At 56.9% G+C, this 139,949-nt stretch overlaps 1 protein-coding gene and 1 long non-coding RNA gene across 3 annotated transcripts; both read left to right on the top strand.

Annotated features, from left to right (window-relative positions):
• Positions 1–7,886: 7,886 nt before the first annotated feature.
• LOC131424222 (uncharacterized) lies at positions 7,887–10,633 on the top strand. The gene is made up of 3 exons (XR_009226906.1): positions 7,887–8,209; positions 8,741–8,943; positions 9,637–10,633. It is a non-coding gene; the product is annotated as an uncharacterized LOC131424222 (long non-coding RNA).
• A 10,949-nt stretch (positions 10,634–21,582) lies between these two features.
• Adgrd1 (adhesion G protein-coupled receptor D1) lies at positions 21,583–119,213 on the top strand. Of its 2 annotated transcripts, XM_046445979.2 has the most exons (26): positions 21,583–22,085; positions 22,165–22,201; positions 30,191–30,274; positions 32,114–32,209; positions 34,410–34,532; positions 43,172–43,351; positions 48,519–48,773; positions 52,488–52,549; positions 53,238–53,393; positions 56,518–56,577; positions 58,924–59,041; positions 59,568–59,678; positions 60,341–60,416; positions 62,815–62,956; positions 85,430–85,503; positions 91,666–91,789; positions 98,337–98,440; positions 99,206–99,317; positions 99,635–99,788; positions 105,502–105,568; positions 107,865–107,931; positions 109,451–109,542; positions 113,902–114,028; positions 115,156–115,197; positions 115,688–115,780; positions 116,438–119,213. In XM_046445979.2, the coding sequence occupies exons 1-26, from the start codon at positions 22,020–22,022 to the stop codon at positions 116,531–116,533; spliced, it is 2,718 nt and encodes a 905-aa protein (XP_046301935.1). In that variant the 5' UTR covers positions 21,583–22,019; the 3' UTR covers positions 116,534–119,213. The 2 variants fall into 2 exon arrangements, with proteins under 2 accessions (XP_046301935.1, XP_046301936.1); XM_046445980.2 differs by lacking the exon at positions 32,114–32,209.
• Positions 119,214–139,949: the final 20,736 nt, after the last annotated feature.

Raw genomic sequence — 139,949 nt, 5'->3', positions numbered from 1 at the left:
CCAGGTGTCCTCTGAGCCCCCACTGAAAGGCACTGGCCCTTCCCGGGCAAGTCTAGCCGATGTCCTCACAAAAGAGGCCTCTGAAGCCTTTTTTTTTTTTTTTAATGGAATCAGTGGAGGATCAATCATTGAAAACATGAAATAGAACTCTAGCGAGACTTCCTGGCAGGCCTCGAGGCAGTGATGATCCTGACATCCATCCACTACAGCGGCTTAGTTAACCAAGCGCCACCGGATACCTCACTTTAGACTGGAAAACCTTCTGAGGGTCGAGGGGGTGGAAGGGTTTGTCACCCTGTCCCTTGTTGCTGGGGGCGAGGAAGGGGCAGGGCCAAAGCACAGGGACTGTGGCAAAGGCTGCCGATGCTTGGCTGGTTCATGCACTTTCCCAGGTGTACCCCGAAGGCTGCCCACACTTTGGCACACATGAGTTGCCTGAGATCCTCTCATGGTTCAGGGAGGAAATGACTGACAGTGCCAGCTGAGCCTGAGAGTACTTTTCCAGCCAGCTCCCAGCTGACTCGGACGGAGCTCACTTTTTGGCCACACCTCTGTATAAAGGCACAGTATCCACTGTCACCAAGAGAGGCCCACGAGGGGCAGTGGCCACTTTGCACCCATTTGCAACGTCTGCAGCATCCATCTCGCCCCTGGCCCAGGACGCTGAGTGCCTGCTGTGCGTCAGGAGGCCCAGCTCACTGGGGCTGGAGGTAGTGGCAAGTGCAGCTGAGCTGGCCTGAGCGTGGCTCTTTCCTTCATCTGGGAGACTCATATACACTGGTGAGTCCTGGCCTTAATGCCCTGGAGCACCCAGCTCTGCAGAGGCCGGAGGGAGCTCTAGCATTCAGGACAGGAGCGTGCGCGGAGGCTAGCAGGGGCATGGCGCCAGCCAGCCCAGAGAATCACAGGTGGGGTGCAGAACCGTGTGTGAAGAGCCCTTTTGGGCTTGTGTGATGAGTTGCAGGTCCGAGAGGCTGGAACGCTGTGAGGGCTGGGGAGGGTTAGGGAAGGATGCTGCCAACACTGGCACCAGGTCACCTTGCCTTGGGGGGCAGTGGAGGGTGCTGTGCACAAAGGGGAGCGGGTCTTGGCCCCCTCTTCCTGCAGGAAGCGCAGCGGCTCTCCTTTGGCAGACTTACAACACACTTGTCAGCTTGGATCACTTCCAGCTGCCAGCCAGAGCCAAGGAAATCAGGGCTGCCCAGATTGTCCACCAGGGGGCAGCAGAGCAGAGGCATTGAGAGCCCTCGAATGAGATCTGAATGAGATCTGAATGAGATCCAAGGGTCCCGGGGACTTTTCCAGACCTCCCCAGGGGAGCTGAAAAACTGGGCAGAGGCCCACACTGGCCTGTTTATTCCAGTTGTCCCCTGTCCCTTCCTTCAGGATGGCAGTTTTCTAGGGCAGTGCTGTGGAGAGGGCAGGAGGGACTCCTCCTGTGCTGGGCAGGTTTCACCAGGAGCCTGTGTATGTCTGCCTTGTCCCCTGGCAACTCCCCTCCTGCCCTGTGGCAGGGCCTGGCAGATGCTCACGAGGCTCGCCAGATGGCAATGGTGATTAGAGCCCCAATTAGCTTCGAGGTGGGTGGTGGGCAGTGTGGGGACAGGTGGCCAAGTCCAGGGAGTGTGCAGTGTCTTCATGCTACCCGGTGGGCGCGGGTAGGGTCTGCCTTCTGCCCGGCTGCATGTGAAGGAGGGAGCTGTGGCGGGAGGAGAATCCCTGCTCAGGTGAGGCCAGTGGCCAGTTCTGGACCCGAGGGGAGCATTTGGGTGGGGCAAGCATGGATGATTTCCTAGTTCTTTGGTGGAGAGAGGAGGAGACAGGCCAGGGTTCCTCAGGACCTTGGTGCGTGGAGGGCCGGCCACTTTCCAGAGTGGCCCATAGTTCAGGATGCCGGTCCCACATGGTCTCTGTGATGCCCGAAACAGATCTTGTACTGACATCAGGGTGACCAACAGGGACTGCACTTTTGCTGTCTTGTCACCAATGTCAGCTCCCAGGAGCAGACCAGGTGCCTCCTGATATGCCAGCCCCATGAGGTCACTGAGCTCTTTCTCTAGGTCCCCGATGGGTGGCTGCTGCTGTGCGATCTGCAGTCAGGTCTCTTTAAGGCCGTTGGCCTTTGACCCCAGCTCCTGCTTTGTCCCAGGCTCGGGGTTGACTGGTGGGTGGTCTAATGTCCTGCCTTTACTGAGTGGCAGAGGTGGTGCCTCCTGGTCCCTGCCCTGACCTCTAAACGCTCCCTCCCACCCTGCTCTTTCTTCTCCACACCTGGTGCAGTGATTAAGGTGCCCAGGAGTAGAGCCCCAGCTGGAAGGACCTAGTCCCTGGACACCTCCTGGGGAGTGTGTCTCGGGAGCACCGTCGGGGCTGTGGGTAGGGAGCAAAGCTCCATGGCCCATGGGCCCTGTGTGTTGGGGCTGTTTGTTATAGCACATGGTCTTGCCTCTGCACAGAGTTGGGTTTCCCTCGTGTCCTGGGCATGGCCGTTTGGGGAGGACCCTGGGGACTCTGGCATTGGCAGGACTGCAACAGGCTGAGGGGACACAACAAGCAGGTCCTCAAGAAGTCACGCCAGGCTCTTGTCTTCTGAGGCGCCTTTCCTGGTGCCTGGACTGGGTGTTACCTGCCTATGTTCCTGGTGGAGTCGGATTTTATCACTTATGCTCAGAAAACGGAGGCTGCTCTTGGAATTTGGCGCGGCCTGCAGGACCTTCTCTGCCAGAGTGTTCTATGGCCAAAGGATGACCAGGACTGGCTGTTTGAACAGTCATAAATTCAAAAGACATGTCCACGTGGGCTTTGCCAAGGGTGGGGCTGCCCTGGCGCTGCGTCAGATCTGGCTGGGAGGTGGGCGTGGCCAGCTTGGCCCAGAACCGGCACAGTCTGTGTAAACATTCTTCCCCTCTGATATCAAGGGTGTTGGTCAGGGCTCTTGGTGCAGGCAGCAGGCTGACCCTGGCTTTCTTAGGCACAGAGGGACCGGAGTTCACAGAATCCTGTGGGCTGGAAGTCAGGCTCGGAAAACAGAGCCAGCTAAGAAAGCTGGACAGTCAGGACAGGGGAGTCCCCGCTGAGGCCATGCTGTGAGGACACATTGTCCACAGCTTCTGGGAGACTTCATGTCCTAGAGAAGAGGCCCACCACAGAACTTGAGTTGCGGGCTCACGCCCAGCATGCCCAGGGGGAAATAGAGGCACTGGTGCCCTTTGGTTCTCCACATGGCGGCGGGGCACCTCCTATCCCGTCCATGTGCAATGGCAAATTCCTCCAAAATCTTTAAGGGCTGATGTGATAGTTTCTTTCTTTTCCATATAATGCAGGTGTTCCCAGTTGGTGGGGGCTAGCAAGTCGGCGACCCCGGCCTTTCCAAAGTGAGTTCCCCTGAGTCTCAGCACCCTCTGCTTTAGGCAGAAAAGGATGAGGCCACACCAAGCGCAGTATAAAAGCCCTGGCTGGGCTGGAGTGGCGGGTGGGGTGGATAGTGAGCCTCACATCTGCTCAAGTTCCCAGAACCCACTGCAGGGCCCCAGAGGCATGGGGGCCAGAGGGGGCCAGTGAGCACTGGGGGCTTCTGCCACGGTGCCTATGAAGGGAGGGCATCCTGGCTCCAGGGTGGACAGAGGGTCAGTCTCTGCTCCCAGAGGGACAGGACGGGTAGGTCTCAGGAGAGCACCCTCTCCCAGGGCAGGGGTAGAGGGTACCCTTGCTGCAGAGTGGCTCCCCGGCTCCCTGGTGTTGGGCACCTGGCCACGGCATTGTGCAGGCCCTCAGCACCACCTAAGGAGTAAATGCTGTTCTTTCCATTTTACAGCTGAGAGAGCTCAGTTCAGAGGCCGTTGAGGGTTTTGCAGCTGGGCAGTCATGGAACTTGGATGCACACCTAGGTCTTGCCTGTCTTCTTTTTCCAGGGTTGAGGATGGAACCCAGGGCCTCACCCACTGACAGGGCTCCCCTGAGCTCCGCCCCAGTCCACAGGCCACATCTGTTCCCACCCCTTGCTCAGTTTCTGTTTTCCACCTGACATAAGGGTCATCAGGCTCCCCCCAAACTGAAGCACCCTCCATTCTGCTCCAGAAGGCTTGCAGTAAAACTCTGCAATTCAGATCCAGATAACCCACAGGCAGTGCAGGAACGTGACAGGGATCTGGGTCTGAAGGGCCCCGCGAGGAGTCAGCATGGGGGAGTCTGGATGAGCTGGAGGAGCTGGGAGGGATGACGGGGAGGTGCAGTCTGACTCAAGGGCGAGAAGTTACCATCATCAAATATTTCCCTAATTGCAAAAAAATTAAGGGACTGAGGGATGCCAAAAAAATAAAGTACAAGTGTACTAGGCGTTGGCTTTTTTGGCAAAGCAAATCTGTCTGTAATCACTTTTAAAAAGATATAAAAGGAATTGCCTTCCAAAATGTGATCATTTAAGCCCGGCTTTTATCTGTTTTTTCAGAAACATTGCATTTTGAAGGGAACCGTATTAGCTGAAGATGGTGGATTTGTCTGGTAATTGCTTTCTATTATAAATCTAAGCAACATTTAACACCACCAGGGAATGCAAAATTATCAGGAAAGCGAAACACAGAAATTGTCTTTTTCCAAGTTGAAAATTCTGTTTTCCTCGTCGAAAAACAAATGTTCTGAGGTTTGCAGAACACCATTTTGGAGGGCTTAGCAAGATTACAGGACAGCGGTTATCAATTTCCCAAACTCCCCGCGGCATGTAGTTCTCGGGGACAGCACTGAGCCGCCCCATGCACAGCCGTCTCCACCTGGGGTGGCTTCCTCACCAGTGAGCAGGGGTGACACAGGGTCCTGCTCTAGGTATTAGGACATCTGTGCTGGTCTTGGCTGAGGCCTGGGTGTTTGCGTCTATCCCCCAACTCATGTTGAGTTCTTCACCCTGAGGCCATGGTCAGGAGGTGGGGGAAGTGATTAAGGCCTCCCGACTGGGAGAGACCAGAGGGCCCCCTGCCCCTTCGACCACTGGCGAGCAGAGACAAGGTGCCATCTGCCCACCCAGGAAGAAGCCCTCAGCAGACACGGAGGGTCCTTGGACCTAGACGTTGGGCCTCCAGCCTGCAGCCCTGTCAGCACCAACCCCCTCTCTGAGTGTCATGATTGGTGTTATTCTGCCAAATCCTTTTTGAACATTTATCAATACCTATCTTTACAGGGATTGAAAAATGGTAGCCTCAGGCCTGAGTTGGCCTGTGTATGTAGTTTCAGGATATTTGAATTGTCAATGTTGAAGAGTCAAAGGGATTTACACATAATTTGGAATTCCCAGCATTTCCACAGAACTCATAAAACCCATCTGATCTTGGGAAACAGGGTCCTTGGCTCTGCCTGGTAGGGAGGACTGTGTCCCAAGACCCCCCGGCGTCTGAGAGTTGTCTAGAGCAGGCACAGCTGGCTTCAGGGCTGCTCAGAGGCCAGTGGCCTCTCTCCTGCCAGCACCCTGCTGCCGAAGTAGTTAAATCTACCTGCTCACACCCCGGCTGTCTGGGAGGGAGGCACCTCCAGGTCCTCACCACATGTGGGGTCCCCAGTCTTTTAATGTCAGCACTGTGGGTGTGACATGCACAGTGGGAAGTCAGGGTGGCTTTCGTCTGCGTTTTCCTATGACTAATGAGGTCGAGCATCTGGTGTCTGCACCCTCCTCCGGAGGTCTCTGTCCCAGGATTGCTCTCGCCCCTGAGCTTCCCAAGCTTCCTTCTGCATTGCTGGAACCAGACCTGCTCCCCTCTTGAGGACCCTTGCCTTGCCTGGACAGCGCCTCTCCTGCAGGGCCCCTCCTAGCTCCCTGGAAGCCCTCCAGGAGCCAGAGGGCAGTGGACACCTGCTGGACCTTGCTCAGGAAACCTGAGCTCTTTCCATCAGGGCCCAGGAAAAACCCGGCAGCAGAGATTAAGCCCAATTTGCTTTCTGTCAGCAGAATAGAGGCTCGGGGCTGCTAGGGCTGGGTAGGGCCAGAGAAGATCCTGTGGCACAAGGGAACCACCAGGCAGGGAGACCTGGGGACTGGGCTGGAATCCTCTGCCACCCTCTGATCTACAGGGCAGCTGGGAGCAGCCCTGTCCCCCTGTTGCTATCCGGCCCTTCCTCCTGTGGGTGCTTTGCAGCGATGCCCTTGGGTGGACCGCTCGTCACCTGTGTCCTTGCTCCCTTGTCTTCCCAGCAGGACTGTGAGGAGCCTTGGTGGCTCCCCCGCCCCTCCCACCCCAGCAGGGAGCCTCAGCCATCCTGAGGCCTATTGCCCACCTGATGGCGGTTCCAGCTCGAGCCACTCAGCCATCCCACCATCCCGAGTGAGGGCAGGCACTCCCCCAGGGCAGCACAGGACGGAGTCCCCAACGGCTGGAATCTGCTGTGTTCCACCAGCCCAGAGGCCAGGCCGGGTCAGAACCTGCCGGGCACAGCACACCCCTCAGGCTGCTCCACCTCCTAGAAATGGGCGGGGAGTGGCCCTGTCTGCTGAGCAGCAGTGAGGGGCGCACCAGCTTCACATGTGGGGTGGGCTGAGAGGCAGCTGCCCCCCACGCGGCCTCCCTCGGTTCTTGAATGTTCTATGGGTGAATCACAGGCACTTGGAAAGCAAGAGGGGACAGAGGAACTGAATGTGTAACACACAGTGCCTGAGCCGGCTTCTTAGAACGAGGAGCCTCTGTAGAACAGGACTCGGCCACGCAGGGGACTATGCCAGGGCTGGGGTCTCTGGCTTTGCCCCTCCAGAACTCTCAGAGCAGTGTGCCCTTCTGGGTCTGCTGCCACTGTCCCCAGCCCTGGTGGACCAGAGGAGGCCAGAGCCCTGTGAGTTGCTGAGGGACATCACCTCTGGCGATGGTTTCCGTTGGTCTAGCTGGCTTTCCTGGTCTCCTGTCTGAGCCATCCGCCCTCGCTGGGACCTGGACATCTTGCCGCTTTAACTGCCAGCGTATTGCAGCCTGTGGGCCAGCGCCCCGCACCACAGCTTCGAGGTTGCAGCTGGGCGACTAGCTCTGGCACCTGGAAGAAGCAGTCTTGAAGCTCTTCAGGCTGCCCCGGTCCCCATCATCCTGAGGGTCCTCCCCCAGCGTCTGTAGGGAGCCAGGGTTCCTCTTGGGAAAACTGGCAGTGCCCCTCCCCCCCATGGCCCCTTCTGCACATTTAACTTGCCTGAACCACTGGGCGCCTTCTATCCTGCTCCTTGATGACGAATGCCAGCTTCTCTAGATACCAGAAATTGGTCTCCTGGCACCATTACGATGAGCCAGAGGTAGGCAGGCTCAGCTGCCAGCACCTCTGTCAATGTGGGGTAAGGCAGAGGGCCAGGCAGAGCTGGGTCCCATGTCCCTGGCCTGCCCATCCCGTAGCCTGTCTCTGCTGCCTTTTCCCGTTTGCTTCCATCAAGTGGACCGGCAAAGCAGGGCTCAGGCCCGCAGGGCACCAGCCCACAGGGTGCGTGTGGGTTCCCTGGCCCTTTTGGCTGCAGCACCCTCTCCCCAGATGCTCGGTCTCTCTTCACTACTGACCCTGCCTCGCCAAAGACCAAAAGATGGCCACAGTCCACACCCGATGTGAACGCTACTGGCTTGACGGCACCATTGGGGTTCCTGTACCTGTCTATGGGCCACAGCGGCTCAGGTAACGCAGCCAAAGCAACCTGGTGATGACCCTTCTCAGTGCAGCTATCGCAGGACCTGTTTGACAAGCGTTTCACAATCATTTTAATCAAATGGGCCAGAGAATTGACACCAGAAGCCTTGCTGCCTCCTGGGACACTTGTGTTTTCTTGTCTGTGTTGGTCATCCTCATAGTCCTGCCGGAAGTCCACAGCTAATCGCCCACTTTGTCATTTCCCCTCCCATTGGAAAGCCAGTGAACTCAGGGGTGCTTCAGCTGTGCGACGAATCTGCCTCTGCCTTCCACGGGACTATCGCCTTGGAAATTAATTCTTTGAAAGGCAAGATTTGTACAGAGCAGCTCGTTCTTCTCTCTGGGTGACAGTGCACGGGGCGTGCAGGCTGCTCACCCTGGCCCAGGGGATGTGCTGTCAGTTACCCGGCTCCGCAGAGGTGGAATATGAAGGTGTGTCCAGAGGAAGAAAGTCGTGTTCTCCAGTGAGGACGAAGCTCTGAGACCAGGAAGGTCTCTGCACCTGTGTGGAGTGGAGGAGAAAACCTGGAACCAGTCCCTCCTGTGGAGCTCCTGATCCCACAGGCCTCTCTGAGCTGTGAGTGAGAGGGCAGGGCGACCCCGGGTGGGGGACCCTGTCATGCACTGTTAGGCTGACGTTGGGTTAGCAGTGAGCTCATCAACGCACATTTAGTTTTTGGAAACTTTCCTTTCCTGCCGGGTGTTGAGAGCTTGGAGTGAGACTCCCTGGGTCTGCACCTTCCTCCCCTGCCTGTAGATCCCGCGGGGCCTCAGAGCCCTCTTCCGGGAGGAAGCCTGGGGGCAGCACTCACCTCTCTGGGTGGCCCTGGGGCTCAGGGAGGTGCCTCTGGAGATCACCCAGAGCCACTTGCAGGGTTACCGCCTGTGAGCATCTGCTCCAGGGCTGTAGCTATAGCTCAGCATTTGCTGAGTATGCACCAGGCTTGGGTTCCCTCTCCAGTCCAGGGGGAAAAAAAGCCATCTGTAGTTCAATATACTTAATTTAAATAGATTGCAGACTAGTATTTTCTCCATTTACAATTTTTACTTGGCATTCTCTTTGTCCACGTACCAAGGAGATAGATGAAGGCTTATTCCTGCATTCCAGGAGCACCAGAGAAGGGACGGGAAAGGAGCGGGGGCAGAAGGTCTCCGGACAGCCGGCTCATTAATACAGCTAATGCTAATTAGCTGGTCTAGAGCAACATGCAGGAGTGTATGCTCGGACCCTGGCTCAGGAAACATCACCCTTGGTGACTGCATGGCTAGTGACGTGGAGCACCTTGGAATTTGTATGTGAGAGGCAGACAGGTGAGTTCAGGGCTTGCAGCTCAGCCCTTCGCAAATCCTGCACATTTTGACTTAGATACTTCCTCAGGTGTGACTCTCGGATGTCCGCAACTTAGGGCCAGGGAAGTGAACCAAATGACAGACCAAGAAACGTTAACTGATTGGGCATCTAAAGGAATCCTCCAATGCTGTGAAAATGTAGAAAGGATCAAGCCATCAGCATGACTGGCTTCTGTGCTCCCTGTGGCCTCCCCCTGCCCTGGGCTTGGGTGCTGGGCCACTGCCAATGCTGAGTGGGCACTAGCCACCCCAGGCTCCTGCTCATTGGGGGTGCTGGTCCTCTGGACCGCGCCCCAGCATGAGACCCTGCCGCAGGGGCATCCCAGGTCCTGTCTCCTCCATTCCCTTCCAGCGATGGCGTTACAGACCCAAGCAGCCGGCAGTAGCATCTGCCTCGTTCCAGATAGCACCATGTGAGATGACCTGTCTCCTCCGGAATTCTTAGTGGGTTGTACGTTTTTATGGGAAATGAGGCCAACCAGGGAAGAAATCTAACAGCTGGGAAGTTTGTGAACTCTTCTGCCAGGATTACCAAGGATTTTAGGACCAGAAATGTGCAGGGATTTCTGTGCAATGTAATCAACTAGACTCTCGGTAAAATTGTCTTTTCTTTCTTTATTTTTGAAAATGGTGTTTGATCTTCTACGCGCACAGAGAAGATGAACAGGTGAGGTTCTGTCTGCTGGAGAGGGAGGGCCTCCGACGGCCGTCTCTCGCCCCTTTTCTTACCCACCAGCCAAGCAGGGTCTTCTCCATGCAAGCCCAGAGACAGCACTGGGAACAGGCAGACTGGCCCCAGGAACGACCGTGACTTGGGGCCTCAGGGGGACAGTGTCTTTGGCTCTGGGCAGTTCAGTAACACGGAGAAGGAGGGACTGCAGAGGGAGCGCTCGTGCTTTTGTGAAGCGACTGTTAAGGAAAACTGACAGTGCTGGGGGCTGCCTCCTGTCCCACACTGTCCCAGCTTGTTGGCAAGAGGGACTCATTCCAGGGACACTAACAAACACCACACTGAGGACAAACAAGCAGGGTGCACCCAGGGAGGGTGCTCAGGAGGTGTCGGAGGCTGTGAGCAGGCGAGGCCGACCCTGGGAGCAGGGCTGGCACCCCGGACGTGACCGAGAAGCGGCATCTCCATCCCCTTGAGTGACAAACTGAAGGTGGACGGCAATTTAACTGTGCAGGTGGCCTCTGAGGCACGTTCTCAGGAGCTCCCGCGGCCTCAGCTGTGGGACAGGTAGAGTAGGATCTGATCTGGCAGCCATTGGTGGCCACGGCACAGAAGGGTCAGCAATGTCCCATGAAGTGGAGCAGGTGAGACGCGTCAGGCAGCACCTGGACGCTGAGCAATCAGCGGGGTGTGTCCTGGGGCTGGTGGCCTTCACGAGAGGAAGCTGGGCGAGGACACCCAGTGGAGCCCGTGCACCCAGGACCCCCAGGGAGGGCGGAGTGATAGGCTGCACCTGGAGCATGGGGTCGGCTGGGAAGAGGGACAGGATGACAGCTGAAGCTACTTGAAGCTGTACTTGCAAGGACAGACTAGTAACCCTCTGTCCTAGTGGACATCATCGAAGACTCCCAGGCATTGGCATCAGAGCGATAATTTAGGCTCTGCCACAATTTCCCTGCCCCAAAACATAATTACTGAATAAAGCGGTTCTTTTCCTTTCTGTTGGGTTTACATTTATTTCACTCTATTTTTTTCCAGTTTCTTATCACTGAAGCTTAAGTCACTGACTGGACATATTTTTTCTTTTCTAACAGTCATTCAAGGCTTTACATTTCCCTAAAGCTCTGCTTTATCTGTTCCCTGCAAAGTTTGGTACGTCATGTCTTCATTTTCACTGTTTAGGATTTTTTTGAATTTCTCTTGATGGCACGTTGTCACCCCCAGGTTGGGTGGTGTGTGCTTCTCAGAGCCCAGTGACGTAGACTTGCTGTTTTGTTTCCATAACTGATTTACAGCTCAATTTCCTGATGTCCAGAGGGCACATTTTATATGGTTTTGCTTCTTTCATATTGATTAAAATTTACTTTACGGCTTAGGATGGGGTTTATCCTGGTGACTAGCTCATGTGCCCTTGAGGAGACGTGTGTCCTGATGCTGTTGGGTGGAGTGTTCCGGGATGTGGATTAGATCCAGATGGCCCAGCAGGCAGCTCATCTCTTAGTCCCTTGCTGATTTTGCGAGTCCTAGTTCTGTTGCTGTGTTAGTCAGGATGCCTCCCAGAAACGTGGCCAACAGGACTTCCCTCTGTCTTTATCGGCCTATGATCCGCCTCTCCAGAGACAGACAGGGGAAGGGACTGACGTGATCATGGAACTGGACAGTCCTACCATATGCCGTCTGCAGGCCGGAGACCCAGGAAGACCGGTGGTGAAACCCAGTCTAAGTCTGAAGCCGGTGGACTTGCAGCTCTGACGATCAGGGGAGGAGAATGGAGGTCCCAGTGCAAGAGAAAGAGAGAGAGAGAGGAACAGAGGGAGGGAGGGAGGGAGGGAGACAGGTCCAGAGACAGACAGAGGAGCCAGAGACTGAGACCGTGGGACAGAGGCAGGGACAGAGAGATGGGTTGTTCAGGAGTCATGGTGCCACCCGTTCATCAGACGCTGACTCTCGGTCACACTGTGAAGGTCACAGCCTTATTTCTTCAAAACCGCTTTAGCACACACTCCTCCCTGCTGGGCTGTGGGTGGCAGTGTCACAGGCCCCTGGGGCTCTCCTAAGTCATTGTTCTCTGTTCGGACCCCTGTCTCTTCCGTTATCTCCTCCATTCCCGCAGGCAGTTTAGAACTCCAGTGACGGGCATCTTGCTCCCAAGTTTCCGATGGGTCTGGTGTTTCTCTCTCCTGCTTTCCAGGCACAGAGAGCACAGGGTCAGTGACGTAGGTGTGGTCCATGGTCTGCCACAGGGAGAGGAGAAGCAGCACTCGGTCCTGGAGACCCTACCCCCGGCTCTTCTAGCCTGTTTCAGGTGGCCATTGCTGTGTCCACCTCCCCAAATCCTTGCTGGAAAGCTGCTGCATTGGCCTCGCCTACCTTAGGTGTCTGCTGCCCAGTCAGGGAGAGCGCTCACACAGACTGGCTCAGGAGGGCTGAGGCTGGGGATTCCAGGCAGAGGTGCCAGGGCAGTCCTGGGGAGGCAGGAGGCCAGGAGGGCATGCAGCCACATGACCTTGGAGCGAGGCCTGCATCTGAGTCAGCTGCTGTAACAAAACACCCAGATGGGCCAGTAAACAGCATGAGTGTGCTGCCCACGGTTCTGGGGCTGGGAGTCCAGGTCAGGGGCTGCGAGGGTGGGTGTGGGGAGGGCCTCCTGCTCATGGACGGGAGCCTTCTTGCTTCTCTGTGCGCGGCAGGGAGATCATCTCCCTTGGGCCTGTCTTTGTGAGGACGCAGGACCCCTCACAACCCAGTCCCCGCCGGGACCACCAACTAAGGCCCTCACACTGGGAATTAGGGCTCTCACTGTGAGCTTGGTGGTGTCCGGCACATCCAGCCAGGCAGTGAGCTGGAGAAGGCGGACAGGGCATCTTGGGTTGTGGGAAGGGCCAGGTGATGTGGAGGTCCCGCAGCAGGGCGGGGAGTGTTCCCACCTTGAAGGAACATTCACGGGCTTTGTAAGCTGCAAGAGATGTGACCCGACTTGGACTTTGAAAATGATTCTGGCCTGTGTCTGGAAGGCAGATGAAAGGTCAGAGGGAGAGCAGGGAAGCGCATCCGGTGGCTGGAGCAGCCTCCACAAAGGTGGTGCTGGGGTGGACGCAACCTGCACTGAGGGGAGGGGGCCCGGGTTCACTTTCAAAGGCCCAGCGCACCCATCTAAAGCAAGGCCGATGTGGTGCTTTCCCACACAGAAGAAGGGCTGAGCCTTCCAGGGTAGCTCAGAGAAACACCCCGGTTACATGTGTTTGGAGACATTTCAGTGTAGAAATTTATTCCTAGCCGAATGTGGTGGCACACGCCTGTAATCCCAGTGACTTGGGAGGCTGAGGCTGGAGGATTGCAAATGTGAGGCCAACCTAGGCAAGTTAGCAAGACCTTGTGTCAAAAAAAACCCAAAAAGACTGGAGATGTAGCTCAGTGATATAGCACTTCTGGGCTTTCCCAAGTGCCAAAATAAAAGAGAAGAAGAAGAAGAAAAAGGAAAAATAGAAATCCATTCTTAAAATCCCATCAAAGAGGCGGGAGTGAAGTAGTTCAGTGGAAGAGCACTTGCCTGGCACCGCTCGAGGCCGTGTGTTCCCTCCCCAGACTGCAAGCAAAAAAAAGAGCTTTCCGTAGAATCTACCCTCTAGCGTCCCGGCCACTCAGCAGGCCAAGGCCCCCTTGAGTCTGGGGCGTTGTCTAGGAGGGTGTCTGTGGTCATGGCGTAAGCCAAGGTGGCTCACACACTGCAAAGTCATGGTGACATTCCGTTGATTTCCAACCAGATGTTTGGATTTCTGGTTTGATTCCATTTGTAGGGGATTCTTGAAATTCACCATTAGGACGCTCCCTGGTTCAGGCTCGCCCCAGAAAATCCCTGGCCCAGCCATTCAGTCTCGAAGGTTTTCATGGAGTGTGACTCTGCAGTGCCCACTAACTGCAGCGGTGCCCAGAGGCTCTGCAGGACTCCCCTATGAGGCACGAGCTAATTGATTGATTTCACTCCAGATGGCAGGTGTCACTGCTCAGGTGACCCAGGGGTAATGATGCGTCGGAGCCTGTCTGTTGGGACCTTGTCCTCTAGTCACAGCCACAGGTAGGGGAGACAAAAACAGGCTTGAGGGCGGGCCCCGTGACTGTGTAGGTGGTGGACTTCAGAACCCATGTTGGAAAGTCACTGGGCTGAGACACTTTGGGGACGCGGAGCCACCGTGAGGCCCAGTCAGCTGCAGACTGCATCCATTAGAGACTATTTTCAAGTGTGTGTAACAGAGACCACACTCTGGAGCCACCAAGGACCCCACACCCACCTCCGCACTGCTGTTCCTAGTTGGCGGGGTGTCCCCACAGGTTTGTCCAGGTGCAACTCCTGTACTGGAGAAGTCATCCTTCTTGGAGTTCAGTTCCCTGGGTTCTGAGAGTCACCTAGGGTGACATAACTGCCACTATAACAGGACACCAAAGGCCAACACTCTAAGATCACTCCTGAAAGGGAAAGTAGTTCAATTGGGCGTGTGATTATGAGTGGCTTGCCAACATTTTAATCGCCAGCATATCAAAATACAGCTTGCTTTCCATGCTGACCTGGTGACCTTGCTATTAGTTCTAGTAAGAGGTCCACACACCTGCAGCGTGACAGACGGTGCCTCAATGTGTCACCAGCCATGTAAGGATCACCAGGTCTAACCTTAGAGGATTTCGCCATCCTCAATGCAGACCTCTTCTTCCCTTTTGAGTTAGAAGACACTCAATCTCCTGGTTAGAGGACACTCGTCACACGAGGCCAGCCCGTCGTGTTTGTTGAGGGTTGTTTTGCAGCACAGTGTGGGACATGGTGTGGGTTGTATGTGCTGCCCGTGTGCTCCCGGGGGTCACCAGCCAAGCCGGTCACTGGTGTTGGTCAGCTCTTCTGTATCCCACTGATTGTGTCTTCTGACTTTACTGGTCACTGAGAGAGGACGCTCCAAACACAACCACACTTGTCCATTTCTCCTTTCACTTGTAGCAGTTTTTTGAAATGTGTTTTGTGTGTATCTGTGGCTAGACACATGCCTGTTTGGGATGGTCATGGGCCACGGGTGAATTTGTTCCTTTGACCTTGTGTAATGACCCTGATCTTGAGGTCCACTTTGTCTGTGGGGTGGCTACTCTGGCTTTCTTCTGTTCAGGTTGGCGTGTTATGTCCTGTACCATTTGGACTGTCCACCTAGCTGTGTGTTTACATTTAAAATGTGTTTCTTATAACAGTATACAGCTGGGTCTTCCTATTTTATCCAGTCTGTGTTTCCCAATTTCACTCATGCAAGCATTGGTATGATTGGAACACAAGTCCGCCTGTTGGCCAGTTATTTTCCAGTTGTCCATCTGTCCTTTGTTTTACCCTTCCTCGTCCTTTTTATGGTCTGTTTTTGCATTAGTTCAGAATTCATGATACGACATTATTGGCTTATTTTTTTAAAAAATATTTATTTATTTATTTATTTTAGTTCTCGGCGGACACAACATCTTTGTTTGTATGTGGTGCTGAGGATCGAACCCAGGCCGCATGCGTGCCAGGCAAGCGTGCTACCGCTTGAGCCACATCCCCAGCCGGAGCCACATCCCCAGCCCATATTGGCTTATTATTTATACCTTTATGACTTTTTCCAGTGGTTGTCCTGAGGTTTTTCAGTAGTGACTACGGGATGTGTCTCTTTAATTCATCACAGACCACCTCGCAGAAACAAAGCCACCCTGTGTGTGGCCTGGGCTCCTCCTGGCAGGGCCCTCCTGTCCCCCTCCTACTTTTTGTCATATTTTGTCCTGTGTTCTGCTTTTACATATGCTACCAACCCACGGCACATTCCACTCTCTTTTCTTTAGACAATTTTCTTTTTATAACCATTGAAAAGAAGAAAAAGGACTTTCCTGGCTGCATCCTTCCGGGCATCGCTTATTTCTTGATGTAGCTTCGAGATTGGTCTAGTGTCATGTTGTTCTCGCTAAAGATGACATTTTATATTTCCTCTCGTTCTCATGTGCAGGTAATGAATTATTTCAGTTTCTCTTTGAAAAAGTGTTCAATTCTTTTTCCTTTTGGTTGAGACTTAATTCACATACAATGAAATTCACTTTTTCAAGGTGTAAAATTCAGGAGTTTTCAGTACATTCACAGGGTTGTGCTGTCACCCACTGCTATCTACTTCCGGAACATTCTCATCACCTCAGAGAGAACCCTGTACCCGTTAGCAGCACTACCTTCTCTCGCTCCTCCAAGACGGCCCCTTCATTCTTGAAAGACAACCCTCCCCATGCAACACTCTGCTAGTCACCAGGCCACCTTCTTGCTATCCTTGTGATTCCTCCTTTATACTTGGTTTCTAGCACTTTGATGAACGTGTGTCAAGGTGTGTGTGTGTGTATGTGTGTGTGTGTGTGTTCGCGCACACACATGTTTGGTATTTACCTTGCTTGAGGTTGTCTGGACATCTTGAATCTGGTTGAATGTCTTTCACTTACTAATTCTTTTTATTCTTAGGCTGTATATCTTCAAACATTTTTGGTCTCATTTTCTCACTTGCACTTCTGAAACTCCATTTACTCCTATGTTAGATTATTTGACATGGTGGCACTGCTTTTTGTGCTCCATTTAAAAAATGTTCTTTTTCAATTTGTGTTTCGGTTGAACCATTTCTACTGACCTGTTGTAAGCCTGTGCTAGGTCTTTGGATGAGCTCAGGGAAGGAGGGCTTTTCTGCTGTCTGTCTTTTAGGACAGCATTTCTGTTTGACTCCTCATGTGATTTCCACCTCTGCAGTCATTTGTCACTTCATGAGTGTTGTTCATTTTCCAGTGAAGTATTTCACATATTAATCATGATTTTTTTTGCCATACAATGGATTGAATCCAGGGGCTACATCTCTAGCCTTTTTTATTTTGATAGAGTCTTGCTAAATTGCCAAGGCTGGCCATGAATTTGCGATCCTCCTGCCTTCATTTCACGAGTTGCTGGGATAACAGGATTGTGCTGCTGTGTCGGCCCTTAAGTAGATTTATTTAAAATTTTCTTATAGTTTTGATTGCTTTGTTTCATGAAAGTGGGTCATTTTTTCTTGATTTTTTGCATGTCATAATTTTGAAATGAATGCTGATGACATGTGTAAGATAATGGGAACTGAGTTGGGCAGAATTTGTGCCAGGAAATCAGCAACCCCTCTTTTCTGCTACGCCAGGGATGAATGTGCACTTGCGAGTCTCTGTGTACGTATCTATGTGTGTATGTGTGGTGTGTATGACATGCATGTAACATGTGCATGTGTTTGTGGGTGTTCATGTGCGTGCATGTGTGTGAGGGCACCAGTATGTTAACTCACTCCAGCTGGGCGTTACCTGGGGTGGGGTTCTGTGCCTAGGGTGGCCTCCACGGCAGCCAGGCTCTGCAGTCCTCTGTGCACATCAGTGTTGGGGCCTCCTTTATGCCTGGCCATCTTCTGCTCTGCCTCTCCTAGTCCCAGATGCTGGCTCCCTCCAGCCAGGAGCGGGGCAGTGGGAGGTCTCAGGTGGCCGTGACCCTGTGTCTTGGTGGGTTTTCTTGTCCAGCCTGTCTCACGAGCTCCTGCTCAGGGTCTGGAGAGGAGGCTGGGAGAGGGGCCAGCCCTGGTGCACAGCTGTGGGGCTGCTGTTCCTGCACCAGCCCCGCTGGCTTCCCAAGTTCACGACAAGCCTTTGCTGGGTTCTTCCCGCCTTTCCTAGGTGCTCTGCCACCTGTGAGCCAGCGCTCTGCCTGTCTGCCAGCCTGCCGGGCTTCCCTGGACTCTGGCTGGGTGTTCCCCAGCCCAGTTCTCTTGTGGGTTTAAGCAGGGCTGGACTTCTCTTGTGGTTCCCTTTCTGCTTTCCACACCCAGGAGGAAGCTGTGTTTTCATTCTCCTGCCTGCAGGGTGGCTGCCCACCCCGACTGACCCTTTCTTTCCCTGTTGCAGCCAAGAAAAAAGACCCAGGTCAGGAGGCTCCAGGGAGAGCAGAAATCAAAGGGGCCTTTAGAAAGTGTTCCCCCTACATCTCCTCATCCACAGGCCACGTGGTCACTGCTTGCTGAAAGAGAGTGACCCTGTGAAACGGAGCCGCCCACAGCCCCTGAAGGCCCTCAGGAGCACGTGCTGGGAGACAGCAGGATGTGCTGAGCAGCTGCGCTTGGGACGCTCCTGTTGATAGCTTCTCAAGGGTTTGTCCTTCCCTTCTCTTTGAAAATCAGCGAGAGCTATGGACCCTCTCCTGTAAGGATTCACATGTACACAGAGGGTGCGTGTGATCTGGGACACCTACCGATTCTCCAAAGTCCCTTCAGGACTGTCTTTGATCCAAGGGACTCACACACACCTGTGCCTTACTCCTGGTTCTCCGAATGCGGAGACTGAGGCAAAACCCGAGGTGTGTCTGGGACTTTGGAGTGTGGCTCTGGGGACAGAGTGAGGGGCAGAGGAGTAAAACTCAGAAGAGGGGACTATCCGTGCGAGGAGGTGTGACCAAGGTGCCATCAGGGTGGTTGATGGTGGAGGGAAGGGGGTGTTCGTCACAGATCCTGCCCTCTGTGGCGTGGATCCTGTGTCTCTGGGTGCTACCCTGGAGCTGGACCAGGCTCCCTGAGGCAGACAGCCCGCGAGCGAGAGCTCCCTGGCCTTCTGAGCGTGGCTGGTGTGGTGCCGACTGTCCTGGCTGTAACTGGGGTGGGAGCCAAGGCCAAGGGGCTTAGGGCAGGACAGCGTTTCTGGTCAGGCCTGTGTGGCAGGTCTATGGCCTCCATCCAGCACGGCTGGCATGGTGCTGCCGTGTCCCCCTCGAGCCTACTCTTCACCGTCATTTCTCAAACATGCTTTGTTGACCTGGACTCTAGTTGCAAGGGACAGAACCAAGTTCAACCTTGCTTCAGCCAAAATGTGAATTCTCTGGTGCTTATCAGAGAAGTCTGTCTTTTAGTGCTGCAGGGCCCCGGGGCTTAATTGACCCACCAAGTCCTCTCCCACCCTCGCCCAGTGCTGACCACTGGACTCTCTACCCATTATTTCTTTTCTTTGTAGAGAGAACTACGGGCATCATCAGATTTCACTTAAGACCCCCTGGGTTAGCCATGCCCATGGGGGTGGGACTCTGTCACTCTGTCAGCCCCGGGGAGTCACTGACTGCTGACCTAGCCGGCCTGGGGAAGGCACTGATTAATGCTGGGTGGGTCGTGGTTCATCCCTGGCCCTGTCCCAGTGCTGAGGCCTGGAGGTGCTGGACTGTCCCATGTTGACGAGGGGGCTGTCCAAGGGAAACCTGCAGAGGAGAGGGGGTCTGGGCTGCAGAACCCCATAGCTCCATGAGCTCCCGGGAGCTTAGCCCATTCTGCCAGCTTCTTTCTGGAACATTCTTCCCTTGGCCGTTAGGAGAATTCCCTAGCTCCTCAGAGTGCTTCCTTGGATGGCTCCCCCTCATGCCCTAAACTTTCTGGCTCCATCTGTTCCTCAGGACCTGTGTGTGGTGTGCACCTCGGGGCACGTAGCTCTGCTTGCGATACTCCACACAGGGCAGGCATGTGTGCTCACACGTGTGCTGTGCCCTGAGGCTAGGACAACCTTGGTCATGTGCGGGCTGTGCTCTGTGCCATGCCCCCATGGCCAGCTGGCTTCCACTTTGCAGCATCCCTGTAAAATCACATGGGTCAGCGGCCACTCGGAAGTCAAGGTCCCTTCTCATGTCTGTCCAGCACCCACTCCATGGTTTGCCCACATCCCTGAAGCCAGGCACAGGCACCCTCGTTCAACAGGTGAGGGCGGAATGTCGAAGGCTGGAAACCCGCCGAGTGCCAAGCTGTGCCCCTCAGGGGACAGGCAGCTTGAGTGGTGCCATCTGGGTGGGACAAGATTGATGAGAGGTGAAGTGAGTGAACAGGAAGGTACGTCAGACGGTGATTGATGGCCTTGAGAGACCTATGGCAGGAAGGCCATGCCAAGAGGACAGCCCGACAGGAGGGCATCTGGGATGACCCGGAGTGGGCCGTGTGGGGCTCTGCAAGGATTCTGTTGTTTATTACCAAGTCCACGTGCTACCCAGTGACATTTCCAAAATCCGCCAAGTGAAGCAGCCAGACGCAGAGACGAGTCCTGTGGACTCTCAGGAAGCCAGCTTATCTCAGCAGAGTGCGGGTGGAGGAAGGGAAGGGAGGGGACGGGGTGGGGGCCAAAGGGTGCCACGTCCCAGCTGGAGGAACAAGCTCCAGCCCCCCCCCCCCCCGCCCCTGGGGCTGTGTGTGACCATGGTCCTTCCCAATGTCTCGCATACTTCAAAATTACTAAGAGAATGAACTTTAACCTTCTTCCCACAAAAATGACAGGTGATGGACATGTTAATTGGCTTGATTTAATCTTTCCACATGTTGACAGATCAAAACTGACAGCACCTCACAGGCCCGGTTCAAGCTCGTAGGTCGGTGAGAAAGGAGTGAAAAATCACACCCATAGATATGCACAGTTTTTATGTCAGTGAAACAGTAATGAGCCTTTTTAAAATTACCATGCTGCTGAGGAGAGAGCCGGGCTCCAGTCCCAACTGAGCATGAGAACAGAGACAGGCGGGTGCAGAGGTGGGCGCGAGCCTGCAGCTTGGCGTCAGGGTTGGGAGGCCCCGCGTGAGGCCACGCCTGTGCGCCAGCTGCTCAGGCTGAGGCAGGAGCACCCACAGCTTATTGAGGCCCCGTAAATTAAGGACTGGGGTGTGGCTCTGCAGTGGAGCACTGCCCAGCACATGCAAGGCCTGGCTCCATCCCCATGGCTGCAAAATGTGAAAGACAAAGGAAGACCATGTCCCGACCCCCCAGCGGGCAGGTCCTGCTGCATTCGCTGCCATTGAACTGGGGCTACCTGCTCTCTGGGGGCAACTTTGTGAACAATAGAAACACCCTGGCTTTGCTTAGTCTGAGAAAGATCCCTGTGTTCAGAGGGCTGAGCACAACCTGCCATGGGGCAGGGGCTACAGGGCCTGGGGGCTGATGGGGCAGCGGGCATGGGGGCCTTCATGCCTGCTGAAGTGTCCCTGAAGCTACCTGCCTGCACCAGAATAAGTCTGCTGCCGCCCAGGGGTCCGTTGGTGCCAAGAGGAGGGGAGCGTGGTCAGTTACCTGGAACCTGATCGAGGAGGTGGGGAGCTCGGAGAGTCAGGTGCTGGCACAAGTTAAACTCACCGTACATTTGGATACCCCTGGGCTCCTGCCCCGTGGAGCCTGGAAGTGAAGTTCTTGTCCTCTTTAGGAAGCATGCTGGACTCAGGACTCCTATTTCCCTTTTAAAGTCAGGATGGCTGAGATTGTGATGATATCCAACGTGTTTATTGGCTGTTATCTCTGACTTTCTGACAATAATCATGGTGGCATCGACTGAGTGCTTCGGCCCTTACCCACTGCTTCCAGAGCCTTGCTCTTCAGCCCTGTTTCTCTGGGGTGCCGGTGGAGCAGCAGTGTCCCCTCTGTTGTGCAGATGAGGGACTTCAGGGAGAGAGACAGAGATTTGCCCAGGAGCTCAGTGGGGAGGTGCAGAGAGCTGTCACAGGTGCTGTGGGGGGGGAGGGGGATGGCGCCTGCTCCTTGGGAAGGGGCCCTGGTGGGTGGCTCTCCCTCCATTCTTAGCATCAGCTCCCAGGGCTCCATGGGGGGCCCTGCAGGTGTGAAGGTCCAGGTGCAACGGGAGCTCACTACTGTTTGGCTGTGAGGGCGCCGTAGTGTATGTGTACACGCAGACACACCCACACCCACACCACGAACACTGGTATCTATACACAGCCCCCCGTATGCACACCCCACACCCACACCCCGTCTGCGTCGGGTCCGGGGTCCCGAGTCTGCTCCCATGGCTCCTAACAGGCTGGTGTTAGGACCCAGGAAGGACGTAGCAGGGCGGGATATAAATAGAGAGAGGAGGACAGTTTGAGGAGAGCTGACCTCACTCCCTCTCCACCCAAGAGCGGCTGGCGGAGGTGTGGAGCCAGACCAGAGGGAGGCCGCGGGCGGGACGCTGGGAGCAGCTGGAGCTCCAGGGCGCGCAGCTGGGAAGCCTCCTTGCTCCGCCATTCTGGGCAGGAGAGGGACACGCAGCTCCAGCTGGACAGAGAGGGGACTTGGGACTGCCACCTGGCTTGGGTTCCTCTTGCATTCCACGTGGCTCTGGACGCCCGGGCTCCTGGATCACCGAAGGAGCTCCAGTTCTGAGACAGGAGAGAAACCCCGCGTGCTTCCAGAACCTGTGTCACAGACTTTGAGGAAACAGATTTTTCTGGCCCCGAACCTGAAAAGATGTCCCTCTCCCAAGGAGCCAGAAGGTAGAGGACACACTCTTCCACCCTCAGGAGTTCTGCTCGGATCACCTGCAGCCTCTGAGAGCCATGAGGCAGCCGCAGCCCCTCTGTTGCGGGCCCCTCTGGCTGCTCCTCACCTGCTGCAGTGCTCAGGTAATGTGCCTGGTCGGGAGGGACGCTGGAGTTCTGCGTGAGGTTCCCCGCATCTCACGATGTGGTCTTCCCTGTGCAGGTGCGAGGAGCCCACGGCAGGTCGCAGGACCATCCAGGTAAGAGACCCATCCCCTGCTCCAGTGGGGCCTTCCCTCCTTCCCAGCTGGGTGCTGCCCAATGACTGGCTTCACTCCGAGGCCACCAGTGATGGCCCTTCTTGGGCTCCTCTGCCCCGACGCCCCTACCCCACAGCCCCGCCGGCCTCGTCTGTGTCAGTGTCCTGGGCCGTGGGTGGGGAAGCGGCTCTGTCCCCACTGGGCTGGGTCAGAAGGGCTCTTGTGATCCAGGAAACCTCAGGCTGAGCTCTGTCTCAGTTCGCATCAGGTGCTGGTGACATGAGGCCCCCAAAACAGCAAGCCCTGGAGCCCCCAGCCCCTTGGTGTGCCCAGTCTTGGACGTGGGACCTGCTCACCAGAGTGGCCTGTCTTTGGCCATGTGATTCCCCAGTCTGGAGGCTGAGGGTGAGGTTGCCCAGGAGGACGGAGGAGCAGCATGGGCACTGCTCGGCCAGCTCTCGGCCAGCGGGCCTGGCATTCCCTGCGCTCCCGTGCCTCTGGGTGGCAGTCGGGGCGTTGGGGACCTGCGAGTGACCCTTTGCCGGGAAATGCTGACTCAGGCTGACAGCATGGGGTTCCCGGCCGCCCCGTGGCGAGCAGTCCTGCCCTCATTCTGGGGAGCCCGCCCAGATCCACAGCCAGGTCCCCCAGGGCCCCTCACAGGAAGCCCTGAGAAGTGGGGCCCACTTGGCTATCTTCCCCCATGGGTTGTGATGCTGCCAGGCCATCAGTCCTTGTCACCACCTCCCTTCACCCACGCTGGGGTAGAGACTGCCCTCTCTCCGCTCCATGCTCCTGGAGTCCTCTGTAAGAAGGTGCTGAAGCTGCGCCCCTCCCTGGGCCAAACACTAAAGCCAAGAAGCAGAGCCTGTGGCCTGGGCACAGGGGACAGGTCAGCGTTGTGTTGGTGGAGGCTGTTGGGCCAGACCTTGCTCCCACTGAGGCTGGGATAGGAGATGGAGAGAGGGCAGCTGAACAGGTGTCCTGGCCAGGGAGTGCCGCTGAGGAGGTGGCCCTGGGCCAGCCCTTCCCAGATGGTGGCCTCTGACAGAGTGTCCTCACGGCTCGCTTTCTGGACCCTGAACTCCAGGGAGCTGTTGGAATCCGTCAGTCTTTCCCTCCACATAGAAACGTCGCTCCTGCCCATCCTGACTTAGTGTAGCCGAGGCCCTTTCTTCTCCAGCCGGCCACCTAAGGAAAGCAGCTGTGCCTGCAGCCATCGAGGGCCACTGAGACGCAGAGTCCTGCCGTCTGGCCCCCGCCGTCTGGCCCCTGCTGTCTCACCTTGCTTTGGCCTACCCCTCCTCCTCCTCTGGCCACTCCCTTGTCCCTCTCCTCATTACAGCCCTGCACTTTCTCTTCCTTTCTGCATTTCAGGCTCTGCTTACCCTTTCCCATGGGCAGGCCCTTAGTGGCCCCGGGGCACTGTGTTCCTGTGGCCCCAGAGCCCTGGGGTGCTGCACCCTGGCTGTCCCCTCAGGGTGCCCACTGAGTGACAGCTGCCCTGGGGTCCCTCAGGAAGAGCAAGACCTGCTCTCAGTGTTGGTGAGGAGGGCATCACCCTTGGCAGCAGCAGGCAGTGCGAGGGGCCACCGCCAATGCCAGTCAGCCAGGCAAGGCCCACAGCAGCCAACCAGGGGCGTCCACACTCCTGAGCGCCAGTGGAGCCGTGTGTCCTGCCGACAGCACATGCTCCAGCCACAGAGCCGGTCCTCTGTGGGCCTAACTAGGGGCTCAGGGCTGTGAGGGAGCTGGGGGTGCCGTGCCAGAGATGGCCGAGGGCAGTTGGGAGACGTGGGAAGGTAGGCAGGTTCAGGGGCCCGGGAGTTGAGGGCAGCCTGATGCACGGCTAGGACACTGGTCACCACCAGGCCCTCTTTTTGGGGAGGCCTCCGAGGCCACCAAGCTTTCCCTCGCTGGTCCTACCCCAGCACCAGTCCTCCTGCCCAGAAGGTGCTTGATGGATATTTTCCCACCTATCTGTGCGCCACCCTGGAGGACTGGCTGCGCTCTGGCAGAACAAGTGAACGTGCTAGCCCACCCGCGTGCCTTCAGTCCCCAGGGGCTTGTACCTGTTTGTCTGTCTATATTGGCAGATGTTGGTGCTGTCTACACTGGCCCTGGTGCCCCGATGCCTGCTGGGCAGAGAGGGAGTTAGCTTTACAGACAACACCAGGTCAATGTGAGCTTTTGCAGTGACCGTCACTCACGGCCAGATTGTCATCTTAGAGAATTGTACAAGGTTGGAAGCGACACCCAAGTCTGCTCAGCCCACCCCCCATTTCATAGGGAAACCAGGAACAGAAGGGAGACCCAGAAGGGAGCAGGAGGTGGCAGGGCCAGGACCCTCAGCCCACCTGAGACCTCTCCCAGGGACCCAGGCTCCACATGCGGCCTGCTCCCAGGCCAACCTACGAAGCCAGGAGGGCTGATTAGTGCAAACCCATAAATGGCCTCAGCCAGAGACAGCAGCCACTTTGCAAAAGTTTATAAACATGCCCTTTTATAGACACATTTGTACGAGGAAAAGACCCGGTCGTTGCTGATCCTGGGGTCCCAGGAGCGGCACAGTCCAGCCTGTTCCCAGGAAGATGGAGACTCGAGATGATTGCAGTCATTATGATTCTGTGTATTTACACAGCATGTAGCTCAGAGAGGACGGCCTAGCTGCTAGGCCACGGCAGCACCACATTCTTCATCTTCCTGGAGAAAGGGAAATGTGTTCGTGATGGAGCCTTTAAAACTAGTGCCTACGGCCTGTTGAACAAATGGAAATTTGGCAGAGACAGATTTGCAGGGGAGCAGGATCACGCAATGTCAACGCTCTGTTGTCCAAGTGTGGCTCATCCTGGCCCTTTGGTTCTACCTGTTAGTTACCTTTTAAATCCCTACATTAAAAACGTGGGAGATTTCAAAAACAAAACCCCGAAGCCCCCACCCACATGCACACATGCACACACACAGGCACGAGCACACACATGCATGTGCACACACATGCACATGAGCACACATGCACATGTGCACACATACACGCGCACACACATGTACGTGCACACACACATGTACGTGCACACAAATGCACGTGCACACATATGCACATGAGCACACACACACACATGCACACACACGAGCACACATGCCTAAGCCCTGCTTCACCAGGGGCTGCCACCCACCAAGGAGAGCAGAGTCTGGCATAGGGGCAGGTGTGGACACATGACCAGAACTGCCCAGTAACCCCAACACCTCCGGAAACAGTAAGGAGCAGGGACCTGCACACGGCGGTGTCCGGGAGGCCAGGGAGGCCATTCAAGTGCAGCGTCCTGTGTGCTGAGCATCCTGTGTCCAGGATTAGAAGGAGGCATTGGTGCAGAATGCGGGAGACGATGCCCCAGGCCAGGGGACAGCAGGCAGAATCCCGCAGGGAATGAGTGAAGATGTAGCCCAGGGGCCAGCAGTGAGGGACAGGGCTCGCTTCCCCCAAGTGGGCAGGTCTCCTGAAGCAGCCCAAGGGTCGGGGGCTCCCTGGACTGATGGTAGCACTGGCGGCACTGGAAGGTGGGGTGGCCCTGACTCTGTGAGGGGCTCGCCCATGGTCAGCGGGCCACTAGGCCTGACTCCGAAGGGCCCAGGTATCACTGGGAGATGAGCACTGAAGATCCCTGTCCCGTGCGACCTCCCCCCCCTTTCTCCTGTCCCCTCCTCCCTGCTTCCCGCTGTCCCTCTCCCCCTCTCCCTCTCCTCCCTCCCTGCTTCCTCCTCCTTCCCCTGCCCCCCTTCTTCTTGTTCTCTGTCCCTTCATTTTTCAGGGCTGGGACTGTCTGAAGTCCCCGTGAGAGCAGGCGCCGCCCGGTGAGAACAGAGCACCCTGTGCCCGGCCCTGCGTCCTCTCGTCACCCTCACCCTGGAAAAGAGCCACAGGCTTTTCTACCAAGAACGGATTTTCTGGTTTTTACAAAACTTTTAGGGCTACAAGTGACTTTAGGGTGTACAGGGACCCTCTGGGCAGGAGCTAGTCTACCCCGTTAGCACCACATGACTTCAATTTAAAAAGCTGCCAACACTGAAGATCTGGGAGGTTCCAAACTTAAAACATCTGGATCCCTGAGCACCCTCGATACACAGGGTCCTGGAGATTCTGGGCAGACCTTCCTGCTGAGCAGGTCAACCAGCCTGGGCTGGCCACCTTCAGTGGACAGGGCACGCTTGCTGCCTGGCCACAGCTCTGCTGCCCGAGTTCAACCAGGGTCATGTGTGCTATCGGCAAGCATCGCACCTGTGTCCCCCAAGGTATTGCTCAGGACTGGCCAGCAGGTGGCTGTCCCTAGCACTTGCTTCCTATCTATGGGCTAACTCAGCAGTAGTCTCTGGGTCTCGTGGCAGCAGGAGCTTGGCTCTGGGCTGCTTGTCAGCAGAGACAGTGGGTAGCCTTCACTCCTGGCCATCATGGGCACTGCTGGGTCCAGGTGACACTACTTCCCTCCTCACCTTTCTGCCCAGAGCCACTGTGGCCCTTTGTGAATGGGGACAGAAGAGCGACCTGCAGGTGGCTTCTGATTCTTTGTAGAACATGTTACCTTATTTCTGGTTTTATCCCAGGTGATTGAATAACTAGCCAATGAGGATTTCCCGTCTCCAGAGTGACAATCTTGGGTCTTAGGGGTTCACGATGGAGGACGAGAACGGATGCTTCTGGGTGTTGCCTTTCTGGGTCTCCATGTGCCTGTGGGCAGCAGGGGGCAGCGCTGCTTCCCCTGCACCTGGTCGGGCTGTGCCCATCTGTTCTCCACCTGCTAGGGAACCGACTCCGTCCTTGTCTTATGTGTGGGGCTTGTGCACACTGGAGGGACAGATGCAAATGACGAACGCAGGCAGCGACCTCACGAGAGCAGGCGTGGGTCACCCTGTGGGTGGATCCAGGTCCTAGGAGGAGGCTCCAACCTTCCTCTGCAGTGTGGCCTGCTGCTGCCCAGGGCCACTTCAACAGTGCAGTGGATATCAAGTGTGTTTTAAAGGTACACAGGACCTAAATTCAGAGGACAATAGTCAATGCAATAAGAATCTCCTTGCATGTGACACCCCGTTTCTCAGTTTCCTTATCCCCTCAATCCTGGTTTCAGTTTCCATGCAAGTGCCTCTCTCTCTTCCTCTCCCTCCCTGTCCTGAACACATGCATATCACAGTTACCTGTAGCTTTCCTCACTTGAGTTTTAAAATTAAATTTATTTGAATGGTACATAAAAACATGACAGTTGTAGTAGCGAAGGAGTACGATGTTGAGTGCCAACACGCACACAGTGGACAACGGTCTCCCCAAACGTTCATCGCTTCCTGTGGTGAGAGCATTCAGGTCCTTTCTGAAGCTCCTTGAGACAAGTGGTGCTCGGTGCCGTCGAGAGCCCTGAGCCGCACAGTGGCATTCGGGGACTTCTGCTCCTATCTGCCCACGATGATGCCGTATCTTCTTAACTTACAGTGTCAAGAGTGGTCCATGCACCTCAGCCTCAGCGGATCCATCATTGCATGGATGTCCCTCGATTATTTAGCCAGCTTGTGGGTGAGCGCTGAGGCTGTGGTCAGGCTTTTGACCCTGTAAGAAATTCCACAAGGAACACCCTTGCACATGGGTCTTGGATCATGAGTACGTGCGTCTCTAGGATGAATCAGCGCACTAAGGGACCGTGCGCTTGGGGTCTGTGTGGACGGTGCCAGATGGCCCTCCAGATAGGCAGCTCTGACTGCACCCCTGACACAGGGGATGTGCTGCTCAGTCCCCTCCCCCTCTTTTCTCTTGGGTCCAGTTCTGGCACACGTCTCGATGTGGTTTGACACTTTTAAAGCTATTCGCATCTTCTTCTTTGAATTGCCTAATTATGTTTGTTGCCCAGATATTCTGTTGATTTGCTTTCCTTAACAGCAGGAGTGTTTGCTGATTTGCTTGTGGTGCCGGGATGGAACCCAGGGCCCTGCACTCTACCCCCGAGCTACAGCCCTCGTTTGTAGGAGTTTTATTAGCATAATGAGTTTAACACATATAAAAATAAATCAGCATGTTTCTGTCATGAATTATATAAACCTTGTCCCCAGTTGGATCTAGTTCGATTTTTTTTTCTGCACATAAATTTAAAAAATTAATGCAGTCAAATTTATAAGTCTGGAAAGCTTTCTATATCTGGTTTTATTGCACTTTAGTCTGATTCATCTAGGTTGCCTGGGTGCACGGAGTGGGGGAGGCTATTGACTCTTTCCAAATGGCTAACTGCTTCCAACTCCTTTTGTGGAATGAGATTTCTCCCAATTTAAAGCACCAGCTTTATCCTAATCAGTGCCACCTGTGCCGGGAGCTCAGTGGCCCCTCCTTCCACTGAAAGGCAGACTATGGCAGACACCACTCTGCTGTGGCGCCTGTCCTCTGCTGTCCCTGTCCAGTCCTGGGTATTCTGCTTACTTATTTGCTTATTTATTGTGTGGCGCTGGGATGGAGCCCAGGGCCCCACACATGCCAGGCAAGGGCTCCCCACTGAGCTGCACCCCAGCCCTTTTTCAGTTTTGCTTTGAGACAGGGTCTTGCTAAGCCATGGAGGCTGGCCTGGAACTTGTAATCCTCCTGCCTCAGCCTCCGGAGTAGCTGGGATCACAGGCGTGGCCACTGTGCTTGCCTTGTTCTTATTTATTTTTTAAAAAATATGAGTTCCATAATCAAATTTCCCCTCACAAGAGAGCTCTCAGCACTTTCCCAGTATTTATAGATTAATTAAAGGGCAGCTGATATTTTTATGCTAATCAATCTGTTCTCCCCAGAGTAAGTCAGGCCTTCATTTGCTCAGGGCATCTTCATGAGAATCTTGTGTGATTTTAGTTCTTTTGTTCTAAAATGTTTTCTTTTTATTGGTTGCATTTAGAAATGAGAACTTCTATTTTTTTGGCTATTGTTGAAATACAAAAAGCTATCAGCTTTGTACATTACATTTGAACGAAACTCCTTGCTCAATTCCTCAATGATTTGAAGTAGTTTTCCACCCTGATTATCAGGCATACTTCCCGTGACAGTGATGACCATTCTTTCCTCTTGGTGACGTTTCTTTGCAATGGAGAATATAAAGGGCACTCTATGTCAGTGGACGTCAAGGGTGCCTGCTATAGATGGTCATCTGGGCAGTAATTGCAAAGGACTGAAAGGATGTGCTCAGGGCTGCCCATGCTAGAGCCCACTGGAGCAAAGATGGGACCCTGACTTCTTTTCAGCTGGAGAATGGTGGCCCATCTTGAGGGGATATCACCTCACTCCGTTATAACGGACAGGTGGAAAAGGATGACCAATTCCTTCACAGAGCCCTGAGAATAGACAATAATACATCCACATAAGGTCCTGCTGCTCACAGTACTGGTCTCAGAGAGGACATCTGGAGGAAGCAACCATAGGGGAAGGACCAGGCCTAGATGAAGAGAGGCCTGTGTGTGAGCACTGTGTGCTGGCCAGCACAGGTTGGAGCAAGAGGTTCCCCTAATAGGTGCAGAATGCGGTCATCCCACAGGTCATTGTTAGGATGAGATGAGGTGTTTGCCAGGCACCTCGAGGGGGTCCTCATAAACACAGGGTCCTCTAAGCTTGTTTTAAGCTTGTTTCCTTCTGTGGTCCAGCCGCATCAGATGCTATCTCTAAAGCCACGTTTGGTGACGGGATGATGGACATTCTCGCCTTTTTCCTGACGCCAATGGGCACGGTCCTGGCTTCCCACTGTCAAGCATGAGCCGAGGCTGCTGTTCCCATGGGTTAAGAGGCCTCCATCCATGTGGCCTGCTTTGTCCAGTTAAGGAGCCAGTCATCGGTTTCTAGTTGAGTTCTTGTCCCTCCAAGTAGTTGTGTTGAACTGTATCAAACGCCTCTTCAGCCACGGGCTGGCCACGGTCCTCCGTCTCCAGATCCTTCCTCGTCTCCAGGTCTTTCATTGTTTCAATGGTGATTTGAGATTTTGATTTCTTTTCCCCCAGGGTTTGCAGTCCTGGCTTCTGCTTCCCATTACTGGCCGTTGGAAACTGTGGATGGGATTCATGAACTTCAGGATACAACTGGAGGTAGACCTGGCCTGCGCGCCTATAGGAGGGAGGGGTGGTGGAGGCGGGGCCCCTGGAGGACAGAGGAGGATGGAGGTGGATGGCATCTGCTTGGAGCCAGATGATGCCGGTGAACCAGCATTTGTGCAGCTTTCCTGAGGATCATTGCAAAATATTTCCCTAGAACGTCTGTATCTTCTTACGAGGGAAGGACAGAATCTGTGATTCAGAACACGACTGAGATGTGCATTTACTCAAGACCTTATTGCAGGATTTCCTCGGCCGAGCCTCCTGAGTGTGAGGCCAGTACGTGTTTGCAGTGCAGGTGGCGTCAAGGCGTCAAGGTCTGGGCCACCCACAATGGGCTCACAGGTTGGGGGGCACTGTTTCACCAGGCAAAGCTGTCCTGTCTACAGCCATGTCGTCACATACCCCAGTCAGTTCCCACGGAGATTAAATGTCACCTAGGACATGTCTAACGGTGGAGAGTGTCAGGGTCTCTGGTTCACAGCTCGGACATCTGTTAGCAGGAGGAAACTGAGCTATCCCTGAGCACTTTCCCCATTCCAGTGAGAATTCCTCCTTAAGGCCCAAGTGTGAACAGCCAGAGGTAGCATTCAGTTCACCTTGGTCTTCTCATTGTTGGAGAGTCCACTGCGTGGCTGACGCACATGGCAAAGGCTGGCTATATGCCCCGGCTCGGGCTCTAGCCATGTCCTGGCCAGTCCTGAATCCCCACGTGGCTGGCTGGCTGCCTCCTGCACCAGCACACAGTGATCTCCTCATCCTTGTGACACTTGTGCTATGGAAGTCGCTGCTTAGAGTCCTAAAATGCTTCCTCAAAACCTGCCTGTTGAGTGGCAGCAGAGCCGGTGTCTGCCCCCGGGCAAGGTCGAGGAGAGGGGCCGTGAAGGGCGTGTGGCTGTGCAGGCCCTGTCCCCAGCCTGGCTGCCCCCCAACCACCCCCCCCACCCCCCGCCTGAGCCTCCTGTGATGGTCTGCACGGCAGGGACAGAGTGTCCCTGTGCAGGTGTGAGCCCAGGTTGCCTCAGAGTGAAACAGCCACTTTCCCTGGTTACGGTAGAATGTGCTTTTCCCAGGGCCTTTTTTTTCAAGCTTTCGAAAAGCAGTCATCTCACTGAGTGGAAATGGCTCATTGTTCAGGACCCAACCACTAAAATTTCAGCAGTCATTTCAAACAAGAGCCTGAATAACCATGCATACATCTCTGTCCTGGTCCCTGAGCTCATTGCTGTAGGTTCAGTGTTCCTGGCTTTGCACACCTTGCCTGTGAACACCCTCCTCGGGCAGCGGCCGTCACTCAGACGTGAGTGATGTGGGGCCGGGTTCTGCTCCCTGGCGTGTCCACTCCGACAGCACCTGCCCAGCCCTGGAGTGCATGGTCACAGCACGCCCGCCCCTCCCCGCCGGCCCGCTTTGTGTGACCCTGCTGTCGCCAGGCCCCCAAGGGACAGGAGGGGGAACAGGCACCCTCGACACCTTGTTGTGGGGACACCACCCACTGTGACGTCTCAGGGACGAGCCGCTTGGCTGTTTGTGGCCGACCCCTGTCTGTGCCTTTGTCACTGTCTCACGTGGCTGTGTCCATGCCGTGTCCCCTGGTCCTGTGCCACTGTGACTGTCAGTGCTCCCTTCATCAGTGGCCACGTTCACTCTCATATCTCTCAACCACGTCCCCTTTGGGGTGAGGAACCAGCCCCTGGGGCCTTCAGGGGTCCTGGCTGGGGGCTCTGCGGTACCAGGCAGGGGCTGGGGGAGGGTGGCTGGCGTTGAGAGATATGTGGTCCCTTGTTCCTTGTCTCACTTATCTGTTGTCTTTCTCTTTTGTCGCCCGCCCAGCGCTGCAAGCCCTCAACCTCACTGTGCTCCCTCCCCACAATTCCACCCTTGTGTTTGCCAATGACTCTGCCTACTCCAATCTCTCTGCGACCGTAGGTGAGCAGTGTCCGCTTCCTCCCAGGCTTTGATCTACAGTGAGTTCAAGGCCCATCCCCTCAATCTGCCGGACTCGGCTCTTGGCCAGCAAAGGAGCAGCTAGCCGAGTACAGACTGAGACGGAGCCAGGTGATAGCCAGGTGTTACAGGTGTTGCCAGGTGTGAGCCAGGAGTTATCCAGGTATTGCCAGGTGTGAGCCAGGGTTAGCCAGGTGTTACCAGGTGTTAGCCAGGAGTGAGCCAGGTGTGAGCTAGGGGTTAGCAGGTATGAGCCAGGGGTTAGCCAGGTGTGAGCCTGGTATGAGACAGGTGTGAGCCAGGTGTGAGCCAGGTATGAGCCAGGTGTGAGCCAGGTATGAGCCAGGGGTTAGCAGGTATGAGCCAGGTATGAGCCAGGTGTGAGCCAGGGGTTAGCCAGGTGTTACCAGATGTTAGCTTGGTGTGAGTTAGGAGTTACCAGGTGTTACCAGGTGATAACCAGGCGTTACCATGGGTTAGCCAGGTGTGAGCCAGGTATTAGCCAGGAGTTATCCAGGTGTGAGCCAGGTATGAGCCAGGAGTTAGCCAGGTGTGAGCCAGGGGTTAGCCAGGTGTTACCAGGTGATAGCCAGGTGTTAGCTAGGTGTGAGCCAGGTGTGAGCCAGATATGAGCCAGGTGTGAGCCTGGTATAAGCCAGGGGTGAGCCAGGTATGAGTCAGGGGTTAGCCAGGTATTACCAGGTATGAGCCAGGTGTGAGCCAGGGGTGAGCCAGGGGCCAGTAAGACCAGCGGGGTTGGGTCTGAGGGAGGAGCCCTGGTATCTGGAAGGTGACCACAGCGCCATGCTCTCCAGTTCGCTGTTTATCTCAGAACAAAACAAATGATATCTTTTCTAAACACAGAAATAGGGTTTTCAAATGGATCGTAATTTGGGGGGAGAAAAAATCATGCTCTCTTCATGGAAAATTAAAGCTAGTTTGAGAACTCCTCATCCCAAATTTGATCTCCTACCAACCTTAAGTTCAGTGACCTGAAGTCATGGGGAGCCGCTCAGATACCCCGAGGGCCACGATTCAGTCCCTGTCTCATCTAACAACCTCCAGGGCCACACGTTCGTGTTTTCCCCACACAGCTCACAGTGAGAGGGACAGAGAGTGGCATTGCTTGGTGGCTGAGGGCAGGGAGGGCCTCGCCTTGATCTCTTTTGACACTTCACCTGATTTGGGGTGGTTGGCCTCCAAAATTAATTTTGCCAAGCAAACAGCCTGGTCAGGGCTTTATATGGCCCAACTTGGTTGGGCAGCTGCGAGTTGTCCAGCGCATGGGGTAAGACACAGCTCTCCCCTGGCAATAAATGGGAGAAGACAAATAATGAGTGAGTCTAAAGGCAGAAAAGACAGCTCTGAGCCAGAGGAGTTCTCGTGATGGTGGCTGTTGGAGAGCTGGCCCGGGCCAGGTCAATCAGGATGGCCTGTGCTCCAGGTGCACCGGAAACATACTTTCTCCTGCCTCCTACATGGGGAGGGGGGCCTGAGTACTGACCCCTGCCCACAGGTGCCCGTGGCCCTGGGTGTTTATAATCATCACCCATTGGCTCCGTAGGCCACTTACGGCATCAGACGCCTTCATGATGGGAGCCATGAAGCAGGTGTCTGGGTAGAGAAGTGCCTCTGTGGGATTTGTGCCCCCTGGGACTGTGCAGATGTCACCCTGGTGTCCCCTGGAGCATGGCCCCACAAGCTGTGACTTCACACATGTGGGACTAGGGCTCAGTGGTAGCTTCACAGACCTGTTAGGAACATGCTTCACTGGGGAGTCAGTGCAGGTGTGTGTGGGGGGGCCTGCGGAGCATGCAGGTGCCATTGGTGCTTGGGGATGGGGACCACCACCCTCTCGCTCTGGTGGCCCAACATTGGCAAATGGTATAGGTACATTATCATGACGCTGTAATAAATAGGAGATGCCAACATAACACAATTTCATAGGATGCAGTGACTTATTACCTAACATTTAGACTTATAAATTATTCATCGTTTAATTACTAATAATTAAATATTAACAATGTTATTAGCACCCTAGAACAATGTGGGATGCTGGGTGTGTGTATTGTGATGGTGGATATGGTGTGCATGTGTGGTGCTACCTGCAACCCCTGGGGCGTCCTCAGACTTCCAGGCTCCAGGCTGGCTCATGTGTGATGCTGTCCCTCTTGTTCCCTAGATATTGTGGAGGGGAAGGTCAACAAAGGCATTTACCTCAAGGAGGAGAGAGGCATGACGCTGCTCTACTATGGCAGGCTCCGGACCTCCTGCATCAGCAGCCCTGCCCAGTGCGGCCCTGAGGGTGAGTGCCAGGCCTCTGGGTGTCGGTTTCCCCACGGGGCAGCACCTGCCCCTCTGGCCAGGACTGCAAAGGCCCACTAACTGCAGAATACGTGGAACTGCAAAGTGAGCTGGGGCGTGGGGGACGTGGGCAACTTGCGTCCTGATTGGAGGCTGGTGCTGGAGGGTCCAGTTCGGGCTTAGAGAGCTGCGAGACCAAAGTGCCTAGCCTTGTAGAGGGGAAAGGAGTCCTCCCTGAGACACAGGCCCCGACGTCACGCGCTGTGGTGTCTGTGGGCAGGAAATAGACGGCGTGGCCACCGCAGCGTTATTTCTGGCTCTGGTCATGTGGGTGACAGGCCGGGCGGGGCGTGCCTGTTAACCCTCGCGCAGGTTTGCCTCTGTCAGGCCCAGGGAGGGTGGCGGGAAGCTGGATGGGACTGTCCCAGCCCGTGATTGCAGGCCTGTGCCCGCAGCAAGTCCACGTGTGCAAGAGGGAAACTAGGGCCCTTCCTGCCTGCTTCTCCCTGCAGCCTGCGCGTGCAGCCTGACTCCACACGGCCGCACTGGGCCGCACGGGAACCCTCAGGGACTGCCATCTGCTGTCGTCCCGCCAGCTGGGGGCCTTCAGGGTTTTCTTCCTTGAAGCAAAAGGAAAACGTCCATTTCTGGGGGGAAAGTTGACGCAGCCTCTGTGAGGCTCTGAGACTTGGGGGCAGACGGCCTCAGGCGACAGGTCGCTGTGCTGGTTCTGGGAGACCATGCAATTCCCTAAAAATAAGCAAGTGCTGTACGAGCCACAGACATGAGGCAGCGGCGTTTTGGGCTTTGGGGACCTGGGATTGTATGGAGCAGCTCTGAGGTCGGCCACTCAGCTGGGCGCACAGACAGTATGAGCTGGTCCTAAGTCAGACCTCAAAACACACCAGGCTGTTTGTCTCTCCAAACCCCAAACAAACCCAGGCCCAGTGACAGCAGCTGGCAGCCAGGAGAACAGAGTGTCCCTGCCCCAGGCTTGGGAGGCGAGGTCTGTGAGGCCGCATCTGGCTTTCCAGGGAGCAGCTTCTATGGGGAAGGAGCCTCTCCGCAGATTGGGCTGTAGCATGGGACTTGCTCTGGATTGGGGCTGAAAGGGCTGGGCCCAGGTGTCTTGTGACTGACACCATCCCAGGTGCCCACTGGATGGGAGATGGTGGCACCGAGGGAAGGGTGGCTTTTGGAAATCAGAGTCCTGACAAGTTCCCCAACTCCAAGGCCAAGATCTAGAGGCCTTGGAGTGAACTTTGCCCTAGGTCCATGCACAGCTTGTCAGACGCAGGGTTAAAATTTTAATTAGCTGCCGACATTGAAAAAAAGGAGACTTTTACCAGGCTTGGCACGCCTGCAATCCCAGCTACTTGGGAGGCTGAGGCAGGAGATCAAAAGTTTGAGGCCAGCCTCAGCAACTTGCCAAGACTCTAAAAAATAAACAACCAAAACAACGATGAAACAAAACAAAACAAACAACCCCAGAACAAATAGAAAATGTCAAGGATTTCTGATTTTCTTGAGAAATTGCTTTATGTTGTGCCTCTGTCTCTAGACCACCATGGCCCCCTCCAGGCCACCGTCCTCAGCTTCCTGCGTGTGACCTCAGCCGGGTTGGCAGGTTGGTATGTCCAGGGCTCCTGTCCAGGGCTGATCCTTTCTATGGTGGCCTGGGCAGCCACACAGCTTTGAGTGGACCTCTTTATCAGTAAACAGGTCAATGAGCTTCACCCCATGTGCCTCCCATGTGCCTCCCATGATGTGTGAAGACCAAGGGACAGACCGTGGCACCGGAGGCCAGCCGTGGAGGGGCTGCTGGGGTCTGCAGCCCTCTGGTGGTGGCTCCAGCTTCTTTCTGCAGCAGGGTCTCTCCCCAACAGGACGGCCGTCTTCCTGCCTTGGGGTCCCTCTGCCTTGGGCGGCCGTGGTTGGACTCCCCTGGCCCTGGCCCACCTGGAGCCTCAGGATGCACCATCCTGGTCACCCACACTCGGCTCTCGCTTGCTCAGCCCTGAAGAAGTGAGATGTCCAGAGCTGGAGTGAGGAAGAGCTGGGGCTTGCCTCGAGTCCTGCCCTGGGGACAGCCTCCTGCCCTGGGACCACCTGGAGCCCTGGGGGGTGTCCCTCACACGTGCACTTGACATCATGGCCAGACCCAGGAGGAAGCCAGGAAGCCTGAGGCAACTGTGTCTGGGACACGATACTGGCGAGATGGACGCTGGTCCTGGAGAGCTGGACTTTTCTCCCTGTGTCTGGATTTCAGCCTTGCAGAGCACCGGGTGCTGGGCCCACACAGGTTGCTGCACCCACACGGGGTGATGCATGCATTTCCCACTCACTGCTTTTGGTCAGGGGCTTTTCCTGGGTCCCAGGACCCAAACAAGGTCATCTGCCCAGCATTGTCCAAATCGAAGTCTCACAGTGGGAGGGGTGCAAGGTTGTGTCAGGGGACACTGGAACGTGACAACCGAGAGCTGTGCTCTATTTTAACACTATGTCTCATGGAGATGTGTTTCCACGCGTCACTCAGGGTGAGATCATCAGGAGGGCAAACGTCCAGAGCAGGTTGATTCGATCATATTTCATAATAATACGGGCAGTGTCTGGACACGGCGGAGGTCGCACAGTTAGGACTCGGAAGACGTGGACGGGCCCTTGGGGATCTGTCCAGCCACCCCCTCCACACTTGGTGGGGGACATGGAGTGACAGCCCATTATTCTTATAATAAGACCAACGTTTAAGGAGCGAGGACCCCACCCCAGGCCACTTTGCCTTCCTCATTCCAGAGCCGGGTGTCCTTTCCGCTTGTATTTTCAGCTGATTTTTAAAAAGAATGGGTTGGGAGGGGGTGAGGCACGAGCTCTCCAGAGAGCGGCCATCTGAGGAGCCTGGCTGTTCCCTGCGTTCTCAGCGAGAGGACGTCCTTCCCTCTGCTCCCACCCACGCAGCTCCTCCAGCATCTGCTTCCTGCATCCTGTGAGCTGTGGGGGGTTTGCCTTTTGGCAAACGGGTTCCTCCGGGGGAGGCTTCATGGCCACCAGCTGCTAAGTAGAGGAGCCGTGGGGGCCTTGGAGAGAAAGGCCATGGGACACTGCCGACCCCAGGGATAGTCTATGTGCCTTCACACCAGGGTCTCCTTCCACCTGCTTCCCGGTGTGAACAGGGGCTGGAAGGCCCCTCCCTGGGTGGTCCTGGCAGACCCGTCACCCTCAGCAGGCCCGCCAGCTCCTGGCTCCCAGGCAGGGACCTGCTCCTGGCAGGTGCTCCTGTCCTGGGTGCCTGCAGTCCCTGGGCGTGTCCTCCCCAGGACTTGCAGTCCACAGGCCTGGTTGCTCAGGTCTCCCTTACATGGCCTTTGGCTCTGTGAGGACGGTGTCTCGGCCACCACTCCTCCGAGTGCCTGAACTCTGCACATCTACTGGACAGGTGCGTCCAGGCCGACCACCCTGCTGGTGCGTAGGTCTCTTCAGAGGCCTCCAGTCAGGTGTGCCACTATGGGCCGTGGCTGCCACAGGGTCCCTTCCACAGGCAGCAACCTGGGGTGTCTATTGACTAGAGGGGGTGGCCCTACTGCTCATGCCAGGCATCCCCGCCACAGTGAAAGGTCAAGTGACAGTGAAGACAGGCACCTCCCAGCACTGAAGGGTCCACCATAGAGCTGCTTCACTTGCTTGTTCCCGTCTCCGGGGGATCGACTGCTGTTGGTGATGGTGATGCTGTTTGGCATGGAATAAACCACAACCTGGGTGATGGCCAGAGGAAGAGGAGGAGGAGGACCAAGAGGAAGAGGAGGAGGACCCACCTTGGACCTCTCTGACGTTGGAAAGCCGTTCCGGACACTGTGCCACATGCTATCTTGAGTGACTTCCACGTGGCCTTTGATCGGTTCAGCTTTGAGGGCTTCTGCTGCCTCCAGGAAGGCGTGTACCTGTGGGACCCCTCAGCTTTCCCTTCCTCCCTCCGTGAAGGTGTCCTGCTCTGTCCCCTGAAGATGCCCAGACCTTCCCCGGCTCTGACAGCACGGAGCGGTGGCTAGAGGACCTTCCTGCGCACTTCCCTCTCTTGGGCCTCAATGACTCTCTTCCCTTTGCTTGAGGTCATTTAAAAAGCTGTCAGCAAAATGCTGCCCTTGTTGCAGGGTGGAGACTGAGAATGGACTGGGGATTACCAGCCCCGTGTGGACTCAGCTGCTGTCCTTCTTGGGTCTCTGGTTCAGGGGACCATAGTGAAGGAAGTGGTCCTCAGAGAAGCTTTCATCCACTGTGCCCGCCTTAGAGATGGGGTAACTGGGCCCACGGCAGGGCCTTGGTGGCCTCTAGCCTCGATGTCTCTGGTGCTCCTGGGTTGGCCACGAGGCTCCCGACCCTGCAGTCTCTGCTGCCCACACAGGCTGGCTGGGAGGAGCTGGCAGCTGGTCACTCCATGGCGAAGAGACTCAGCCCTGGGGGCACTGCTCATCTGCCTCTCTGTCCTGCATGGAGCCCACACTGGATGGAACCGCAGATTCCGGAGGTTCCCTTTGCGTCACCTATGCACTTAACAAAGAGAGAAACTCGGATTTGATTCTAGGGAGCTTGGTCGACTAAGCCAGTCCAACTTCCCGAGAGGCACCGTAACCCTGGGCGACCGGGCCAGACCCTAGGCCTTTCTGGCCCAGAACCATCTTTTGTTTCTTAAGGTGTTAAAAAAATTGTTTTCTGAGATAATTGTAAATCAATAAATGGTTGCAAAAAATAATGAGATCTCATGCGTCCTTCACCCATGTCCCTGGACGCCAGCATCTTGTATAACCACAGGACAAAACTAACAGCCCACTGACCTCATTCAGAACATACGAGCTTCACCTGCCCCTTTGAGGGTCTACAGGTCTTTGGAAGTGGCAGACTCGGAATGATTTGGGTTTCTTAAAAATTTCAGAATTAGCTATTGCTTCTTTGTCCAAGGTTTCCGGCTTCTGAGCGCTCATGCATGATCGCACTCTCTCTCTCTGTTCTGGGGACTAACCTCTGGGTGCTCACCCACTAAGCCACATTCCCAGCCCTTTTTATTTTTTATTTTGAGACAACTTAGTGAGAACTAAGTTGCTCAGGGCCTTGCTAAGTTGCTGAGGTTGGCTTTGGACTTGCCATCCTTCTGCCTCAGCCTCCTGAGCAGCTGGGATCACGTGGCCCTTCCACCCAGCCTGACTCAACAGTGTCTCTTTTGGCTATTTTGTCATGAGTCTCAAAACTCTGTGGGTACCAAGTGGACTTTGGTCTGTGCATTTCTGGCCAACCCTCTTGTCCATTCCTGACCGTCTCTCTGTAGTGCACGGAGCTCTCCGGGCACTAGCCCTCTGCTTGGGTCCTATGGCTTCTGCTGGGAGGCCAGGCAGGCAGCTAGGGGTCCTGTGACATTTGGCCACTGGTGGCCTCTGCCCCTTCATGCTAAGTTTGGACTGGTCACTCACATCCCACAGGCCGGGGCAAGGAGCACTCCACAGGCTCCCTAAGAGGTGAGTGGCTGAGCCTCCATGTCTACAGCAGTGGAGAGCCCTTCTCTGCCTGGACACTGTGGCAGGCTGACAGGCAGCCCTCCAAGAGGCCCAGGTGCTCATGCCCTCAAGCTGGGACTGGCTGTTTTGTTGGGAGGATGAAGAGTTGACACTTGTGGAGGTCATGGGGGAGCCAGCCAGCTGCTAGGAAGTGGTCCCCAGATTCTGGAAATCACACCTTGAACGTACAGCGCTGTGCACACGAGGAGGGAGTGGCCTTCTCGTCTGCTAGAAGCCACGTAGACCTGTCCCTGCACCATCGGCTATGTGGGGTACACATGGCAGATATTTCTGCCACCTGCCACATCTGATTCCTGGGTTTTGTTCACCATCCGTCTTGTTGAAGGCCTTTCCTTGGTGTCTGGACAGAGAGGCACCCAGGGCTCAGCAGTGTGGACTCCCCCTGTCAGCACCCTGCTCCTCTCTGGTGCCGTCTGTTTTCCCTCCTCTGAACCAAGTTCATGACACGGTCCCCCACGTGGCACTCTCAAGGTCCCTGTGCATCTTTTCAGACCCCTGGAGATGCAGTCAGAGGTTGGAGCAGGCAGGCCCTACCGGGCCGGAAGCCAGGCCGAGCCAGCTGACATGAAAGGCTGGCCTCCACTACGGGCCTTCCACCCACTCTGTGTCCCCGGGTTCAGCGCCAACCCACATTTCCATCTTAATTTTTATTACCTGACCCTTACCTGACATTGTGTTGAATTTTTTATTTTTATTTTTCTTCTGGCCAGAGAGACATTAGGCCAAGACAGGATTATTTTTAATTGAGTGAAAGGAATTTTTAAATGCAGCAAGTTTTTGTAAAAAGATTGACTTCTGTGAATTCCACTGGGAATACGTTTCATAACAGGAATTTCACAATGTGCTGTGCTCACTTCCCTGTGAAATTGGCTGTTCCTAAGTGCAGAGACACAGGCAGGCTGAGGTTGGCACTGGCCTCGGAGCCACCACAGTGCAACGCAGGCTGTGGGGGGGAACAGCTGGTCTGGCCCCGGAGCCCTCCTCAGCCATGCCCCAATGTGCAGGGGTGAGTGTGGATGCGGGCCAGGCCTGATGTCACTGCATGCTCCTGAAGTGGCACCTCCGTGATGGGGACAGGTCACGGGCGTCCCCAGGGCTCTGCTCTGCAGGACCCTCCATGGCTCAGGCTCCACGCTGGCACCTCCCAGAGGTCCAGGAAGGTCTGGGTCCCCTCCGGTTTTTGAGATTCTTCTTTTTAAAAAACACACTTTTGGTCATCACACAGCAGTTGTGCCTATTTACGGGGCACAGTGAGATCTTCTAGGCATGTATATGGCGGGCACTGAGCAGATCAGGGCAACAGGTACCTCTGTCACCCCACAGGCTTGTCATTTCTCTGGTTGGGGACGCTCCAAATCACAAGGTTTCCTCTTCTGTGAAAAAGTACAAAGGAGAAATTCCAAGCCGGGGCGATAAAAATTGTGCTATTTCCCATGTTCCTATCGATGGCATCGGCCTAAACCCACCGTCTACAGAGCAGGTCGCCCTTGCAGGCCTTTGGAGGAGTCGCCTCCATGTGCTGATCCACAAGGCATTGCCCAAGTGTGGCAGTAGAGGACGCAGGTCATACAGGTGATCAGGGGCTCTCAGAACTGTGTCCTCAACCTCATCTGAAGCTAGACCTAAAGTGACTTTGTTGCCATTTATATAAATAGACATAGACCCAGGACAAGTACAGCCCCCTGCCTAGCCTGGCCTGTTTCCATCAACCCTGGGCAGGTCACAGGCACGCTGTCACCACAGTGCTGTCCAGCAAAGAGGGACCAGGCAGGCGGCTCAGTCCACCTTACATCGAGTCCAGCAGGTGGCCAGCTTAGCGGACATGCACACGCCACCTACTTCTGTTCTCGCACACCAGGGAAGGCAGGCGGGCGGAGATACCTGCAGGCAGAGGAGCAACAGAGGGGGAGAGGCCGCCAGCTCCACAGCGCAGCCCTGGGAGGCCTCAGTCCAATGGTCCACCTCCACTGGCTGGAGCCACCATGGCCCTGAGCCAGGGCCACCCAGACCTTCCCTGTCAAGAGCCGCTGGTCTTCAGGTTCAGTCTGCATCTGGGGAGGGAGGGACACGTCCGCCCTGTCCGAGCTCCTGCACACCAGTGCTGGGGACAGGGACTACCCAGTCCAGCAGAGCGTCGGGTCTGGACTTGCTGCCGTGTCTCTACCAGTCTCACGGGTTCAACTCTGGGACTTGAGCTGCACAGACAAGGAAACCCTAGAAGCTGCTTCTAGGCAGCTGAAAGAAAGTTCCCGATGGGATTTACCCTAAAGGCATAGAATTTGAGGTATGGGGTGGTGGGGAGACTAGTTTCCACTTCTATTTGGGCTATTCCTTCTAAAATGTGAAGAAAACCCTAAGACTCAACATGCGGCTGTTTAAAAAAGCTGTGAGTCCTGGTTAGGATGTGGCACAGCTCAGACATAAAAATGACGGGTGGAAGAGTGTTTACGGACGGGAGGACGCTCACAGGTGGTCAGCTCCTCCAAGAACAAGGTTTATGAGTGTGTGCATGGAACGGATCCTTTCTCTGCAAATAATGTTTCTGGTGGAGATTTTCGGGGAACTCCGTGCCATGGGTCTGGTGAAGGGGAGGAGCCCAGGCTGGTGTGTATTTCTGTCTGTGCCACAGGTTAGGCAGCTTTTGATCTCTATTGGCCACTGGGTTGGTGACCTTGGGCAAACTGGCCTCAATGGCCTCCGCTATGTCATGGGGGTGGCAGCAGGGTTGCTGCACTCTAAAAAGAGGCAATTCAGCTGCGTTAATTCAGATGCACATCTGTGATTTCAGTGATTTGGGAGGCTGAGGCAGGAGAATTGTGAGTTTGAGGCCATCCTCAATAACTTAGTGAGATTCTACCTGAAAATAAAGAAATTAAAAGGGCTGGGGTGTAGCCCAGTGTTTGAGCACCCTTGGGTTCCATCAAAAAACAGAAAAGGAGGTAATTTATATGAAACTTTTAGAAAAGTGCCTGGCATCCTGTGAGCCCTAACAGATGGCGGCTGAGAGCACCAGGTGCTTTCTGGGCTCTGAGCAGCTCTTCCCTCATCCTTCCACTGACCCATCCTTCTCTCTCCTCAGGGGTCACATTCTCCTTCTTCTGGAAGACGCAGGAAGAACAGTCCAGACCCATCCCTTCTGCATATGGGGGACAGGTCATCTCCAACGGGTTCAAGGTCTGCTCCACAGGCGGCAAAGGCTCTGTGGAACTGTACACGCGTGAGAATTCCATGACCTGGGAGGCCACCTTCAGCCCACCGGGTGAGTGTTGGCACAGTCCCAGTGACAGCCATGCAGGACCACCCGAATGGCACTGTTCCCCACACTCCTGCCCTGGGTCCCCGGTGTGATGCATGGTGATGGTTGCTGCTGCATGTTTGCACACGCAGATACAGCAGTGCAATGTGGCAGCTCGGCTCCCCAGCACCTCCCTCCCTCCCCCTCTGTCTCTGTCCGCTGTACTCTACTGGCCTCCCTTGAGTTCTGTGAGACCCCTCCCCACTTTTCCCCTCCTGTTTCCTCTCCAGCTTCCTCATATGGGGGAAAACATGCGACCCGTGACCTCCTGAGCCTTGTTTATTTTGCTTGACATAATGCTCTGGGTTCTACCCATTTTCTTGCAAATAGCATGATTTCATTCTTCACGGCTGAAGAAGACCCATTGTGCATCTCCACCACACTTGCTTTTTTTTGGGGGGGGCTTCCAATTAATTTATTAATTAATGTTAAATGAATATATAGGGCGGGGTTGTAGCTCAGTGGTAGAGCGCTTGCCTCCCATGCGTGAGGCCCTGGGTTCAATCCTCAGCACCACATAAAAATAATAATAATAATAAATAAATAAAAATAAAGATATTGTGTCCATCTACAACTAAAAAATTTTTAAAAAATGAATATATAAAACATAACATTTTCATTTTCATCTGTTGTAAGCATACAATTCAATGACATTAAATGCATGAAATACATTCACAATGCTGTGTGACTGTCACCACCATCTAGCCTTAAAACTTTTTGTTATTTTTTTATTAATGAATTTATTTATCTTCATTAGGCATATATGACAGCAGAATGCATTTTGATTCATTGTTCACAATTGCAGCACAGCTTTCCATTTCTCTGTTTGTACATGGTGTAGTGTCACACCACATGTGCAGTCATACACATATCTAGGTAATGATGTCCATCTCGTTCTACCATCTTTCCTGCCCCCATGCCCCTCCCTCCTCTTGGCCCAATCACAGTTCCTCCATTTTCCCCATGCCTCACCTCATTGTGGATCAGCATCCACTTATCAGAGAGAGCATTCAGCCTTTGGTTTTTGGGGATTGGCTTACTTTGCTTAGCATGATATTCTCCAATTCCATCCATTTACCTGCAGATGCCATGATTTTATTCTCTTTTAATGCTGAGTAATTTCCACTGTGTATCTACACCACATTTTCTTTATCCATTCATCTGTTGAAGGGCATCTAGGTTGCTTCCACAGTTTAGCTATTGTGAATTGAGCTGCAATGAACATTGATGTGGCTGCCTTACTATAGTAAGCTGATCTTAAGTCCTTTGGGTATAGATCAAGGAGTGGGATAGCTGGGTCGAATAGTGCTTCCATTCCAAGTTTTCAGAGGAATCTCCACACTGCTTTCCAGAGTGGTTGCACCAATTTGCAGTCAGGGGCTCCTTCTTCAAGAGGCTCCCTGGGCAGGTGACCAGGAAGGCGGGCTGTGCCTTTGGCAAGCAGATTCTTGCTGGGTCAGACCTGGGCCTGCAGCCCTGAGCAGGAGCTCCTGCCTCATGCAGGTGGCTGCGGGAGCCTGGGTTTCCATGTCAGTATCAGGGGACTGGGTGACCCTGCAGATGCTCAGCTGTGGCAGGGGTCCGGATGGAAAGTGGTGAGCTGAGGGCGGGGGTCAATCCCCCTCCTGCCTCCACTTCCAGGTTTACCAGGTGGTGAGAGAGTGTTTGGGGTGTGGAGGCTGCAGATTCAGAGAGCAGGGGTGGGGGGCGGATGTGGGGCACTGGGTGGCGAGTGGTGTTGGTGAAGGAGGGAGGGTGCAAGTCAGCAGAGGGGCTGAGCTCATGGCTGGGGGAGAAGCCGCAGAGTTTCTGCTGGGGGGGTTCTCAGTTTCTCTGTTACGGAGTTCACCTGCAGGGTGAAGTCACAGGTATGGGCGGGGGTAGTGTGGGGAGGCTGGGGAAGGCCTGCAGTGGACACTGGAGAAGGGGAGAGGTGACCTGGGCTTCTGGAGGACTTCAGGGTAGTGTTCAGGGAGGGCCCATGTGAAGGCCCCAGAGGGCAGGGCAGAGGTTGGGATGGTGACCCAGAAAGGCCTAGGCTGGTGCTCTGCCCAGGAAGTGACAGGTTTGCAGCACTCAAGGGGAACCCTGTCTGGCTTAATGGAGGGAGGGCACGTGGCCCACCAGACTCTGGAGCCAGGCAGCCTGGGCCAGGTCTGGGCCCTGTGCTTGTAGCCACGTGAACCTAGACACCTTCCTACCCCACCTGCTCCCTCAGTTTCCTCATTGCAATGTGAGTGACAGGATTGCTTCACAGGGAGCCTGAGCCCAGGGAGACAGAGCCTCCAGGGAGTCCATAGGCCCACAGGCCCAGAGCCAAGGGGCGCGGGGTCTGGACGTGTCCGCCTGTGCTTGGGAACGTGGGGAGCATACGCTCTGGATTAGCTCCCAGACCCCCTGGGCAGGAGATTGCCAGCCCCGCTCCACACAGCACCGCCCAAACCTTGTCGAGAGCTCCCACTGCCGCTGTCTGGGCTTCAAATCTCAGCACCTCATCTCTGTGCCCTTGGTCTGGCGGGACAGACAGAACCAGACACGTAGCAGGTTCTTTGAACTTGAACGTGTATTAAGATGAACTCAGCTGTTCCCACGGGGAAACAGGACTGTAAACGTCCCTGCAGGGCAGCGTGCTCTTCACTGGGTCATCGCTGGGATTTGTCCTTCTCACTGTGGAACCCAAGGGCAATGAAACCTTGGGCCTGTTTGGGATCCAAGTGTCCAGAGGCTCAAGATTATCAGAAGGTTGCACAGTCCTGAGCGAGAGGCCCTGATGTACGGCTGGGTGATGTACGGCAGGAGGACGTGTGTCCAGAGGACAGCCAACCAGAGGCTCATGACATGTTGGATGACCATCCATGTTGGACGCAGCTTCCTATGGCTGAGCACGGTCCGCATGCCAGGGTAAAGGGCGCCTGAAGGCTTACTGTGGAGCTGCCCAGGTAGCCAGGAGGCTGGTCTTCCTGCCACATCACGGCTACGTCACGGCCACATTGGCTGCTGTCACACACGCTGAGTCAGAGATGAGGGGGCTGCCCAGGGTGGGGGCTGAACGGGGACTTCAATGCTTCTGTGGTCCCATGCTGGGCTGCTTAGGCCATGTCTCTAGAAAATGTTCTGAACAGTTCCGGGTCTGACCATGAGTTGTGATTTAATTTTAGAACTAAGACTTCCCAACCTCTCTTGGGAATAAAGAGGGGCCATGGGGGGCTTTTTGTGCTGATGGCAGGTGAGGTATGTGGGGGCTGCCTCCTAGCTGCAGAAGTCACCCTTCGCCCTTCTGTGCCCTGCGGCCGGCCCAGAACCGAGTCCTCAGGGAAAGCAGGGTCCCCCTGACCTTCTCCCAGCCTCTCTGCAACTCTGCTGTGCTGTTTTTAGTGGACTCCTGTGTTTCCCACCCTTTCAGACCCCAGCACAGCCAGGTGTGGCGAGAGCCACGTACCTCCTGTCCCCAGGCACCCCACTGTCACCTGCTCTGCAGAGGGGCCTCACTGTGACCATGAGTCCACGGTGCCATGTCATGGTAGCCCCAGCCTGCGGTCCACCTGGGGGTCCACTCCTGGTGTTGGACACCCTTGGGGCTGGTGAGGCATCTGTCCAGACCTTGAGCCTGTCCTGGGTGGGCTGTGTGTCTTCTCATGGCTGAGTCACAGCCGTGCATTGTGGGTAACAGTGTCTGTCGTGTCTTTTGCAAGCCCTCCTCATGACGCTGTCTTGCAGAGCGGAGGTCTTTAAAGTCTTGGTGACGTCCAGCTGCCGTGGATTTTGTCCATGGTTCCACAGCAAACAGCCGTCACCAGACCCAGGCTCATCCCCTGTTTCTCCTGTCATTTCCAGGAGCATCACGGTTTTGCATTTTGCTTTCAGGCCTGCCATATGTCTTGGATTAATCTTTGCCATGGTGAGAGGGTCTGGGTTTATTCATTTTTACCTTTGCACTGAGTGCCCAGCGGTCTGGTGTTACTGGGTGGAAAGGCCAGCTTTGCTCGAGGGTATTACCTTTGCCCTTTTGCTGAGTGTCAGTGGATGGCCACTGCTGGTCCTGCCCAGGGCTGTCCAACCTGTCCCCTGCTTGCCTTCCCTGCCCACGCCGCACCTCCCTGCCTGAGTACTGCGGCTGTTTAGGGAGTCTTCAAGGCTGGGGGGTCAGTCCCCCAGCCTTTTTTTCTCCTGACTCTGTGGGGCTCTTCTTGGCATTTCCTCTTTATGGACTCTCGGACCAATTTGTTGCTATCCAAGAAATTATTTGCTGGGGTTTTCCTGGAATCTACAGAGCAACCCGGCGGGGAGAACTGACCTCTTGCCAGTATTGAGCCCACCTGTCCACGGACATGGGAGGTCTTTCTATTAGTTTAGTTCTTGTTTAGTCTCTTTCATTGGTCTTTTGTAGTTTTCCTCGGATCTTAGGCATTGCTTGTCAGACTTATACCAAAGTATTTCTTCTTCTCTTCCTTTTTTTCAGGGCCAATGTTAATGATACTTTTTTTTTTTTTTTAAATTCCACTTGTCCTTTTCTTGCGGACAGAAAGGTGGCTGATCCGCTTGTTCACCTGTGCTCTGTGATCTTGCTGTAATCAGGAACCATTTTCAGGAGGTTCGTTTTGTATTTGTTCTTATTCTTCAGGGTTTTTCTTTGTAGACAGCCACGCCATCTGCAAAGATGATTTTGTCACCCTTCTCAACATGCAAGCGCGTATCTTTTCTCTCTTGTCTGTGACATTGTCAGTGCCACCCAGGGTGCTGGAGGCCCTGTGAGCAGGACAACCTCCCACCCTTGCTCCTGACAGGCTGTGTTTTCATCTGGGTTCCAGGTCTGATTGACAGGTGCTCGTGTTCTGCATTTTAAAACTATTTTTTCCCTTTTGCTTGTGGTCACTTAGGTCAGTGACTCCTGTGTTAAAACGGTGAATCTCTGGACCTGCTTTGGGGATTTGGGGAGGGAGGCAGAAGGGCAATTTCTTCCCTGTGCTCCAGAGGGCTGATGGAAGTTGGGTCCGTGAGGTGGCCTTTTTAGGACTGGCCAGGACCAGCAGTGACAGTCATCAGGAAGAGGGTGTGTGTGGCAACGGAGAAGACGCGTGCGTGGGGCGCTCATGCCGACGGTGCTCAGGATGCTGTCTTGGCTCTTCTCCAGGTCCCTACTGGACTCACGTCCTCTTCACGTGGAAATCCAAGGAGGGCCTCAAGGTCTACATCAACGGGACACTGAACACCTCTGACCCAAGTGGGAAGGTGTCTCACGCCTATGGAGAGCCCAGCGCCAACCTGGTGATTGGGTCTGAGCAGGACCAGACCAAGCGCTACGAGAATGGGGCCTTCGACGAGTTCATCATCTGGGAACGCGCCCTGACCCCAGATGAGGTGGCAATGTACTTCACAGCTGCCATAGGTCAGTGAGCGCGATGGTGTGGGCAGGCCTGGTGCGTGCTCCAGGCATCCCTGGCCCTCCTCCCTCCCCAGCCTTCCTTCTTCCTCAGCTGTCCTCCCTCCCCAGCCCTCCTCCCCTCCTCAGCTGTCCTCCCTCCCCAGCCCTCCTCCCCTCTCCAGCCCTCCTCCCCTCCTCATCTCCTCCCTCCCCAGCCCTCCCCAGCCCTCCTCCCCTCCTCATCTCCTCCCTCCCCAGCCCTCCTCCCCTCCTCATCTCCTCCCTCCCCAGCCATCCTCCCCTCCTCATCTCCTCCCTCCCCAGCCCTCTTCCCCTCCTCATCTCCTCCCTCCCCAGCCATCCTCCCCTCCTCATCTCCTCCCTCCCCAGCCCTCTTCCCCTCCTCATCTCCTCCCTCCCCAGCCATCCTCCCCTCCTCATCTCCTCCCTCCCCAGCCCTCCTCCCCTCCTCATCTCCTCCCTCCCCAGCCATCCTCCCCTCCCTAGCCCTCCTCCCCTCCCCAGCCCTCCTCCCTCCTCAGCCCTCCTCCCCTCCCCAGCCCTCCTCCCTCCCAATCTCCTCCGCAGGTGTGAGGTGCGTCCCAGTGAACTGTTCCAACCCAGTGCTTTCTAAAGCACCTGTTCCCTAAGATAAAGAGGTTAACAATTTACCAGAGGCACACTGAGGCTGTGTTCTCCTGGGTCACAGGGTGCGTGAGAGGATGGCTGTGAGAGGCTTTGGAGAGCAAATATTCCAGGCCCATCAGTGTATTTGCCCAAGAACCACCTCCCACGTGCCACATTCCCTGATGGGCCCTGGAGCCCCCCAAATGCCCTCTTCCTGCTTGGCACACAGTGGTCATTCAGCACAGTGGCCTGTATACCTGGGCTCAACTCTCCCCTCTGCCTTGGTGAGCCATGGGACATTGGAAAGTCGCTTTTTAAAAATTGAGGTGACATTTACATAGTGTCAGCTAACCATGTAAATGTGGACAATTTAGTGGCCTTTGGTAAGAGTGTGATGTGTGCAGCCACCATGGCTGTGGAGTGTCCAGACATCTGTGTCCCCCCTAAAGGGAGCTCCTGGCCCTTAGCAGAGTCTCCCCTGCCCGCTGCCAGCCTCAGCCAACAGTCTTAATCATGCAGGTCACAGCTTCCTACCTGCACAGTGGGGGAGGAGAATGCCACTCCCCCAGTGCCACATGATGTAGCAGGGCAGGGTGTGCAAAGCCACTAGCTGGACGCCCATGTGGCAGGGCCTTGATGTTAGCACTCAGCTCGTGCTAGAATTGTCTCTCCCTGTTGGTCACGATTTCACCTCGTGGTGCCTACAAGCAACATGCTGCTTATTTCCACTCAGAATGACCTGCCAAGAGGCAGCGGTCACCACATGGGCACGTCTCCCTCCAGCAACCTCATCAGAAGAGGGGGTGTCTGCTCCTGTCCCTCCTGCAGCCAGGCTGGCCTGACTCTCAGTGGCTGAGTTGATGTGTATGCCTTCTGTCAGCAGGACTGTGGTGGGGCTGCAGGAAATGCTGACTGGGACACTGTCCACTCTTGATATGGCAGCACGGCCAGCCTTGTCCAAAACACACGTGGAAAAGGGACCCCCAAGGGACAGTCAGGGTGCTGGTCGCAAGAGGGATTGGACGCCATGCAGCACCGATGGGTGTCCAGGGCAGCCTCCCAGTCCTGCCTTCGAGTGTCCTCAGAGGAAAGGGGCATTCGCTCACTTGCATACAGAGGCCCAGTGGAGTGTCCAGCAGAGGAAAACATCACTGGTCTCTGCCCATTGCCCAGGATGCAGACAGCTGTCACTGTGAGAACACTGTGTCATGGAAGACCTCAAGCCATTTGCCTTCCTGACCGTTTGCTGGTTGGTGGCCTCAAGAAGAGCCTCTTCTGTCCCTGGTTCCCCTAGCTGTGGCAGCAGCCCTAGGTACAGGTCGTGTCTGGGCTGGGCCCCTCTGGTCCTCTGCACTTGGAATAGAGGATGTCCCATCCTCGGCGGGTGCAGAAGAGTTGCTGGGTTAGCTGGCCTCCTAGAACACAGACCCTGTGCCCACCTGAGCCAGGCCAGAGCCCCCTGGGTACCGTTCCACCTGGCCATCTGGTCCTGTAGAGTGTGAGTGGGAAGAAGGACACCGGCTGCCCCTGGAGGCCCTCTGTGGGGACTGACATGCCGTTGCCATCCAGTTCAGTTTGGTCAGGGGAGATGAGTCCAGACTGGGGCTGAGCTGAAACCCGGCCCGAGGGCACTGAGGCCACAGGAGCTGGGGACAGCACTCTGTGCATGAGAATCTGGGTGTTCCCGCGGCTCTGCCAGGCCACAGGTCCTGGAGAGGACCTTTCTCCAAGTGCCTGGAGAGGACCTTTCTTCAAGTGCCTGTCCAAATGAGATGGCTTCTTCCAAGCCCATTAGCTGGGGCAGGTGCTGTTTTCTGACTGACTGGTCCAGATGGGGTGATCTTTTCTCATTCGTACAAAGGCAAAGTGTTGTCACCCTGGAAGGTCCCCACCCCGGCCACCAGAGTGGGTGACAGCTCCTCTAGAGATGGGCAGAGGAAGCGGAAGGCTGTGTTCAGAGCCGTGTGAGCTGAAGGCTCCTGTCTACCTCCAGTGGGATCCCAGGGCGCGCCAGGTGCTCGCGGATGCGGGTCACTGGGGCTGAGCTGGGCTGAGGACATGGCTGAGCCCCTTTCCCCTCTGCCTCGGGTGCTTACCTCTTGTGGGTGTGGGCAGGTCTGCAGACTCTCGTTTTCCCTTTTCAGGACTGGGGATGGGGCTGGGGCTAGGCTGGGCGCAGCTCAGTGTCCCTGGCCATCCTCCTGCCTGGAACCTGAGCAGTCGGGGTGGCAGGTGTTGCCTCCCTCTGCACCCAGCTCTGCCAGACTGATTTGAATTGCCCTTTAAAGTGGCACTTGATGAGTCGGCTTTAGCTTGAGCAGTTACTTCCTCACGCCAGACTTTCCATCCATCCATGGGACTTTGACATGGTCACTCTGTGGCTCCCTGGCAGTTGAGCAATGAGCGTCACTTTGGAGAACAGTATGGTTCTGGGGCCCGGGTCTCCCACGGGCATCACACCTGCGTTTACCACCCAAATACAAGGGGTCGTGCCAGCCAGCAAGGGTGACGACTCCGCTTACTCAGGTCACCGAAGCCACCTTGAGGTCTGCTCCAGCAGTGAAGTTGAATGTGTAGTGCTCTGTCCCCAGCAGGAGGCGCTGGGGGTGGAGGACCACAAAGCCTGGCCCCTCAAGTCTGGAAGGTCCTCCATATGGCAAGGCCTTGAGCACAGGGCCTGGGAGCCGTCTTCCCCTCCAGAGGTCCTGGCTCACTTGTCCCTTGGATGAAGCACTCTGTCCCAGCCCTGAGACTCAGTCATGTCTATCGCTAACTCGTCTGGCGCAGTTGAAGCCTATTTTTCATTCTTTATTTCTTTGAAGTCAGTGACGCCTTGCCTAAGATCATCTCTTCCTGTGATGACGGGCATGAAGGGTGATCAAAAGCAACTTAGAATCCAACAGAGGCAGCGTGGGCTGGGAGACCCAGATCCCCACCTGATCAGCAGCTCATTGGCCCTTTGCCTTCCCAGCCACATTCCCACTGGAAACACCCCCAGCCTCTCTCAGATGCATCTCAAGCTGCTAAACTCGGGGATATAGACAGACCTTCCCTGGGGTGGGAAAAGGGGCGCAGTCTTTGTCCTTATTAAGCGTCACTTACTTTTTCTAGGAAAGCATGTCTTGTCAACCTTGGCCCCAGGCTTCTCCATGACACCCACAGCAGGCACCATGGTGAGTAGGTGCACTTTCTTTGCTCCTTGGGGGGTGTTTCTGTGTGGGCCGGGTGCCAGGAGGGATGAGTTCCATCAGATGACGTGGGCTCTTCCTTGGTGGCAGTGTAGTGTCTGGGAAGAGATCATTGACACAGGGAAGCCAACTTTGGGGCTCTTTCTTGGTGCTCATGGTGACAGAGGGGAAGACAACCCCTGGTTTCTGCTGCCAGTCACTGCAGGTGCCTAAAAGGAGTGACTAAATGAGATTCTCAATTAGTATCTCTCAGAGCAAATGGCCCCGAGGTCCCCTACTGGGCAGTGGAAGCCACCCCCCCTGTGGAGCTCAGCTTCCCTCTATGACTTTTCTTTGCTGTCTGAGGGAAGCTCAGCCAGTAATGATGGTCCCTCTAGAGCCACCACCTGTCACTAACCGACTCCCTGAGCTTCCATGTTCCTGACAGCATGCCGACTCTGAGCACCCACCTGGGGTTCAGGTCTCGGGAGCTTCGCCTCTCGGGGCTTAGCTCTGTCTGTCGAGTGGCTCCTGATTCAGGAGGAAGCTGTGAGGGGGACATGCCCACACGTGCCACAGTTCACGAAAGGGCCTGGCATGTGGGAGGTGCCATGTGGGACCAGGAACCCTGGGCTTGCCCCGAACAGCGAGGCCTCCATTCTCGGCAGGAGCTCATGTTGCCAATTTCTTTCAGACGCCCACTGATGCCTACCATCCCATCATAACCAACCTGACAGAGGAGAGGAAACACTTCCAAAGACCTGGAGTCGTGCTGAGTTACCTGCACAACGTGTCCCGCAGCTTGCCCAGCAAGTCCCTCTCGGAGGACACAGCACTGAACCTCACGGAGGTGAGTGCTCTGATGCTCATGTGGGCGGCCCAGGGCTGGAGCGCAGCCACACCACAGCCTGCAAAGTGAGGCCAGGAGCTTTCACATGAGGCCTGGACTTCCGGCTTCCCGTGTGCGAGCAGATGGGGTGCCGCTCTGGCTGCCCGTACACAGTTCCAGGGGCCTGTGTTTCATTCCCCAGTGGGTCGTCCTGCTCCGTCCTGAGCCCGCCTGGCCTTCGGAGACATTTGGGTCTGAACGCCTGGTCTAAACTCTGCCACCTCCTTGGCAACAGGTGAAAGTTGGAGCTGGGTCTTTGGGGATTCAGCCGGGGGCCATAGATCACAGGCCACAGTCTGCACATTGGGAATTCCCAAAGTTACACAAAGTCTCAGTGAATGCAACATTTACAGCATGAAAACCAAGATCCTTACTCTTTGTACCTTGGTATACAGTAAGCACTGCATAAGTACTAATCTTTCTCCTGTATGGATTGAGCTGGGCTACAAGAGGTCACTCTGACAGCTGGTGCCTTGTATGCAGCTGGTGCCTAATGAATATCTTGATGAGCCTGCCCTGCCCTCATGTGGCAGTGTTTCCCATGAAGGGTCCTCAGAGGTGTGCAGCAGGCACTTAGCTGGGGTCTGCTTGTTTCGGGATGTCTAGGGCAGGGGGAACTCAGCGATGGATTCATCACTTAGACATTTATGTGCTAAATGCCTGCTGTGCTGGTTGAGTTCACTAATCATGAAATGGACTCTGAATGAGCCACCACTGCCTACCCTCGAGCAGGCTGGCCAGTTAGCAAGCACCTGTGGACAGCTCCATCTGCCCGGCCTGGGATTCTTGAGGGCTGATCCTGGCTTTGCCCTGCCTCCATGGGGCTTGCAGCCCGGGATGCGGCCAGTCCCAAGAACTGTCTGTGGGATGCTGGTTTGAGGGTCCCCCCCAACCCGAACCTTCTGGCCTGGCCCTGCTACCTGCTGGTGGATAATTGCAAGGCACTGCGGTGGCAGCAGGCAAATGGGTGACTGTGGCAGGTGCAAGCTGTTACTTCTATGAGCCGCATGGGCCAGGGAGCTGCTGCAGGGCTTCAGAGTGGTGGGGGGAGCTGCTGGGTGGCTGGCAGAAGTGACGATGGACGAGGGCCAGGCCAGGCAGGTGAGCACTCTGTGCTGAGCCCAGTGTGGGGCTGCAGGACGTCGATGGACATGTGGCTCCATGGCCTTTAACAGGTGTGCGTTTAGAGTAGGGAATTCAGCGCAGGTCCTCTTAAGAAGCACTTCCATTTCAAGCTTGGAGACTTCCTGTCTGCCTGCTTCTTTCCTCGCCCCCGCTAAACCTCACAAGCCAGAGAAGCTCAAGTGGCTTCAAGGACCAGACGATTGAAGTGGGCGGGCGGCTGGTCTCACCCAGCTCATCTGCAGCCACCTGATTTCAACCTGTAGCGTGACACTAACCCTCTTCAGGTTTTGCAAGGGAAGCAAGCCCCTGCCTGGAATTTTAAAATGAGAAATCTCACAATTTAAACAAGTGTGCAGCTAACTGAAACATTAAAAAAAAATTATGTGCAGACCCAATAAACCCATCTCAGAGCTGGGTGCAGCCCGGGGGCCTGGTGGAGACCTCTATGTGGACCAGGGCCAAGGTGTCCAACTCCAATGCCCTGGAGACAGAGCACACAGATTTACCCCAAATGCCACTAGTCTCTGATTGGGTGACAGGTAAAAGTGCTTGGTGACCACACTGTCTTGCAGGGTCCTGGCTTCTTGCCTGTCAATTATGCAGGATGGCAAGGGGTCACTTCCTGTGCTGTGTGGAGCGGGGCCATGTGCTGTTGAGCATTTGAGCCGTGGTTCCTGTAAGCCCAGGGGCGCAGCAACTGCAGGCCACGCAGCAACCTCAGGCCTCCCACAGAGCACGGGCAGCATGTGGTGAGCAGTCCTAGGGGCACTGAGTGTGGAGACAATGGTGTTGTGTGTAGTCGGAGCTACGTAAGGCAAACTGGGAATTCCCGTGCTCTTCTTTTAAAAATGTGGCTGCTAGAAACTTTAAAAAGACAAATGTGGTTCATGTATTTCTATTAGAGGGAGCGGCTCTAGTCAGGGGTCAGCCCACTGCTCTCCCCAGGCCACATCTGAGTAAAGTTTTATTGGCACACACTTATACCACTGTCCCTGCACTCCAAGGCCAGCAGAGCTGTGAGGCCTGTGAAACCTGAGCTCTTTCCTACACGGACCCCGAGACAGGCTGCCTGAGCCCGGCCCAGCCTTTGAGGACAGGCCACACCTGTCTCACTAGCCCTGGAGGCTTGCACCTCAGGGTCTTAATGAATATTTATCTGATAGAGAGGACAAAAGACTGGAGGTTTTGATGCTGTGTCCCCTAAGTAGGAGGAGGGTGTGGCTCTTTTGGAGATGATAGTTTGGAGGAAAGCAGGGACACTTAGATCAGACTCCAAGTTTAATCCTGGGAGGCAGGTGACACAGGTGCCAGACGGTGGGGGAGGCAGGGACTGGGAGACCTGGGGGGGGGGCACATGCCCATCTAAGTGGCCGTTCTGCTCGGCTTTGGTGGATTGTGGTTCAGAGGGGACTTGGCTGAGGGGGTCCAAACTTCTGCATTTTTCAAAGGAGGCAGGAAAGCCGTGTATTTTCACTTAAGTCTCTCAATTTGGAAACGTTAGAAACTAATTTCATCAATTAGGAACGCTGGTGAGCCAGACCAAATGTGTCTTTAAGGCGGTATGTCCAGGGAGCCCCGGGTACTCCCTGCTTCATGAAGAGGTCATTTCCAGTCAACACAAGCGGCTTAACATCTGCTGTGCTTCCCACCTTAAGAAAAGCGTAACCCAGGTCCTGATTTTTAATCAATTCATTAATTTAATTGGCATCTGCCGAGGGCATAGGGGCTCTTGCCACACTGAGCAGTGTCCAATCTGACATCCATATGCTGGCCGCTGACTTTACAGGGCCGTGATCCTGAGCAGGTCCGGGGGCCTGATGCTTCTCCAGTGACATGAGCTCTGGCTGTGTGCAAACCCGGCCAGTGGTTGATGGAGACGCCCTGGGGACATGGGGGAGCCCAGGTCTTGACCTGGGGCTGCGGGTCTATGCTGAGCTGTGCTCCTCTTGTTCCCCTGTAGACTTTCTTGAATACCGTGGGCGAGCTGCTCCTACTACCCAGTTGGACCGACGTGTCGGAGGTAAGAGCCAAGAACATTTGATCTTCCTAGTACGGCCAGTTCACGTCCATCAGGGGGACAGTGCAGCTATGTACATCTAGGCCACTCGGGCTCACCTTGCCTGGACACCTTGCTGAGGCAGAGCCAAGTCTCAGAGGCACCAGGGCTGCCGTGTGCACGGCCCTCCATTCTGAGGAAGGAAGGGGCTGATTTCCCCACGAGGGTGGACCCTTGCTGGTCACTTACCTGGTGTGCTTTTTCCCATGGCACCCTTCTGGAATAGTAATACGAATTGTGTTTGGCGCTTAAAGACCTCTGGACTGGGGGGAGCAGCCAACACAGACAGCTCACACCTCAGGGTAAAAGTGTCAAAACGAAAAGCTCTCGTTCTCTGCACCCATCAAAGGAGGGGAGTCATTTTTATTTTACTTCCAAAAGACCTACGGACTTCACTTATTTAAGAATAAGTCAACAAATAGTGGTGGAGAAGTTGGAAAATGCAGGTGATGAGATTGCAGAGGACATGGTGGTCGGTCTGCAGATGCCCCAGCAGCCTGAGTTTCTACACACACGTGTGCACACAGAGTCTACAAACAGTGTGTGTATCTGGTTTCGCCTGCTTTTCCTCAATCCTGTCAAGAACGTGTTCCAAGGTACTGAGCCTTCTTCTGCAGTGTAGTGCTAGTCAGGACAGGATAAGCCACGCTGCAGTAACAATCAGCCCTGCCTCTCAGAGGCTCAGCACAGCTGACATTTACTCCTTGGGCACATGGAGTACAGGGTGGCTCTGGGACCCTGCCTCTGCCCATCTGCTGCTGCCTGTGAAACACAGGGCTTTCATGGCTGCCGGTGGGTGGAGAAGGCAGAAGGCCCAGGCCCCAGCCACACCAGCAGGGTGAAGTGCTCCTCTCCTGAACCCTTGTCATTAAAAACGTTTGGAAGTGTTTTCCAGAGGGGCAGAGTGACATCTCATTCTCTCCTTATTAATGAGATTGCACCAGGACTTGAATTTCATGGGCTTTTTATTTGAACAATTTCCAATGGATGGAGCTTGTGTTTAACATTGGCAAAGGGAGGGAAAAGGTCAAGAATGTAAGACTGAAGCAATCCTACCTAGATGCAGATTCTTTTTAAAAGAATCTGCCCTGCAGGGTTGGCGATTTCAAGGGGACTTTGTGTGTAAGACCACACCCTGGGAATCCAGAAAGGAGCTGGAGGGCTCAGACAGACGGAGTTTCTGTATCAATTTAAATTAACTCTTTTGGAATGCAAAATACACTGCCAGATATGCGGATCTGCTGCAGCCTATGAATAGGCAGCAATGTCCTGCATTCAGGCAGGCTGTAACGTGCACTGGAGAGAGAGCGAAGGAATCAGGAATCTGCCGCTCCCCGTGAGAGTGTGAGCCAGGGACACGGATGCTCACGTGCCTAACTGTGCTCGGCTGATTGAAATCGGGCCAAGAGCCCGAGAGAAAACGTCTAAAATTGGCCTCAGCCTTCCATTTCCAGCTCATTAGGGTCTCCTGGAGCGTGTGTTTGTGAGAAGCCGAGCTTAGCGCAGACAGATGCTGCTCAGAAAGCCCAGAGGAGGGGAGGGCAGAGGGCTGCCGGGTAGGGCGGGGAGGGCAGGGCAGAGCAATGAGACCCCCCTCCTTGCCCTGTGCCTGAGCATAGGCAGCCGTACCAAGAGGACACATGCCTGAGCTGACAGCAGAAGCGTGTGACCAGGAGGGCCTCGCTTCCCTGGGGATAGTAGCCACAAGTTTCCCCTGCCCTGTGGACTCAGTGGGCACCGAGGCTCTTGGAGGGCAAGTTCAGGGGGCCAGACATGATTTGGGGTGCTGACCACCTGCCTCCATGAACAGTGGGCCATAACTGCTGGTGCCCTCATGCCAGAGAGGACTTGGGCCGTCAGCCCCTGCCCCTAGAGTGGAAGGAGTGGAAGGGGCAGGACTGGGATTTTCTGTGTCCCCTGGAGGGTGCAGAGTGGAGCCAGGACCATGGGTCTGAGCCACTCAGCCTCCCAGCACCCAGGAGCCTATGCTCAGCACGGGATCAGCTCTATGCTGAGTCCCTCTCTGTGAGCACGGGAGGGCCCATGGCCACCGTCCAGCCTGACAGGGGTAGTCGCATGGCTTCTCCCTCTGCACGGCTGAGGTGAGGCAGTGTGGTTGGTGTTTCTCAGACGGGGTCTTGCTGAGGTGGTGAGGCTGCCTGGAATGTGCTGTCCTCCACCCTCGGCCTCCATTATTGGGGGTGACAGGTGTGGTCTCTGGGCCGACTAGGCTGGACGTGTCTGCCCTTGACCTGCCCATCCCGTGCAGCCTGGGGGTTCTCGGGCTTCCTCAGTCTATGTTATTTGCAGGACAGCGTCCTGGCACTGGGCCTGATCGACACCATCGACACAGTCATGGGCCATGTGTCTTCCAACCTGCACCCCAGTGAGCCCCAGGTCTCCCTCGTGGGCTCTTCCTCCATGGCAGGTACCGGGGGCCAGTGGGGCGAGGTGGGTGTGCAGGTGGAGGTGGGGGGCCAGGGCTGGTGCTCCCTTGGGCTCTGCTGCTCAATCTCACACCCACCAGGAGCTGAAGTGAACCCACCTTTGCTGTGTCTTGAAGGAAGGTGCAAGGTTAGAGTCAAGGTGGGGGTGGCCCTCACAGGGCGCACATGCCCTGGCTCACTGCACGTGCCGTGCCAGCCAGGTCCAGCCAGGTTCAACCGTGGGACCCCCGGGCTGGCAGAGGGCAGCCACCTAGCAGCAGGGCTTGCATCTTGCTGGTTCACTGAGGCCCCAGAGGAAGGGCTGCAGGGGGTGAGGTCACCCCAGGACAAGATCCCTCCTGCTTGGGCTGGAGCCTCAGTCTGGGCAGCAACAACCTCGGGCCCTGTGTTTTTTAGGCCATCCGTTCTAAGGGCGGTGACACTCCCAAGGAAAAGGCAGGTGGCCAGTGCCCTTCCTGCTGCCATGAGCCTGTGCCCAGCTCTTGCCTCCTCTTCCCTCCCTTGCAGACTTCTCCGTGGCAAAAGTCCTCCCCAGGATGCTGGGTGCTCCTCACTACCGCTTCCCTGCCCATGGGCAGAGCTATATCCAGATTCCTCGAGAGGCCCTCTGCAGCCCAGGTGAGTGCAGTGTCTGGGCCCTCTGGGCAGCCCCCAGTGTGGTCCAGGGTCCTCAGGGTGGTCCAGAGTCCCCGGGGGGCTGCTGATTGGCCCAGAGCTCCTGAGTGCCCTGTGGGAGGGGCTGTGTGTGCTCAGAGCATGTGCCCAAGGGGTGTACCCAAGAGGTGTGCCCAAAGGGTGTGCTCCAGCACCCTCAGCACAAGCTCCAAGGTGTCCCTCAAACACTAACTCCACGCCAGCCACCGACTGAACTGGAATTTTGGGAGTGGGGAGCTGGGAATCTGCACTCAGTGAGTCTGGCCATCCCCGTGGGATTCTCATGTCCCAAATCTGCTCAGTCCTGGTTAGCCAAATGTCAATGGCGAGGGCCACCCAACCCGGGCCTGGCCAGGGATCCACCCCTCTGCCCATGAAGGGCCTCCAGCAACCCTGGTAGCCTGGCTACCCTGGGAGCTCAGCACACGTCTGCAGGGAGTCACTGTCATGGTCCAGCACTCAGTTGCATGGCCACAGTGTGCTGGCCTTTGCAGACCCTGCCTCTGTTGTCCCCAGGAGCTGCCCTGGTCCCTGGGCCTGAGGGGCTGTGTGCATGGTGGGTGGGCTTTGTGCTTGTCTGCTTGCCCTGGAATGCTGACATGTCCCTGACTCTGCCTTGTCCCCAGCCTGGACCACTATCGTGGGCCTTCTCTACCACTCCATGCACTGCTACCTGAACAACATCCATCCGGCCAGTACAGAGTGAGTCTCGGGTCCACAGCAGAGGGCGGTCCTTGTTACTGGGTGGCCAATCTGAGCAACACCCCTGTGCTGTTGCACGAGGAGCGCCATCTTGCCAGAGTGCCCTGGGTACCAGTGCCTGGTGGCTGCTGCCTGGGGCCTGGCAGTCCTGTGGGACAGGCTGACAGTGAGGTGCTCAGGAGCACAGGCGGGAGAACGGTCAGCCCCACCTGGGCCTGGCTCTGTGGCCTTGGACAAGTGACTCAGGCCCTCTGAGCCTGTTCGCATGTCTGCAGAACAGGGCAGCAGACCTGCTCATGTCCTTGTCTGCCTTGGGAGGTTGCATTAACTCATTCACTGATGTGTGCTGAGCACCCACTATGTGCTGAGCTCCCACTGTGTGCTGAGGGGCTGGGGGAGCAAATCGGATAGGAACGGAGCCCTGATGGGGCTCAGACGCAGGGTAGTGGCAACCAGTGACGAGCCATGGGAGAGGAGCATGAGGCCACGCTGGTGGGAGGCCCTGAGCTCAGGGGCTGGGCTCATCTTGTGGTCTCTGTGGCTGCTCACGTGGGAGCCCCGTCTGGCCGGAGGAGCTGCCCCTGGGTGTTTGTGAGGAGCTGGTGCAGTTCTTCAGGAAGGAGCTGCATGGTGCCCAGGGCCCCACAGGTGGGGCCTGGCCTCGCAGGACAGGCGGGCACTGTCTCAGCTCTGAGCCATCAGGCTCTATCCTGGCCCTGATTCACCTCTGACATCCGCTGATGCTCCTCTCTGTGGGGCCACACCCTGTGCATTCCCAAGGGTGAAAACCCTCAAGGGCAAAGGCCATTCTGAGGGCCATGAGTCTGGGAATCACAGTGTCCAGCATCGTGCAAGGCACGGGGCAGGGCCTGGTCTGTGGTCCCCGATGGGGAACATCGAGCCGTGAGGGCTCCTGGGGCTGTCGTGGAAGGTGAGGGGTGGAATTGGTGGCCCAATATTTCCTCTGTTCCTTTTGCTGTGTGTTTTATTCTGCGGTCATGTGGAGGGTTGGCTGGGGTCAGTGACGTCTTCATGTGGAATTGTCGGAGGACCCTGTCGTCATTTGCTGGCACAGGAAATTGATGCCTCTCCTGGCTACAGACTCTGTCTCGGGAAGGTCCCTGGAGCCACCTCCTCAGGACACAGAGGCCGTGGGCTCCATGTCCACAGTTCCGGGAATCACCCCTTGTGCTTCCTGGAGGCTTTCCCCAGGGACCCACGTGGGGACACTTTTGCAGGACCTGGGGCCAGGCAAGGGTGCATGTGGGGCTTCACCCCCCATGTCCAGCAGGGTCACCAAACACAGTGCTTTCATCTAGGTACTAGGAAAGCCAGACGAGGGAGGGAAGAGGGGGCCCAGAGCTCCCAGGCCCCGTCCCCTGCTCTGCATGCAGTTGTGTTGGTGAATGCCCTTGGGACCTGCAGAATCCTCAGCCAGTGCCTGGGGAGCTGATGCAGGACACTCATGGAGTCCAAAGGTAGTCCAGGGAAGGTGACCATCTTCCCTTCTAGTTCAGCTGTCTCAAGTTCAGATTCCTGCAGCAGATCCTTGTGGAGCTCCTGCTGTGGGGTCGGAGCTGGGGCAAGGAAGCTCAGACATGCAGCTTAAAGAGGTGCACCCGGAGGGGTCACTGCACTGCCTACTCCCCACACCTGGATGTGAGCACCTCCTTAATCTTACACACCAGGCACTGGCCGTCCTCGCCTGGTCCTGGCCCTGAATATCATTTCAGACTTGGTATCCCGTGAGACCAGTACCGTTAGTGCCACTCAAGCTTCTGTAGATTGGGTTGTAAGTGATGGTGAATCCAGATTAAATGTTTTAAGCAAAAGGGGAATTTGTTGAGCCTTGTGAGCTGAAAGCTCCACAGATATTTGGCTTCAGGGGCAGCTTGATCCAGCAGCCATTTGGTGTCACTAGATTCTATCACCAGGCTCTTCTTAGGTTAGGGGCCACCGGGAGGGAAGCTGAGGAGCCTTTCCTGGAAGAGGAACATGGGTGCCGGGGCAGAGCAGTAGAGCTCGGCCAGGTCACATGCATGCTGCTTCAGAGTCAGGGAAGGGGGATTCCAGGCAGGGTGGGTGACCTGCCCAGGGCCATGCAGCCTTGGGATCCTGTGGTCTGGGTCTTTCTGTTCTCGTGCACTCCCTGGGTGTTTTGAGGCAGGCCGTTTCTGGCTTGGCCTTGCCCCAGAGAGAGAGCAGTGCTGAAGGATCAGAGTCCATGCACATGCTCAGAGGGTGGGTGGTAGGCCCCCCCTAGTGCGGCAGCCCTGAGTGGTGGCAGTGGCATTCTGCCCAGCAGGGTCTGTGTCTCCGAGGCTGCAGGCCTGGTGCCCAGCTCTGACTGCGGGCCGCCTTCTGTTGGCGTCCCTAACATTTCCCATTTGTCTCCAAGGATTGCCGAGGCGGCCAACTGCAGGACCTGCTTGCTGTCCGCTGCCAGCTACCTGATTTCCCTGGAGGTGTCCCCACCACCCATGGTCTCCCAGAATCTCTCAGGGTCTCCTCTCATCACGGTTCACCTCAGGCACAGGCTGGTGAGTTGCCAACTGCCCCTCGTCCTGTCCTCCCTCTGGTTCGTGCTGAGAAGCTTTGCCATCAGGGTGACTGTATGAGGACACTGTGATGCTGGCACAGAGTCCCTGCTCCTGTGACTGAACTGCAGCAGGAGGCTCAGGGAGGGCTGGAGGGCCTCTGAGCGCAGAGATGTGTATGGGGATCACACACGTGCCAATGGTCAGGACTAGTATCCTGTTGGGAGAACAGGGACAGGTGTATCTCTCAGTACAGTGTTTAGTGGATGGGATCGAGGTGCAGAGCTCATCTGGGTTCTCCTCGAGTTCAGCACAAGCGTCTCCAGCCTCAGGTTTGCAAGATGAGTTTGCCCTGCCTTGTAACCTCATTTCCCTTCATGCTTCCTCCGTCACTGGGTGAGAAGGGCACAGGTGTGGGAGGTACCAGGGCCTCTGTACCTTGAGATGCCTGTGATCCTCCTGTGTGGCCCTGTGTTTGAAATGTGGAACTAACACTGCTCCCAAGGAAGTGCCACTGTGCAACCAGCATGGAGCTGTGAGGACCAGCCACACCAGGTGTGTCCATCTGTGCTGCCCTGAAGGACACAGGGACATTGAAGGTTCCAGGTGGAGCTGTCCTTGTGAAGGGGACCAGTGCAGGACGGTAGATGTCCAAGTCCTGCCCAGAAGGGCCAGTGAAGAGTCTGGAGGAGGGCAGGAGAGAGAACAGGCAGGTGGAGGAGCCCCAGGGATCAGAGATGGACTTCCTGGCACAGAGCCAGGGCTATGCCATAGCCAAGTGTCAAGGACATCCCAATTCACACACCCAACACACACGTGAACACCCACAGGCACACATCCAGCACACACTCATACGCACTCCTCCTGAAGTTTTGGGCTGGTGAGCTGTGGAGCCTGAAGTGGTGGTGAGCTCGTGAGGCCACAGCCCACCTTTCCTACCCTGTGTTCTCCAGTGGTTCCCTCAGCGGCTTCTGGGCAGGGTGGGGTACTAAAGACACCTGGTACTCACTCTGTACCTGGGAATGACTCCAAACCAGCCCAGGTGTCCTGCAGCCTAGTCGGGTGGAACATGAGGTTTATGGCCCTCCCATGTTTTTGGCACTGCCATCGTCCCCAGTGTTTGGAATGCTAAGCTGCTGGTCTCAGTGAATGACCACTGGCCTCTTGGTGGCTGCATGCTAGTGCTCTGGAAGGTTGGTGTTTGTTCACAGGTGGACCCAATCCCCCTTTCTGCTCCCCTTATTTTGAACTCTGGTTATGTTATAGCCAAGTGACAAAGAGCAGAGAGGTGGAGACCCTCCAGCTACATGGTGGGGTAGTGAAAATTAATACTGGCAGCCAGGCACACTGCTGCACCTCTCCTGGGACCACGCACACATGAAACTCACTTCTGAAGGTGTACACTGCCAGGGCAGACTGACACAAGCTGGGTCCTGAGGGTGCCTTGCTGGGTGCTCTTCTGAGTGATCGAACAGCGACTCTGGGCACAGCAAAGCCTGGATTTAGCAGCCCTAAACGTGCATCCTGACCCAGCACAGCATGTCCAGGAACCCCAAGTGTGCATCCTGCCCCAGCAGAGCACATCCAGGAAGCCCAGGTGTGCATCCTGTCGTAGCACAGCTCATCCAGGAAGCCCAGGTATGCATCCTGTCATAGCACAGCATGTCCAGGAGTCCAGGTGTGCATCCTGCCTTAGTACAGCAAGTCCAGGAAGCCCAGGTGTGCATCCTGTCATAGCACAGTGCGTCCAGGAAGCCTAGGTGTGCATCCTGCCCTAGTACAGCACATCCAGGAAGCCCAGGTGTGCATCCTATCCCAGCACAGCACAGCTAGGAAGCAGAGGGGCAGGAGTGTGGGTGTGGGGTCAGGTGCAGGCTGCAGGTGCTCTGTGAACTCTCTGCGGCAGAGAGGCCAGCAGAGAGGCTCGGGCCTGCTCAACCTGCTAGCCTGCTGTGTCCTGGTGGAAGGGAAGCCAGTGATGGCTTCTGGGGGACTTAGAGCCCGGTTCCCATGTGGCTGGAGAAGAACCTACAGACTGCGGAGCAGAGCTGCACCTTGGGAACACACATGCTCTCCTCTCAGGGATGCTATGGAACCCTCCAGACACAGGAGCTGGGGATGTCCAGAGGCACCGCTGCCTGGCCAGGCTCTGGCAAGGCATGGGCATCTTCTTTACCTGGTCCTCAGGCTCCCTAGCAAAAGGTGCCTCGGGGTCCGTGGCCTTCTGCCCGCTGTGGTGGAGTGACAGGCTCTGGGGCCTCAAGGCTGTTGCTGGTGGCCTTGGACATTTTTGTCCTTGTGAAGTGAGAAGGTGCCAATTTGAAAACCAGAGAAGAAAGGGTGAGTTGACTGAAGCACAGTCCTTGCCTTGATGACCGGTCACTCTAGGTTACTCTAGATGTTTTTCACAAAGAAAGTATTGAATAAGGAATATTGTCTTGAAGAAAGGCAGATGGGTCTCTGTCATCCCAGCAGAGGACAGTGATTGAAGCTTAGCCCAGTGTCCTCCGGGCCTGGGGTTTTCCTCCAAAGGCTGTGGTCACACTTCTGAGGGCCTCTGGAGATGTATCTTTGAGCTGCTGGGGCCGATGGCCTGTGGGGATGGAGGGTGCTGGGGTGGCTGGGCGTCCCCTTTTCCCTTGTTCTTCTGAGGGGAGGAGGGGGCAGAGGGGCGGAACTCTCTCCCACTCGGCGCATAGCCCAAGGTCTCAGACCAGGGCTGTGGGGCTGCTTGTCCTGCACAGAGGGGTGCAACCCCAGCTCTCGAGGGACAGAGCTCCAGCCCAACCCAGATGGAGCCTCTGGCTGACCTGGGGATGAAGGTGGACACGTTGCAGACCCAGGCTTGCTGGCAGACCCGCTGAGGCCCTGGACGTGGGACCACATTGCTCTACTGAGTGTGCTGGGCCCTGTCCACCGCCTGCACCTTCAGGCTTCTGAGGACAAATGGGACAAGAAGTTTTTGAGCTGGCCTGTGTTCTGGATGTGGTTTGTCCTGTGGCTGGGTCACTGCTCCCCCTCCTGTGCCCCCAGGGCAGGACACTTCCTTACACAGGCAGACAGGCCTCCTTGTAGGGCCTATTTTGGTGCCTATGCGTCCTTTGTCACTGAAGTCAACAAACTGCATGCATTCTCCCAGGACACGGAGAGGGTAAGTCTAGGGGAAGAGGGGTACAGAGGCTTCTAGTGGTGCCAAGAGCCCCATGCCTGGTACGCCAGGAGCAGACAACGTACCTGTCATGCCCAGGTGCGGGGCAGGATCCAGACGCGGCCTCTGAGGTAGGTCTGCTGTCCACTGCTTGTTGGAACGGCTCTGCCCTCTCGTGCTCCATGTTTTTCTGGTAAGACTGACGGATCCCAGGGCTCTATTGTGGGGCCAGCCAGAGCACAGCAGGCTGCTGAGCAGTATCCCTGGCCCCCAGCTGTGACAGCCCAACACACCCTCGAGATTCCCAGGTGAGCCCTGGCCTATCACTGCCATGGTAAGCGGGAGATGGCGCCCCTCATACACCACACCCACCATCTGAACTCCCACATCTGCCCATTGACTTATAATTTGGTTGTTAAAGTCCTGGACTATTAACACCAGCACTTTCCTTTGCTTCCTGAATTGCAGTATTCCCAGCCAGAGCTGAGGGGGACAGGAGCAGGTGGGTTGCTCTCCTGCTGTTCTTCTAGGATCTGTGGCAGATGGGAAGAGATGCTTTGATGGAAACTTTCTTCTCTGACTGCTGTCCTTCTTTGGTGCGCCAGGACCCAGGGCACCCAGCTGGGCACGCACACTCATGGCATATGCAACTAAACGTCATCTGGAACCCACCATCCAGAAAGAATGGATGGTGACATTCAATTTATTTACAGTTTTAAATTAGTGCACAGGGGTGTGCACGAGGTGGGATCCCTGTGGTGTCCTCGTACGTGTGCATGGCATGCTGTGGTCAGTTTGACCCCACCCGTCCTCCTCTTCCCGTCCCTCCCCCCTCAGTCCTCTTTCTCTGCTGCACTGATCTTCTATTTCCATGGATTCCCTGCCCCCCTTATTCTGCTCCAGCTTCTGCATATGAGAGGAGACATCTGACCCGTGACTTTCTGAGTCTGGCTTATTTCACGCCACGTGATGTTCTCCGTTTCCATCCGTTTACCTGCAAAAGCCTTAATTTTATTCTTCTTTGTTTTTTTAATGGCTGAGTAAAACTCCATTGTGTATAGAACATGTTTTCTTTATCCAACCATCAGTTGATGGGCACCTGGGCTGGTTCCATAATGTGGCCATCATGAATTGTGCTGCTATAAACATCTGTGTGGCTGTGTCCCTACGGCATGCTGATTTTGTTTGGATGAGCCTCCTTCAGGCACTTCCCTGAGAAGTGCATGCGGTGCTGTGTACGTGGGCTTTGCTGGCCGTGCTGTCCTGCATTGGGCTCTTGGCTTAACGTTTCCTGACTGACAGCTGTGGACTGCTCATCTCCATGCCTGGGTCACAGTCCACCTTTACCAACCTTTCATAGCCATTGCGAGAAGCACGCTCACCTGTCTAAGCCCAAGAGATGGACAAGGGATGGCAAAAAGCCAGGTTTTGCTTTAACGAGGTCTGCAGGACCGGGTGCCTGGGGAGCGGGCAGACCCAGAGTAGCCACAACCAGTATGCTATCCCCAGAGCACAAGGCCCCTCCCCGTTCCCTGCTGGCTGAGTGCTGTGGGGTGCGCAGTCTTCCTGAAGGTGCCCAGGCTCCCACTGGGCTGTGTAAAGAAACACACCTTCAGGTGCCCATCTCCCATCTCCCTCTGTTCTCTTGTGGTAGGAGAGTTCCCTGGTTGGGTGCCTGGGGGCACCATGCAGTCTCCCTCTGCTGGCCAGGTGGGCCTTCCTTCTCCCCTGCCATCTGTCAAGGGGTTGGGAATTCCACACTCCACGTCACCTGCTGGGAACTTTCCATCCTGCTCCCCACTCCAGCGGCCTACCTTATACCCCAGTCATGCATGTACAGCTGGCTCCTGTCCTCTGAGACTTTCTGTTTCTCACAAGTCAGCTCTGGCTTTTTGGTTTATTATTTCCAGACCAGTAGCTGGAAACTCTGTACCCATTTTCATTTCTGCATAGTAGTCCACCTCTATCAGCATTCCGTGGCTGAGAACTGGCTTTTTTCGTATTCTTGCTAATTACACATAGCACACTAATGAACCCCCTGCATTCTTGCTCATCATCCCCAGCCCTTTTTTCTTATTCTTCATTTTGAGACAGGGTCTCCCTAAATGGCCTAGTCTGGCCTTGAACTTGTGGTCCTCCTGCCTCAGCCTCTCTGGTCACCAGGATTAGAGGCGTGTGCCACCACGCTTGACCCTATTTAGCATAATTTCTGAGGAACAGAACTGTCTGGTTAAATGCCTACACTATTTTCTCTGGCTGTTATAAGAGCAGCCGACTTTCTGAGGTCTTTCTGGTGACCATGGGTGTGCATCTGTTTGGGGTCAGCCCGGGATCAGAGTGGCTAGGTCCTGGGTGTGCATACCTTCCCCAGAAACAGATGCCGACAAGCAAATTTTCCAACATGGGAACTCCCCTCTTGGCATGTGAGCTTCCTGGTTGCCAGGTTAGAATTGCTGGTCTTTTCCAGAGTGCTCATTCTGGAAGCTACTGTCACCTCTTTCTGATGGCCATTTTCTTTTTTCATGTCATGATGACCTCTCTTTGTGTTATTGTACATGCTAATACTCTTCTAAAAAAAAAACAAAAACCTGTCCTACCCCCTTTTTCTGCCGTGTTGTCTGCTGTGGTTCCTTCCTTGTTTTCAGAGTTCTGTGGGCATTTTGGACGAGTCATTTGTCAGGTATACGTAGGGTAGATTTCTTCTGGGACTGGGTCTGGCCTTTTGCTCTTATGGTGTTTACTAACGAGCAGCAGGTTTAAATTTTAATGCAGCCCAGTCTACCAAGCCCTTCTGTGTAGCGCTTTTCTGTGTCCTGGTTGGGGACTCTCACCTAGCCCAAGGTCACAAACAGCCTCCCGTGGTGCCTGAAACATTCATCGTTCTCTTTCCTACCGAGATCTACGGCCCAGTCTGGTTGTGTCCTGCGTGCCGTGGATGAGTGGGCAGGATCTGTCTTCTCCCGTGTGGATGTCAGCCTGCCTCACCCCTCGTTGGCACGACGCCCTCCCTCTCACGGAGCACCACTGCCACTGTAAACCAAGTGCCCTTTCTGTTTCTGGGTCCTGTTCTTCCCCCAGATGCCATTTGTGCCACAGAGCTGCTGGGGCTTGTGCCAAGGCCTGAGAGCTGCCATGCAGACCCTCCAGCCTCCCTCTCCCAGGAGGCCTTGGCTATTCGGGGGTCCACATCTTAAAGTTCAGGGGACCCTTCAAGACTGCTGCCCAGGGAGACGAGACAGTGGGTGCACCCCCGGTGGGCTCGTTAGCGCCAGTTCCCATCCCTGCAGACCTGTTGGGGTGTCTTTCTCACCCCTCCACTGGCGCCTCAGCTGGACAGCTTCTCCTAGGTCCTCGGCCATCTGCGTTTTTCTTTTATGTCGCGCACTTCTGTTGATTTTCCGGATGGAGGTTTGTTATTGACTCCAAGGACTCTTCGCACATTGCAGATGTCAGCTCTGTGCTGGATGCAATCCACCCCCCTGATTTTTTATTTTGACTACTTTCGCTTCGTGCAATTGAAAATTTTTATATTGTCAAATGCATCGACTGTTCTCTCAAGAAAAAGTGCACTGGTTTCTTATGACTGCGGTAACCAATCCCAAACACGAAGTGCTAAACCAGCATGAGTTTGTCATCCTAGAGGCCAGGTGCAGAGAGTCAATCTTACTGGGCTAAAACCCAGATGACTCAGGGCTGCGTTCCCTTTGGAGGCTCAGAAGAGAATCTGTTTCCTTGCCTTCTGGCTTCTGAAGGTGTTCCTGTCTTCTCATGTCTTCAAATCAGTCTATCAAAAATCCACAGCCCATCGATCTACTCACCCATCCCATCCACCCATCCTCCCATCCACCTATCCTTCCATCCTCCCATCCATCCATCCTCCCATCCATCCTCCCATCCTCCATCCTCCCATCCATCCATCCATCCTCCCATCCTCCCATCCATTCATCCTTCCATCCATCCATCCTCCCATCCTTCCATCCTCCCATCCATTCATCCTTCCATCCATTCATCCTCCCATCCTTCCATCCATCCATCCTCCCATCCTCCCGTCCATCTATCCTCCCATCCATCCATCCTCCCATCCATCCACCCACCCATCCATCTGCCCACCCAATCATCTTTCCACCCTGTCATCCAACCCCCCATCTCCATTCATCCCTCTACCTGTCTCCCTCCACCCATCAGCCTCTCTCTCTCTCTCTCTCTCCCCCAACCTCTGCTTTGCTGACCCCTGGTCCTCTGGCCCTGCCCTCCTGCCTGCTGTCTCAGGATCCTTAGTTTAACTGCACTGGAACCACCCCACCCCCACCATGCTTTGTAGGTAAAGGGACATTTACAGGTTCTGGGGATCAGGTGTGGACGTCTTTGGCAGGAGGCAGAGCATAGTGTTTTGTCTGCACAGAAGGCAATTGAGGAGTCCATAAAAGTCACTTCCAGACTTCAGTCACTGTGCTGCTCAGAGCAGGTGATGCTATTGCAGGTGGGCAGGCTCCTTCTGCCATCACCCCCTCTGGTCCTGGGGCTTTCTGCAGCTGCACTTTCTACTCTGGAGCTACATGAGCAGGACAGATGCACATCTGTGGTGCTTCGTCCTTCCCCTGGGGGACGAGGCCCAGGGTGATGTTTCCTCCACTGCGCATCAGGGCTGGTAGGACAGGGACAGGGGAGAGAGGACAAGGACCTTCTTACTTGATGGCACATTCTCAGCCTGGAGCAGAGCCAGCCTGGGCGGGGTGTCCTGAAACACCTGGCAGTGACAGGATCGAAAATTAACAGGGCACTCAGGACACCACAGGCGGCAGCTGGCCCAGGCGGCTCAGCCTGCCCCCAGCTCAGAGGACACTGGCTGTTGAAAGTTCATCTTTCACCACGGTGGCCTTGCCGCTTCCAAAGTGCCCCTGCAGCCCACCCTGGTCCCCAGGCCTGGGCCTAGCTGAGCACAGCCCTGCCCCTCACCTGCTGCCCAGACCCCCTAATGGCCTCCTGCAGCTGCTGCACCTTCAGCCCCTCCCCCCTGGTAGATGGAGTGTGCTTTTGAAGAGGCACTTCTGGCTCTGGCCCTGTGACCCTGCCTGTAAGAAGCCAACACGAGGTTATGCTAGCAGCCCGGAAAACAATGAGCACAAGTCAGTCTTTTCTCGGCAGAGGCCAGGACAGGACGGCTCGGTCCATCCAGGCCCTGGGGGCGACTGTTCCTAACGAGGGCATCTTCTTGGGGCTTCTCTCTCCAAGAGCCTTGCCGTCCCTGACCCAGAGCGCACCAGCCTCGGCCGACCAGCGGGCCAGCGGCTTGGAGGGAGGGGTGTCTGTGGGGCGGCTGCTGGCCGGACTCTCCTCTCCTCATGGCCATGCAGGGAGGCTGCTTGACTTCCTAAGGCAGTTGGGGGCCGGGGAGGCCTGGGGGGCTTTCCAGGTACTTTAAGGACTGAAATACCCTCAGGCATTTTAAGTTGGGAGATTTCACATCAGTCTGGATCCCGTATTCCCTGGGACACCGAGGACCTGGGGAGGGGCACATTCACATGTAGGCTGCCACATCCATCAGGAGTTTCTGGCCTCCCAGGGGACATGACTGCTTCCTTCTAGAGCCCAGCACAGCTGGGGACCACTGAGTCACCTCAGTCACTAGGAGCCTGAGTGGAGCCCCTCTCTGGGCAGAGGGGTGGGGCCTTAGTGCCGTTTGCACTGCTCCCCCAGCAGCCTGGAGAGGGGCGCCTGGAGCCTTCTCCTAGGGAAGGCTGTGGCCGCCCTCCCCCGGCCTCTCCCTCTGGCCCCTCCCCCTCCTTCCTGGCATCTTCTTCCTTCCCCTCCCCCTTTCCATTGCCTTCCCTACTCCTTTTTCTTTTCATCCTCCTCTTCCTTACTTGAAGGGAGCAGACCGACACCCACAAAAGGAATAAGGATCATGAATCATGGCTGTGCTATGTGGTTGAGTTTTAGGTTATACCCCTAAATCAGCGTGTTCTTTAACATCAGGACAAAGTCTGAAGCAATAGTATCCTTGAAACCATGTGCTTGGCCCTGTCTTTCAAATGTGCATTAGCATAGATGCCTCACTGTGGATCAGAAACTGCTCCTGGGGACCTGAGATCATCCTGTGGTTGCCGTGGTGGGTGGCCTGCTCTTGGGTCAGTGCTGTGCAGTGGCCCAGGCAAACCCCTGGGAACACGAGTTCTCGGTGAAGGTAGTGTTCCAGCCTCATGGGCTGCTGGCAGGAAAGTCCTCTGTGAACTTAGAGCTTGCCTGCTGGTCAGAGCCTGCTGTGTGATGGCCCCAGCATCATGTGTGGCCTGCCGGTGACCTGGACAGCACTTTAGTGTTGAAACAGTCGACAGTTTCAAAATCAGAAGGACTCTTACCTTCACGTCTGAATTCCTCATTTCTGCCCTGAAACCTGTTTCTGGCTGTGCCTGTCTGACCCCTACTTGCTTTGAGGAGGGGCAGAGTGGTGGCTGCCCTGGGGACTTGTCCTCACCCAGTGGGTCCCAGGGCCATCTGAGCTCTGAGCTATGGCGGGAGTGTGGCTGTTTCTCGATGCCCTCACCTGGGCAGATGTCCTACTGTGCTCCTGGAAGGGGCAGAGCCCTCACCAAGCACTGGGGATGCAGGCGGGAAGGGCCGGAGACCAAGTGAGGAGCTGGCCCTGGCTGATTCTGAGACCCTCCAGGGCTGACATTCCAGTGTAGCAGGACTGAGGCAGAGGAGGGCTGCAGGGTGCCAGGACAGCAGGAAGCCACCACCCCAAGAAACACTGTGGGGGACAGAGGGCCGCCCGGAAGCAAATTGTCACTCCCAGTCTGGGAAGGGTCTGCCTGGCCAGAGAGCTCCTGAGAACAGATGGCAGCCACCTAGTGCCTCCCTTGTCCAGACAGAGACCACCTGCCCTCCTGACCAGGAAGGAGGGTGAGACCACAGGGACACTTGTGACCTCAGCAGGGAGAGGGAGCAGACACAGGTGTTCAGAGGTGAAGAACTGAATAAGCAAACTTGGGGTTACCTGCAGAGGGGGATGCATTTGATGACACTCCCGAGGAGACCTGGGCCCCGCCTCACATGTGGCCAGGATAGTTCCCCAGGAGACACGCTTGGCTGGTGGGCGGGAACGCTCAGGAGCAGACACCTGGTGCCACACTCTCTGTACACCCCTTGCACCTATCCTGGTGAGGCCTCCCCTGGGGGCAGCGTCTGCAGATGGCCACTAGTGGGGCGTCACTGCCAAGGTCCACCCCAAGAGCAGCAGCACAACAGAGGCCTGTTTCTCTCAAGCAGGATCACAGAGGAGAAGGCTCTGGGCCGGCAGGATGAGCCCGGGACCCGGCCCCTTCAGCCTTCGGTCCCAGGCCCCAGGTCCACCAGACCTGCATGTCCTGTGTCTTGGGAGGGACATGGCAGAGAGGAGCGAGCCCAGGCAGCTCCTCTGAATGAGACGGGGCCCCTGACCACCCGCCAGGCAGTCTGGTCACAACAAGGGCCAGCTGCGAGGGGTCATTGTAGGTGGCCATCAGGGGCTCTTTTGCCCTGGAATGTGGAAACAAATGCCCAGTGTCACCCTCACACAGGGCTGGTGCCCCCTGTTCTCTGAGCGGGTGCCAAGGGTGAAGCCCAGGCTGGGCCAGTGGTCTTCCTAAAGCTGTGAGTGAGGTGGTGGACACCGGGGCAGTGGGGTCACGCCTAGGGTCACCTCTGGGTGTTTCTCCTCCTTGGGGAGCACAGTTCCTTCCAGCCCACCCTGAAGCTGGCTGGGAGTGCACAGCTGGGTGGTGGAGCCGGAAGCCCTGGCTGGGCCTCCTGGCCTCCCAGTGCCCTCAGCAGCTGCAGCTGGGGTGCTTCCCAGCTGTGAGGAGGGGCTTGCCCAGGTCCCCGAATTTGACCCCACAGCCCCCAGGAGGAGTGAACTGGGCATGCACATTCAGGTCATGGCCATCAAGGGGGTCCTGGTGATCTGGAAGTCCTTGGGTGTGCAGGGTGGGGGCCTGGCCAGCACCACCCTGCTGACTTTCAGATGATCATGGGTTGTGGATCCAGTAGCTTTTTATAGCTCACATAAAAGACTTGTCTTCTGAGAAACCAGCCCTCATTTGTGAGCAGGCTGGATCATTTTTAGACGCTGGCAGGGACCCTGTGCACCCAAGGATAAGCCCCTGCTCAAGGGGCCTTGCATCTGGAACCAGGGTGGGCCTGCAGGGCTGGGCAGACCCTTCCCTCTCCCCTCTCTGGACAGTGAGGGATGGGCCTCTCCTCTGGTGTTGGTCACTGCTCAGCAGCTCTAGGGTCAGTCTGCACGCAGGCTGCAGCCTCTCCTGCCTCTCAGGTGAGAGGAGGAGGGGAACTCAGAAGAAGAGAGGGTGGGGTCCAGGGGACGGGCCTTAGGGGCAGGAGTGGGCCCAAGCATCAGCACCTTCTGCCTTCCCTGCTCCACATGGTCACCCTGTGCCCAAGTCCCAGCCCCTGGCCTCTGGCCCCAGTTCCCACTGTGTCGGGAGGGGCCGTGGTGCTTCATGAGGGCCAGTGAAGCGCCTGCAGCAGGACACAGGCCGTGTCGCCAGCTGTCCTGCGGGAGCAGACCCTGGGCCTGGCACAGCTGATGCAGCCTAGCACCCGTCCTCAGTGCGCACCTTCATGCCCGCGCCACTGCCCCTATGTGTGACCTGCGAGCCTGCTATCTCTGGCCAGGAGCGGGCGTAGGTGGGACTGCTGGTGGTGAAGTGCTGCCTGTGTCCTTTTCTGGTAGGGACGGAAACCTGCGTGTCACTGATGAAGTGTTGACCCATGGACTACACCAAGAGATCCCGTAGGTCCTAAGTGGTCACATGCACTTGTCAGCCCGACTGGTGGCCTCTCTGGCTGCCCCTTCCCATGCAGTCCAGATCACACCCAGCACCCTGACATTGAGCTGCTGGCCTGGCTGTGACAGGGGCCCAGGAAGCTGCAGGAATAGGCCAGCCTCTCAGGTGGCTTTAGTTGGACGGGAGGAAGATGGGACCAGGCCACCAGCAGAACTGGACATGCTGCTTCCTGGGGTCAGTGGGGAGACCCACAGCCACGTGGAGCCAGGTCTCTGGCTGGAGGGAGGGCGGGGAAGAGAGGGCAAGAGAATCTCTGAACCAGGTGCTCAGAGGGACAGGGGAGCGGTCACCCGCACCACACAGCAGGGCTCTACTGTGAACGTGGGGCCTGGGTGTGGCCCCTGGGCCATCAGCCTCCTTTCTGGCTCTGTGTTTAAATAGGGTGGGCTCCAATGTCCAAGGTATGGGTCAGGCTGCAGGAGCCTGAGGGGCCTGAGACCCCTGCCCCTGAGTTCAGTACCAGTCAGCCGTATCCTGAGGCCAGTGTGGTGACACTGCCACTGTCCTGGTGTTCCAGGTGGGGTCTGGTGCCGTTGACCATGTGGTCATTTCACGCTCATCTTCTTGTCTGCTCCATCTCTGAGCCTGCTCTGAAGGTGAGCTCTTGTGTGAGGAACAGCTCAGCAGGACAGGCCCGCTGTCCCCTGGGGACAGGTCATGCTGCTCAGCCATCAGGGAGTTAGAGGACGATGTCCATGGCTTCCCAGAGGACAGGGACCAGGTGCTTCCCTCCACAGGGTGGCTGGGCTTCCCTGGCAAAGCACAGGGAGGGTAGCGCTTGGCCAGCTCAGCCAGGTGCTGTGGAGGTGTCTGGTCACAGGCCTTCTCGTGATTATTTATTTGTCTGGTTTGGGGGCTGAGGGCCAGGGTCACTGGGCAGGAGGTCTGCCGGGCAGCTCTGAGGAGACCTGCTCACCGTGTGCCTTATTGGGGAGTCACCTTCCCCGATACTCAGGAGCCTGCGGGCTTATAGGTTCATTGCCATCGGCCCTGTCCCCTTGGGTCCCTTTGCTCCTCACTAGGACGCCCTTGGGCTCAGAGCACCTCTCACAGCAAACAGAAGCCTGCAGGCAGGTCTGTGGAGGCACAGTTGGCACAACAGTACTCTGCAGGGGACCGTGAAGATGGCTTCACCCCGCAGCCGCCTGGGCCCGTTATGAGCCCTGTAGTGCCTGTGTGTCCTGGGCACCACCCCTGAGGTCCATTTGGTGGTCCTTCCCATTGGTACTCTGGTCACCAATGGCGTCCTCTGCTGGGCTTCAGGGCTCCCTGTCTGGCCGGCCCTCTCTGGTCCTCTCCCCCAGTTCTGGGCACCAACACTGTGGGGCTCCACCTGGGCTCCTCCTCCCTCACCACCGACCACAGACCCTCTCTGAAGTCTGGGGCCTGGGCCTGCTCCCTGCCCTGGCCTGGTGGTGCTCCTGGGCTCTCGTCACACCTGGCCTCGTGCGTTTCTTCTCCACTTCTGTGCCCGGTGGTGTGATTTATTTTTTAACCTGGCCTTGTCTTTTTTGGGGGGAAGTTAGTGTTTTGTTTTTTTTTTTTAGTTAATTTAAGGAGGGAAGCTGTGGAGGACGTTGAGCCATCCCTGAAAGGTGGCTGAGCCTTTCCAGGGGAAGCTGGGCCTCGGGGGCTGTTGGCTGCTCGTGGGGGCTCTTGGGGCTTTGTACTGCCTTCGGCTCTGAGACTCAGCAATACCGATCATCTTCCCACTGATATGGAAATGTCCCTGGCAGAGTCAGTGGCCGTCCCTCCCTGTGGACTTGGACCAGCTCTGTCTGCCAGGCAAAGTCCCTCCCGCTCTCATGCCTCGTCTGTGAGTGTTCCTGGGCCTTCCCCTGGAGGGCTGTGGCACCTGCTGGTTGCCTGCTAATCCGTGGGTTAAGTGGCATCTCAGGCGTCTGGGTCACAATTCACCTTTTAAAGCCATCCTTCAACAAGCGGGAGAGTCCCGGGCCAGCTGTGCATCTTCTTCCCTGACTTAGAGGAGGGGCGTGGTGTGTGTGCCTGTGGTCAGGCCTAGGGGCCGGGGGCCATGCGGGCCGTGCTGGGAAGTGGCTCAGCAGATGGGAACGGGAAACACGATGAACAGGAATGGGTCCTGCCGCAGACCCTGCAGCCTGCCCTGTGGTTCCAGAATGCAGACCGGCATGCCATCCCACCCTTTTCTAAGTGGGTAGCCCTCTCTGGGGAGGTGGCATCATTCCTATCATGGCACACAGAGGTGGGCACAACAGGGATTGCTGTCAACAGGATCAGGCTGCAAGGTGAGCCGAGTGGTGTGGTCCTCACACCCACGTGGTGCTGCCTGGCACTGGAGGAGCTGGTGCAACCCCCTGGGCACACTGTACTAGAGCTTCCTGGTACCTGAGAAGCTTGCACACCAGGCGCTGTTTTTGTGGACTGTCAGCAGTGTTTTTTTTTCTGTTCTGGGGACTAGTGGCCCAGGCAGCAGGCCGCCCTTTCTGCGCTGGTGGTACCAGCAGACACGCACTGTGCAGATGTTAGGTGATGCTTTGGTTCTCAGCCCAGGACAAGGTCTTCTGGCTTGAGGAACAGTCCCTGGGCTGTGGCTCTGGAAACGGGAGCAGCCAGGCCAAGGTGTCTGGGACAGCACATCTTGGTCTGGCTGGGACCAGCTGCAGCAGAGCCTGGCTCAGAATACAGGGCCGGCGGAGGCAGGGCCTGGCCGTGGTCTTTCTCTCCTCTCACATAGCAGCCCAGATAATGCAGAAGTGAAGTTTGTGGGGCCTCTTGAAACGCTCAGGCCAGGTGTCTAGGGGAGTGCTATTTATAGCACCAGCATTCTGTGAGCAGGAGGCATCTGAGGAATAATAGTCGGGGAGGGAGTTCAGCACACAGCCCTGGTGTGGGTGGACGGCGGGGCAGGAGGCGCTCTAGGGACGGCGCCTTCCCTTGGGCCTGGCCAAGACCACACAGGAGATGCCTGACTTCAAAGCTCAGAGTTGTGCCTCTGGATGCAGACAGAGATGGCCAGACAGCCCTGGGGGAGTGCAAGGAAACCTCGTCCCCGGGGACCTAGAGGCGCCAGTGACCGGCAGCTCCTGATTCTAGTTGAGGCTGAGGCTCCCCATGCCGGCCATGAACAGGGAACTGAGGTTTGCAGCCCTGGGAAAGGAGGGCAGATGCGCACAGCGTCGTGGGTGAGGTCTGGAAGGGAGGAAGCTGTCAGGGTGGCCACATTGTTCCGCGTGGGGACAGGTCTGCTCTGCCCACCAGCACTGCTGCTGCTGCAGAGCTTCCTGGAGGCTGGGCTGGCCACAGCACTGGTGTCTAGGGCACTGGGGTTGCCAGGGTCAGCTTGGATGATGACTAGCCACAGAGCCGGGAAATGGTGGAAAAGGGGCCAGAAGGCAAGGAGGGCCAGGTCCCTGCAGACGTCGACATGTCCTGGGGCTGCTGTGACAAATGACACTAACTGGTGGCTTTACACAAGAGACTTGTTTTCTTAGCCTGGAGGCCAGAGTCTAAAATCAAAGTATGGCAGAACTGGTCCTCTCTGAGCCTCAGAGAGCCCCATCCTGGGTCTGTCACCAGTGTCCAGGAGACCTGGCCATCCTGCAGTTGGGAAGGCAGGCTCCGTCTCTGCCTGTGTTGTCCAGGGAGGCTGACCACCCTGCAGCTGGGGGCAGTAGTCTCAGTCCCTGCCTCTGCACAGCACTCCTCTGCCTGTGCCCCTCCAGCCTCTCGTAAGGGCTCTGGTTGGTGTCAGGCTCCTCCGAATCCCGTGCCCTGTCCTTGGAGCCTTACTTTGGTCACATCTGAAAAGACTCTCCCAGGTGAAGTGAAGAAGAAGTGAAGTCTCTACCAGCCTGAGAGTCTGGCAGATGTGGGACCTGGTGGGACTGGTGTGGGGCTGGTGTGAACCAGGACGCGGCCCACGTTCCTCTCTCTCATGTCGCCCCCCCGAGCCAGATGTGCTGTCAGCGCTGGGCTTGCTGACGACCTTGCTCCGCTCCCTGCTGTCCTCTACCTGCTCATCCTTCTCGGTGCCCAGCCACTCTGAGCCCAGACACTCTGGGCCTCTGCTAATGTAACATCCAAACTTGGTGAAAATGAGAGCTGAGAGCTGCCAGCAGCTTCCCAGGTCCCAGGACCCTGTGTCTCTTCAATTCCTGACAGCATTTTCAGGGACTCACGGTCGGCCATCCCAAGGCCACAGCCCCAGTCCTCACATCGTGCCACCCTCTGTGGCGCTCAGGTCCTAGTCCCTGCCCACACCCTTTTGCTGCAGGGAGGGGGCCAGCTCTGGGTCAGTGCAGCACCTGGGAGTGGCCCAGGGCAGCCCCAGGGCAGTCCCAGCTCAGCCTTGGCTGTGATCTCATCAGGTGAGGCTGGTGCTGCCGCAGAGGGGCAGCCCACTCACCATGGGCTGCAGCCGTGGCCTTGCTCACTGTGGGCTGGGACCGTGGCTTTGCTCACCATGGGCTTTGCTCACCATGAGCTGGGTGTCCAGCAAACCGGGAGTTGCAGTGCAGCCATGGCTTTGCTCACCATGGCTGTGGCCGTGGCTTTGCTCACCATGGGCTGGGACCGCGGCTTTGCTCACCATAGCTGCGGCCGTGGCCTTGCTCACTGTGGGCTGTGGCCGTGGCTTTGCTCACCGTGGCCTGTGGCCATGGCTTTGCTCTCGATGTTCATCTTTCTTCATATCTAGCGCTCCGGTTCCTTGTCTCATTTCCTTCCTGTGGATGGAGTGTTCCGTAGATGCCGCAGACAGGTCTGCTGGCACCCGCTCTCAAGGACGGCCTTACTTCCTCCTGTTTCCTGGGGGATCCTGCGGGGAGAGCTTGGGGTTCAGGTTCTTTTCCCCTTGTGCGTGAGCGCTGTGTGTCTTTCCTCCGCCCCTAATCTCAAGGCTGACCCCATGCCCACGCAGCAGGCAGCAAGTCTAAATGGGGCTGGCACATTGCCATCATCTTTCTCTGGGCCTCTGTCCCCTCCAGGGCTCAACCCTCAGCTAGAGACCTGGTCTGGTGGCCGTGGACGGGGCTGATTTAACTCTTCGCACGACTTCTCTGTGGAAAATGATGAATCTGTGGGAAGCGGCAAAGATGGTGATAAGAGAGGCTGTGTGTGTCCTCCCAGTTCCCCCCACGGTGACAGGTGGCAGAACAGCGGTGTGGGGTCACATCCCAGACACCGAGGCTGGCACGCACATGTGCAGTTCCCTGTCCTTTTAACACAGACTTGAGGGATATCCCTGAAGCCACCCAGAAGGAGGTCCCTCATGCTGCCCTTCTTTCCAGCAGCCCTGCTCCTGGCCACCATCATCTGTTCTCTGTCACCATGGTTCTGTCATTTTGACAACTGTATATAAGCAATGACAAAAATAGAACAAGTGACAGAAAGGACATCCCAGGCTGGATGCCATCAGAGCCCTCATGTGTCATCTCTCTGTCCCTGTGTCACCCATCTACAGCTGTCCACCACCATCCACACTCAGCCATCACCGGTCACCTAGAAGCTTCTCCCCCATCACCTAGCAATCCACCTGTCATGGGTCGTCATCTGTCAGCTGTCCATTTATATATTTGTCATCTATCAATCCACCTGTCACCCATCTGTCACCTATCATCTGTCTCTCTACCTCTCATAGGATCTACCATCCATCCATCATCTCTCTCTGGGTCTCTGTCCCCTGCCCTGTGCGGTCAGTCAGAAGGCCTTTGTGGTCACATCTTCCGTGGCTCTCACAGAACCTAGCGTCTGTCCACCTTGATATCGTGAATCATCTTCTGGGTGATTTTGCCATTCTTAAGTGACACCCGGGCTTTGGTTGACTGGTCTCTGCACCACATGGGTGGCTTTGTGAAGGACAGCTGCATGTGAGGGTGACAGACCTGCTGGCTCCCAGCACCTGGGCCTCACCCCTGGCTCCTGGTCCTTCCTCCCGAGGTCTCTGACTGGTGCCATGCACCTCCTGCTGCACGCCTGTCACTGAGGACAGAGCATGAGAAGCCACATCCCTGCCACACTGCCCCTTAACAGGGACAGGGCCTGGGAGGCCAGGGGATGGGCACAGTGGGGAAGCAGGAGGATGCCGTGGGGGGCCCTGCAGGAACCCGGGAGGATGAGGGTGGAGCACAGGGGCCGAAGGGAGAAGCACCAACTCGTGTGCATGAGGTGTGGTCGGGGGCTGGAGGGCACAGGAAGCAGGTCACAGAGGCCCTCAGGTCCTCTCAGGCCTGGGGCAGCTCCGAAAGCTTCGGCTCTCCCCTGAGTATGGTGGACACTGCCAGAGTGGCTGAGCAGAGGGACAAAGTGGCCTGACTTGGGTGTCCAGCAGACTGGGAGTTGCAGTGCTGGGTGAGCCAGGTGGACAGAGCGCCCAGCAAGAGACCCCACTCAAAGCTATTTGGTCAGGATCTGTTACTGGGTGTGCTGATGGACTTGGGGCCCCGGAGCCAGGACCAGGACCTTTGGCTGTATGGCAAGACCGTAGGCAAGCCCATTTGGGACATGAGGCCAGGATATGGTGTTGCCTGTGCCAGGGTCAGAAGGCTTGGGAACGGCAGGGCAGGGTGTGGAGCACACAGGGCAGGGCTGTATACTGAAGATTCGGGTCTGGGCTCTCTCAGCTGGGCACGTCACCCACCAGAGAAAAGCTGCTTCTGTTGGTGGGAACAGGATGTAAATGTCAGTTAGGCACCATGGGGGCTTCTGGAGCCCCAAGAGGCGGGTCCCGTCCTGCTGAGCCTCCCTGGGTCCCTCAGTCCAGCCTCTGAGCAGTGGCTGCCCTCCTGGTGGAGACCCAAGCTGGCCTCCGTCCTGCTTCAGGTCCCTGTGCACACCATCCAACTAGGGGAGGTTTGGGGAGGTTCACCAGGCCCTAAATACCGTGACCACTTTCCCAAAGCCACCAGATCAGCCACCCTCATGCCTGGGCAGGTGGCAGAATCCCACGGAGACTGAGCCAGGGAGGCGGAGGGGCTGGTGGTGCCAGTGGGGCCCAGAGACGCGGGATGCGCTGCAGTCTGCTCTGCCCCAGGAGAGCTGCTTTCTGGGGCTGAGGCCGCACACCCCAGGGGAGGCCGGGCAGCGGGGCCTGCGGAGGGTCTGGGCTTCCGAAGATGCATTAGATGAGGGGAGTTTGGCCTCTCTCGCCTCACAGCGTTGTGGGGAGGTTTGGATGGGAGAGGCATGGCCCCCAGGACACTGGGGTCCTGGGACTCTCTGAGTGAGGGTTGGGTCACTTGGTGGCCCTGGCATCTGGCTCTGCACCCAGTTTAACACAATATCGCCAGGTCTGCAACCCCTGAAGACTCAGCAACTCTTTATCTTAAAATTTAAAGACACTGGTGTGAGTGCTCCTTCTGCCTGCTCTGTGAGTTGTCCCAGGGATGCTCAGAGATTAGTTGTCCCCAAATAAGCAAAAGAACAATTGGGTCTTTGCATTTAAACCCTTAGGTTGATTTCATGACAAAAGAACAAGGGGGAACATGGCCTTGACCCTGGTAGGACTGGGCCAGGAGCAGCCCAGCAGCAGACTGCAAAGTGGAGCTCCTGGGGGCATCAGGGCCTTGCTCCCCTTGCTGACCTCGGCCCTGAGGCAGGAGCTGCCCTCTGCAAGCATTTCTGTTCCTGTGGGTCCAGCACATAGGGGGCTTCTCTTCTGCTGCTCTCTGCTCCTGAAACACGTGGCTGCCTGCAATTGGGGGTGGGGGTCCCCATGACTCTGTATTCTGGGAGCTGAGTTTTCCTGTCGGGTGGCCCAGCCAGCTAGGGTGACCAGTGGGAATGGTCTTTTCCCTCGCCCAGGCGTTCGGAGATGATGTGCTGTCAGTGCCCCTGGCCTTTCTCTGTGAAATGAAATGTGGGTAAAGACCAGCGCACCCCTGCTCTTCCCTGGCACCGCAGCTGAGTCCCCCTATGTCAAAACGTGCTGCCCCAATCTGCTGGGAGCCCCAGGCCTCCTTTTGTGGAGACTATCTGAGAGCCTCTGCTCAGCTGGACACATTGGAGGTGGTCAGTTCCCCAGCTCCTGGGCCTGGGATGGAATGGCTGACCAGAGGGCAAGGGCCATTCTGCTCCATGCTGGGGTCTTGGCCCAGACCCGAGGGAAGGCCGCCTGCCCCCTCAGACCACACGCACTGCTTGCCGGCTGGCAGGTGTGGCCCTCCTTTGAAGGGTGACCGCACTCCGGAGTGGGGCGCAGGACTTCAGAGGCCTCCCTGTTTATGGGAACAGGCTGCTCCGAGGGCTGAGCCCCACAGGAGAAGAGGGAGGTCAGGTTTGGCTTCCTCCAGCCACCCGCTTGCTTTAAGCCCTTCTAGATGGCCCAAGTCACACCGAGAGCTCCCTTGTTACTTGGGTTCTTGGAGATTTGGGTCTGGGGCCGCTGTGCAGGGGCCTCATGCTGCTCTCGATTCCAGGCTGTGGCCTCTCCAGGTTTCGCTCATGTCTCCCACTCTGTGGGATGGGACCCATCTCCCTGTGGCTGGGGTGCTGCTGGACACAGGCTCTTCTGCCTGAGTGTGGAGCTCACCATGTGTGGCCCTGGAAGGCAGAGGACAGTCTGTCCCTGGCTCTTCAATGCTTGGCATCAGCTAAGGGCCCGTGAGCCCCGGTGGCTGGTCCAGCCCAGAGCTCCTAGCACATGCAATTCCATGTTCCCAGGACAGAATGGGTGGCCAGGGTCAGAACCGTGCTCCGAAGCCACCTCCTCCAAGTCAGGAGGAGGAGCTGGGTGGTTCCTAGGTGGCCTTCAGAGGGGTCAGGTGCCTCTTGCAGAAAGCCACGGGGTCAGGGTAAAGGAAGGCTTGACCTTTTAGGTTCCCCTTGACCTGTGAAGCCTGCAGGCTTGCGCTGCCCAGTTTCTTGGTGGGAGGGTCAGCAGAGCCATTTCGCAGGACTCAGGGATTGGTTTCTCTGGGAAGGGTGAGCAGCAGGAAGCACAGCTGTGTGCCTCTGACCCCTTGGTCCTCTGCAGAGAGGCACACGGTTAGCATGGTGCAGATGGACGTCCCTCAGAGGTCAGTTCCCCTGCCCATGAGCTTGATTTCCACAGCAATTCATGCGGCATGCTTTTCTGGATGTCCCTCTAGTGTGGGGTCTTTTGGAAACTGTCCCTGCCCTGGGCACTTGTTGTAGTGGAGGGTGGCAGACCACAGACCTAGGGACAGATAAGGTACAGGCCCAGGACAGGGTTGATGCTATGGGAGGTCACAGGGGGCTGGGAGGAGGGTGGGCTGGGGTGGAAGGTGCCCATCTGAGAAGGTGAAGAGAACTTGGGTGGGCCAAGCCTCCGTCTAGGGAGGAATGTTCTGGCTGAGGCCTGCAGAGTCCCCAGGTACGGGCAGTTTTAAGAGGCTCTGTCATCTATTGAAAGAACCCCAGGATGCAGGGGGGAAGCAAGAGGAGTGAGGGTTCCCCTTTGCCAGAGCATCAGTGGGAGCAGGGCCTGCACCACCTGGTGCTGCCCGACTTCTGAAGGGGACTGTGAACCAGCCTCTGGCTTCGCAGCAGGTTTGAAGGTGCTGCCTAGAGGGGCCGTCCATCCTGCTGGGCACTCCTGACCACCAGATGGTTAGATTACCATGCACCTGTGAGGGAGAAGATACCCCTCTGCCCAGTTCACTTGGGATGCAGTGGATGATCAGTCTGCAGGAGAGAAGGGTCTTGGGAAGCAGGAAGGCTCACCATTGGCGGCATTTGGGGTCAGAGAGCAGAGTGACTGCCACAACCAAAGGAGAGGTGCGACTTGATTGGGACTCAACCTGATGCCGTGTGTCCCTGGAGCCAGACACCTACGAGCAGCCTGGCTTTCCCAGAGCAAGCTTTCCCCGGCCTCCTGGCCTCCTGGCCTCCTGGCCTCCTGGCCTCCTTGCCTCCTGGCCTCCTGGCCTCCTGGACTCTTGGCATGGCTGCTGGATGAGCTTACATCTATGAGGGCCAGGCTGCTATACAGCACCCTGAGCTGTCCCCAGGGGTGTCCAAGAGAGGACACGCACCCCAGAACAAGGGGTCCCATCCCTCTGGCCACTTCTTCCTTTGTCCATTCACCCAGTAAATGTTTAGTAGGCGCCTGCTGTATGCCAGGCTCTCCAGCTCATGGGCAGAGAGTGAGAACAGACTCTGTTCCCATCCCATGCGCATGCTGGGGGGACAACAACCAAATGGATGACTGTAACGTGCCACATGGGACCACTACTGTGAAGAGGAAATGAGAGGAGTGGGCACAGGAAATGGGTGGCAATGCTTGCTTGAGGCCTGGTGTGGAGGCGAGGCGGACTCAGGGAAGAGCAGGCCAGGGAGGTCCCAGCCTGCCCAGGGGAACTGCAGCTTGGGCTGGTGTGGGCAGAGGGTGGCGTGGGACGGGACGGGCACCTGGCCACTCTCACCACCTCAGGGCAGCAGGTGGAGAGTCAGTGGCTGAGCTCTGCCCCACCCTGAAGCTTGGCTGTGGGGCTATCTCCTCTGCCCCCATGTCATATGCATGTCCCTTTTCCTTCATTTCAGACTCATAAGCAGCACATTGATGCCACCAATGCCAGCAACCGCGTCTTCCTGTACTGTGCCTTCCTGAACTTCAGGTACTGTCTCAGGGGCACAGGGGAGGGTGCCAGGGGGAGGATGGGGGGGAGGGCGCCAGGGGAGGGTGCCAGGGGGAGGGGGAGAGAGCACCAGGGGGAGGATGGGGGAGGAGGACACCAGGGAGAGGGCGGGGTGGGGGGAGCCTGGTCGGGGCATGGTGCCAGGCAGGCCCGCACTCCAGGGCACAGGTCTGGAGCCAACATAGCTGTAGGATGGCACACACTGGAAGCACTCGAGACCTGGGCAAGACCCAGACAGGTGAAGGGCACCGTGGCCCCTGGGACCCCTGGGACAGGTCTTCCTGTGTGTGGATTCACCAGGACAGTCTCTTAAAACCCACAGCAAACCAGTTAATCAGGTGCTGTGGGGTCAGACGGAGGAAGCATTCCTCCTGACACCTCACTGTCCCCCTCTCAGGGAGAGTTAACAGAGAAGCCCAGGAGAGGGGCATGGGGATGCAGCTCTTCACTGGATGATGTTGGAATTCCAGGGTTTTGGTTTTACTGTAGGAACTGAAACAAAAAGCAAACAAACAACTTGATTAAAAAATGGGCAACAGGGGCCTGGGCTGTGGCTCAGTGGCAGAGCGCTTGCCCAGCTCGTGGGAGGGACCAGGTTTGATCCTCGGCACCACATAAAAATTAATAAAATAAAGGTATTGTGTCCAACTACCACTAAAAAAAAATAAAAATAAAAAAAGGGGGGCAACAGACTTAAACAGACATTTGTCAAAGGAAGAGATACAGACGGCCAACAGGTATATGAAAAGTGCTCCCCATCACTAACCATCAGGGAGGTGCCAGCCCTAGCCGCTGCCCTCCAGCAAGCACAGCTGTTATCCAAGGCACAAAAGGTGGCACAGAAGATAGCCCCAGGGAGGATGTGGCCAGGCAGAGCACACACCGTATCCAGGAATGTAAATTCCTACAGTCGCGGAGATCAGCCTGCCAGGACCATAGCCAAGACACAGAGCAAGGCCATCCCCCTCAAAGGTTCCCCACGTCCTCCTCCAGTCCTCGTGACCCAGGCTTGTCCTCTGTCCCTGTGGTTGTGTCTCTGAAAGATGCCACATGGGGGGCTGAGTGCAGGCAGCCTCCGAGGCTGGCTCCCTATGTGGATGCAGTGTGGCTCGCGTGCCGACGTCCAGCTGCTGTAGTGTTGGCCGTGTCCTGCCGTGGCCTGGACTCCGAGGAGGGGTATCCCGGGCCTCATGGTCTGCTCTCAGCTGGGTAACGCCTGGTTGTCTCCCCGTTGGGGGGATTAGGGGTGACGCTGAATGTCTCACCAGGTTGCGTTCTTGGAACCATGGGGTTGTGATGTGTTGTCATTTTTGTATGTTGCTGAATCTAATTTGCTGGAATAATTGATGACTTTTCTGTCTATGTTTGTGAAGGAAATTTGTCTGCAGTTTCTTTTGGAAAACGCCTTTGGCTTTGGTAGAGAAGCAATCAGGTCTTTGCAAGAGGTACACTTTGGAAGACTGTGTAGAATTCACATTTCTTTCATTGATGTTTTGGTAGAATTCACCAGTGCCGTCATGGAGGCCTCGTTTTCATTGCTGACAGGGTTTTAACTATATGTTCAATTTATTTTATGGATACAGAACTCTTTAGGCCATCTGTTTCTTTTTAAATGCGTTTTGGCAGTTAGTGCTCTTTGGAAGGCTTCGTCCGTTTCATCTGAGCGGTTGGATTGGGGGCCCAGCGTTGGTGGTGGCGTCCTTGGTGGACCTGTGCCTGGCTGTGGTCCTGAGGCCGCAACCTCATTCTTACTTCTCAACCCCTGTCTTTTTTTGTCTTACCCACTCTTACCAGAGGCTTATCAAGTCTATTGATTTTTTTCTCTCTATTAGGCTTCTGTTGTCCGTCCGTTGCATTGATTTATTCTCTTTAACCTACTTCCAGAGAAGGAATTTACCTCTAGGTACTTTGCTTTTCATTTTAAAATTTATAAACACGAAGGCTTAGATAAATGACACGAGATCTTTATTATTTTCTGGTAGAAACATGGAATGCTGTAAATTCTTCCGGAAGCACTCATTTATCTGCAGCCCACAGATTTTGACATGTTGTTTTTATTTTTATTGAATTTAAAATATTTTGAAATTTTCCTGTGACTTACTCTTCTACCTACGTATTATTCTGAAATGTGTTGCTTGATTTCCAAATAGTTGGGCATTTTCCAATTACCTTTCTGCTACTGATTATTTACTTTTAATCATTTATTTTCTGTAACTTCAACTTTTAAAATTTGTTAAAAGCTGTTATATGGGGCTGGGGTTGTGGCTCAGAGGAAGAGCACTAGCCTAGTATGCGTGAGGCACTGGGTTTGATCCTCAGCACCACATTAAAATAAAATTTTTAAAAAAGGGTTTGTGTCCACCTACAACTAAAAAAATTTTTTTTTAATAAAAAGATTTATATGACCACAATCTGTTGAATCTTGGTGAATATACCATGAACTTTTATATACCAAATATACCAAATATTTTTCTGGGTTGAACAGTCCGTAAATGTTAGTTAAACCAAAGTTGATTGACAGTTGCACCCAGTTCTTCTGCACCCTTATTGCCTTTCTGCCAACTCGCTCTGTCAGTTACAGTTGGCCCTCTGTGCCCAAGGGGTCTGGATCTTCGCAACCAACTCACCATGAACCAAATATATTTGGAAAAAGAAATTGCATTTGTATCAAACCTGTGCAGATTTTTCCTTGTTATTATTGCCTGAACAATACAATGTAATAATAATTCATATACAATGTAATAATAATTCACGTAGCATTTACATGTAAGATTCGATGAGTAACCTAGAGACTGTTGAAGTGTTCAGGAGGATGAGCCCAGGTTACCTGCAGATCCCATACAGCGTTATCCAAGATTCTTGAGCACCCAGGCTTTGGTCTCCTGTCCCAGGAGGGACTGGAGGAGAGTGAAAGAGGGGTGTGACTCTCCAGCTGTCTGCTCAAGCTATCATTTCTCCCTGATGTATGAATTTTCCTTTATTATCTTTTGAAGTGCTGTTGGTAGGAACACATACATTTAGTATTGTTACTTCATGGAAAACTGACCTGCTATCATTATGTAATGCTCTTATTCTGGGGATGGACCCAGGACCTCTCCCATGCTGGGCCAGTGCTCTGCCCCGAGCCCCATCCCAACCCCGGTGTCCTCCTTTCTCCTAGGACATGTGCTACTCTGGGGGCTACTTAGTCCCATCTATACACAGCTACTCTTTTTCGATTAGTATTCTACAGGTGCTGTATCACCTGTCTGTTCTACAGGTGTTGAATCATATGTCTGTTCTATAGGTGCTGTATCACATAGCTGTTCTATAGATGCTGTATCACCTGTCTGTTCTACAGGTGCTGTATTACCTATCTGTTCTACAGGTGCTGTATCACGTAGCTGTTCTATAGGTGCTGTATCACGTATCTATCATATCTGTCCTTTTACTTTCATCCTATTTATATATTTATACTTAAAGTGGGGTATTTAGATTGCATATGACTGGGTCTTGCTTTTTAATCCAATCTTAACATTGCTGTTTTAATTGGAGTGTTTACACAATTTATATTTAATATGACTATTGATGTGGTTGAAGTAAAATCCCCACTTTGCTGGGTGCTGTCTCTCTTCTTTGTTCTCCTTTCCTTTCTCTCTGACTTTATTTGGATTGGGGCTCTTGTAGGGTGCCTTTTGACTTCCTCTGTGCACTTGGTTTTATACCTCCTTTTAATTCTTTGGTAGAGGCTGAGCTTACAGTTTGTGGGTTTCATGCACCCGTGTCTACCTTCAATCCATTCTGTAGCCTTCAGATGTCTTCTAAGATACTGCAATGGCTTCTCAGTTCCTCCTGCAGGGCCCTGTGCCTTGCCCTCAGTTGGATCTTTATAAGTGACACGAATGCACACAGCCATTGTTGTTATTTTCACCCCAGACCATCAGTAACTTTGCAGAGCAATTAAAGATAAGACCATGGTAATGGCACGTAGGCCTTCATTTATTCCAGCTGCTGTATTTCCTGGTGCAGACCCAGGATTCTGGCTCTTGGTGTGTTCCCTTAGCCTGTCTTGTAATGCAAGGCTTCTGGAAGTAAATTTGGGTATTATTGTCTGGGAAAGAATTCTCTTTTATTTTTGAAAGATATTTTTCACTGGGCTTAGAATTCTGAGCCACTTTTTTTAATGTACCCTAAGAAATTTACAAGTAATACATTATTCCTTAAAAAAGTGAAGCATTATTTTAAAAAAGCAAAGTCCCCTTTGACCTTCCCCTCTGATCCTGATCTCCTCTCCCTGCAGTGGTTACAACAGGGGGAAGTTTTCATGTGTGCTTTCGGTAACTGATGTGTGGTTTATGTTGTGTTCATAGGACACATCTGTATTGTTTAGCCTGACATTTCTCACATCGCTCCACCTCGTCTTGGTTTTGCAGCCTGCCCCAATGGGCACATATTTCTCCTATTGTATTTATATGTGTCACATCTTATTTATGGACCTGAGTGAGCATTTTTGTGCGTGGACGCAACCTTCCTGGGCTGTAGGCCTAGGCACGTTTTTAATGTGATCCGATATTGCTTGGCCGGCTTCCCTGGCAGATTTATTTCTATACAGTCGGAGCTGCCTTCCTGTCCCCACCGCCTCCCCTGGAGTGGGTCCTCACTCCCCAGAGATGGGACCTTGGGCAGGGTCACACCTTCGTGGCTCCATTCGGGGGGTGCAGCTTTGTGGTCTCCTTCCCTTCACCTGAGCAGAGGGCCCTTGTTCACCTCACAGCCACGTCTTTCCACCTGCTCTGGTCGGATTGAGGGGCCACCTCACATTTTCCGTAGACAGAGGCCCTGTGCAGAACACAAGGGTCCCGGGAAAATCAGGCCCAGGGAGCAACGGGAGGGCTGCAGGGCCCTCTTCTGTCCCTTGTTCCCAATGGAGTTTGGCTCTTCTTGCTGGCAGGGTGGGGGGCTCAGTGCCTCCCACCTCCCCGGGAGGGCAGCTCATTAATCATGAAAGCCGTGGTAGAAGCTGCTGTCCCTGCCTCTCGCTCGCCAGCCTCAGTGTCACCCCTGAGCCACCTCAAATGCCCTTTCCCACCCTCTCAGGTCCCACCCACATGGGGTCACAATCTCAGTGCCCACAGTCTTCCTTGGGAAATAGCAATGCTACTGGTGTGTGCCTCATGTGGGGACATGGCAGGGAGGTGGGGACGGCTTCCACTGGCCACGCATCCTGCTGCAGCCACGGTGGCACTGTGGTTGCAGCTAAGTGGGACACAGCCAGGCTGAAGACCTCTGCCTCTGGCTGCAGGTTGGTCTTTGCTGGTTACCAAGCTCACATCTACCAAGAGAACCACTTCAGAGTCCTATTGGGAATCTGAAAACAGAAGTGCAGATGAGAAAATCAGGTCACCAATGCTGTCCCCTGAGAAGGAGCCAGCTGATGAGGGAGCGTGTTTGCTTGAAGTGGTTTTTGTCTATGATCGTCTGATATGAGCACAGTATTCAATGCTAAAGCATCACAAAGGCGCAAACGTCCTGCTTGGCCCTCACCTCTCGTCCTGGACCACCATGGGGGTTCTGAGTGCCCTCTGTCGTCTCTCTGTGGGTCTAACCCATGTCTGTGGAGCATCTGACACTGTTGGCTTCCGCTGCCCATGCGCCTGTCTCGCGGTGCCTGCCGTGAGCCACGGGCTGGGTGCTTCTTCTCACTGCCGCGGCAGTCCATCCCCAGGGGTGCCCACTGATATCCGTTTCCCCAGGTCCACACTTCAGTTCCTGTGCGTGTTGGTAGTGTCGTCCTGACTGGCAGATGCCCCTGGGCGTGTGCCCTTTGTCGACAGTTCAGCCATCTCCCGGGTTTGGACAGCGGGCTGTAACACTTCATTTTGCCCTGGACGTGGTTGAGCACTGTGCAGAAGGACAGTGCTGACACAGCTCTACCCTCCTGTCCCCAGAGAGGCCCGTGCTCCCTGTGACCTGCTCTCTGTGGCCTCAGCAGCCCAGCGCCCCAGCCCTGTGGCCTGGCCCTGAGAGGCCACTGCCGCAGGCTTTGTGTTTTGCATTCCTGGGGGGCAGAGCAAGCCCACAGGGCCACAGGCCTGTGTGCGGAGAGCTGCTGCCCTCTGGGAGCAGTGCTGCCTCCACTGACCATGGCTGCTGTGTCCTCAGCTCCGGTGGAGGTGTCTGGTCAAGCCAGGGCTGCGCTCGCACGGAGGGGAACCTCAGCTACTCGGTTTGCCGCTGCACGCACCTCACCAACTTCGCCATCCTCATGCAGGTGGTTCCTCTGGAGGTAAGGGCTGGCTCAGGAACCGGGCATCATGCAAACACAGGGCCTCCTTCCTGGGGGTCCCAGGTATTGCAGGGGGCGCCCTGCGAACGGGCCAGCCTATGAGGTTCATGTCCTGGGAAACGGCGCACCTACTGCTACCACATTTTCAGGCTGAGGATCCACTGGGTCAGGGGAACTGAAGGAACATGGAGAGACAGGTCATAGAGTAGGAGCCTGGAGTAGGAGCCTAGGGGCTGCCTCCAGGGAGATGTGCCAGGGACAAGGACATGAGCCCCAGCTCACAAGGAGCCACAGACAACCAGCGGGTGGGTGTTCTGCCAGCAGGCGTTGCCTTCCGGGAACCTTTCTGAGTGTCAGTCCTGCTAGAGGGTGCCGGGGTCACTGGCTGCTGGGAGGCACTGGTGGAACATCTGCTGGGAAACCAGTGTCACACAGGCCATGGGAGGCTCAGCCTGTGGTGGGCACTGCATCAAGTACCTGTTCTTCCTTTGGTCCTGTGGCCCCTAGCGAGGAGCCATCATGTTGGCCATCACAGGGGGAGAGTCTGGGGACTTCCCAAGTCCCCCAGCCCTGAGGGCAGAGCCGCTTCCTCCAGGTCCTCCACATTGGGGACTGAGAAGAGTGTGCCTTCTCTGCAGCTGGGAGGGTCAGCTGGGTGGCAGGGGCGGGAGAGGGCATGTCTAGCAGGGCCTGACCCGTGGTGCTGTGGGAGGGAGGGGGGGCTCGGTGCTCAAGCCGGCAGCCTGGCATCCCAGCGCACTTGGGATTGTGGATCCACCACCTCTCAAGATCAGTGACAGCAGATTGAGTCTGTGGGTGTCTCCGTGGGAGCAAATCCATCTATTCATTGCCAGGAAAGGTTGATTTGAAAATGGTTTAAAATTATCTCTGCTAAAAATGAACATTCCCATGAATGTTAAAGAAATGAAGGCAGATGTCATGATCACTTCCCAAGCCCGCGGCACTCCCCAGAACCGCACACCGGCATCAGCGGCCCTACCTCCTCCGAGCTGAGCCCACGTCTTCCTCTGTGGCCCCAGCTCACCCTGCTGGCTTTGGGTTCATGGCCCAGGTTCTGTCCCCAGGAGCTCATGTCCCATCTCACCGCCTCCCTCTCCCAGGCCCCTCCTCGATCTCCCCGCAGCCCCTTTCCTCATCTGGTGTGTCAGAGGCTTCTTTCTCTTGAGCAGGTGGAGCCCCTTTGAGCAATCCTGGCAGACAGTCGGCTCACCTGAGTGGTACCTTAGACAGGTGGGCTGGGGCTAGGACTGGTGCCCAGGCTGCTGTCCCAGGGAGATGCCAGCATAGTGCCCCAGGGAGCTCCCTGTGTTTGGTGTGTTTCTGTGTGTGTCACATGTGTGACATTGTATCCTGCTGAATGAGGCCGCATGTGGCAGTTAGCACAGGGCAAGGGCTGTGGGCACAGGGCTGGCAGTGCAGGGGCAGACTTGGGACCTGAGCTCTGGTGTGTCTGTGGGGAGCCCATGAAAGCCCCTAAGGAGCAAATCCCCAGCTCTGCAAGGTGTCCCCAGAGTCAGCCTCCAGGTGTGGTGGTTTCAAGAATGGGTGGAGCCCACTGTTCCTTCCTGAGAGCCTGGCTTGCAGCACCTGTGTCAGCTGTTGTGTGAGCCAGGCATGTGTTAGTCAGCACCACCAGGAGGGACTGGAACTCTCCCACAGGCTGGCAGGGCCTGCAGAGCTGACCATACGCACCACAGATGCTGGGCACAGGTAGGCAGGTGGAGCTAGGTTTGCACTGTCCTGAGAGAGGCCATTAGGGACTGACCCCCTATGCTGTGGCTGCTGCTGTGGGCTGGCCCCACCAGGGCCTGGGGGTGCACCACCCACTGCTTTGGTTGAGAGCGGGTGCTGCAGCTGACTTAGAGGAAGAATGTGTAGGCAGGAGAGAGAGGAGGCCAGGAGGCTCAGGGCTGGTGCTGACCCCTGAAGCCACTGCACCCAGCTCAGGGAACCACAGCTCCATCTGCATAAACCCTGTGTGCTCCCCAGGTTGTATGGGCCCACCTCTGAGCTGGCAGAAGCCAATGCCCAGTACCTCATCCTTGGTTCCTCCCCAGGTTCTTCAGGAAACATGTGGGCACAGGCGGCTGCTCTGTGTCCCGGGGGTGGATGTGCAAGGGCCCTGGGCTAGCACAGCATCACCTGGGAAAGCCGTTCCAACAAGCCCCCCAAGGGCAACCACGGGAAGCGTGCCTCACCAGGACAGTCTCGCCGTGGTACACAGGCCGACTTTGGCCACTGGACAGGGAGTCCTGACACAGGCCAAGGACTTTAGCCCCCATTTAAAATGTTTAAACCCAGATATACTATCTAGAGGTCTGGATTCCTGGTTTTAAAAGGCAGAAGGCCTGGCTGCACTGAGCTTCCACTCCCAACTGGATCAGCTGGAGCTGCCTAGCCGCAGCCCCCGCAGGCCGCAGTGGGCTCCCAGCACCAGGCTCTGCCCCCTAGATGCAGCGGCCCCATTGCACCCAACTTGTTGGAGACAGTGACACGCTGGCTTCCCTCTGGGGGTTGTGCTGGCCCACGCAGGGGGCTGGTGTTGAGCAGGAGACAAAGCTTCCTTTTGCAGTGGGATTTTATCCAGAGCCTCTCTGGAAGCTTGAGTTTGTGGTCTCTGACTCAGGGATCTGTGTCCTCAAGCAAACTCCAGGCTTTTCTTGGCATTTCTAAATCTGCCCGCGGGTGGGAGCGGAAGGGCAGCTGGGGCACTGGGTGGCACAGCTCCACAGGAGCCCTCCAGTCAGGGCCCATCCATACCCTGGGTGGGTTGGCGGAGCTGTGCTCAGCGGCACCCAAGTAGGTGCTGACTGCAAGAGCTCAGTCGGCAGGGTGGGCACCGTGACCTGGGCGTGTGCCCCATTGCAAGGTGGCACTGGGGCTGGGGAGCCTCTGTGTGAGCCACAATGTCCCAGGGGCAGAGCTGGGCAGGGTTGTGCTACGATTCTCCAGGGCGGACGCAGTATGCCATGGCTCTGAGGAAACAGCTTCCTATCCTGCAGGGGTCTCCTTGGCCTGTGTCAGGACTCCCCATGAGTGACTCTGCGCTAGGTCTGTCCTTTCTAGGGCTGGGACAGCAGCAGTCCCCTGCACTGGTAGCCAGAGATGTGGGCTCCTCCCACCCAGTATGTGCTGAGTGGCCCTAGCAGGGTCCTGCTGAGCCACGCCTCCCCATCTGTAGTGTGGCAGGACCCTCTTTGTGGGAGAAGTGGGCACCATCAAGGCTGAGTGCCCAGCCCCAAGCACCCATCTCCCAACCTGGATGGCTCCAAAATAGCCCTCCTGCCAGGCCTAGGCTGCTACTATTGGGGGAAAGGCAGCCATGGCTTGGTTTATTCTAGAACCTTCAGGAACAAGAGTCTGCCCTGGAGCTGTGGGGGGGCTTGAGCTTCTGCAGAAGGAAGCCTCCAGGGGTGACCTCATCTTGGGGATCCCATCTTGGGAAGGGGCTGCCCTCAGAATCAGGATCTCACCCTAAGGGGCTTGGTGGCCAGGTGTGGAGACAGGCCAGGCTGGGTAGGAGCATCACCATCCTGGAGGGCCCACAGCAGGCCAAGGGCTAGGTGTCCACAGGGTGGGCAGCTCAGAGCTGGAGGCCTGAGGGCTGGAGGGGCTGTGGTGGCACGGGTGACCCCTGTGCTTTGTGGGCATCAGGAACCTACCTCGTCTTGGAAGCCAGACAGCAGCCGTGGGGCCACCCCTGGGCTGCCGCCAGCCCCCACCCTGTCAGGAGTGAGGGCCTGCAGGGGCCTGGGGCTTGCCCTGGGGTGCAGGGGAAACCAGGGCACCAGGAGAGGGGAGCCTGTTGTGTTCTGTAAGGATAGGGGTGGGAGGCAGTTGGGCAACAGGCAGGTCCGAGCCTGAGGACAGCCTCAGGTGACCACCTGCCTGTCTCCCTCCCAAACAGCCTCTGAAGAAGCCGGGCTTTTCCACTAGAGGCCCTAAGCCCCGAGCCCTGCTTCATCCTTTGACAGAGGGTGGCGCCATGTGAGGACAGCTCGCTTCCTAGAAACGGGTCTAGGTGTCCTGATGGCATAGTCCGGCGGTGCCCATGAGATCCACTGTGTGACCCCCAGCCTCTGTGCCTCCGTAGGGGCCTTCCTTATGAGGCAGGGTTGGTGGGGCCGTGCAGCAGGAGCTGGGACCACAGAGGAACACACCGGGCTGGCAGGGACGCTGGGCCCACCCTTCGTGGTCCATCTTCCACTGGTTGTGCAGGGAGCCTAAGCATGGAGCTGAGGGAAGGACCAGTGGACAAAGGCCAAAGAGCAGTCCAGGCCAGCGGGCACATGCCTACCCCCGTTCCTTGCCTGCCCTCTAATGCCTCTTCTCTCCCCTCCAGTTCTTGGTGAGCTGCTCCTGCCCACCCAGGCAGTGCTGGCTTGGTGACCATCCTGGGTCTTAATGGCAAGAGCATTTGCCGGCTCCAGGCAGAGAGCCTCCCAGGCTGGGTCCTCTGATGGAGGTGGACTGGCATCGGAGGACAGGTGGAAATGAGCCACCTGCAGCCTGTTTGCTGCAGGGCAGGCTGGTGTCAAGAGGGGACTCCTCCTAGGCCACTTGCCCACCTCAGAGGTAGTGGCCTCTCTACAGGGCCACCGAGGGACCCAGGACTGACCACTTCACCCCTGCTGCCCACCTGGACCTCTTAGGCTCCCCTCAGCAGCGCCATATGCAATTCAGAGGGGGGCAACTGGGGAACTGGCCTCTCAGAGTGGAGAGGTAATTCAGGAGCTGCTTCAAAGGGAGGAAGACCTGAAGCTCCATCGGGTGGTGAGGCACGAGGGCCAGCCACAGAGGAATCATCTGTCTCAGATGCAGGGCAGAGCCCTGGCGAGGGCAGCAAGTCCAGCAGGAGCCATAACAGAGATGTGACTACTGCCCCCGAAGCCGCCCATGGCACAGTGAGAAAAGGGCCATTGACCTCATCCCCACAATGCCTGTCCCACCTGGCAGGGACCTGGCACCCAGCTAGTAGTGGTCAGCCTGTGGGCAGAGCTGGGCAGGGGCAGCTTGGACCCAAGAACTCAAGGTCTGGGACCTGACTTGGGTGCTCAGGACAAAGTACCCCCATGTACCTGCAGGGAGAGGAGGACCCTGCCCCTGGCTGGCAGCTGGGCCCCTGGCTGGGTGGCTGAGGTTGGTGGCTGGCAGCTGAGACCCCTGGCTGGGTGACTGAGGCCTCTGGCTGGGTGGCTGAGGCTCCTGACTGGGTGGCTGAGGCCCCTTGCTGGCGGCTGAGACCCCTGGCTGGGTGACTGAGGTTGGTGGCTGGTGGCTGAGACCCCTGGCTGGTGGCTGAGGCCCTAAGGCAGGGCACACAGCCCCACACTCAGGGCTGGGGCCTATGGCAGGCAGCTCTGCCCAGCTGGGAGTTCTCAATGGACCCTGCTTAGCCCGCAGGTGCCCTGCAGATGCATCCTGCAGCACTCAAGGACTGGACCCAGAGAGGAGGCCAGGCTTCCTGGCCCCGTGGAAAAGTCACCTCCATTGTGAATCACATACTGTAGGGTGTGTGGCCAGTCCTACTGACTCCCACAGTCCCTGTGCCCTGTGTCCATTCCTGACCTCTGCCTCTGGGCTGGGCCTTGGGGCCTGCAGCGTTTCCTCCCCTGGCCAACAGCACTCCCTCTGTGAGGGCCCCTTTGCCCCTCCTCATGAGCAGTGCTGGGGAGCAGCTTCTAGGCCCTCCAGCAGTGCCACAGGTGGGGGCTGGAGTCCCCTCCTGTCCTAGGGACGGATCTTGGTGTGTGGTCTGTGGCCTCTGGACGTGACATCCACAAGGTATTCAGGACCCAGGCCTCTGACAACAGGCAGCCGGCCTGGCCTCGAGCCTCGAGCCTCGGGAGCAGGTGGGGCCCAGGGCGATATGTGTCCGACCCTGAGGCCTAGACTGGAGCCATTGTCCTGAGGCTGCACTGTGGGGTGGCCTGTGGCATCTGCATTTGCACACTGCCTGATGTCTGAAAGGTGTCACACGCCCCGGAGGCGAATGTGAAGTCCATGTAGGCTGCAGGTGCTGGGGCCTGTGGGTGCTAGTGCAGAAAGAGCAGCCATGCCAAGGGCTGTCACTCTTGGTGGGTTGGGGTGGGATGGGGGTGCAGAGTGGGCACCAACCCACCACAGGGTCACAGCATGCCACCCAGCAGGCACCCTCCAAGCCATACTGTAGGTGAATCCCTTCAGCCCCTGGTGCCCTGACACAGGCGGCCAAGTCTCATTTCATGGCCAGAGGCCTGCAGCCCGCTTGGTCCCAGAGCATCTACTGGGACACAGACCAGCTGGACTTGAACCCTGGTGGTCTGCTCTGGACCCTGCTCTTCCCCTCTGCAGGCAGCCCATCCTAGGCAGGAGGTGTGGGGAGGAGACCTGAAGGATCTGAGGGCAGCCTGCAGCACCCCAGGTGCTGTGCAGCCAGGGGCACCACTTAAGACTGCCCATGGGGCAACTGCAGGCACGGGAGTGGGCGCTGTGGCCTGGATCTGGGCCCTCTGTCCTGTGCCCACGCCCCTCTCTGCTCCCGCAGCTTACACGCGGCCACCAGGTGGCGCTCTCGTCCATCAGCTACGTCGGCTGCTCGCTGTCCGTGCTCTGCCTGGCCGCCACGCTGGTCACCTTCGCAGCTCTGTCGTAAGTCACCCTGTCCCCGGCTCCGGGAGGTGGGCAGCTTCAAAGACATGTCGATGTCCCTGCCCTCCTGCATCTCCTCCTGGCGTTTGCAGTCCTATGGCACAGCCCAGCCCTGCTTGGGCCCAGTTCACCCTGGGCCGATGACCCTTACTCAGCGCCTGTGCCCTTAAATCTGCAGTGAAGGGAAGGGCTATGGAGTGGGGACCCAGGCTTCATCCTCACAGGAAGGCCTGCAAAGACCCCCAGCCCAGACCCAGGCAAGGGCAGGTATGGCATCCGTGCTGACGGCCTGTTCCTCAGCAGGCCACACTGGGCATGTGGTCAGCTCTGAGGGCCCGGCTGTGCCAAGACAGACAGGGATACACTTGAGTGGGTATTGTCAGAGGTTAAGAGAGGAGGAAAGCCTACAAGACAGAATGAGGTGAGCTGCTCAGAGCAGGAGGTCAGGAAGCTCTGTCTGAGAGGAGGCATCTGAGCCACCATGCAGAGCCCTGCTTGGGAACAGCAGGTACAAATGCCCTGGGGCTGGAGGCGGGGGCTCAGACTGCAGGGCCACTGGGGCTGTGGAAGGGCAAGGATTCCATCAAAGAGCAATCGGGAGCCAGAACAATCCAAGCAAGGAGGGGCAACACTGGGTTGAGCTTTGTAAGACCCTGTTCAGGGGAATGGACATTGGGACCACTGTGGGGGCAACAGGTGCCCCGCCTGGGGAGGGGTGGCAGAGTCTGAGCTGACACTGGGACTCACGCCCCACTGTGTCCTCAGCTCTGTCAGCACCATTAGGAACCAGCGCTACCACATCCATGCCAACTTGTCCTTTGCTGTCCTGGTGGCCCAGGTCCTGCTGCTCATCAGCTTCCACGCTGAGCCGGGCACGGTGAGTGGGCAGCCCTCATGCTGGGGCCATCCTGCCTCCCTGACCTCACTGGGGGGCGCATGCAGATCTCCCCTGCGGCAGGGCTGGTCTCTGCAGAGGGAAGGCCAGGCCCTCTACTGGACAGGACACCATGCCTGGGAGGGACTCGGTGATGATTGGCCAGCCCTGAGCGGATACAGACAAACCCCAGGACCAGAAAGGGCAGCCTGGACTCCCCAGGAAGAAAATGAGGCCACCTGAGCAGAAGCTGCCCGAGGCGGAGGCTGGGCCGACAGCAGACCCCTCACCACAGTCTCCCCATCTCCGCTGACCCCTAGATCCCCTGCCAGGTGCTGGCCATGCTCCTGCACTACTTCTTCCTGAGTGCCTTCGCCTGGATGCTGGTGGAAGGGCTGCACCTCTACAGCATGGTGGTCAAGGTCTTCGGCTCGGAGGACAGCAAGCACCTCTACTACTATGGGCTGGGCTGGGGTAGGTGGGCCGGGGTATGAGGGCAGACGCGGAGGGAGGTTGGGTGATGGTGCTTCCTGTGGCCGGGAGGAAGGAGCCCTGCTGGTCCAGGGCAAAGCTCCCACGTCTCCCGAACACTCCGTCCTGACGTGGCTCGGGGCTTGGTCTTACAGAGAACCCACGTTGGGCGTCTTGCCTTTCTGTTGACCGTCTCATGAATTCCTGCTTTCATCTCACCCTTCCTGCCTCGTGCTCAGGCCCTGTTCTCTCCTCCTGTGTGTGGGGACAGTATGGGCTCAGTGCCCACTGTGGGGTACCAGGCGTGCATTTCCTTCTTGGCGCTACTTTGGCTGCCCTGTGCTCCGTGTGTGTGTTTCCGTGCACCTCAGAGTCTTTCTGGTTCTCAAACATCCTTCTCTGACCCCTTGCTGTTTGACCTCCACAGACTTGTGCCTCTCCTGCCTCTTCCTAGGATTTCTGCCCCTTCCCCTGGAATGGCTAGTCTGACTCGTGAGCTTGTGGGGTTTGTTGTACAGTTGGTAAATTGCTGTGCTGGGAAGTGAGCAGATGGCCGCTGTGGCTTGGACAGGTGCTCTGCGCACCGCTCAGGCCTGTCTCTGTTTCCTCTTTGATTTTCCTCTAGTTGTTTGTCCCTGGAGGGCGGGTCCTGAAGTCACCACCTGCTGTGTTGTGACTTCTCCCTTTAGTTCTGTGGGTTCTGCTTCCAGTGTTGGGGCTCTGCTCTGGGTCAGGAGCACAGCCTTGGCAAGAGCACGGCCCCTGGCACGCTGGAGGCTCACCTGAAGGGTCCCCCCAACCCCTCCCTGTGAGATGTGGGCCACCACAGGCTCCTCCAAGTGCCAGTGGGTTGCTGTTGTTCCCAGCAAGGGCCTAGGGCACACCCCACTCCATGGCCCTTTGCAGGGGGCTTTGAGGCCAGTCTTTGAGGTGCAGGCCTAGTGGGGTCCCTTGCCAGGCTCTCCCTGCCTCTTCTCCCCGGTGGGGTGCTCTGGGACCTTCCTCTTCCTGGTGCACACTCAGGCCCCATCCCTTTCCAGGGTGTGCCCTTGGCTCCAGCTCTCCACACTCCTCCAACGGACTCGGGTCCCACGCGGAACACTTTAGAGTGTTGTGGTCTAACCCCCTGCTTCTCTCCTGGGAAAATTCCCCAAGGCCAGGGCAGGGGGACATGGCCTCTGCCCTGAAAGCCAGCTGAGAAGGGACAGAGAGGTCCCATGTTCCTAGCCCACCTACCGTGGGGCCCTGCACACTGCCAGCTGGAGCCAGAAGGCAGGAAGCCCCTGCAGCTGCTGCCCCTGGCTCAGGGTTCCAAGACATGGGGTTCTGGGAGTGGGAGGCGGGGTCTTGCCCTGGGCGGGGCGGTTGATGAGGCCTGTGGTGTCCACAGTGCTGGAGCTGTGGCTTCCTTGCACGCATGGGGCTGGTGGGGAAGCCGGAGTTGAGTTCTCAGCCAGAGTAGGGGATTTTCCTGAGTGAACTTGCCTTCATTTGCTGGGCACCTTAGGAAAATGCACAGACTGAAAGTTTGTTTAAACCACTTAGCCAGAGTGTCTGTGCCCGGGCCTGGGCGTCCTCTCCCATGGACAGCCTGTGAGTTGGACTCTTACCCATGCTGGGGCGAGCACCGGGCCCCCTTTCTGCAAGGCTTGGGCTGTTACCTGGCGTTCTTACCATTGCTGCGAGGTGTGGATCCGGCTCTGGGGACCTGCTGCCTGTTTCTAGTTTTCTCCAAATAGATTTAATTTTCGCAGCCCTCATCATGCAAGGAGGAGATTAAGCTTGTTTACTTTGTGCTTTGAATTGGCAAATGTAATTTATTTGAGGATGAAGTGGAGTTAAATTATGCATCCCTCATGGCCTCCCCGGGGAGCAGGGAGCAGTGAGCAGGGGACCTGGACCCCTCCTCCCCACTGCAGCTGGCCCTGCAGGGAATCCCTGAGGTCTGCTCAGAGTCCCGGGCCCGCCTTGCTGCCCCTGCTGCAGGGTCACCGTTTTTTGCACACACTGGCCCCAAGTCCAAATGTCTACCCCTGTCCACTCCCAGCGAGCCCAATTCCAGTGTGACCAGCTCCCGCAGTCCTTCCTGACTCCCCAGGGGAGAGCTGCTTCTTCCTGTGAGTCTGACTCCATTAGCAAGGGTTTAGAAGGTGATTGCCGGCCACCTGCAGTTTTCCAGTTTCTCCAAGGAAAGAAGAATCACGCCATTTAGAGGCGCAGGCGTGCGCACGCAGCATGTGAATAATAAGCCCCAGCAAAGACAGAGGAATGTACTGAAAGGGTTGACGAATCCGTCCTGAGGGGGAGAGAGGAGCCCAGTGAGAGGAGCCGCCGAGGTCGGGTGGGAGTGTGTGTGATAATTGAGTCGATGCAGCCTGCAGGAGCCATGTTGGAGAAAAGTGGGTTATTTGCCAATACTTGAAAATTGAGGGACTTTGCATAAAATTACCAAGTTCTTTTGAAGAATGAGGAGGTCCACGCACACCGAGTTTGTATTCCTGCTAGGCAGCACAGGCTGCAACTGTGTGGCTTCTGATACGGATGCCTGCGGTCCCTGCAGGGTTTGAGTCTGTGGCCCCGAAGCAAGCTGCATACAAACAGAGCCAGGCGGTCCTCAGCCCTCCATCTATCTCCCTGTCAGCTTCCCCTTAATTAATTTCATCAGGAGCCCGTGAGCTGCGTCCGTCATCCCAACCCAGCTCCTTGGCTTTGGGCCTAAGTAAAGACGGTCTCCAGGCAGCGGGCTCTCCCGGCCTCTGCCATTAATTAAGAAGGAGCTGGAGGCTGACCCAGAGCAGGAGAGGCCACACTGCAGGCGGAGCCCTTGGAGCCCTGGAGACGGACGCTTGTTCCTCACCTGGCCATGCACCAACCCACGGGCAGTACCATGCTCTGGAAGCCCCGAGGCTGTTCAGAGCTGAGGTGGGGGCACAGGGTGGTCAAGTCAGCCACTGTCCTTGAGGCTTGCTGGGGGCCAGGTGCTCTGCAGGGACTGTGAGGGGCATGAGTTGAGTGGAGTGGCACCGCCCCCAGGAGTGTGGGGGCACCCAGGAGAGGATGGGAGGGTGAGAAGCAGAGTCTGTACCTCCCTGCAAGAGAGGAATCTGATCACAAGCTCAGCAGGGGAGGAAGGTGGCCTGTTTTATTTCCCTTTATTGCAATCCAGTCTCTCTCATGAGACTGGGACATTCAGTAATTCATTTATTCCACATTTGAAGCAAAGTGTTTCAGGGGCAAGATTCTTTCCAAGGTGTTTAATTTAAAAACAAAATCCGAAACCCTGGTATTCAAGAAGGGGGCGGCGGGACCCTCCCCCAGGGTGCTGGGCAGCTGTGGCCTGGAGGTGCTGGGAGGACAGCCTGCCCGTCTTCTCCTCCAGTGCAGAACCTGCCAGGAGGGAACCAAGAGCCACCCCGTGTTCCCACCCCATCTTTAGTTCAGGAATCTGAGAAATACGGCTTCCTCCCGAGGAGCCTTGATCACCCTCTGGGGAAAGCCCAGGTGGAACAGGGAGCTGGCCCTGGCTGTCCTTCTGCAGAGGGTGGAGAGCAGGGACACCCCATGGGGCCACTGCGCCAGATCTAGCTTCCTGCAGGGTGCTCTGCTCTCTGAGCCCCTGGGTGAGTTGTTTGCAGAAACAGGTTCACGAGGGCTCTGCCTCAGAGCATAGGTGTGTGTGCAGGACTGGCTGCCGGAGCGGGTGCCGTGGTGGCTCAGCCTGGGCCATGCTGCGATGTGTCTCCCCTTCAGTCACAGGCACATTCACCTCTGACCCTTCCCAGCTGCAGAGGGAGATTGGAGGCCAGCTCACCTGGGGTCAGGGCAGAGCCTCTAAAACCAATCCAACCCTTGAATCCCTTCTTTGCTGAGACACTGAAATCTCTGGGAATTGCCAGTCCAGGTGTTTTTTCTTAGATTTCCCTTGACCTCCACCTCTTCCGCACAGTCTGACGGCTTTGTAAATCATTGAAAGCACTTAATTAGTCACACTTAGTCCAGCTCAAACTGGCTTAGGCAAGCAGGGAGTCTAATGGCTTACCTAATGAAAAAGGTCCAGGGTGGTGGACTTCAGCTTGATCCACAGTCACCATCTGCCCTCCTTGCCAGGCATGGTGGCACACGCCTGTCACCCCAGTGACTGGGGAGGCTGAGACAGGATGATCACAAAGTTCTAGGCCAGTCTCAGCAACTTAGTGAGGTCCTGTCTCAAAAATAAGGGGGCTGGGAATATAGCTGAGAGGTAGAGTGCCCCTGGGTTAGATCCCCAGTACAAAAAAATTTTTAAAAAAGTTTTGCTTTCCTTAACATTCTCTAAGTTGGTGCTGCATCTCTGCCCTGGATGCCAAGGCAGCTGGGTGGATAAGGGTCCCCCTGGTCCTCGCCCTCCCAGGAACCAGTGGGAGCTTCTCGCACAGCCGTGTCAAGGAAGTCCCTTAACAGGGTCTCATTGGTCCATCAGGGCTAAGTGCCCTGACCAGTCACTGTGGCCAAGCACTGGATGTCCCAGCAGCCCCTGTGGGTCACCTGCCTCTAGAGCCAGGGACAGGAGGTCCCTGAGCCACATGGATGGTGAGGTGGTGTGGCTCCCTGAGCAGCACTGTCTCAAACATTGGCTGCTTGGGCACTGTGTCCGCGACAGTGCAGCTGGTGGCCCAGGACTCCAGGGCCAATTGAGCTAGCTCCCTCCCCACCTCCCTGTGGATCTTCAGGGGGTCTCAACTGACACCACTGATTCTGTCCCATGATCCTCTGCACTGTGGGGGCTCTGCCAATGATCCCCCTAGGGCTGCAGTGCACTGTGAGGAGGTCTGTCCCATGATCCTCCTGGGGCTGCAGTGCACTTTGAGAAGATTTGTCCCATGATCTTCCTGGGGATGCAGTGCACTGTGAGGAGGTCTGTCCCATGATCCTCCTGGGGATGCAGTGCACTGTGAGGAGGTCTGCCCATGATCCTCCTGGGGGCTGCAGTGCACTGTGAGGAGGTCTGTCCTGTGATCCTCCAGGGGGTGCAGTGCACTGTGAGGAGGTCTGCCCATGATCCTCCTGGGGCTGCAGTGCGCTGTGAGGATGTCTGTTTCATGATCCTCTGGGGATGAAGTGCACTGTGAAGAGGTCTGTTCCATGATCCTCCTGGGGCTTCAGTGCACTGTGGATGGCTCTCCCTATGATTCTCCTTGGGGTGCAGTGCACTTGAGGAGGTCTTTCCTATGATCCTCCTGGGGATGCAGTGCACTATGAGGAGGTGTGTCTTATGATCTTCCTTGGGCTACAGTGCTCTGTGTGGAGGTCTGTCCCATGATCCTTCTGGGGCTTCAGTGCACTGTGGATGGCTCTCCCTATGATTCTCCTTGGGGTGCAGTGTACTATGGGGTCAGCAGAACCTCTGGCCTCCTACCTGATGCCTAGGGGCTCACCATTATAACAGAAATGCCTTTAGCTCTTGTCACAGTCCCTCTGGGCCAGCTCCACCTGGTGAGAGCCTCAGGTCACACAAGCTGAGTGGGGCTTCCTTACCTGTCAGTGCAGCTGGCCTGTCCCTGGGATAGACTCCTGGGCTTCTTGGCTAGAGCCTGGGAGGGTGAGTGGGTGTGAGTGCCCACGCCTGGCCTCCATTGCCCATGCTTCCTTGAGGGCAGGGGCTCTGTGGCCAGCATCGGCTGAAGTTGGTGTAACAGAGGAAGTGGGCGGGCTGACAAGCTCTCTCTCCTCTCCACAGGGTCTCCGCTACTCATCTGCATCATCACCATAGCATCTGCCTTGGATAGTTACGGGACCAGTGACAAGTGAGTGAGGTGTCCTGGCAGTGTCTTGTGTTTGGAGGGTCCTCCATGGGGAAGGGCACCAGTAGGCCTGCTGGCCTTGGCCCTCTGTTGTTCTAGCTGCAGGGCTCACTGGTCCCTTGCCCCAGGCCCTGGCACACATAATACAGTGCCCCCCCCCCCCCGGGGAGGGATAGGGGTGTCACAGTGCCCTAGGGGAGGGATGGGAGTATCACAGTGTCCTAGGAGAGGGATGGGGGTAACACAGCACCCCAAGGGAAGGGTGGGTATGTCACAGCACATCCTGGGGTGGGATGGAGGTCTCACAGCCCCCAGGGGAGGGATGGGGATGTCACAGTGCCCCAGGGGTGGGAATGGGGTGTCACAGTGCCCTAGGGGAGGGATGGAGGTGACACAGCCCCCTGGAGGGTGGGATGGGGGTGACACAGCATCCCGGGGGAGGGGTGGGGATGTCACAGCACCCCTGGGGTAGGATGGGGTGTCACAGTGCCCCCAGGGGGCAGGATGGGGGAGTGTCACAGTATCCTTCAGAGGTAGGATGATGGCTGGTGGAAGTTTCTGATGGAATTTTTTCACCCTGTGGTCCCCCATGGAGCCCAAGTTTATGCCCCAGGAGCCCTGAGAAAAGGTGGTTAGCAAGTGCCTGAGCATGCCCTGCTGGGCAGGAGGGGGACTCTGGGCCAGGCCACTGCTGTGCCAACTGAGCCAGGAGGGGAGGGGGAGCCAGCCGGGAGGGGCTCACCTTCCACAACTTGTCCTCAGAGGAGGGCTGCTGCTTGGGGGTCCCAGGAGGCTGAGCCTGTCCTGCCAGACTGAGGGGCCAGGGGCCGGGCAGCTGGAGGCAGCTGAATGGAGGAGAGAAGACAGTGGAACACCCCAGGGCCGGGAGGCAGTGTGTTGGCAAGTGGGGAGAGACAGCCTCTGCTCCGGGCAGCGAGGGCCATGGAGGCCTGGAGGAGGGGCGGAGCCAGAGGACTGAGGAGGAAGCACCTGGGTGCTGTGCCTCTATCCCGCTGCCTCTAGAAGCTGAGGCCCTGATGGCAGAGAGTGGCCTTCTCCAGCTACCTCGGGGAACTTGCCCTGCTCTGAGCCCCTATAGCTCATGGGTGCTGGCCACCTCCTCACCCAGCTCTGACATTGGCCTCTCTTGCCCTGAGCTGGGGGGTAGCCTGGCGAGGTTCAGGAGTCCCTGGACTACAGGGCAGGAAGGGTCAGGAGGGTCCGGAGGTCCTACAAATACACCATTCTGGGTGAAAGTCAGGAAGTGCAGGCTGCCTGGATGGTGCTGCCATCCCTCAGGAGCCCGGGGAGCTGGTTTTGAGTCCTGGCAGTGTACTTCCTCGCCTGGCGCGTCCAGACGAGATGTGTCCTCCCCGGGCTGTGTCCAGACACACATGGCCTCACACAGAACTCTCAGCTGTTTAGGGCATTTGGTGTCCCATGGTCTAGGAGGTCCTGGGGGGGGGGGTGGCTAGGGACAGGGCACCCCTGCATGTTGAGGGTCACCTGGGCTTTCTGGGCCTCAGTTTCCCCATCTGTGGGATAGGAGTGACCACAGCCTTGCCAAGGGATGCTGTAGGCTTGAATGGGACCTGAATCAGTCTGGGCTTTATCATGAGTGGGCCAGACCTGCTGTGAACTAAAGGTAGCCCCGAGACATCACACCATGTGCCAGACTGTGCCCCACGCCTGGCCAGGCCCCGTCAATGTGCTCAGTGTCCTGGGAACACTAGCTTCTGGGGGCCAGAAGGGTGACATCTCCTGGGAGCCTGAGGCTCTGGGTAGTTCCACAGGCTCTATGAAGGTATGGGATTCTAAGGGACCTGGCCTTCTTGCCTGAGCTCTGGGGTCACGTCTTGGAGCAGGGAGGAATTTCACATCCTCAAACTGGACCCTGCCTCCTAGGACATTAGAACAGTGACCTAGAGGTGTAGCTGACTGGCAGCCCCTGGTAAGTGGGCAGGGCAGGGTGCCTCCCATGGTGGCCACCATTCTACCAGGCTTCGGGGAGGGCATGGCCAGGCCACAGTCTGAAGTGCTCTGGAGGAGGCCAGTCCCGGCAGAGTTTATGTGGAAACCCACTCTGGGCTTTGGCTGGGCTCTTCAGAGGTTGCTGACCCAGTCTGTAGACTGGAAGATCCTCTCCAAGAATGAGAGATGAGATAATCAGGGATTGAAAAGTAATTGTGGGATCAGCACTGGGACTGGGGCCCAGGACTGTGACTGAGAGCAGTGGGGATGGAGGAGAAGATGGGGCCACGGGCCAGGTGCTGAGGTGACACTCTGCTTCCCTCCACAGCTGCTGGCTCTCCCTGGGGAGTGGCGCCATCTGGGCCTTCGTGGCCCCTGCCCTGCTGGTCATTGTGGTAGGTGCCCACACAAGGGTTCGGAGCAGGGCTGTGGATGGGCTCCCTGAGGACACACCCAAGGGCACAGCATCGCTGTCTCCTGCTCTCCCTGGGGCTCAGCTGCAGTCCCGGGAAGGCCCTGGGCTCCCCCTCAGGCCCACCCAGGTCCTGGTGCTTCCCGCTGGAGCTCAGGGCAGAGGCATGGGCAGGGTGAGCTCTTGGCTGGGCAGCCGTGTTGCCACATCGCTCTTCTCTGTGCAGTGCTGGGCTGGGTGGTGCCTGCCGAGTCCTTCCCTCTCCCTACCCTTGGGAAACTTCTGTTCTTCCACAGAGGAGAGGATAGTGGGGGGCTGAGCCACCGCATGGAGGTGGCCTGGGAAGACGGGGTGCCCGGCAGAGAGACATGGTTAAGCCTTGCTCACTTCCTGCTGTGGGAGCAGCGAGAGGCTCGGCAGGTCAGGGACAGGGTCCCATTTTGCCTAGGGACGCTGCACAGACAGAGTCTCTTGCTGTGAAGAGAGACCTCAGCAAAGGGTCCTGGGAACTGGGAGGAAGTGGGGGCCCTGGCAGTGCAAAGGTAGTGGATGTGGAGTTAGAGGGAAGGTGTCCCCAGGCCCCAGGATAAGCCCAGCAGAGGGGCTCAGAAAGGCCCAGAATGTGGCCACTGTTGGCGATATATGGCATGGTACAGCTAGGTCGCGGGTGACCTGACCACACCCCCAGGGACTCCTGCTGTGTCTGTGTACCAAAGCAGGCACAGGCCAGCAGCCTACCCGTGGGCCTGAGGGGGACACTGCCAGGTGTCATTGCCACAGGCAGCAGCATGTTCCCATGGAGGATCTGGGCCTGGAGCTGACCTCTCACTGTGTCCAGGATCTCAGACACGTTCAGAGTCAAGGGGTAGAGCCCAACCACCATGCAACCCACAGCCCAGCTGTGCATCCTACCTCAGACATAAATTGAGGGCCTCTTCCCCTTGCTGTCCCCGCCTGGCCCCTCCTGCTCGGGACCCCGAGAACTGCCTAGGTGAGGGGACAGATGTGCTGGGACCTCTTCCAGTGTCTTGAGGGAGCCTCCCGGCAGGTCTGGAGGTACTGGGCAGATGGACCCCACCACCACAGTGTCCAAGCACCATGAGAGGCAGGAAGTGACGGCTAGGCCTGGGTGGCTTGCTAGGCGGGGCTTCTCACCCTTGAAGGTCAGTTTGCATCGCAGCGTCTTATTCTCTCACCATGTGGGGAGTGAGTCTCTGAGGACCAGGTCTGGGGGCCTGGGCAGGTGGGAGGTGAGCGGGAGCTCAGGTCAGATACCGGAGGTCATTCTAGACTCTAGAGCTTATCTCTGCTCTTCTCCTGGCACCCCTGAGCTCACCTGGGCGGGCCTGCGTGTCATCTGCTGGGGACACCCAGAGACCTGGGACACGTTTGTCCCAGTGTCAACGCCGGCTGGCCTAGGAGAGCTGGTTGCGGGGTGGACGCTGAGGCCCTGTGCATGCTGTGGCCTGCTCACTGTCCCTCCTGGTGGTCCTCCCTTGCAGGTCAACATCGGCATCCTCGTGGCCGTGACCAGGGTCATCTCCCAGATCAGTGCCGACAGCTATAAGATACACGGGGACCCCAGTGCCTCCAAGTAAGTTGACCACGGCTTCTACAGTCCTGCCAAGCTGCCCCCCAGGCTGCTCACAGGTCACAGGGGATGGCCATGCTGCTGCCATGGCTGTCACCCAAGTCTTCATCTTGCTCAGGGTCCTCAGGACCTCACCAGGCATCCCTGGCCCTTGTCCTCACAAAGGTCCCTGTTCTCTGCCAGGGACCCGTGGCAAGGTCCTAACCCAGGTTGGCAGCCGCCACGTGAACAGAGAGGGATTGAGTGAATGTCCCCCTGGGAATGCCCCACCAGGGTGAGAGGTGGCTGAGGGGGGAGGGGAGTTCCCCCTCAGGTGGCCCACCATTTGCTGACTCTGAAGTCCATTAGCCTCTGGGCCTGGCTTTCCTCACTGTGGAGTGTGGATGACCACAGGACCCCCTCGTGGTCCACTGTGTGGAAGAAGACCCTTGATAGCAGAGCTTCCCCCTGTGCTGGGCTGGCCGTCTGGAGAAGGAGCGGGCTCTCTGGGACGGTCCTGCCCACGCAACCTGCTGCCTCTGGCCTTCTGGCCGTATCCTCTAGGGCACTGCTGATGCCCCACACAAGCTGGCCTAGGACTGGTGCACAAGGAGATGGTAAGGTGCAGAGTTCAGCGCCCTCCTTTGCCACGGCTGGGTGGCCACACAGTCTCCAGATCAGCTCCTCCCCCGCAGCTTTCCTCCTCCACTTTGGTGTCCCTCCCTGAGTGACTGTGGCCTCCTGGTGGCAGAATGGCTGCAACAGTTCAATCCAGGGAAAGATCCCCTCCCTCCTGTTCTGATACACCCTGTGCCTGAGGGGGAGGACAGGACCTGCTGGGCCTCATGCCCTCCTCGAATCCATCCTGGCAGGGTGGGATGCCCCCACAAGACTGGTAGGCCTGGGTCTCCTGGGCCACCCTGATGCTGGGCTGTGCCAGCCCCCCAGGTCCAGGGCTGAAGGTGGGAAGGCAGCTCTCACTGGAGTTTGGAGGCTACTGACTGACTGTAAATGACTAGCTCTAGAGTATCTTTTCTGATCTGAGAGCAAAAGCCATAAACAAGCCAGCAGCAAATCCATGAGATAATTATTCTGTAACAAATCTAAACTCTGTAAATTAACCCTCCAGGGGCTGCAGCCCTTTGGAGCTCTCCAGCCCCTGTGAGCGTCCAGCCTGTGCCAGGAGGGAAAGTGCTCCTGGGGTCAGGAGCTCTTCCTTTCCTCCTGTACCGAGAGGCAGAGGGAGAGCTGCCCTGCAGGACCAGGCCCTCCCTGTCCCCAGGACACTCCTGTGCCCTCGACCCCTGACTCGCTTCTCCCTCCTTGCCCTCCTGAGAGCCCACTGGGAGGCAGCCTGCCCCCTGCTCATCTCTCTCCACGGGATCCCCAGGGACTGGCAGCTGTCTCTGCTCCCTTAAGGAAGTGCCTGGGCCAGCTGGTCAGCGTCTGCAGAGCCACAGGGTGGCATTGCCCTTGTGCCCTTGAGGCTGCACATGGCAGCCAGGGACGTGGCCTTCCAGGAGACTGTCCAGGCAGGTGGCTGTCTCTGGGGCACAGCCAGCACAGCCTGCTGACACCAGCTGCCCTTCTCTAAGTGGCCAGGTCTGACTGGGGCTGTCCTGACTTTCCTTGTGGCCTGATCAGCTTCCGAGGCACACCAGCTGCCCCTCCCCCAGGGCTCTGAGGCAGAGGGAAGTAGCAACTGCAGCACCTTGGAAGCTCCTTCGGCCCCTTCTACACCTATCAAGGTGCAGCCTGGTGGCTGTCTTTGTCCCAGCCGCGTGTCCAGTGGGTAACAGGACGAGAGGCTTCCTTGGGGGCCTTCACAGGGCTGGCTTCCGCTCTTCACAGATCTGTTAACTGTCTGCAGTTCCAAACCCACGGGAAAGCAGCAGAGTGTGGTCAGGTTTGCGATGAGACCCAGGCCCTGGAGGTGGGGTGAGGGGTGGGCCCATGGGTGCACCGTGGCAGGGGCCTTGGGAGGGGGACTCACCAGGGCCTGAGCCCCCACGCCAGGCCCACTGCCCTGGGCAGGCTGTGAGGCATCGGGAGGAGAGCGCCACCCAGCTGCCTCCACTGGCCACGGCCCCTCCCCTGCCAACTGACGAGGTGGCGCTGGCAGCCTGGCCATGCTAGCAGACCCCAGAGAGCTCCCAGCAGGTGCATGTCCCCCAGCTCCTTCTGCTGCTGTTGTAGCCTCAGGAGCAAAAGCACTGTCCCTGGAGCAGCAGCCCATCTGATGCCTGCTCCTCAGGCTGCTCCTGTCCCCCAGCTTCCCAGGACGAAGACATGGCTGGAGCGTGCAGGGCGCTTGTTTCCAGGGACCGGGGTTTATTTTTATTGTACCCACATCATCAAAGCAGGGCCACAGCCTCCCTGAGAGCGGACGTGTTGGAACATCCCTTGGTTTACGGGGTCCATTGCCAGGAGCTGTCGGTGTGGGGGTCCTGGGCTAATGACAGGGCTCGTCATGGCCGTGCCTTGCTGCCCCTCGGGAGGGACGCTGCACCCCGTTGTGCTCTTCTGCACACTCGTCCGTTTGTTCTTCCTTTCTTGGCTTACTGCTCGATTCCTGAGGTCTGCGTCCTGGCTCAGTGCTGCACTTTCAGGCTGCAGAGTTGAAAAGACAAAGTTGGTCTCGGACATCACAGAGTGGAGAGGGAGACCAAGTCAGTCCCTGTGCTGAGCTACGAGGGGTAAACTGAGGCATGTGGCAGTGGCTGCACTGGGCAGCAGGGCCCCATTATTCTCTGGGTTTTCCCCCATGTGTGAAGGCAGAAGGCCCCCGCTGTGGAGCGCCCAGCTGTCCTGGAAGTTGGGACAGATGGCATTTGTGTACCATGAGCTCAGCGCATGTCAGAAGTGGCCCTGAGCCAGACAGCCAGTCCCCTGACTCACGCAGCCCCTGGAGTGTGCTGAGAGCTGACTCCATGCCACCTCTGTCCCAGGCTCTGTAGACACAGTGGGGACCAAGACCCAGTCTCCTGAGGCTCTCATTCTGAGGGTGCCCTGGTGAGGCTGCTCTTCCTGACGTTCCGAGGCCGGTGTGTCTCCCACTGTGGCAGCCGGGACTGACACTTCTGCCCCGACATTGGCTGGGTAGGATGGTCTGCCTGAGCATGCCCAGGTTGCCCCTGGCTCCTTGCATCCAAGGCCAACTACTAGGGCACAGTGCTGTGAGCCAGAGCAGAGCTGGCCCTCAGGGCCCTCTGTGCCCAGGTGGTCTGTACCTTGACCTCTGCTGTCTCTCCCTGCTTTACTTCATGGGGAGGGGCTCCTTTGCAGGACTGCTCTAGGCTGCCACAGAAAATCCTGTATTGAGAGATAGCCAGTGGCTCACAGAAGAGGCTAAGAGACGAGTTGCAGAAAGGCCACAGACAGGGACAAGTGTCAAGGGCTGAGAGGAAGCAGCTGCAACAGGGTCAGGTGCCGGCCTGTGCAAGATTCCTGTGGTCTTCACCCAGAGACTTGCTTTGGTTGGCTGGCCTGAGTCACATGCTCCTTTCTATAGAGGACAGTGGGCAACACGATTGGCTGTCTTGGTAAGACTTCAGCCAATGAGGAAAGGGCAGAGTTAAGCCCAGGAGGGGTGATGCCCTGCAGGAGAGGCTCTGGGGCTCTGCTGCTCAGGGAGGGCAAATCTGAGTTGTAGAAAGCTGCCCGGAGGTGTCCTGGGTTGTGGGCAGGGTGGGGGTCAGCACTGGCCAGGAAGGGGGTACATCTGTATGCCCTCTGGTTCTGCCACTGATGAAACCTGTGCCGTCTTGGCCGTCACTGGGGGTTGTGGGGCCTCTGGGGTCAGAGTGTCCCCTGCCCCACCTGTACAAGGGACCTGTGGGCCAAGGAGACAGCAATGCCCGCCATAGTCCCTGTGTGGGAGGGGATGGGGCCATCAGCAGTGCGGTTCAGCAAGCTCTCGTCTGGTGCCTCCTCCAGCCATGTCTGCGAGCAGTGGAGGTGGCCAGGCTGCCTGTCCCCTGCGAGCTCAAGGTCTGTGCTACAGAAGTGCCAGTGGCTGAAGCCATGGGGCCTGGAGAGAGGCCAGTGCCGTGGCTTCTCATCACAGGGTCGGGTGCTCTTGGATTGCCAAGAGGTGGGAACTTGGGCTTGCTGCCGACCTCTCTGGGCCCCCAGAAGTCGGGCCTGGTTTCTCTCTGGCCTTCGCATACTCCGCAAGGCTTGGATGGGCCACTGCCTGTGTCCTGGGCCACCCCAGGTGATGCTTGAACTCTCAGGGTACAGTCAGGGTCATGTCCCTCCTGAACAGGTGAACACAGTTCAGCCCAGGCCCAGGCTTCACTAGGTCCTCTGGTCCCTTCAGTCTCAAGGCCGGTCCTCAGGGCCACCCTACCTGCCCCCAGCTCCCTCACCGCTCTCTTCCAGGTTGACTGCCAAAGCCGTGGCCGTGCTGCTGCCCATCCTGGGCACCTCATGGGTGTTTGGTGTGCTTGCCGTCAACGACGGGGCCCTGGTCTTCCAGTACCTGTTTGCCATACTCAACTCCCTGCAGGTAAAATCCCGCAAGGACCACCAGGCAGGCCAGTGGGCTATGGCCCTGACAAGCCGGTGTGCGGGGGGCATGGCCTCTGTAGCCTCCACCCACCCTGAGCCCACAGTGTGGGTCTCCCCCAGGCCTGAGGACAGCAGACAGGGCTCTGCGAAGGCAGAGCCCCAGGGCTGGGACCCCATTCAGTGTGGGGTGCCTGTGCTCGGGCAGCATCTATGGCGGCACATCTGGCCCGAAAGGGAAGAGGGTCAGTCTGCCAGCAGCTCTGGGGAGGGAGGCAGGCAGGGAGAGGAGGCGATGGGGTTATGTCATCTGTGGGAAGGGGAGGCAGGGGGCCCATCCTCAGAAACAGACGTGGGACACCTAGAGTCTAAGCCCTCAGACCCACTCATCCCCAGGGAAGGCAGGTGCAGGTTCCCTTCACCAGCACGGCCCAGTTCCCACAATGCCCCTGAGCAGGTGCACATAGTGTGGGGGTGCCCCATGGCCAGCGGCAGCTGGTGTCCAACTCCTTGTTGCCGTGAGCATTCAGTTTTCCTCACGTGGCTTACAGGGCAGGGTGGCAGGTAGCCCCTCCAGCCCACGTGCCCTCTAGGACCTCCTTCACCCTCTGCCGTCTTCTCCAGTGTCCTTCCCAAGGAGCAAGGCCACAGCAGGATGCCCTAAGGTGCTCCTGCACCAAGCGGGACCTCTCCGTGAGGGTCTGCTGGTGCTGGCTGGCAGGTCTGGGTGCTTGGTGATGTCCTTTACTTTCACTGTCATCATCCTCCCTGGTCTGCAGGCGAGTACCCGAGGTTCCATTGGGGTGGGAGTCTGTGGTTTCTGGGTGTCAGGCCAATGTCCAGCCCAGGATTGTCACCCCTCCCTGAGTCAAGCCTTTCTGGGCATCCACCTGTCTCTGCACCTTTGGCAAGCAGGACAGCCCCCTCTGGATTCTGTCACAGCAGCTTCTGGGCTCTAGGCAGGGTTACAGGAGGGGTCTAGGAGCCCCTCCCCATGTGGAACAGTGTGGCAGAAAGTCCCCAGGTGAGGTGTCAGTGCCACCCCAGGGCTATGTGAGGGAAGAGTCCTTGGAGCTCCTTGTGGGTGACAAATGCAGGTGACTCTAACTCTGCTCCTCCCTCCTCCAGGGCCTCTTCATCTTCCTCTTCCACTGCCTGCTGAACTCAGAGGTATGTCTGCCCCACCTCCCCATCCCCCACCCTCCAACCTCCTCACCCCCACCTCCTCACTCCCCATTTCCCCACCTCCCCACTTCCCCACCTCCCCATCCCCCCACTTCCCCATCCCCCCAGCTCCCCACCTCCCCACACCCCTATCCCCCCACCTCCCTACTGCTGTACTGCCCCACCCCCCCACCCCAACACCCCCCCACCTCCCACCGCCCCACCTCCCCACCATGCGGGAGCTCTCCTTTCTAAAGGGGCCTAGCGTGCGGGACAGCCTTGCCCTGCCGACTGGAGCCTGGCCATGCCGCCCTTAGCCAGCCAGCCATCGACACTCGCAGGTGTCGACACTGATAACAACCAATCCTGCCTATCTGGGTCCTCACTTGCCTTGGGTGTTGCGGGAGCCACCTGGGCACTGTTGATAGCACCTCTGGCTTTGCTTCTCCAGCCTCTGAAGTGTCCTAACTGGCCTCTCCTGTCCATCTCCTCCAAGGTGAGAGCCGCCTTCAAGCACAAAACCAAGGTCTGGTCCCTGGTGAGCAGCTCCGCCCGCAGTGCCAACACGAAGCCCCTTAGTTCAGACCTCGTAAGTGCTGTGTGGTCCCCATTTTGGGTCCCCTCTCCCTGCTGAGCCTGCTGGAATGGCAGCCCTCGCTGACCTGGGCCCTTGCTCTGTGGTTACCTTGCCCACCGGAGACGGCTCTCTTTCCCTGAGCTCTGCCCCACTGGGCAGCTGGAGCAGATGCTGGGCTGGGCTCCTCCCACCTACCCTATGGGTCCTTGCCGTGGTGACTCCTTCCTGGACTTCACGTGAGGGTGCCCCACCCATCCCCATGCTTCCGCCCTTGTGCGCGATTGCTGGCCATTCTGCCCATTGTCTGGCCTCTTTGGAACACTACACTATGGGAGCAAGGAGCTGGCTACCTCTGTTGGCCCCTCTGACCCCACAGCCCATACAGGACCTGGCCCTGGGGCTCCGTGAAGAAAGGGAAAACGAGAGCATAGCTGTACAGACACGAGAGCAGAGGGTGGACACACCTGGACTTGGGAGGGGACTGTGCGGCTGCTCTGGTCTGGGTTCTCTTGTTCAGGTCCTTGTTTCTCAGGGGAGCAGGGGGGCCCTGTGCCTCTGCCCCCCGCAGTGGACCCCTGCGGCTTCCTGCCTCTGGGCGTCCATGCCCGCATGGGGTCTGGGCTTCCTCTAGGGCCCAGCTCCCACTCCTCACTTGCTTGTGGCCTGCAGATGAATGGGACCAGGCCTGGCACAGGCTCCACCAAGCTCAGCCCCTGGGATAAGAGCAGCCACTCTGCCCCCCGTGTGGACCTGTCCGCCGTGTGAGCAGGAGCTGGTGATGACTACCTCCCAGAGCAGAGCAGAACGAGTACCCTACCCACGTGGGACCCTCTCCCTGCTGCCTGGACATGAGGTCGCAGCCTCCACCTGTGACCCTACGGAAGAGCACCCACCAGCTCCTGCAGCCTGACACCCAGGGCTGCGTGGCTAGAGACCCCGGGGCCCTCCTGCCTGGCGCACCCGAGGGCTGGCTGCCCCTGAGGACACTGGATCCTGCCCCATGCACCCGAGGGCTGGCTGCCCCCTGAGGACACTGGAGTGCATGGTGGCCCACTGTGACACCCATCATGAGCCTCCCTCCTCACCACATGCACCCAGTAAAGCCGTGGCACGTGGGGCACAGGCTGTCGCTCAGGAGGGGGTTGCCTCTGCCTTGATAGGGGCCCAGAGGAGTCCTGCGGGGGTAGTTTAGGTCCCTGTGCACCCCTGGAGGATCAGCCAGAATGTCCGAGGAGCGTGGGGAACAGGGTAGGGTGTCCCTGGTCTGCTAACTCCACCCACACAGCTCCCAGAGCCAGCCCCAGCTAGGGTGCACGGTCTCCTTCAGGGTCACAGCACTGAGGCCAGCCCTTGCCAAGTGGTCAGCTCTGGGGTCTCCACCCATTCTGGGGACTTGGGCTGGAGTCATGCCGCCCTGGCAGGTGTGCCCACACTGGTCCTCCACCCTTGGAAAAGGCACAGCCCAGCTGCCTGGGATTTGGGCTGTCAGAGACATTGCCCACGCCCGAGAGTGCTACCTCTCTGGACTCAGGTCAGCCTGAAGATGCCCTTTCCTGGCGGAAGCCTTCTTTCCTGCCCATCGGCCCCGACAGAGCCGACCGCCTCCTGCTGTATCTCCTGTGTCCTCATGTCTCTGTCCCCAGGGAGGGACCCACAATTTCTCCTTCGTGTCTAGGAAGCAGACTGACACTGGCAGCACAGTGACCCCTGTCCTACCAAGGTGGCCACGTTGCATGGAGGCTGCCTGCTCCTAAGGGGGGACCCAGCAGGGCCTGGCAGTCCTTTGCCTGGCACCTGTAGGTGGACTCAGCTCGGTCCCTGGGGAGGGGGGACCACTGTGACCACTCCTGAGTGCTCGGCCCTGGATCACAGAGGGGACACCATGGACATCTGACATGGGCCACGAGCAGCCGCACTGTGACCCAGGCCTGAGCGTGGCGTGAAGTGCACAGCCAGGTCCACCTGGTTTTGATACTGGAAGCCTCCACTTTACACTGTGACCCGATGTCATGGCCCTCACCGCTCCTGCCCTGCCCAGCGCTGGACTTGATGTGCTTCTGTGGACTTTTCCACCGTCATCTAGAGCCTTTTTTTTTTTAACAACAAATTACTTTTTTTTTTGTTGTGCTGGGATCTGGCCCTGGGCCCTGCGCACCCTGGGAAGTACCCCAAGTGCTCTCCTGAGCTGCAACCCAGCTGCTGGCGCCTCTCCACAGCTGGCCTCTCCACAGCTGGCCTGCTCATGGGGAGGGCACCTGTCCCCGTCAGGCAAAGTCGTGTGTCCATAGGACCAGCCTCTGTTATGTCCAGGCTAGTCCCCAGTGCACCAGCCAGCTGAGCCCACTGTGACCACACCCTCTGGCCGGGCCATAGCGTGAACCCAGGTGACACAGGCTGAGGTCACTGTGAGACCCAGTGTGTGGGGCCACCTCTCAGGTCTCTTGTGATTTCTGAAACCAGACCAGTAGTAAGGCCTGGCCAGCCCCTGGCCTGCCGCCAGCACCCACAAGTTAGACACCAGGTCCCTCGGCAGACACTGGATCAGATTCAGTGCTAGGAGCTGTGGTTTCCACAGGGGTCCTTACTCCTCGCTCCTCAGCTCTTGGCGGCTCCCTGGGCCTGTGAGACTTTGTGTCCAGGCAGAGTCTAGGCTTTGCTTATGGGCTGGGCGCCTTGGCCTCCGCCCACCTTACCATCTGTACTCGGTGTGGTCCTCTTAAAAAATCAGCAAGAACTGTGTGTTTAAAGCAGTTCTCGCAGGAGAGACAATGGTGGCCTCTGAGTACTGAAATATGTTGTGATTTTCATGCAATAAAACCGCAGTGTCCTTGAGTGGAGTGTGGCCTTGGAGATCTGTGAGTAGTGGGGTCTCTACTAAGGAAGCACAGGGTGAAGGGCGAGGCTGGGGCTCACACACACACTCAGCATCTCCTGGGTACCCAGTGCACTCGCAGCCTCCATCCCAGTGCTGGGAGTGGACGAGGGAGGGACACGGCAGCAGAGGCTCCAGTCTGCACTCACCCAGGCCAAGTGCTGCAGGGCCACGGCCACTGCCCTATATCACCCATAGTGCCATCACTGCCCCTAGGCCCAGTGCTCACGGCCATTTCTACCCGTCTACACTCCACGCCGTGGGGTGCACGTTACAGCTCACCTTACCATTTGCACCAGGTGGTCTGGGCTCCTTTGTGCATCAGTGTTACACACTTAGGCACGCGTGCAGATACTTTATTTATATGTACATGTATTTTGAGACATATTTATATACTACATATGTACTTTAATATATTTTATACCTTTCTATAATATTTGACAGATAATAGATGGACAGATATCCATGTTTTCAATGTCTCTGTGCTTGTGGCTTTTTTTCTTACTTTTTTTGTGTATCAATTCTTTTCCAAGTCAAAATATAAAAAGTGAGTTCTGGCATCAGAAAGATCAATCCTTCCGTGAGTCTTGAAGCTGCTTTCATGTTGTTGACCAAGTGGCTCCGGGGTCTGTTCTCACTGTCAAGGAGACACTCTCAGTGTCTCTTTGGTTACCAGCAAAGAGCATCACCAGTATTTTTGGTAACCAGTGTGACATGTGTGAGCGGTTCCTGATCTGCAAGCCTCTGACTACAGCAGAGGTTGATGGTGTCCCATGTCCCTGCGTTCTCTGAGTGGGTGATGATTCTGAAGGTATTGGGGGCTCCCATTTACCCAGGGAGCTCTCTTACTCTGTGCTGAGGCTGCCTGGGTCACCTTCCCCTCAGGTCAGTGTGCAGTGAGCTCAGGTCCCACCCGGGTGGTATGCTGGGGTGGGTGACACCCTGACCTGCAGCCAGTCCTTTGAACACTGCTGCTATCCACTGTCACCTGCAAGGCTAGAGGAGAGTGGCCTGAGTGACCAGGGCAGTGTGCCTGGACTCCCGCTCTTGCCCTGTCCAGGGCACGCCCTCCTCCTGTCCTACATCCCCCAGGCCCCAGCCTGGGACCCTCCTTCATGGCCCCTAGGCATGCGCGGGTGGAACAGAGGTGAAGGGGACCCCGGGCTGACCCCCCCAGAATTGGCCGGGTTCCCATTCATCTCCACGCAGTGTCCCACTCCTGTCCTGCAATCCTGGGTCCCAGAGCAGCCCGCTGAGGCCTTGGTCTTTGAGCTCCCCAGGCATGACGATGCTCCCAGGAAGCTGGTGTGGGCAGAGGTGGGGAGGAAGTCTGCCGGTCTCTGGCTGCTCCCCGCCTCTGGTGATGGGCCTTTGGCTCCTTCCCACCCACCCTCTGTGTAGCCTCCATGCCAGTCTGTGCCAGTTTCCCTTCTAAAACACGTATCCTCAGGTCACATTCAGATGCCACCTGAGGCTCTGCTTCTCATTGGGACGTGGGGTCTTTGCGAGGGACCTGCAGCATGTGGCGTTGTCTTCTGCGCTCTCCTGTGAGGTCTGGGTCACTGTGTGTTACGGGGTCCCTGGTGCCACCAGAGCCCCCCCCCCAAGTGCCTCATTTGCACCATAGCCTGGGCCACCTGGGGTAATCTCCCACCTCTGGCTGATGGCAGCTTTCTTTCCATTTGGCGATTCAGACAGGACTTTGGTTACCACTGTTTTCTTGTTTCTCTTTGAAGTTGTCCCCTTGTAGCGCCCCTGTGGCACGTGGAAGTTGTCCCTTTGTGGCAGCCCTATGGCACGTGGTCATGTCTTACGTCCCTCGGGCCAGGACAGGTCCTGACACTCCTTGTGTTTTTGTTTAGTTCTTGGTGCATTATGACTGTGCATGACAGTGGCACTCGTGACACCATGCTTTTAGGCATGTGCCATGATCTGGTGGGTCTCATCACCCTCCCCTTTGGCTCCCCCCCCATCTGCTCTGCTGCTGTCCCTCCCATCACCATTATGACTTGAGTTGGTGTAGGATAAATATACAAGTGGAATCATTTTCCTCCTGTTCTGGATGAGCACGGGGACGGCCAAGTGGCTCGTCCAGCAGGGGTGTCAGTGTTGTCCTCGGGTTGATGGTCAGAAGCCCGGGGAGGGAGAAGTGAGATGAAGGGCCCCCTTGTCACGGCACTTGTGTCTTAGTGGCATTGCGTCTATCGATCCTGGGTCTTCAGAGCTGGGATTCTGGCTCCTGGTCTTTACCACCCTCCCCTCTGCTCAGGAGCCTCCGGCCCCAGCCCGGGCCCTTGGCAGTGGAGACGGGCACAACTGGGTCTTCAAGTATTGATGGATTCAGACTCTGGTTTTGATTTTAGTGATCATGTTGAGTTTGCAACACCCACTCTGCCCAGATCCATCTCCATGAAGAGCACGGCGCGGGCACCGAGGTCCCGGGGACAACCCCAGCTCCTCCCTCTCGGCCCTTCTGTCCCTGTCCTTCCTTGCACTTGTCCACAGTACTCAGTGGTCACCTGGTCTCCAGGCCATGCTTCCAAGGCCTCCAGGGGACGCCTGAATCCGTGACCATATGGGCCCTACTCAGATGCCACTTGGTCCCACCTGTGTGTACCTGTGGTAAAGCTCACTTTCTAGAAGGGTGAGGTTGACGGAGACAAGGAAACAGAGCCTCTAGTCACAGTTAACCGAGAGGTGAGATATGTGAGGGAAGGGAGAAGCGTGGCCCCAGGGTGGCTCCAGGGCCAGGCTGTGGACAGCCCTGTGCCCAGGCAGGGCCCTGGCTCTCCACTCTGGTGCCATCCCCAGTGGTCAGCGGTGGCCTGACAGCTCTCCTGTGCCACAGCAGGGCTCCCTGGGTCTTGGGTGGGCACCACCTGTGGTGGGAAGGACCCCACCCTGTGTGCTGCAGACCTGCAGCTTGGAGCTGAGGGGGGGCCTAAAGGGCTACCACCTGCTGCTCTCATGTCTCCATGGATAATTGTGTGATTGCCCTGTCACTCCCCTGGGACACAAGTACTAGATCTAATCAGGGAGAGCAATGGCCTGATGGCGTCTGTCTGGGGATGAGCTAATGGCTGCCCCCTGCATGGGGCAGGCTGCTCCTGTAACTGGGGCTGCTGGAGACGCCTCTGCTCCCTCAGGTTAACAGGCTGTGCTCGTCAGCTGCACTGCCAACGCCTGTCACCGCTCTCCACTGGTTCCCGTAGCTGCATGAAGTGGAGTCTGTCCCTCGCTGTCTGGCGAGGGCTAGAGATGGACACTGGCCAGGATTTCCTTATGTGTGTGTGGGAGGCAGGGGCCTGCAGAGCCCTCCCTCTCTCCTGGCCTTCCAGGAGGCCCTGTCCTTCCCATGCTCGTCCCAGGCTGCAGGCTGCTGTGTGGCATGGGACGCTGGTCCCCGGGCTTGGAGGTGGCTGCAGGAGGTCCCCTCCACCTGGAGCTCAGTCCTGTGTTCCTCAGCACACAGTGTGCCCAAAAGTCCCCTGGCGGCCCTGGTGCAATGGCAGTTGCTGATTCCTGGGCGGGGCTGGGCCTGGGCTCCTGCATGTCTGCCAGGTCCCCGGGCACACCTGGAGGGGCAGGCTGAGCACTCACCTGCCTGCTGGGCTCCCACCTGCCACCCAGGACACGTGTCCAGCCTCTGAGGATTGCTGTGGGCAACGAGATTTTAAGTGGAGGCCTGGGGGAGCCTGGGCTCTGTTGGATGGGGCACCCTGGAGGGCACTCCAGTGCTCTTCAGCCTGGAGAGACACTAATACATCCCCTGGCCTCTCCTGGCTGCCCGGGGAGTGTCCCTCCATAGCAGGGAATTTGGGTGGTTGCGATGATGTCCTGGAAGGACACCGGGGACCGGTTCATAGTTTCTATTCAAACTTGTCTCTCCGTGAACCCGCCATGCTGGGTTTTGGGACGACTTCCCTCTGCCTCCAGAAGCTGGGTGGGAAGTGGGGCTGCCAACAGCAACCCTGGTCTCACCTGCAGACACTCAGCTCCCTGCATGACAAAGGGTTGGAGCGGAAGCACAGGGTTCCCCCACCGCCACCCCCATGTCTGTCCTGCAGACTTGGCAGGTCCAGGCTGGAGGACCCACTCCTCTGTTGCCCTGGCATCTCTTTGGAGTCCAAGGAGCTGCGCATTCATCCTAGGCAGCTCTGCAAGCAGCCAGCTGGGCATCACCTGATCACATGGAGAACCTCGGATCTCCCACCTGGTCTAGGAAGACCCCCCTCCCCAGGCCTTCTGCTTCCTGGGTGAAATGTCTCCACTGTCATTCCAGCTTGGTTTTAGACGGGGAGTCAAATTTTAGGAGTGTCCCAGGAGCCTGTCTCTTTATTTAAGTGTGCATTTATTAACCATTTGAAGAGTGGTTTCTTAAGGAAAATACTAGTCAAGCGCTTACCTTTTTTTATATCCCCAGAACCATAAAAGAGAAAAAAAAAAATCCAGCGATTGTTGGACTCCAAGGATACCAATTTATTTATGGTCATTTCCAACTCTCAATTTCCAGGTCGCTCCCGTGGGTTCTGGAACCTTCCCTGGGTTTGGTTCCTCTAGTGACATTACCTTCCGTCCACTCCCAAGGACCTAAGTGACAAGAGCTGCACTGGGAAGATTATTCCTTTTATTATAAAAGACACAACTACTGTGGAAAATGTTGATTATCAATAACCAGAAAGAAGGAGGAGCCCCCCGGGGCCATGGCCCTGGAGAGCGGGCAGAGCTTCACGGCCATCCTGGGTGTGTGGGCACACGGGCCTGTGGTCCTCCTTCCTGGGCTATACTTCCTCCTGACACAGCTAAGCTGTGGCGCTGAATATGTAGGTGCCCTAGGGAGGTCCATATGCAGGCTAAGACAATCACAGTCAGGTGCTCCACATACCTGCCACCTGGCATGGTGACATGTTTCTCTCCCTCTCTTCCTTTCTCCTCCCCTCCTCCCTCTCTCCTGTGAGAACCCTTGGAGCCACCCTCTAGCAAATGTGCAGGATAATATTGTCAACTGACCACCAGGAGGGTCCGCAAATCATCAGAAGCAGAAGTTCTGTGTGACCCAGCAACTCCCCACCAGCTTTGCATCCACAGGACGGGAGACCTGGGTGTCGCGGGTGCCTGCTCTGCTGCGAGTGTCACAGCTTTGCTCACAGCAGCCAGGCCTGGTGGCAGCCCCCACTGGCCCCAGAGGCACGTTCACAGAGCAGTGCATGGGCGTGATCTGGAAACTGAGCCTGGTCAGCCTCCCAGTACCATGTCATGCTAGGAGGGTCACTCACTGTAGGAAGCAGAGGCGGTGCCCACTGCAGGATGGGGAAGGGCAGTGCCCATGTGCCCACAGCTCAGCGGGCACTGGGGGTGGCATTCTCACTGTCTTCAGTGCTGTGGGCTCCCTCACATGTCCACTCACTCATCAGGTCAGTTCTGTTCAACCACCATGGCCAGGCTCCTCCAGGGGCAGGATCCCGAGGTGACGAGAGACAGATAAGTCCTGAGCCCATGCTGCCTGTGTGGGGGATGTGACAAGAGCCAGGAGGAGACACACACTACTGTGGGGCTGCAGGGGGTCTGGCCTGGGGGAGGAGGAATCCGAGGGCCCCAGGGCTTCAGGAGGGAGAGCGCGGGTGGAGACTATGCAGGGACCTGGTTCAGCTAATGCACATGCAGAGGGCTGGCCTTGGCTGTGGCTGTGGACAGGTTGGCTGGACACAGCTCAGAGGCACCAGGGCTTTCCTGCCTCTTAGAGTGAAGCCTGCTCCTGGGAATGGACTGCAGGGCCCAGCAGCCCGGATCCTGTTTCCTGGTGGCCCCATCTCCCTCTCTCCGCATGTACCCTGCTCTGACCACAAGCTATTTGCATTTGCAGGGCCTTTGCACACACTGTCCCCAATAGCGCCACCCAAAACTGTCACGCTCCTGAGGACAGGGCAGTGTCAGTGGACAGCCCATGCATCCTCTCAGGTCCCTGCATTGGGGGAGAGGCAAGCTAAGCGTGACCCTGTGGCTGTCTGACAGCTTATCTTGAACAAGGGGCCCTGTGTGTCATTCTACGATGGGCCTGTGGTCATTTCCCCAGGAGGGCTTTGGGGCTGGGAGGGGGGATTCTATGTGGAAATAGTAGGAGAATGTCTGAGTCAAGCCGTGTCTCCAAACCCGTGGTGACCAGAGTGTGTGATGGTGTCCTGGGGACTGGTGGCTTTCTGCAGATCTGTGGTCTTTTCCTCTGGCACTTGCCTGCTGTCATTTCTGACCATGTCCTCTGCAGGGCTCTTGACTGGCAGCCCATGGGATCTGAAGGGTGGCTCCCCATATCGGGGAGGCTGTGGGCAGGTCTGGTTGGGGGCTGGGGCTGCCAGGTCGGTTTCCCGGGGTACCCCTTCCACCCCGACAGTCTGTGACCTCAGGGCAAACACCAGGCTGTCCTCTGGGTCACTCACCTGCCTGTTCAGAATTCTCAGCTCCTCTGCCTCCGCCTGCGTTGCCACAGCCTGTGGGACTTTTCCTCCGTGACACCCATTGGTTTGACTTCTAGGCAGGTGGGGATTCTCAGTCCCTCTATCCCTCTGTGGATGAAGCTCCGGGAGGGCGGGGCTGGCTCTGTCGTGCGCAGATTTACCTCCTCAGTAGCATTGACCCTGGCACATGGCCGGAACTCAGAAAAATGCTTGCAACAGGTGCCCCGGCTCCCCGCAAGTCCTTGCTGTAATGAGACATGCGGCAAATAAACAGTAACAGCACACAGCTGTCCTCAGAGGGGATCATTGCTGCATTAGGAGCTGGTAATTAAAACCCAGGCAGACGTCACTCTTCACTAGGACTGTGCGTAAGAGGCCAGGCCGTGGAGAGGTGCTGAGGGGGTTGGTGCTGGCGAGGGAGGTAATTGCTGTGCTGTTCCATGACACGCGCTTTGTTCTCCACGGCTGAAATTGACTTTGATGTCTTTGAGAGCCTTAATGCATTTTCATTTCACAGAGTCTTTCCCCTCAGTTCTCTGTGGAGAGCTCTGAGGACAGGTAACAAGCTGGGAGGAGAGCTGAGGATGAGCAGAGCTGCCAGTCAGCTGGGCCAGCTCCCCAACCCATCCCATGCAGGTGGCAATGGGGACACCTGGGGTCCACATGCAGAGGGTGGGGGGTGCCAGTCTTGTGGCTGAGCTGGGACAGTCAGGGTGTTTGCAGGAGGGACTTGCGCTCCCAGGGACCTGAGTCTCAGGCCATCATCTCTGCCAGGGAAGCGTCGCGGCTCCTGGGTCCAAGCCACAGGCCAACTCTGGCCAACTCAGATAAAAGGCTTTCCCTGCGGGACCCCCTTCCTCGCCACCACTCACCCTCACAGCCAGGGGGCTCGAGGCGAGGAACTCGGCCAGGCCTACGACCTACCAACCAGGTTCTGTCCACCTCTGCATCAAGCCTAACACCTGACCACCGGGAAGCCCTGAAGTGGAATGGACTCCCACTGACTGCGGTGTCCATCCCTGTTCTCATGCCAGTGTGTGGCCGTGATGGAGGAAGAAGGAGAGCTCAGGCCCAGTGGCCCACAGGTACACCTGTGACAGCACCATCCCTCACCTGGGAACGGTTCCCCGCAGGGACCTGGGCAAACTCTCCTGGGACAGCGGCTCCCTGGGGCCCCGCTCAGTGAGTGCCTGGCTCCCTGAGCACTGGGAGAAAACTTGCCACGTCACCTAACAGGTACAGATCTGAACTGTCCTCAGGAGCAGCGTCACCTCCCATGGCTTTGTTAGGATCCCCTGAGCGACCCGGCCTCGTCCTGCTTCTGTTGTGTTAAACATGGACGCAGGTGGCAAAGGGACCCTCGCCAGCCACGGGAGACTCCTGTGGCTTCCTAGGACCTGGGTCTCACATCTCAGATGTCACCACAGATGTCACAGTGAACCCTCCAGCGAGGGGTGGCCCCGTCCTGCAGCTGTGGCAGAGGGACCCAGGGGGCTGATGGAGCATGTGCAGGAGGGACAGCCACTGCAGAGCGCTCCCTGCACCAGGGACACTGGAAATCTGGGTGCAGTGACCCCTGGATGATGCTGAGAAGTGCTGGACCCCAGGCCCAGGGGTCGATAATGCCCACCTCTCTAAGGACCAAGCCCCAGGCCAAGCCCACTGCCCTCTCCACCCACCCTGGCTTCCAGAACTGCTGTGTTCTCCAGAGCACTGGCCTTCAGGACAGAGGGAAGATCTGCCCATGGCCACTCCTCGGATCTGAGCCTGGGGTGGGGTCGGCTGTGCCGTGTCACCCGTGGGGGCCCTGGTCGGAAATCGAGAGGTGGTGTCCTGTGGGTGGTTTCTGGTACTGGTGTCAGCAGCTGGGCCTTATCGTGTGGTTCCTGTGTGAACCGTTCACAGGGGGACCTGTGGGTTGCCACTGTGTGTCCCACATGGGTAATGCTGTGTTCCCCACCTGTGCCTTGTGTATGCCGTGACCTGTGTTCTGTTTTCTACTGTGAACATGTGACCCGTGAGTGCTGCCCGTGTCCTGCTGTCTGCATGTGATCCTCGTTCGTGTGCTGCGCTGATGTTACCGCATGTCCTCTAAGTCACCTGCCCATGTGCTGCCATGTGTCACTGAGTCTGTGTCCTGCCCTGTGTCACCTGTGCCTGTGTGTGGTCGGCACGTGCTATTTCTGTGCATTTGCTCATGGGGCCTGTGTCTGCTGTGGGGTGTTCGGCTTCCCTGCTCTGATGCTCGTGGGGGCAATTAGTGGGTCCCTTACGTGTACCATGTGTGTGCCACCACTGTGTCTGTGTCACCTGCGTGCAAGGCAGGCTGGCCTCGGTGAGCCTTGGGAATGTCTGAGCCTCAGCCTCCTCAGGACACCCTTCACCTTCACGTCCCACCCCCGGAGTCCTGGTGCTTCCCTCCTCTGCCCCTCAGTAAGGCTGTGGCCCTGGGGACTTGTTTCTGCCCCATGCTGGGGTCAGCCCCTCCACCTAGGGGAAAGCGCTGCCAGATGGAGGCCCCGTGGCCACTTCCATCCCAGGGCGTCTGACTCACAGGTTAGTCCCTTCCGAGCCTGTCTGCCCCGCACAGAGGGGGCAGCAGCCATGGCAGAGAATCGCTGATGGTGCACGCCAGGCAGAGGGCACAGCTGCCCGCAGACAGGGCCATGACAGGAAGATCAGGACACGGTGTGTCATGGCTGCAGACCTTTGTAATTTGGTAGCATTATCCACAGACAGCTCTTGCAATGGGATAGGAGCCATGGCCATCAGGACTGATCCCCCTCATGGACATGCTTGGTGACTGCCCAGGCTCAGCTGGGACCCCTGGGCTTGCATTCCTGGGCACAGAGCTGCAACCCGCGTGTCCGACACCCACCTCTTCTGCAGGGCTCTGGATCGTCTACTTCATCAGTTTCAGTGTGTCCACTTCATCAGTTCTAGTGTGTTTACTCAAACAACTTCCAGCAACTCTTAATATTTTACGTGTATTCTCTTTGCTTCAGGGCCTGTGGGGAGATCGAGGCAGAGCTGTCCACGAAGGGAGGTTCTCCAGGATGGCGAGGGGCAGGGCACCTAGACCTGGGAACTGGGGGCCAGGCCCAGGAGTGAGAGGGTAAATGGGAACAGCTGGGGAGTCAGGCCCTGTGTGTGTGTGGTGGGGCGGGGGGCAGCCGGACAGGCTGGAGAGGGCCCAAGAGGGAGCCTTCTGCCTAGGCTAGACCCTCTGGGGGTGAAGTGAGCAGGGACAAGATCAGATTTGACCAGGAAGCCCGTCAGGACGCAGGGGGCTGGTGTGGTAAAAGGGAAGCTTCCCAGGACAGAGATGCACCCGGGGCCACAGGCCAGAAGGACCCCTCAGGCTTCACCTCATCAATGTCCAGAGCTTTTGAATCAGAATCCAATGCATGAAGCTTGAGACCCTTGCCTGAAATTCTGGCTTCTGGTTTTCTAGGACAGTCAGGACCAACCAGCCCCTTCCCACGTGGCAGCCAGTGCCTGGTGCCAAGCTGTGGGCAGCCCTCAAGGGGCAGTGCTGACCAGCCTAGCTAGGGCCCCTGTACTGTGCCTGGAATCCCAAGAGGAGGTCCTGAGGACTCCACTTCACATCCGATCATGGTCACTAAATGACTTTGGGAAACTGGGGGACTGTCCTTGACCTTGAGAAGATGTAACCTTCACATCACAAGAGGGGACAGACAGGACCTGGGCACGTCACAGGACCATGTCTCATGTGGGAGCAAGGTGGGGAGAACCTCAGCTTGAGCCCATGATGATGGGGTTGGCAGAGTGATGGCCCCCAAGGACATCAGCCCCAATACCGGGAGCCTGTGACCATGCCCCCTGACCTGGGAAAGGGGTCTGGAGGTGGGAGGGGGCCTGGAGGAGCCAGGTGGGCCCAGGGTCATCGCACGGGTCCTCGGAGTGGAAGGCCCGTCCCAGCTGGCCCAGAGGGACGCACCAGAAGGGAAGAGGGGATTGGAGAATGGGTACCCCATTGATGGCCTCGAGGGCAGGGGGCTGAGCCAAGGTGTGCATGAGGCCTGGAAGTGGGAAAGGCCCTGGGTGATGGCCAGGGGCAAACAGGGACCTCAGTGCTGCAGCCTCAGGGAGCTGCCTCCTGCCAACACTCCCAGCGACAGGGACCCTATCCTCCCGGGGTCTGCAGGAAGGACACAGCTGGGACAGCTTGATTTCATCCTGGGAGATTCAGGTCAGACTGACTGCAGAGAGGAGGACTGTCCTGCTGCCCAGGGACACCACCGTGTGGGTAGCACCCAGCAGGGAGAGTGCCCAGCCAGCCCATGCTGCCCCGCCCCCTGAGCTGCCAGAGGTTGGGTCTGCCCCTGGCCAGCAGAAGGGGTGGGGTAGGGATGCGGGAGCGGGCAGCAGACCCTGGAGTCATCACCACCTGCCCAAGTGTCTCTGTTTCCTGCTGAGGGCGTCCTGTTGGTGCTTTCTGTCCTGACTGTGACAATGATACTCTGAAGATGGAGTTGTTGAGAAAACCACTCTTTACATTCCTGCTTTTCACACGTCCGAGGGCTCTGGGTCAGGTTCTCTCCCACTGCAGGTCTGAGCTACAGCGTCCTTCCTGGAGGAGTGGAGGGATTTCCCAGCTCCCCTGTCCTCTCAGGTGTCATCACCTCTGTGTGGGTCCCAGAATGCTGTCTGTGCCCCGTGATGGGCGGCTTTCTCCAGGGAGCCCGTGGTGAGTGAGGCCTAAGGCCTGGCACCAGAAGACCTGGTGTCAGGTGAGGGCTGCCTCCGCTCCTAGGGGGCACTGTCTCCCTGTGTTCTTCCTCGTGGGAGGGGTGGGCAGCCCTCTGGGTCCCTGTTACAAAGGCGCTGACCCCATCCACAAGGCTCCACCCCACACTGCCTCCCCTCCAGGGCCCACCCCCAACACCACCACTGTGGGACTCTGGGGACACGAACCTTCAGGACACAGCACTCATCATCAATGACCTTTCAAAACAATTAAAACTAGGGACAAGTGTAGCACTTGCCACTGTTCTCTCCCTGTCCCAGGAGGTCCCTCAACGTGACATTTGACGAAAGACAAAGCTTTCCTACAAGATCTGGAGCACAGTGGTCAGCTCCCTTCACCACGCCTATTCAACACTGGTGTGATGTTCTGGCCACAGGTGGTGGGAAAGAGGGGAGGTAGAGTCAGGCAGTCAGCAGGACGAAGCCCAGCCAGCGCTGCTCAGAGAGGAGCTGGTGCTGCCTGAAAAACTCACAGAGAACACGCACACACACCTCATGTGTGCACACACACTCACATGTACACACACGCAAACACATCACATGTGTGCATACACACTCGCATGTACACACACATATATCACATTTGCACACACATGCACACACACCACATGCGTGCACACATACACTCACATGTATACACACCCACACACACCACATGTGCTCACACACACCACATGTGTGTACACACACACCACATATACACACACACCACATAAGCGCACTCACATGCACCCACACCACATGCGTGCACACACACACTCACATGTACACACACGCACACACACCATATGTGCATACACACACACACACTCTCGCACGTACGCAAGCACACACCTGCTGCGACAATCCATAGTCGTGCGGCTGCCTGGAGGGAGCCCAGTGGTGCTGTACAGACCAGCAAGGCCCCAGAAGAAACCCGCGAGGCAGCTCGGAGCGGGAGGGGATGGAACCCACAGGGGTGAGTGCGACCATGGAGGCCACAGACCCGCACTGACGCTCAGGCTTCAGGAGCCCTCGCTGAAGGGTAGAGTTGCCCTCTTGAAATCCACTCGCTTGACGCTGCTCCACCCAAGAATCAGAGCGAGCAGGAGAGACAGAGGCCCGAGGACGGGGAAGGCGGGCAATTCTGCCAGGTGTGAGTGGAACGTGACCTGGAGTGTGCTGATGGAAAACTCAGGGGACCCCCTGAGGGCCAGAGAGACAGACAGGAAATGGACGCCCCAGCAAACGCTGGAGACACACAGGCAAGGCCAGCAGAAGCTGGGACATGGCTGTGACCGTGAAGGTGATGACCAGTGCCAGATCCTGCCGCAGCTCTACACAGCAGGACCCATCTGGAGGAGACGCGGGCTGAGGAGTAGACACGCATGTTGGCACTGGTGCCCCTTAGGAGATGCTCCGGGCCCCACAAGGCCTGGCCTGGCCACAGCTGTGTGACCCGCACCACGTGACCTAAACCTGTCCTTGCACACATGGGCAGTTGACCGCAGGCAGTTGACCCTGTTCATTGGGCGCCTATCTGTGGCCAGAGTTTTGATGGACTGTGCTTCTGCCCCACCCAGGAGGAGGATACCATGGCCATCTATGTCAGCAGTGACACCAAGGGGAGGCCCTTGGTGCTGGGCTCCACCAGTGTCCACAATGGCCCTGGCCCAGGCCTCTCCTCCTCCCAGTCCCCACCCTTCTCATATCTGGTGCCCTTATCCCAGAAGGAGGCTCCACGTCCCTGATCCCCTCCAGCCTGACCCCAGTGTCCTTCCTGAGACCCTCCAGTTAACGTCCCCAAGTCAGCAGGAGATATCAGAGGGCCGCCTGCTATTCCAGGGAGCACTGGCCATGGACAATGACCACGGCTGCCCTGACGGCCGGCCACAGCACATGGGCCTACTCCCCACTGGGCCGTCTGAGCCGTGTTCCCTCCCTGAACTGTTGGGCTCCTTTCTGGAGACTGGGAAATGGAGTGCTGTGAAGACACAGAACAGTGTGTCCCCCACCCCGTGTCAGGCGCAGGCAGATGGTCCCAGTCCTGGGCTTCCTCCCATCCAGGCATTGGCATCCTCTCTAACATCTGCACAGGGTGAGCAAAGGACCAGGAGGACCAGGCGTGTGAAGGCCCAGCATCACCCCTGGACAGACGTGAGAGGGACAGGCAGGTCTCGGACAAATCTGCCCAGCTGGCGGGGGAGGGCCTGGGACCAGTCTGCTGAAAGAGCCCTCGCATGGCCACGGGACAGAGAGGGCCAGCTTCCCCGACAGGGCTTCTGGGAGCCCTGGGCCTGTGATGAGGATGCCTGGGAGCACTTCAAGCTGGACCTGCTGGACCCTGTGCTGGGTCAGCCCAGTAGAAACACCTGGAGGACCTTCATGGGAGGCCAGGGCAGAGGTGGCCCCTGGCAAGGGCAGCACTCGCGGGCTGCACACTCTGGAGGGACTGGGGTGGGAGGGCCACCTCACTGGGGTCAAAGAAAGCCTCTCTGAGGCGGCGGCTTTTGGGCCAGGCCTGGATGGACATGTGGGAGGGAGTTCTAGGAACAAGGTGGGGTGGGGCTGGCATGGACAGAGGCGGACATGCGGCTGGGGCAGGAGGGAGCAGTGACGAGGTACAGAGCAGGGCCTGCAGGTCCTCTTGGCCGTGCTCAGGCCATGGCGGTCCTTGTGGACACCCATCCGGTCAGCACACTTCCCTCCTGTGCACCTCGCTGCTTGAAGGAGGAGGCCAGGCCTCCATTTCCCAGCTTCCCTCACAGCAGTGTCCTCATAGTGAGCCTGGTCATGGGACCCAGGGCACCAGTCGGAAGCCCCATGAGACCCCACTCAAGGACAGGGCCCAGGAAAACAGGTGATGGCACTGAAGGAGACCTGGGCGTCCAGGGAGCCAGTATGGAGCATGGATGTCCAGCTCCCAGGGCTAGCAGAACGGCTGTGGGTTAGGCTGAGGGGCCTTCCAGTGGATGCTTCCTGGTGTCCACACTGATCACCACAGATCAGCTCACTGGGGTCCTGTGGGACATGCACAGCCTCAGAGCCCTGTCCAGCAGCGTGACCTCCTGGGCTGAGGGGCAGCACCACCAGGAGTGAGCTGCACGTGACCAGACTTGGTGACCGGCGCTCATGTGACAGTTGAGAAGCGGCTGGACAGGCCTTCACTCCAATAATCCAGCTGGGGTCCCCCGATGGCCCTGCAGGAGGGTGTGACCAGGGAGCTACACGGCCTGGTTTACCTGTCAATATCTGCCTTGCCACAGGACTAGGGTGGACGGGTGGGGTCAGGGCAGGTGCACAGAAACACGCCCACCCAAGAAAGACCAGGCGCAGAGCTTGGGAGGACAGGGACACACGTACACACACTCCCCCAGAGAAACCCAGAGGTGCTCCAAGGACCCACAGCATGGCCACCAAGACCAGCAGAGGGGTGGACATGGCACCCAGAGCTCCCCTTTCCTCCTGTCCTGAGAGGTGTAGGACAGAGCCCTGGGACAGTCCCTCAGCTACACGAGACCACGCTGCTGACACTGGACAGCCACCAGCGTGACTGTGTTCAGGAGAACGGATCCCATAATGACAGTCAGAGCCCCAGGCCAGATGACAAGTGTGTGTCCCAGTCTCTGCTGAGAGGGTCGCTGGGCTCAGCAACCCACGGCTACAGGTCAATATGGATAGATGGCTGATGGCTTTTAGCTGGGCAGCTAGTGACCAGCATGGGCCCTGGGCAGTGTGTTCCTGGCAGTGGGCACCTGTGCCCTCCAAGGACACTTGGCAGACCCCATGTTCTGACCCTGGGTTGGTGCCATTTGTTCCCACCAGAGAGACTGGACATGGACCAGAGAGACTGAGCAGGGAATCAGTGGGGACATCGGCGTCTGCCAGGGGCCGCTGCAAATGCTGATTGTGTTCAGGCCAGACCATGGTACTAATCCATTCTAATGGAAGAAAATCACATTTGAGAGACAGTGGGATCGGTAATTACACTTGAAATCATACTACCATGGGACGCCATTACTTACGTCTCGGCTGACGACGCCGGCTTGACTACTTAGCTGCCCCTCCTGTGGCTCTCACCAGGACGGCTGCTTTTCTCCAGGCTGAGGCCCACTCAGTGTGAGGGGCGTTCAGAGCTGCTCACGTGGGGCTTCTGGGGTCCTGGACTCCAGGGCTTGTCATGGGGGTCAGGCAAGAAGGCAGCTGCTTGTCCCCGCTCTTGCCCCCAGGCCCCTCTTTCCCCTTCCTGTTTATCCCTGAGCCCAGGATGGCTGCACTTCATAGGCTCTGACTGGGCTGGTCTCTGCCTGGAGTAGCTGGGGTGGCCGCAGGGAGGTGGGGGGAGAAGCCGGCTCTGTGTGGCTGCGTGTCCTGCAGAGACTGCTTTGTGCCTCAAGCTCAGGCCCCTGCCTGGGTCTTTCACGCAGGGTCAGTGGCAGGTGGCTGTGCAGGTCCCGGTTTCCTCACAAGCCCTCTTTGCCCTCTCAGCTTTTCCATAAGGACCCCTGTGCTGCCCCTTCCTGGAGGAAGCCCTGCGGGGATCCCCAGCCTGGAGGACGCTGGTGGAGCTGCTCCTTACCCTGACTCTCAGACTGCTGGCTCTGCCCCTCACCCACCTCTCGTCCTGGGGGTCCTCTGCCCCAGCACCCAGAGTCCCTCCCATTCTCTGCTCCAGCCCTGGGGCCTTGGACCCTGTTGCCTGCTGCATGGGGTCCCTACCGCACACCATACCCTCCATGAAGCCCCAGCTCACCCATCCCTCTGTAGTCTCTCTGCAGATGGGATCTGCTGGGCCCTCCCAGAGCCCTCATCTGTCCCCTCCCAGGAGCTGAGCAAGAGGGCATGATGGGGTGTCACCCATGTTCATTTCCAATCATCCCTTTATTCACCAGCAATGGCTGCCCTTCACCAGGCTCAACTGGGTGTGGTTAGCATCCACTGAGATACAGATGGATGCTCATGACTTTCTTTTTAGCTGACAGAAACTCCAACTCAAACTGGCCTAAGAAGGAAAGTTTGTAGATTCAGTATGACAATCTTAGGTCTGTTAGCCTCTGACTTGATCTAGGAGATAAACTGAGATTATCCGAACGCTGTCTCTTTTCCCCTCTTTGCTCTACTCTCCTCCAGGTGGGTGCTGTAGATATTACGGTATAATGAGAATTCCATTTCAGTTGTGAGTGACAGATACACACTAGAGCTGGCTTAAACACAGAAGTGTTCGTTGTTGAGTGTAACTTAACCATCCAGGGGTAGTTAACTTCAGGCAGGGCTGGATCCAGGAGAGCTCTCTTTCCACCTCCCACTGTGCTTTCCTGTATGTCAGCTGCATTCTGAGAAATGTGTCCCTTGTCAAGGGGCCCAGACATCTTCCAGAAGTTGCAAGACTTGCCTCAGCCTCTCAAGACCCCTGTTGGAAGGGGAAGAGTTTGGCTTTTCTAGTCCTTCCCACTGAAGTTCCCAGACTGGGTTTCCTTGTGTCCTGGTGTCTTGGGCCACATATTCATCTTTGTCCTTATAGTTGCTCCTGGGGATGGCTATTCTCTGACTGCCTGAGGAAGCACCCACGGGCCAGGCATGCTCCTGAGGCAGGACAGTGTGCACCATGGTCGGTGCCTGCAGCATTATCTGCACGGATCCACTATCATCTCCACAAGTCTATGCCCTCACAGGTTAATTAAGTGAGCTTGGTTAGACTTTTTGGTTGAGCTACCTGAAGGTTCACGTGGACAGCTGCCGGGTCCTGAGCTACTGTAAGGGTCTTGTGCACCTGACCCCATCTCCCCGGCCGTGACACCTGGTGACACCAAGGCACAGAATCAGAGCAGAGAACTGACACTGAGCCTCATCCAGGGACGTGGCCTGACTGCAAGGTCCCGCTGGTGACTCTCATGGTGCTTTGCCATGTGCCACGTCCCAAGCTGATCTGCACATGTGAGAAGCCACACAGGCCAGCGAAGGTTCCCCACAGGCATTACAGGTGACAAGGTCACTCCAGGTGCCGATACATGGGGATGTGCTCTACCCTCTGTCCACTCTTCAGCTGTGTGAGGGAAATGCTTGCAGGGGCAATTGGCTGAATTAACCCCCCACAACGGTGGACCAGGCCTGGGTGCATGCATCACAGTGTAATTTAAAATAATTTTAAAGATGAAATAGATAAATAAATAATGTCCGTTCGTCTGAAGGAATGGTGTCCCTTATCTATTGTGCTGTTTGCTGTATGATTTTATCTGATGTCTTCAAGTCACCACTGGGAAAACTACTCCGTGCAATGAGGTCAAGAGCCTCCTTATTATTCAGCTTTGTGTGATTGCAGCCGTTTACTGATGAGATGATCTGCGGGTACTTGCAGTCTATAAATAGATCCTCTCCTGCTGGGGGTTGTGGGGACACGTCCTTCGCTGCAGAGGGAGGAACTGTCCTCAGAGGGTGGTCGTTTCTCCAGATCCTGGGTGCTCCTGCCTGTCCCTGGGGTGTGGAAATTGAGGACACTCTTGAGCAGAGGGAGAAGGGAATAGACACACATAGGGCCCCTGCTAGAGGACCGCACTCCTTCCTTGTCATGTATTAATGACAGCAGCACTGCAGGCAGAGGGGAGGAAAGCATACAGCATTTATTTAGCGCTTACTGTATGCTGATGCTGGCTAGGCATGCTGTGCACCTCCTGAGACAATGGTCACTTCACCCCAGGGCACAGACACCAGAACTGACCCCACTCCTCAGCGGCCTCTGTGGTTGAGGCTGAATCCCCGCCCATGTGCCCGTGCCCCTGCCAACCCACACAGCCACATCAGCTCAGCCCGGTAAGCACTTTTTCTGAGTTCATGGGTAGGGTGTGGTGGCCAAGCCCATGTCCTGGCTTTCTGTCATCTCAGAGAAATGAAAAACTATGTTGGTAATGTGGGAACTGGAATTTCTGGGGGAAAAAAGGAAAAGGTGACCATTCTAAACTCCTGGTCACACACCCCTACCTGTCGCGTTCCACAACTAAAATACTCAGGGTCACTCCAGAGGAACTGGGCTGCACAAAATAACCACACAGAGACAGAAATACCTGTTTCTTTGGGTCCTGTGATGGCTCCTCTGACCTTAAGTGTCCCCAGAAAAAGAGAGCAAGAGAGATCATGTGCTGACCCTTTTTATTGAGGAGAAGCCATTCAAATGAGGCAAGGGGTCAGGTTTCAGTGGGTTGAGTCTAGCTTCATGATATCTTCTGTCAGCAGGTTGACTGACATCTAGGAAGGCCACACCCAAAGGCAGAGCAAGAGAAGGGGACACACAAAGGGAGTTTCCATGGAACATTCTGTCCCAAACAGGGCAACGGGGTAAGATTACAATGGAACAGGTGAGCGTAGCTCAACCTCACGGTGACATGCCTACACCTGAAGACACGCCTTCAACTTCCTGAACCAGGACAACATCCAGGTCACTACGAAATGTGGTGACCAGTCAAAGCCTCTCGCTTTAGGATGGAAGGCATGAATTATTCAGAGTGGCTCCCCACAACTACCATCATCACCGTCATCACCATTATCATCATCACCATCATCATCATTACCACCAATATCACCACCACCACCATCACCACCATCATCATCACCATCACTACCACCATCATCATCATTATAACCACCACCATCACAATCACCACTACTATCACCATCATCATCACCATCATCATCACCACCATCAATATAATCACCAATATCACCATCACCATCATCATTACCACTAACATCACCATCACCACTAACATCACAATCACCATCACCATCATCAACATCATCACCATCACCATCATCACTATCACCATCATAACCACCACCACTATCACCATCACCATCACCATCATAACAATCACCACCATCCTGCCATCACCACCATCACCATCATCACCATCATCATCATCACAATCACCATCACCATCATCACCATCACCATCACCATCATCACCATCACCATCACCATCACCAACATATTCACCTTGTTCTCCTTTCTTCCCTTATTAAGAATGTCCTTTTAATGTCATTGATTTTCTTGAGAAACTGGAGTACATTTTCTTTCTGCTTTTGCTTAATTTGTTTGACTATGAATAAAAACCCCAAATTCAAGTGTTATTCATGTACTTACAGAGACAGTGTGTTCAGCGTTGTTCAGTTGGGAAGGAATAACGTGTGGGGGAGATGACAGACGTGGGTTGTTATGGGCACCAGTGATATTCTGACTCTTTCCAGGCTTCAAGTGTCCTCCACCAACACTGAGTGATGCATACGTGGTCCTTCACACCAGCTCTGTGAACACGAATGCCTTCCACTCCCGCAGACACCACCCTTCCCTGGAAGACTGGTCCTGACCCTGCATGCCCACTCTGCCCCTCTTGCTGTGTCAGCATCTGCGCCCCAGCCCGTCGCCAGCTCGGCCCCTCCTGCCAGGCTCATGGCTGCTCAGAGCACAGGCCTGACCCCAGGGCCCCTTCCCTTCCGCATCCTACACGTCTGGACCATCATCCCAGACCTGCCTGTCTAAGGGGCTCCCCTTGCTCCCTGTGCTCTGGGGTCCCCCTCACGTGGGTCACAGCCTGGAAATGACCTGCTCACCCCCTGTCACACATACCCTGGGCTGAGTACTGCCTTCCCCTGGCGGAGAGCTTGGGGGTCTGCTGGCTGCATTGAGGGTGTTGACCCTGATGGTTGGGGAGGAGGGTGGGCTCACCAGAGGGCTGGGAGGCCTCCTTTCAGATCCTGAGTCAGTCAGGACAAATGCAATTACTCTCCTATAACTCGATGTTCCTCCCTGTCTCACCCCGATATTCTGACAGAGGCAGAAAACATGATTTAGGCTATTCTAGGAGGACTCACAAGGTTCAACATACAGGGTAGAAGGTGTGGGTGTGGGGGCTCTGCAGGAAGGGGTGGGGTCAAGTGCCCCAAGGCAGATGGGTGCCCTTGCCTTTATGTAGAGGGCAGGGTCCCTCACCTCCCTTGGTGTGTGGAGGGCAGGGTCCCTGTGCCTGAGCCAGGCCTCCTCTGGTGGGGGGGGGGTGCAGACCCAGGGGAGCTAGGAAACCTTCCCCCTCATCCTGTCTCCCTAGGCAGTCGTACCTGGACCCAGCCTGAGTCTGGCCACCCAGGGTAGTGGGAAGCCCAGCTCCAGGGCCCTGCTCCCACCCTGTGAACGAAGAGCAGGGGGCGTGGGCAGAGTGTACCCTTGAGGGCCTCAGGGACACAGGCTCCACAGGGTGGAGGCTGCTCTGAGGGCCTTGCTGATGGCGAAGGAGGCTGTGGGCACACGTCACAGGCCCACCAGAGCTCGCTGGGCCTCCATCCTCTGTGGGCATGAGGCTGGCCATCTTGGAAGGCTCCTGTGACTGGGCAAGGACAGAGATCCCAGCACAGGGGTCGGGGAGACCTCCACCTTCTGCACCTCGGAGTCTGGGAACATGCACCCCCCCATGGTACCTTGCTCATCTGCAGACCCTCCTGCCTCTTTCTGGAGCCCCAGGCCAGCCCCACTGACCTGGCTCCCCCCTGAGTCCTTCAGACATCCTGGCGATGGCCCTGCTGTCCTTTCCTGCCAGTCTCGCTTGTCCAGAGAGCAGTGGGGCCTCTTGTGCACCATTCCTGTCCTCAGAACCTGCCAAGGCCCGTGCCACTCCTTGGCCTAATGGGCCCTGGAGACCTGGGCCTGGCCAGCTGTCCAGCCCCGTCTAGAGCTGCCCCGCCCTGTCCTGGTACCTGCCAAGCTCCTTCCTATCCAGAATGCTGAGCTTGTGGACTTTGCTTCCCAGAACACCTTCCTCCAGCCTTTACCAGCCAAATTCTACTGCTTTCTAAGGCCTCTTCTTGAATGTCCTGTCCTCAGGGGATCTTGCTGTCCCCACCACCTGACATCCAGGGCGGGAGCTCAGGTGTGTGAGGAGCAGCTGTAGAGGCTCGAGAGGGGACAGGGTGCAGGAGGGGCAGGCAGGGGCTGTGTGGCCTTGATCCAGGAGCAAGGAGCAGCCATCGTGGCCTGAGGTGGGCTCCAGGGGACCTCCCAGCTCCCTCACCTCCTTGGTGCCTAAGCCTCCAGCAGAGCGCCAGGGGCCTGATAAATGTTGTCAGT

Source organism: Marmota monax, unplaced genomic scaffold (assembly GCF_021218885.2).
Source record: "Marmota monax isolate L192 unplaced genomic scaffold, Marmota_monax_Labrador192_F-V1.1 WCK01_AAM20220418_F8-fsc00200, whole genome shotgun sequence".
Lineage (NCBI taxonomy): Eukaryota > Metazoa > Chordata > Mammalia > Rodentia > Sciuridae > Marmota > Marmota monax.
The sequence above is the reverse complement of the archived record's forward strand: the minus strand, read 5'-3'. Positions and strand labels throughout refer to the sequence as shown.

Bases quoted from the DNA above. Each gene is read 5' to 3' on its own strand.
- Adgrd1 (XM_046445979.2), top strand. From the start codon at position 22,020: ATGAGGCAGCCGCAGCCCCTCTGTTGCGGGCCCCTCTGGCTGCTCCTC. The intron at 56,578-58,923 runs GTAAGAGCCAAG...TGTTATTTGCAG, and splicing joins GTTGGACCGACGTGTCGGAG to GACAGCGTCCTGGCACTGGG. The intron at 114,029-115,155 runs GTAAAATCCCGC...TCCCTCCTCCAG, and splicing joins CCATACTCAACTCCCTGCAG to GGCCTCTTCATCTTCCTCTT.